The sequence below is a fragment of the Maniola hyperantus genome, chromosome 1, assembly GCF_902806685.2.
Source record: "Maniola hyperantus chromosome 1, iAphHyp1.2, whole genome shotgun sequence".
Lineage (NCBI taxonomy): Eukaryota > Metazoa > Arthropoda > Insecta > Lepidoptera > Nymphalidae > Maniola > Maniola hyperantus.
The window spans coordinates 11,243,386-11,387,564 of record NC_048536.1 but is presented as its reverse complement, the minus strand read 5'-3'; the positions used below and the strand labels follow the sequence as shown (position 1 = coordinate 11,387,564).

The following is a 144,179-nucleotide window of genomic DNA, read 5'->3' as shown; positions in this document are numbered from 1 at the left end:
ATGTTTATGAACAGTACAAGGATCACTAGTTGCTGTCTGGAGAACCAGTCCTGAAACAAGCAAACATTCATTTTGACATATTTTTAATATATAAAACACAAAAAATATTTCTACCTGTGTCGGTTGTAGTCTTTGAAACCATCTAACCGATGTGCCCCAGACCGGTTTCATTACATTGAAAAGACAATAATAAGAAGATGGTTTTAGACAAAAATAATTAGGAACATTCTTTTTTTAGCGTAGTATCACACGCCGGGTATTCGCTAGTGCTAAATAGTTTTGATGGACATATAGATAAATAAAAGCAGATGATAGTAAAAAACTTGGTACCTTTACTTGTGGACTAACTAGGTAGAGGAGGGGGTTGGCTCTCAGTTTTTCGGACTCATCGTGCATGCGGCGGACCTCCTCGCGTCGCGCGGAGCCCAGCGCAGAGACCTCCTCGCGCGACATGCCTCCGCCGTCCGGCAACCGTGGCATGCCCGCTACGTCAGGCAGCGATTTCTTGCGTTGCAGAGTTTGAGGGGTGCTGAGCATCTGAGTAAATATCAAAAATTCGCTTTACGCTAGCCATAATATACAAGATTTTTTTTATTTGGGTGGGTATCTATTGATATTCAATGGATGCATGTATATAATTTATTTGTTTCTAACAGTCGTGAATTTAAGGGGGATATTATCTGTGCAGATTGAAATAAAATTATAATTGGATGAAAAAATATAGTGCCTTTAGAAAAATTTATAAAGTTACTCGGCAGGAGGCAATAGATATCAACTTTAGAGATGTTATCAATTGACTACGAAGTACCTAATTTCACTATTACCCTTAGTTTCTACGTAATATTTGTATTGTCTACTTTTGGTTTAATCCCAAACTAAGTTCAGAGACCATATGTCAATTATTACTAAAACTGCTTAGAAGAAATAAATCTTGTCTTACGTCGCGTCGGGAAAATTCTAGGCCACAAAAGCAAAACTATTTATTTTATTTTACCTCAACGGGAGGTACATTTATCCAGCTTTCGGAAGCTCGCCGTGCAAGTATAGCCGGCGAACACATAAGGTCCTCGTCTTCATCCTCGTCTCCTCCTTGATACCACATTGTATGACAATGGCACACTGGTTCTTATATATTTTATCAATATACCTAACGTATATGCATATAACGTATTTGTTTTAAAGAAAAAGATCACGCATCACTTTTTCAGTTATAAATTGTATTTACACAACTTTAAATATTTCCACTGAGTCGTATTTTAAAAAAAGGCTTCGATTTTCCATTAACAGAGTCTAAGTATTTTCTATTTATATATTCAGCGAATAGGTGATGCGCGGTAAGCAGCAGCGAATGACTGTCTCGATTTAGAAATAGAACGGGCTGCCCGCCCCAGCTCTCCCGCCCACCGCCGAGCGTAAAACGCGCACATAACTATGGTTGTATATTACTAACATATCATTACGAATACACTAACAATGTTTGTTTCGTAAGCATAATGTGGAAAATAGTCGAAACGCGCCAATTTGTAGTAATTTAGTCGAAACGACATTTTATAAGGCACAATTGCACTTCATCTTCAAGCGTTAGGTATTTAATAAAACTTAGGTATCTAGCTAATTTGCTATACCTAGATACTAGGCAATAGGTACTTTAAGAAGAGGCTAACTAATACGTCATAATTCAAATTATATAAAATAACTTTAATTTGCCTTTAGAGTATTTTTTTATTACACAAAATGCACATTTTGATATTTAGATCTTGTTTAAACACGTGTTCTTTTTGAAAGTTGGAACTGAAACAAAACCATCTTTGCTAAAAATCCTTACTAATATTATAAATACGAAAGTGTGTCTGTCTGTCTGCTAGCTTCTCACGGCCCAACAGTTAACCAATTTTGATGAAATTTGGTACAGAGTTAGCTTACATCCCGGGGAAGGACATAGGCAACTTTTATCCCGGAAAATTAAAGAGATCCCTCGGGATTTTCAACAAAACCTAAATTTACGCGGATGAAGTCGCGGGCGTCAGCTAGTCTAGTAATATTTTAATAGTATACGAGCCTACGGATCATTCGGGGTTTTTTTATTCAGATACAAGTTAGCCCTTGACTGCAATCTCACCTGGTGGTAAGTGACGATGCAGTCTAAGACGGAAGTCGGCAAACCTGAAAGGGGTATACCGTATATGACAGTTTTTAATAAACCCATGCCCCTTTAGTTTCGACACGGCATCGTACCGGATCGCTAAATGGCTTGGCGGCACGGCTTTGCCGGTAGGGTGGTAAATAGCCATGGCCGAAGCCTCCCACTAGACAATTTTCTTAATTTGGTCTTACTTCTATGTAGATGAATATATGCTATGCTAATAGGTACATTCATGAAAGTTAGTGACCGTATGACGTCACAACTCATCTCTTCGCTGATTATCTTTTTTTTTGTAAATTAAGCACAGACCATTATGGTGGTGAAGCGTTGGATCGTAGAACTGAAAGCCGGTCATGAAATTATTTTCTTAGGTTAACATGGGTTACGAGTTAGTTATGACAGTCAATACAGGCGGAAATTGACCCAGGATACGCGCAGGGTTATTTACATCCATCGAAGAAATTCAAAATAATCAAAAAAGTGTTACCTTTCGTCCTCCTCCTCCCCCGCCCGCAGGCGCTGGCGGTGGCGGCGCGGGATTCTGTGCTACAAATAAGCTCTCTGTTCTTTTTGGTTGATAGGGTGAGGGTGAAATATCTTGTCCTAATGTTCTTTTGCGTAATAGTGAATCTTCGAAAGGCTGGTGATCTCTCGAAGAAGCGCGCGAAACGGATCCTCTACCGGATGCTAAGTGGCCGTTGCCCGCAGGAGTAGCGGCGCGAGACGGCGGTCGCGACGTGGACATGGGCTGCGGCGCGACGGATCCAGCCCGCGAGCCGCTGCCGGGAGGCGCAGCCTCCACTGAAGGTTGTCGCGATCGCCTGCCGTATCGATCCACACTGGAATCTCTACTTGGAGGCCTTTTATAGTGATCGAAGTAGTCAATTGAGGGCCGACTTCCCGGTGGTCGTTGTTCACGATCTCCATTAATAATGTCCTGTTCTGTTGCATTAGTACGATAGGATGGTTGGTCGACTGCTTGTTGGCGATAAATTTGTTTATCAGGAGTTTGTCTATAGCCTTGTTGGTCCATTGGAGGTTGCCGGTACATCTGCTGTTCCGGCACTTGTCTATAGCCCTGTTGGTCCAGTGGTTGTCGATAGCCCTGCGGGTCGATTGCCTGTCGGTAACCTTGAGAATCTGTATTTAAAGCACTTCTATCGAGAGGACCTTCAGAATGTACTGTACCGGTACGAAGTTCGTTTCTGGCATAGGCCGCCATACTAGGATCCGTATAGACATTACTTTGTGGATCGGTCGTAGGTAAAGCGAGAACACTTTGTCTCCGTGCTATACCCGCTGGAGAGGTCCAGTCTTGGGGTGGTTTTTGATTTGTTGGGGGTCTCATTGAAGTTGAAGGTCTCCGAGTTTGGAATTGTTGGTTCATTTGATCAATAGGTTGTTGTTGTTGTAGTCTGTATGGAGCAGGCTGTTGACCTTCGGGCGACGTGATGTTATACCCACTCGGTGGATCATTAGAAGTGTATATTTTTTGATTACATATCTGATTTTGTGTACTTCCAGGCGGAGACCACGTGTCTTGGTTAGGTTTGTAAAATTGATCATACTGCGGCCCTAGATTTCTTACATCGGTATTGTAGTTGGGACTATTGGAAAATCGTGGGTCAACTGTATGTCCTACGTTTGAAGGATATTGGGCTGATGGTCTTCTAGAAGACACCGAATTTGGCATTTTGTTCATTTGAGGAAGTTGTGAATGCATCGGAGGGATATGATTTGGAATGCTCTTGCCGTCCATGGTTTTATCGGATCCTTGAGTCACAGAAGTAACCTGTGATTCGTAAATTTTCTGTCTATATTTCTCTCTTAAACCTATACGATCAAAGCCAGGATGCTTAAAGTCTGGTGCGAACTGCTTGGCAGTTGTTTGTGCTATATCACAGTCTTCTTTAGCTTGGTCTGCCGATTCGTCGGCTTGTTCGGCTTTTCCTCTCGCTGTAGCTGTCCTGCATTAAACGGTTTAGTTAATAGTGAATTACAAAATTGCTGCTGATATTATCTTTAATTAATTAAAAAATATCATTGTTTTGTTTTATTATTTATTATTTGTCTTGTATCTAGATTCTAGGTATACAACTACTACCATATTTTATTATAAATGCGAAAGTGTGTGTTTGCTAGTTTTTTCTTCAATCACGCCGCATATAGTTAAATCTCACAACGACGTGATTAACATGGATATAGACGAAAACCTAGAGAATGGTGTAAGCGTCTTTTTATCCCAGAAAATGAAAGAGTTCCCATGAGATTTTTACAACCAGAATCCACGCGGCTGACGTCGCGATAATTTTTTCATCACAATTTAAGATAATAGTAAATAAATTCTTTTTATTTCTTTAACCGAAAAGACGTTAAATAGCTAAAATAATTTATCTCAATATTTTGTAATATTGACATAAGAGATTAGGGTACAAATAAGGTAATTTGTCACACCACAGATTTTTCGGTGATTCATCATCTCCGTAACATATTAAATTACGAACCTAGAGGTGGCGATGTCGGCTTTTTGTAATGCTATTTTCGATGCACGCTGCGCTGCATTCACTGCTGAGTCAACTCGTTCCCGAAACTTTGCCGATCGCATGAGGAAAATGTGTTTCCGTTTCTGGCTTGTGATGAGTACGTTGTTTTTGTATTTGCCCTCTTCCTTTGTACCATCTCTGAACGTCGTAACGCCATAGCCATACTTCCTGTTCGCGAACCACTCGCCTTCGTATCGTAGACCGTCGCTGCGCTCACTCACACCAAACCCTGTACGTTTGTCATTCTTCCATTCGCCCAAGTAAGTTTCTGTCACACTGGCATCCAAATGTTCATCCTGGAATGTAAAAGGTAAATAAAATTAAAATTTTGAGAATGTTTCGTTAATATAAATATTTATATAAAGGCATTGCAACTTAGTTTTAGAACAATTATTATCAATCTTAGAAATTACCTACCCGAATTAATTTTACTCAAGACCGGGAAAAGTGGACGACAAATTGTAGAAAAGTGGACTCCACCTCGGTAGTTGCTACGTAGGACAGCCCAATGTCGAGGAAGATCTATCCGAATTAAACATTTGGACCTATCATGAAAAATATAGTTGACCGAGATTCTACGGCATGAAACCGTCATATTATTTTATCTATAAGTATCTACTATTAAATTAAAAAGAGGTAATATTTGTTAGTTTAAGATTGTATGTAGGGGGTAATGTGAACTTATAAATAATAATAATGATGAAGCGTACGGAATTATGCGCAAAAGCTAGTTTAAATATACATGTCCAGACAACTAGGTCTCAGAAAAATCTGGTTCTTAGGTTTCTGTAGTAAAGCAAGGAACGTTTAAGTTTAGCCCAGTTCGTCTGTCCATCTGTCTGTGAATCAGTCATTTTAGAAAATTGAACTAGAAGAGATTTAAAGGTGAAATTTAACACAGTTATTGAATCCTAGTACCGCTACATAGGCATATTTAAAAAAACGATTAAAAGCACATCGGGCTATGCGCAGTGTAGTGTTTCAAGTTGCCCGTCACAAGAAAACTAGCTGTTAATAACACAAACAACTTCATCTACACAATTTTCAATTAAATCTATATGACTCCAAGTACCTACTTTTTATAAGTTGGTTAACTATTACTCGTTAACTTTTATGAGTGATTAATATGTTTACCTACCCATGCCAAATTTCAGCTTTCTAGGACTAAAAGTCTCGGCTGAACTAAGCCGCAGACAGACAGACGGACGGTCGACGGACGGACATGGCGAAACTATAAGGGTTCCTTGTTGACTACAGAAACCTAAAAAAGGAGGTTTCCTGAACATGAAAGTGAACTGAGTAGAGATATTTTTGGTTTACCCCTCAAAGTTTTCTCGGGATAAGAACTGCATTAATATCCCAAGAAAACTTTGAGTATTCCATGAACCTTCCGCATACGACTCGACTAAGAGTATGAGATTTCGTCTCTAAGGTACGGTTATTATCAGATGTTAGTGATAACGGGACTGACGACGGTTTAGGGATGATTTATGCCTACACGTGGCGGTCACGAGCCGTGTCACGTACAAGGCGCGCACGAGGCACGGATTCAAAACATCACGAACATTTTATATGACGCAGTTCCTGCTTCATCGTGTGGCGTCTGTGCACGGACACGACATGGTGAAGCATAAACTTTAAGGGATGATTTATACCAACACGTGGCGGGTATTGGTGTGTTGGTATAAATCATCCCTTACAGTGGTCTCCACCTAGCGCAGCAAGCCGCCGCGCTTGTCCAAATCGCCCGCGCTACGTTGTTTACATGATACTAACTGTATGTCATCGTCTGCATACCTCGACAATGAAGCTGGTGTTGGAGTTGGTGTGGAAGGAGCCGCGCGTGGCCGCAGAGTGCGTGCTCTCGACCGAGGACACCCAGGACGCGGCCGAGCCGGCCGAGCCGCCCGAGCGCACCGAGCCGCCGCCTCGCTTGTCCAACTCGCCCGCGCTACGTTGTTTACATGATCCTAACTGTATGTCATCGTCTGCATACCTCGACAATGAAGCTGGTGTTGGAGTTGGTGTGGAAGGAGCCGCGCGTGGCCGCAGAGTGCGTGCTCTCGACCGAGGACACCCAGGACGCGGCCGAGCCGGCCGAGCCGCCCGAGCGCACCGAGCCGCCGCCTCGCTTATCCAACTCGCCCGCGCTACGTTGTTTACATGATCCTAACTGGATGTCATCGACTGCATACCTCGACAATGAAGCTGGTGTTGGAGTTGGTGTGGAAGGAACCGCGCGTGGCCGCAGAGTGCGTGCTCTCGACCGAGGACACCCAGGACGCGGCCGAGCCGGCCGAGCCGCCCGAGCGCACCGAGCCGCCGCCTCGCTTGTCCAACTCGCCCGCGCTACGTTGTTTACATGATCCTAACTGTATGTCATCGTCTGCATACCTCGACAATGAAGCTGGTGTTGGAGTTGGTGTGGAAGGAGCCGCGCGTGGCCGCAGAGTGCGTGCTCTCGACCGAGGACACCCAGGACGCGGCCGAGCCGGCCGAGCCGCCCGAGCGCACCGAGCCGCCGCCTCGCTTGTCCAACTCGCCCGCGCTACGTTGTTTACGGAGTTTCTGCAAACACAAATTGCAAACACTATTATTTTATTGCCTGCTGTGTAGAATAAAATCCATACTTTCCACACTAATATTATCATTGCGAAAGTGTGTTTGCCTGTCTGTCTGTCTGCTAGCTTTTCACGGCCCAACAAATCAACCGATTTTGATGAATTTTTGTAGTGTTAGCCTATACCCCGGAGAAGGGCATAGGCTATCCCGAACAATCAAAAAGTTCCCACGGGATTCTCAAAGGCCAATCCGTTTAACCGATTTATATGAAGTTTGGTACGGGTAACTTGCATCCCGGAAATTGACATAGGCAACTTTTTACCCCGGAAAATCAAAGAGTTCTCGCTCCGCTCGCGGTTTCGCTAATATAGGTACGCAGCGATCTCTATGTAGGTACTACATGGCTGCTTCAACTCAATCCATATTGCTACGATTTTTACTATCCATATTAATATTATATACTAGCAGTTGCCCGCGACTTCATCCGCGTAAAATTTCTGGTTTCTCATAAGATCAGAAATTTTCCCGCTGCAAAAGGCCTCACTTACCTACTCACTCAATCTCACCTTAAGGCACGGAACCCAGAATATCTAAATGTCAATTTTCACGTCTCTAACTTCAAAACTTAGAGCTTCAATAGCTCAACCGGTATAGGAGTGGACTGAAAACCGAAAGGTCGACGGTTCAAACCCTGCCCGTTGCACTATTGTCGTACCTACTCCTAGCACAAACCTGACGCTTAATTGGAAAGGAAAGGGGAATATTAGTCATTTAACATGGCTAATATTCCTTTTAAAAACAAAAAAAAAACATAGGACTTTCATACAACCTTTGACCCCCCCTTTCACCCCCTTAGGGATGGAATTTAGTTAGATCCTTTCTTACCTGATACCTACCCTCTATAGAAAGAACCTACCATCATACAGGAAATTGCCTCGAGTTAGTTCGTTATTTCGTTGCGCATAACAATACAATGTAGAGACAAAATAGTGGTGTTTTAGGACATAAAAATATACTTTCGTGGAAGATTGACCTACTTAGATTCAACTCAATATTGTTGTTAAACGGGTTGAGTTGAGACCACTTGAGGCGAGCTAGTCTAGTTAGTAGTGTCATGAACAGACTTCACAATACGTTCTTATGTTTCTATTTTCTACTTTTGTACGAGCAAAACCATTTTTGTTACAAGAGTTTTTCACTGAATTACAGTTGCAAAGTGAAATTTAGTTTTCCAAATGTAATTTTGAGATATGAATCTAGTACCTTTTTAATACACCTAAAAGTATCCATACTAATCAATACTAATATTATGATGTTGGTACTGAAGTAGTGCAAAGTGTGTTTGGATGTCTGTATGTCTGTCTTTCTTGCCCATCCGTTTTTGATGAAACCGGTTTTGGTTACCGATTTTGAGGTTTGGTATACAGACTACAGAATATATTGCTTGCATCCTGGAGACGGATGTAAGTTACTTTTTGTCCTGGGAAATTAAAGATATCCGATGGGATTTATAAAAACTCATATTCACTTGGATGAAGTCGTGGGGATCATCTATTTGGTACAGAGACGTATTGCATCCCGAAGGATGCAAACTGTCTCTGTACTAAATATACATATAATATAGCTACATTATCTAATCTTTTTTGCGAAAATTAAAGAATTTTCTCGGGATTTTTTTTTTTTTTTTTTTTTTTTTTTTTTCAAAAAAATCTAAATCTACGCGGGCATCGTCATTATTATAAATAAGAACGTAACTCTTTATAGCTCTTTATCTGTCTGTTTGTTACGTTTTCATGGTTCACCGCTGAACCGATCTTGACGAAACTTGACATAGAAATAGCTTGCATCCTAAGGACGGACATAAAATACTTTAGTCTTGGAAAATCAATAAGTTTCCACGGGGTTTTAACGGACTTCTAAAAAGGAGGAAGAGGCTCAATTTAGTACCTACGTATCTATTTCTTTTTTCTGAGATATAATATATGCACCGATTTGCGTGATTTTTTTTCTACTTTAACAAGTTTTAAAGGACTCGATTTAGCCCCTTATTAAAAGAACAATAGTTTTACTTACGGCAAAAAGGCCCTTTTTAGTTTTTTCGACGAGTGAACCTCGTCTTCCCGTAGGCTCGTCAGAGCTGGCCTTAAGCACGAAACCGCCTCTGGCTTCGTCCATCCGAGTGGTTCTCCGGTCGGAGGGGTCGGGCGTGCCCGTCGCCTCCGCCAGCGATGACAGCGAACCGCGGTGGTCGCGGGAGCTCCCGCGGTAGTGCGACGCCAGGCCGAAGGGCGCAGAAGTGCGCACTCCGTAGCCATGCCTGAAACCACGCATCCATTGTCCTTGATACGTGCCTGAAACAAATTAAGGGCATAGATTAATTTTATTTGTCTCGCTCCGCTCTACACTAAGGGCTTGTTTCCCAGCCGCCAGATCTTTTTTTTTCTAACGGATAGATTTGATATTTTGACAGATTTCCAATACAAATGACTTGAAAGCATCTTGAAAGACATATGTTTTTTTTTGTAGTAGCATGAAATAAGTTGTCGACATGATTGTGTTGTGGGGCGTCGCACGGCAGGCGTGCTACGCTATATTTAACCGGCGAGGGCCGCGAACGCAGGGTGATGCAGGGCCGCCTCACTCATACCATTCACGAACTCAAATCTTAAATCACTAATTCTTATTTTTACATGTGTACCGACTCGGCATTGCTTGCATGAATAGTTTAATCCATACTTAATAATACAAATGTAAAAGTGTTTATGTATGTCTGTCTGTTAGATTTTCATGGCTCATACGTTTAACCGATTTTGACGTTTGGTACAAAGATAGCTTGCATCCCATCATGGACGGACCTAGGCTACTTTTGTCTCGGGATTTTAAAACCGAAATCAACGCGAATGAAGTAGTGTAATAACATCAAAAAGCAATACAGCCGGTTTTTATTATTATAATAAATGTAATAAAGAGCAAAAAAATAGCAGATAAAATCAAGTAATATGCCTTTTCAATATTATCAAAAGGCAAGAGCTACAGAGCCTGATACCGTCAACAAATTAGGTACTGAAACAACTAGGTACACAAAGATCAATGCACGAATGCATGGATAACAAACAGACACATAGATCCATACTCGATATTATATAAATGCTGAAGGGTGTCTATCTGTCTGTCTGCTAGCTTTTCACGGCCCAACCGTTCAACCGATTTTGATGAAATTTGGTACAGACTTAGCTTACATCCCGGGGACGGACATTACTTCGGACGGCTACTTTTTATCCCGGAAAATTAGAAATGCCATGGGATTTAAAAATAACCAAAATATATGTGGACGAAGTCGAGGGCATCATCTAGTTTTTGTATATATGAAACGTGGACATAAAACCCCCTCTTCACTCGCGAGCCATCCGTGGTGCGAAAAAAACATACACACTGCTGTTTCGTGTCGTTCGTGGAAAACTCGTTCAGAGCTTTCCCTCCGCGATTCACACGAGAGTGAAGAGCAGACATAAACTTTTGAAAAATACTTAGGTATATAAGTTCAAAGACAAAAACCATTTTTGAAATTGCGTAAAAACGTTCCCTTGACGCGTTTTGACCGGATGACGGATGTGACTAATATAAATTATAATAATGTTTTTAGGAAAACGATTCAGTGCTACATATTTGCGATTTTATGAATGACAAATCTTAATGCGGTGGTGAGTCAACGTACAGGCGAGGCGTCGAGAATTGTGTGACGTTGTTTCATGGTAATGCACGGACGCGGCACGGGTTGTATTACGTAGGTACAACCGATTTTTGGTGCTTCAAGGTTGCATTAATAACATAGAGCTCGTTACGTCTAACGTACCTACCTACTTATGCGTTGAAAAATTAGTAATTTCGATATTTGCTCGTACGTAAAGAATTAGGAATTATCCCAATAATTTATGTATAGCAGCCAAGGCCATTGCTAGTCTGGAATTGATTTCGTGGACGGGCCAGAAGAAGAAATGAGAAATAATATTTTTGTTGACTTAACGTGGTCCCTGGTCGGTAAAATTTTGCCTATTAATTTGACAGGACGAAAGAATTTTATAAAGTATGCATTCAATACCAAATACCAATTGAAAAATGCAAGAACGAGAGAGAAAAAATATTTCACATGAGTTTTCGGGGGGGAGGGGTGATTTAAACACCAAAAATCCTTCTTTGCCTAGAGCATGCTCTAGCAGCATAGAACAATGTAAATAATGGGTTCATCAATATCGGTGGAAATAAAGAATACAGTATGTAACGTACCTACTTACATACGGGAGACGTCACGATATTCAATTGTTTTTCGTTTGCATTATTCTCCATAAAGATTTTTCGCACAGTCTATCAAGCATATTTCATATTTTAATAAGAGTTTATTCGTAGCACACTCCAAATAAACGTAGTTTGGCGCTCACTTGAACACTAATCAATCAAACTGAATCAATTTTTGTAGATACGTTCTAGAAACAAATATAATATGTCTGTATGGTTTGCCCGATTTCCTTTAAAATATTTAGTTTCAAAGATGCGGGATCAAGGATACAAACCTTTAAAAGTGTGTAACTTTAAAACGACATTTTACGGAAAGCTGGTAACACTGACATAGATATTTGATTGGTTAATATTCAAATGAAAACCAAACTACGTTTTTATGGAGAATTCTGGAAATGCGGTAGGGAAACTTCTCTTAAATAGACTTCGTGTAGGTAGGTATTTCTGAGCTATTCTCTTAATAGGAAGCTTCATAATATTATGTATACTAACCATCGATGATACTAACGAATTAATGCACATAACAAATAACAATGTAGGCATAAACGAATAATAGAGCTTAAATTAATAAGGGGCTAGCCAAGACGCGAGACGTGGACAAGCTTTCATCGCTCATACATTGTAAGATTTTCTAGAAGAAAATTACTACCCCCTTCTGTCACAAGCTTCTTACTAAATAGACATACTTACGGCCCTGTATTTTGTTGAAAAATACGTAAAATTTGAATTTTTGAAATCTTTGAAAAAGTTTGCTTTAAAATCGTAGACTCGTAGACTTTTCGTAGATGCCTCTACGATGTTGTATTTTGACGATTTATCATAGAAGTCTGCCAATCCTCACTTGGCCAGCGTGGTGGACTGTGACCATATCCTTCTCATACTGAGAGGGGACCCGTGCTCTGTTGTGGGCCGGCTATGGGTTGATCACGATGATGATTGCCATTGATGCGGACAAACAAACGCATTTATAATATGGGTAGTGATATTATGGACATTTTCTACACGTTTCCCGAGCGCGTGCGTTGCGCAAAGCAGGGGAGTTTCTTTTTAGTTCACGCAATCATAATGTAGGTCATTAGGTGATATTCATGTGCAGCTATTATTAAGCCGATGCCGACGGAGGCAGCGGTGCAGACGGATTTAAAAGCTCTCTTTATGAAACATTTATGCTTCTAAAGAATAACAATCTTCAATGTTTGTTTTGTTATGGTTGAGACCTGTTAAAGATTTTTAAACTGTGACTTTCACTATCATTATCATCAACTTATCACCGGCCCACTACAGAGCACGGGTCTCCTCTACAAATGAAAGGGTTTTAGCCCGCTGAAATCGCAAATGAAAGGGTTTTAGGTTCTACCACGCTGGCCGAATGTGGATTGGCAAACTTCACACACGTTCAGAACATTATGGAGAACTCTCAGGCATGCAGATTTCCTTACGATGTTTTCCTTCATCCTTAAAGCAAGTGATATTAATTTAGACCCGAAATCGAACCCCCGACTCCCCGAATAGGAGGCCGACGTTTTAACTAAGTACTAGGCTTTCACTGCGTTGTGTGTGTGACTTTAAAAAGCTTTTACTTTTAATTTGTACTTGTACAATTTATATTTGTATACCTACTACTAATGTCCAAGAACCATATAAGTAGCAGGCGGTACGATTTTGCATCACTTTGCGAAGTAAAGTCAACAATGACAGAAGCTTCCAAATAAATAACCAGAAATCAAGACAAATATTCAAGTCCATCTGGTTATACCCCTATGATATATCATTTCGTAATAATATGTACCTACATACAAATCTGGGAAAATCTGGAAATCGATCTCGGCGTCGTGCATCGGGAGAAATAAATAAACGGCAAAAAGTGAAACGAAAAAACAACAGCTGGGCAGCAGTATTGTTGGCCGCATGAGTGAGCGAGATAGGGCACAACTTCGCTTCTTTCAGCAGCCCTAGCCCTACGGCAAACTATACACGTTGAAATTTTAGTGGTTGTCTTCCCGCGGCAGGATGATTGGCCCTCAGTAGTAGTATCGAAATTTTGAGTTAAACTTAAAAAATAAAAATGTTTTTGTTTTGAAATAATTAAAAAAAATCGACAACTCGAAAGTGTGGGAAACAATAGTAACTCCCTAGACGTAACGTGAATAGTTAGGTAGGTACATCCACTCGAAACGCGCTGCCAATAAAGTGAAAAAGTTAAGAGCAAAATAAGCTCTCGCGCGTAGTGATACGGCATAAACTAGCCTGCACGCACGCGGTATCACTATTGGTTCGAGGTCTCATTCGATTTTTGTTTTTCTCGATTGTAAATTTGACATTTTTGACTTTAATAATTTTTTATATTTATAATTCGATTGTAATACCACGACAAAATCATTTCGCTTCGGGAAAACAACCATTAAAATTTCAGGGTGTATAATTTCCCGCTCCGCGATAATACCAATTCCCATTCGCTGATACCTAGTAATATTACCGTCCCATGACTCGCAGGGCAGAAAATGATTCATGCCATATCTGCAGGTGTCCTTCGATATTTCACAGAAAATAAGTCTTCCCCTTTATATTTAGGTTTTAAAGTTTGAGATTTTGCTACTGCAATTTATAGTAGGTAGTGTAAATAAAAATTGTGCAATAATTAAAAAAATATTTAAAAGCATAAAAGTAAATAGTAGATAGTCAATTTTTATTATCAAACAAGCAACTAGTTGACAGTTTTCGCGTAATTAAGTATAACAGCATAGGTGCTCTATAAAATATAGCGTATCTACCCGAAAGCCGTGCCAATAATTTTTATTAAAGCTTTGGAGTTAATTGCTCTGATTGAAACAATCTAATATGCTCAGACTACTAAATACGAGATGAGAGCGTCATGGTCATGTAAACCGAAGTATTTTTGTCGGTATTTAAAAAATTTGGCAATGAAATTAATATAGAGCTGCCATTTGTCTACGATAGAGTTCAAAACCCCATCACATCTCATAAACGCTGAAATATAGTAAAATTATTTTTCTGTCTTTTGGTACCTAGTATTTTAAAATTGGGATAATCAAGTTGCTTCAAGAACACGTCGTCAATCGCATATCTAGCGTACTATGTTAATAGTATTATTGTATACTAGATGATGCCCGCGACTTCGTCCGCGTGGATTTAGGTGTTTTAAAAATCCCGTGGGGACTCTTTGATTTTCCGGGATAAAAAGTAGCCTATGTCCTTACTCGGGATGTAAGCTTGCTTTGTACCATTAGTATTAATATGGATCTATGGATCGGTGTCATACATTTTATATAAAGATGTGCACACAGTGACAGACTGGCTCGCTCCAACTGAACAATCTTCGCGCCAGATTGCGATGCGATCTAGTGGTTGTAACATACCAGTTACCACATTCGAAAACATAGTTATATTGTTGGAAGAACTAGTACATTCTAGATATCGATGGGTGGTAATTAGAGTTGAATGCTTACCGCCATCCGCATATGTCTCCGAGCCATATCCGTCTTGAAGCCCGTTAGCCCATGTACCCTCGTATTTGGCATTGCTCGTGCTGCTTTGCCGGACGCCGTAGCGGCCCTTGTAGCCCTGCGTCCACTCCCCGCGGTACAACCACCGGTCGCGCGACTCGACGCCGAGACCATGCCGTTTGCCGTTCTGCCATTGTCCCTCGTATGAACTGCCACTGTAAAAACACAATTCCATCATTATTTTCCTATTTTAGTAGAAACTATATAAATATGTACAAGAATTATATATCATATTTCGTGTATTCGGTATGGGGAAATCAAAAACCATACGAGATACAGGGAAACTGTGTTAGGGAGGCCTTTAGTTCTTTTTTTTGGGAAATCAATTTTGACACAGTCAATTTTTTTGGTCAAGCGTGAGTTGCCTATAAAAATTAATGCCCTGTGCTGTGTATCATTTCATTTACAATAATATCTTTAGAGATCTCACGAAATTAAAATAAAATGGCCACGGCAGCCGTGCATGCAGCGCGACTACATCGCAGAACGACGTTTTTCCCGACTGCGGGCTGTACAGGAGTGGAGAACGCGGGTAAAGACGCAAGGGGTGCAACGGACCGACGTGAGTTTTTCATGAATATACTTAGTAAAAGACCTGGACAGTGCCATAGGCTACTTTTATCTCGGAAAATCAAAGAGTGCCCACGGGATTTTTAAAAACCTAAATCTACGCGGACGAAGTCGCGGGCATCGGCTAGTTTCTAAATATTTATGTATTTTTTACTGTTCTAGTCCTAAAACTAAACCCATATCGTTTCATCTCTTCATATCTACTATTCCCGACAACATATTGTCGTAGTAAAATTTTATTTTACTTTGATTCTGTTTGCAAACCATTCACACAATATATATACGAAACTTAATATGATTGTATGAACAAGCTAAATATAGCGTAATACCAATAATGAGGTTGATGTGGGAATGTGTGTTGAAAGATGGTATAATACTTCTTGTTATGTTTTTCCTTATTTTGTGCTCGTTAAACTGCCAATACGCATTAAACGTTTAATGGTAACGTAGTATTGTGGTAGAGGCCACAGTCTAGAGTTCTTCTGAAATGTTATAGAGGAAGAGCCTGTGAGGGCCAGACTTTCGTTATTTTATAAAAGCTGAAAGTTTCTCTGCGTATTGTACCCAACACAGGGAGGAACGATCAGCGACTATGAAGTTTGGATCATGGTGGCTTTGGGGTATAACAAGTAATAATGGTGTAAAAAATCTTACGTGAAAGTATAAAGTCAACTTTTTTATATTTTTTTTTATTCGGAGTAGTATTAGATATCTCGTCATGCATTGCCAGATTTAGTGTCGTTGCCACCCCCTACCAGACACCCGCCAAGTCTGCCAGTAGGCAGAACTTTTAAATTTTAAAGGCGTCTGGCAGGGGGTTGCCACGACACTAAGCGTCTGGCAAAACAATTATAACTAGCTTATTCCCGCGACTTCGTCCGCGTAGACTACACAAATTTCAAACCGCATTGTACCCCTATAGGGGTTAAATTTTCAAAAATCCTTTTTAGTGGATGTCTACGTCATAATAGCTATCTGCATGCCAAATTTAAGCCCGATCCGTCCAGTAGTTTGAGCTGTGTGTTGATAGATCAGCCAATCAGCTTTTCTCTTTATAAATATAGTTAACTAGCTGATGCCGCTGAACTTCGTCCGCGTGGAATTAGGTTTTTTAAAAATCCCGTGGGAACTTTTTGATTTTTCGGGATAAAAAGTAGCCTATGTCACTCTCCAGGTCATCATCTATACTCATGCAAAAATTACGTCAATCCGTTGCACCGTTGCGACGTTATTGAAGGACAAACCAACAAACCAACAAACCAACAAACAAACACACTTTCGCATTTATAATAAGGGTACTGATTAACTTGATGATGCAAACGACTTCGCCCGCGTGGATTTAGGTTTTTTAAAATCCCGTGGGAAACTCTTTAATTTTATGTGAAAAGCTGGCAGACAGACAGACAGACACACTTGCGCATTTATAATATAAGATATACATATATATATTGGATATACCTAGTTTTTGTGAACAAAATAGATATATCAATCAATCAATCATCAATCAATCAATACTTATAATAAAACTGTAACAGGTCAAATTCTGTACATTGAAGATATTTTGAAAAATTTTTTTTGAGGGCACTCTATAATCGATACTGAACCCAAAACTGTAATTTTTTCATTTTTGTCTGTCTGTCTGTCTGTCTGTATCACGGCCGCGCATCACGCTGAAACTACTGAATGGATTCCAATGAAACTTGGTACGATTTGAGGTCATACTATGAGGAAGAATAAAGGATACTTTTTATCCCGAAATTCAGCATGGTTCCCGTAGGAGAGGGGATGAAAGTTAAAATGTATACTGAGTTGTAATTCATTAACGCGTAGTCCGATTTCATTCATTCTTTTTTTGTTAGAAAGGGGATATTTTAAAGATTGTTCCGTAAATATTTCAAGGTCATCGGTTTTTAACCGACTGTCAAAAAGGATTTTTTCTACATCGATTTTTTCGAGGTTTCTGGACCGATTTGCAATTTTTTTTTAAATCAACAAAAAAAAGTTTTTGTGGTGGTCACATAAAAAATTCTGGATTCAACTCCTCAATCCTGATGCTGCAAAGTACTAAAGTCCTAAATCGTGGGGATTTTAGAATTTCTGATAGTGAATTGATATTTTAGGTATCAAGCAACGGCTTCACGATGACACTCCCAGTCCGAAATACTCTAACCTGATGATGCAGGGTACAGCACTCCTAAACCATAAAGATTCAGGAACTGTTCCTGTACTGTCCTATTTGATAATAAAACACACTTACAATCTCACAAGTGAATGTAGGGTACACGAATCACTCGACACGTCCGCACCCGGCCTGAGCTTACGGCAGACTGGCGCTTGTTCGCGTACACTACATCCCTTCTTTATTTTTATTTATTTGAAATAATAGTAATAAACATGTTTCATTTAAGTAACCTTTTTACAAGCGCTTTTGAGTCGTCGGGTAGTTTTAATTTACCACTGGTTCGGAATGCCGTTCCTACCGAGAAGAACCAGCAAGAAACTCGGCGGTTGCTCTTTTTAATTTTTCAATTTACAATGTTATTATACCATACTATAATACAAGCCATTGCAGCCCCGTGCATTGCTGGAGCGAGTCAAATGATTCAAAATTACAATAGCTTTTAACGTTTCAACTTAAACACCTATAACATGGCAGATAACTAATTAAGTTTTAAATATAAGTATTTGTTATACATTTCTAGCAAAATTTAATACAACAACTTTGGTTTTAATTCTTTTTACCAACATTCGAAACCAATTTACTTTAGTATAAAATATAATCTATCAATCAACAAAGAATCTACGCTAGTTCACCATTTGCTCCTAAATCATTATTACTGCTATTTTGATTTCCAACAGTCCATGAATCATTTACTTTCTTTATATGAACTACGTTTTGGTGACATTGTGTCCCGGATTCATCATCTTGAATATCAACATCTCAACCACTCACGTCCGTTACTGTATGCGTAGTGGGATTGAAATAGTAAGTAATAGTACCATCAGAAAATGTTTAAAATTGACAACTGTTTTGTTAAATAAATATTTCTCATTTTTCCATTTTCATTTTCATTTTCAACTGCTGTCTGTCGCCTTCCTTTGAGATCTCTATACTCCTTCCCTTTTCCCCTTTATTTGTAGATCCCTGTCTCTTACTTCTTCGTCTATTGTTTTGTATCCCATGTCTGGTGCTGCTGGGATCTCGTCTCAAAACTGTCTTTTATAAAATGATTCCAAGGGAGATTTGCTTACAACAGAGTGAGGAGTACTATTATACATCATTAAGCAACTGAAAATGTCCTCTTTCTAATCCCTGTTTTCAGCCTGACAACTTTTTAGATGTTTTAAAACGTCTCGATTTTTTGCCTCACAAATTCATCCTTCATTTGAGGCTAATACGGGACCATATTATAGAATGATTCCACCTTCCTTACAATCGGTTTGATGTCTGCACAAATAGCGATTTTAAACAAGCGAAAATTTAGTAGCAGCATAATCGATAAACAAATCCGACCATTTAGGACCTTTATGTAATAGTGAGTTTAGCTTGAGTCATTTACAACGGACGATGCATCTAGAACGAGTCTGACTGCAAGTAGAGACTTTATCGTCGCGTTGAACACCCTGGTGTGGAATAACATGTTGTACGTCAGAGCAATCTTGCGTTACAGGACTTAAGTAATCTTTCACTAAATATTCCTCAATTATATTATTGTAATTATTATATTTTCTAATTTGCGTTCTGTCGTATTTTTATAAGTATCTTGCAACCTTGTTCTTCCTTGCCAAGGAAGTTACTCTTAGAGGGAGGTACCTCTTCCAATTCAAAATTGCGTAAATAATTATTTTATTTTATTTTATATGGAAAACCAACAGCTTAAATTAACATATTATAATCTTATAATTAAATAACTAGAAGCTAGTAATAGGTTCTCACAGGTAGATACAAAATTAAAATTCAAAGAACACAGTGAAAAGCAAACTATAACTAAATATAATTACATTATGCTAGCAAACAAATTCATTAATTGTCTAAGTGTTCATTTGTAATAACACCCAGCGTTTGCGTTTGTGAAGGAGAAGTGGATTGCGTTAGCGGAGCTTGACCAATAATAATGTACCCAAATGTAGTTTGCAATGCGTGAAGCATACCTACCAGGTGGAGCCGCTACGCGGTCTGATAGCAGGATTTGCCTAAACATTTGCGCGCCAAATCATATCAACCTTACTTGGAAGATGGTAGGTATTATCTGCGAATGGTACCCTCTCTAAGTAGTTAAGCATCCGATAATAATGTGGGTAAGTGAACTGTGATTTTGTCAACAATCAACGCCGTGAGCGAATATGATCTATCGATAAATCGACTTATACTCTTTATTCTACTGGAAGTACCTCTGAACCCGTTCACAATCGCGGGATTTGACTGCGTCTTGACTGTTACTTGACTGCGTCTAACACAATCTTTTGTTATGGTTATGTAGCGTTATCTATAAGGTATTTGAGGATATATTCTGCTAGAGTCTAAAGTGCGAATGGAAGCGGTTGCGAGCAAAACGGTCGTGCGCATATTATTATTAAGCTAGTAAAGCGAGATTGCGATTTGACTCTGTTACTTTGTGTCAGAAAGGTCTGCAAGTGTGCGATCACCTTTATGCCCAGAAATCTCGTTTTAGTTATCTCTATGGAGTAGCTTGTGGTGTTTTGCTCCGCAAGTATAAGATTTATCCGATTGGCGTAGCCGATTTTCTCGAAAAGAAAAGGATAAACAAGATGTGCATCCTTGATTAGACTTAGGACAGCAGTAGTGTTTGTGCGTAACGTTTTTACAAGGCAGGCATAACTGATTTTTATCACCAACCGAAATATCAAAAGATTTTGATGTAAGTATATGAAGAGGGTATATTTTTGGCGAAGGTAGTTTGCGTTGGCGCAGATTTTTATTTTCAATTGACGTGTGATGAGAATTCTCAGGAATTCTATCATTTACTTTAGCTGATTATTTTATAACTCATTAAAATTATCCCAAGTAGATACTTTTTAGAGCGCATATACTTTTTATACAAGTGAGTGAATAAATTAAGTCTTTATTTTCTATATTCAACTTTTCAACCGCTACGATTAATGTTCCCCAAACATCTAAGAACGAGTTTAAAATTAAAGTTAAAGTTAAGAACTTGATCTAGGTAGTTTTAACTTAAGGTGCGAACATCTTGGTATTTCTCTACCAATGTTGAGTAAATAAGCTCATAACCATCCCCAGAGGGCTCAATCCCTGCTATGGAGGTCACGGCAGCGTCTAGAAGCTGGCCTAATAATTTTTTTTTTTCTACTAAGTTCTTTATTTTTGTGAATTTTAGTACTGAAGCATTCATAAAAGATAGTTGTTTTATATCTCCACCAAATGTATGTAAATTTATAGATGGCAATTTTACCTTAGACTTACAAGACGTCGCAGCTTGACAAAATCTTGAGTCTTTAAAGCCAATGTTGATGGCAAACGCTTTTAATTTGAGTTGAACGGTCAACTCAAATTGAACCCACGAAAACCGATCTTCAATGCAATTAAAGATGGAAAATTCGCGAGATAATCTGGATTATTTTAGTATAGAGTAATATTCAACTTCTTAATAAGGTCTATGTATTCTGTGCATGATTTTATTTTTTATTAGCGGCTTTCAACAGGAAATTTCATCTTCACTTGTCATATTTTAAGACGCGTTATATTTGCAAAATAAGCTCCTACCTGAGTCTCCAATACTAACACTTCTGTACTGACCTTTGGGGTCGAACCTTCTCCTTTCGTCATTTTCGACTTCCGAAATCGGAAATCTCCTTTTCCACGAAAGAAAATAGGTATTCAATAAATAAAGTGAATTATAAAATTATACAGGTAGGTAGATAAGCGAATTGCGTAACTGGCTTGCGAGAAAACTAAGTATGTACTTACCTATTCAATTAATATAGTACGTATGCAGAATTTAAATTCTATAAGCAAGTAGGTAAGCGAGTTTAGTAGTCACGGACCTATAACAAGTAGGTATATATTCCGAATTAAGTAACTAGTCAATTAATTTAAAGTATTCAATTCATATACTATGACGCGGTAGGAATAAAAGTTTTTAACTGTAGGTAGGTAGACAATTTTGCCTACTGAATCTTTCGATACGAATAGGTACCTAACTTATGTGATTCACTGAATTCACTTATGCGATTCAATTTAGATACACTGCACTGTACCTAAATATTGCACTGTATGAAAATCTTTCCTGTGTTTTGGATACGATAAGTATGTCAATTATATAGTTACTTTTAATTAATATTAAAATAACTACTTGATTAAATGAGTGAATATCATGGATTTTATCATAAAGATCAGGTTCCATCCAAGTTCGAAGTGACCAGTGTGGATGATGCATGAGTCATTTTGACTCTTATTTTTGCGTGGCTTTTACTGAAAATCAGTAACAGTATTACAACTGCGTAGCCCTATCATACTGTTGCAAGTATTAATTGCGTGGCTTTTACTGAAAATCAGTAACAGTATTACAACTGCGTAGCCCTATCATACTGTTGCAAGTATTCATTGCGTGGCTTTTACTGAAAATCAGTAACAGTATTACAACTGCGTAGCCCTTCACACTGTAATTTAATCTGCGTGGCCGTTTTTTTTAAATCTGCGTGGCCGTTTCATTTAATATGCGTGGCCGTTTTATTTAATATGCGTGGCCGTTTAATTTAATCTGCGTGGCCGTTTTATTTAATATGCGTGGCCGTTTAATTTATTCTGCGTGGCCGTTTGATTGAATCTGCGTGGCCGTTTTATTTAATCTGCGTGGCCGTTTAATTTAATTAGCGTGGCCCTTTGTTATTTACTCATTGCGTGGCCGTGCAACTTTTTATATAACTGGATCATCTCACTATAAATTGTGCAAGTATACAAATAGATAAGTAGACAATGAGATAAGTGCCAAATTTTAAATATTGTGATGTAATTATTGTTACTAATATATAATGAGATAATCAAAGTAACCAATACACATATTTTCTACCTCGACTTAATCCAATTAAATTGTTATTTAAACTCTCATATTTCGAATTATTAGTTAAAACATTTAATAGTCAAACAATATTTAACAAATATTGCACCAATAAAATGTCTTCATCATTATGTCGATCATAATTTAAGTAAATATATCTATTTAACTATTTAACTGATCGTAGGTAGGCAGCGTTCAGTTCAATTCAATTCAATTTTATTTATAGTATACGTGCACAAAATATTTTTTGTGAATATCCATATTATAACCATAGTTTCGCATAATTACGTGGCCTTATTTCCGTTCTATTTGATACGATGCATGACCCTTAACAATGAAGGATATAGGTATGAATCCGTTTGCCACTAACAATTGTTTACGTATCTACCGTACGTACTCGTGTTCATAAGACGCGATTCTGATTCACTAATTTAATGTATGTATTCTATTAGGTTACCTATACCTAATATACATTAGACAACAATTTGTTATAGGCTATTCGAACCGACGTTAGGCAGGTACACGTAAACAACAGATGGGCAACAAATAATAATTACCTACTATACCTTCCTTTATTTCACTTTTTTTTTCCTTTTTAGGGTTACATTTTTTAAATCCTAGTCTCGTCGCCACTTGTACTGTCCTATTTGATAATAAAACACACTTACAATCTCACAAGTGAATGTAGGGTACACGAATCACTCGACACGTCCGCACCCGGCCTGAGCTTACGGCAGACTGGCGCTTGTTCGCGTACACTACAGTTCCTGGTGAAATAATATTGTAAATGCCAAGCTATGAGTATGTTATTGAATTCCAAGTCTCAACTCTTCAATCCTGATGCTGCTGGTGAATTGATATTTTAGGTACCAAGCAATAACTACTTACACTAACAAGCTTAAAATAAAATAAAAACGTTAAAAAACCGACTTCCAAAGACACTACAAAGTAAAAAATAACTTTTGTTTCTACACGTGTATGAATGTATGAAGTCGGGCGAGCATAATAAAAGAAACTAGAAATCAAAGCGTGAAGCTCGCCCGTCTTCGACGTATTATATACACGTGTAGAAATAAAAGTTATTTTTTACTTTGTAGTGTTTTTGGACGTCGGTTTTTTTAATATTTTTATTTTTGTAGTTTAGGAATTACAGACATTACAATCATCAATTAGGTACATTTAACTTGAAACCCGGAATGTACAGGAATCTTTAAACGTACAGCTCAGCTTAAGCTGGCGTGTGCGATTTATCGAACTTATCTAGGCATAGATGAATAGACATACGGTCTATGATCACGGCATCGTACCAGAACGCTAAATCGCATAGCGGTACGACTTCGCCAGTGGGGTGGTAATTAGCCACGGCCGAAGCCAGACCAGACCAGACCAGAGGAAATTTAGAATTTATAAAATTCGTAACTGACACTGCCGGGAATCGAACCTGGACCTTCCATTGATAAGACTACAACATTACCGTGCTACAGCGCTTACCACTGTGCCAGGGAGGTAGTCAAAATTAGAATTAATAGGTAGGTACACTACCAAGCAACGACTAGATATAGTACGCGACAGGTCGAGATGGCAATTGGGTTATGAGGCTTGGGGACGCGAACGCCACGCACACCCCCATAGCCGGCACCGCGCATAGCGCATACCCACCCCGATTGCCATCTCGACCTATCGCGTTCTATACATGATCAAACTTCAAGTGCCAACTTCTCAACCATCATCATCATGATGACGGGTAGCTACTGTAATTCTAGATTTGAATCAGCTATTTTAGAAATAAAAATAAAATAAAATAAAAATCTTTTTTATTCGAATAAACTTTTACAAGTACTTACGAATAGTCGGATGCTCTTTTCAAAGAATAGTCGATGTTGAATTGGTATAAAAGTTACGCTTAGTATAAACTATGGCTTACGTACCTACCAAGCAACGACTTCATGATTCAACTCCATATCCCAACTCTTCAACCCTGATGATGCAGGGTATTGCATTCCTAAGCCACTGTTGATTGTGAAATAATATTGTAGATGCCAAACATATATACCATTATTGAACTTCAAGTTCCAACTCTTCAATACTGATGCTGCAGGGTACTGCACTCCTAATCTATGGGTTTTTAGGAACTGTTGATGGTGAATTAATATTGTACCATTTACTATTGCACCAAACCACGACTACATGATTGAACTCCGTTCACAAAAATCCACGCACTCCATCGAAATCCTATTCTGTTCCAAACTTATTCGCCAGCGAGACAAGAGTGGAGAAGACGGATAGGGACGTGTGAGGGATGCAACGGATCAACGTGATTTTTTACGTCATCATCAGCCTGCGGACGTCCACTGTTGGACTGCCTTCCCTAAAGGGCGCCACCACACCCGGTCTTCAGCCTTCCTCATCCAGCCACTTCCCGCCAGCCTCTTTATATCGTCGGTCCATCGTGCTGGAGGGCGTCCCACACTATGCTTGCCTACCTACGCGGTCTCCACTCAAGGACTTTCCGGCTCCAACGGCCATCACCTCTACGACAGGCATGACCTGCCTTCTTTTATCCCGGAAAATAAAAGAGTTCCCATAGGCTTTTGAAAACCTACATCCACGCGGACGAAGTCGCGGGCATCAGCTAGTTTATTAATAAAGATGGCATACACAAAATCGACTTATTAAAAACCGCCATAAACCGCTATTTTAGTTATTATTCTAGGATTTACTGTGTGAATCCAAAATTAACGTTTATCACAAAACAGCTCGGGTTGTACCATTTGACTTGGTACCTTAATCTTAGGTTTTACTACAAAATCGGATAAAAGATTTAACTCGGGCCGTCAAATTAGCACATAGACACAAATGTGTGCACATAAGAACGACAGTACTACTTCATGGCGAATGTAGAAAACAACTTGTTATAACTATGTCACATAATTAAACTCCTATCTTTTGATCATTATACTTTAGACCATATTTATAATAAGTATCCTTAGCTATAAAAATCTAAAACTTGACGAATATTTTATTCGAAAATCATAAGTAAGCACAGATTACAGGTAAGTACATATTATATGCAACACACTGGCAAGAGTGCAAATAATTATTATTTTCGTTTATTTTCTCAGCCTTGAAAAATTAATAATTCGGATATTTCCTACTACCAAATACCTAACAAGTCCTTAATTTTTAATTTTCAGTCGTACAAATCAGTGTGGTCTTCTTTTACAAGACATTGGTACTTTACAAAAGGCTTTGTCTCTTCAAGAAAAAATAATGTGTCGCTGGAAAATGATAGCGGTTTTTTATATAACAACATTGCTGTGCATCTAAAATGCTCTTAGAACTGGAGTGTTTAATGTGGTTAAGCATTTTAACAACTCCAGTACCACAGAATAATAGTAAAACAGATTATATTCTGTTTACTAAGGCCGACAACTCTCAAAGTTTACTACTTCTTTTTTCATTTACTTATTTATTTAACTTATCTGTTACTAAAATAAGTTTGGATAGATATATCTTCATTTATCTTATCTTCATATTGTAATAAATAGCGCACGTGTAATCTTGTACAGAAAAAAAACAAAGCCTAAATGGTTAAAATCAATAGCTGAACATGTCGGTATATGCAACTCAAGATATTATAAGTAATAGGTACCTGTATATATCTACTCGTGTGTCTGTATCCCGTATCCGTTAACATCAACAGATGTACGGGCTGTGAGTAACACTGAAATTCCTTTCAGTTTTTATTAGTTGCGGTAAGATAATGGATCGGTCTGTTCTACGGGCGGATCCAATCGAGTCTAAACGCTATTTATAACGCACCGCAGTTACATATTCTGCAGTATCGTATTCGTAACTGAATATTGCAAGTTAAACCCGGTACTCGTAAGCTCCAAGTCCACAGCTCTACCTTCTTTATAGTGCTGTATAGATATTATAAAGTCCTTGAGCAGAGAATGGTCGGAGCCGCTAACCATTATAAGTTATTCAAACGAATTCACGACTGGGACCACCACCATTATTTTGTTTGCTTATTATTTTGCGCGGGTTTTTTGATCGTTAGGTAAATATCAAATTCCAATAGAATTAGGGCGTAAAAATTCTCACTGTTTAAGTTTATTTATATTATCTACAAGTTTAAGCGAACTGCGCTACCTTATACAAGCTATTTGGAAGTTTAAAAATTAATTAGGTACGTACCTACATAATACTTAGATTAGTATTTTGGAATTTTCAGTAATATTATCAGAATTATAGTATTCTACTTATACGTTTAGCTCTTATTTGTACTTCTATGTCGCGAGTATGATAAGGTTGCGTTGCCATTTTTGGTCATACCTACACATGCCTACACACAACAAACTTTTGATAGAGCGTGGTAGTTTTTGAAGTCGGCGCCAAACCAAAAAAACCAGTCAAGTGCGAGTCGGACTTATTTGCATGCCAAATTTTAACCCGATCCGTCCTAGTTTGGGCTGTGCGTTAATAGAGCAGTCAGTCAGCTTTTCCTTTTATATATTTCAGATTGAATACAATAGAATAGATTTAGATTTATTTATTTAGATTGGTTTGAAGCATTTATTGAAAATCTTTTAGTGCTTTTACTCTCAATCAATAAAAAAGTTTTATTTTTCAAAATCCCGCGGGAACTCTTTGATTTTCCTTGATAAAAAATAGTCTATGTGTTAATTCAGGGTATAATCTATCTTCATTCCAAATTTCATCCAAATCTGTTCAGCCGTTTTTGCGTGATTGAGTGACAAACATCCAAACTTCCAAACATCGACACTTTCACATTTATAATATTAGTAGAATTATGTGGAAAAATAAAATAAATAAAAATAAAATAAAAATCTTTTTTATTCGAATAAACTTTTACAAGTAAAGAGGTTTGAACTAATCGGTTGAATGATTGTACTTTCGTTTTGAAAACAAGTGTCTAATAACTGATAATTAATTTTTTTTTAAAGTTTGTATATGGTGGTGGTGGTGCATTACGACTAAGATAATAAATAACTAATCTAGAACAGTTTTTACCCCACACATTATTATATAGGACATAGGTTATACTTATCGTTGACTTCAACACGGCATCGCACCTACGAGATCTTAAATAATAAATAGCTCACCTTTAGATCAGTAATGAACTACGGTCCAGGCCAAGGGCCGGCATATCCATAAGAACAAATTATAGGCAACCACCTAGCCCTAGAACGCTGATTAAAGGATGATTTATGCCAACGCGTGGCGGGGGAAGCATGGCGAAGGTACAGAGCAGGCCTGTTAGCACGAGTTCGGGCGGGTAGCTCGCACGACTGTTCTGTGTCTAGCAATAAAAATAATAAAAAAATAGTTAATAAACACTATAATTGTACTTATCTGCCGCTTTGCGTGCCGGAGAACAGTTTGTGTAAAATTTAAAAAAAATACGCTCACTGCGCTTGCGAATTAGTCGCGAGGTTTGTTTTGCAAAACTTAGGTATAAGAGATCGCTCGCTCAAGCTTTTTATTATTCAGTATCTGGATCTGATTTTTTTGACGCTTTCGTTATGAATAAGCATATTATACTAAGTATTTTCTCAATCGTGAGTAAACATCGTTTTAGATTACTAAAATAATTGAAAAGATCCATACTAATATTATAAATGCAAAAGAGTGTCGGTCTGTCTGCTACGACTTAACCGATTTTGACGAGGTAGGTACTGAGGGTGAGGTAGGTATTCCAGGGACGCACTAAGCTACTTTTTGTTCCGGAGCATCAAAGATTTCCCACGGGATTGTGCAAGAAACCTAAATCCACATGGATAAATTTTCGGACATCATAAATTGGTACAAAGACAGCTTGCATCCTGATGAAGTTGCACATAGGCTACTTTTTATCCCGTAAAATTAATTTTGCGTGTGATTTTAAAATAAAACTATAGGTATCCACGTGGACGAAGACACTGGTATCCTGTAGTCTAGTACTTTATAAATTAAAACTTTACAGTAGTGAGTAGGCGCCTGCTTCACACCGTGTATTTAAGAGGTAGGTATATTTACAATAGCATGCAATTTAAAAGTTGTGAACCATCACCTAGCAATTTAAGTGGCCGTAATCACACAACGCAGAAGTACCGCCAATCACCATACTAACTTTCAGCTTTTATCATCTCATTTCCTACTGAGTCTCTGGCCGTGGAAACAAAGTCGCAAACACGATTACTTACTAAACACCATTACATGACCTACAACTTGGCTGTTAGCCGCGGCAACCACCCACATGGCTGACGCACCTTGCTTGTCACGCGAGTGACAATGGTTTAGGCTCGAGGACATCGTTTACCACTTGGAATTTAAAACATCTTTTTATTAATACAAATTTTTATAATGTCGTAGTCTAAATTTATAGTAGGTATTGCCGCTGATAATCAAATTTTCTTCTCTATCTATTTACTCTCTCTCATCTCTATAATTTCAAAGCGAAAATAACCTATATTTAGTCAATAAAATACCTATATAAATGATTCATAGTCTAAACACGTGTTTAGAATTTCGTCATTGTAAATTTCGTACATGGAGAATTTTCGTCTAAATGGCACGTTTTCTGTGATTTTATTGACATTCATTTTACTCAGTAAGGTCCTCTTACTTTTTGCTTCTACCTGCATTAAATGCCTATATCATAGTAAAATTGCCTAAAATCAGCAAACTCAGTTTTTGCTTTTCACCTGGAAGGAAAACTCAAACGAATTACGAAATAGGTACCTAGGTAGCTTAATTTTCTGTTTCCAGAAAAACTAATCCTGAACATTTCAGCTTTCTGGCGTCATCCAGACCGAAGCTTTGACTGCTCGAGAATACGACGAAACGCTTCGAGAAAAGGTACGTAGTGCCCCGTCCTTTAGTTCGGCTCGTCTTGGCAGGGCACTGCCGTGCCCCCTGATTCAGATAGGAACTTCCGAGTTTTTTAGAATAGAATAGAATGTTATTTTATTCATGTAAATTTTTACAAGTGCTTATGAATAGTCAGGTAGTTTTAATTTACCACTGGTTCGGAATGCCGTTCCTACCGAGAAGAACCAGCAAGAAACTCGGCGGTTGCTCTTTTTAATTTTTCAATTTACAATGTTATTATACCGTACTATACAAGCCATTGCAGTTCAAGGAAAAAGATCAAAAATTCAAATTAGTTCCCGAATGAAAAATAAACAGTTTTTGGTTCCTTCTCCTTTTAATACAGGGCAAGATATAAGGTGTTTTTTTGCTATGAACACTCCAGGCACCCATAACAAAGGCAGAAGAACAGCCTAAGTTTTACCGCTACGAGCGCTACGAGTAGATACGTCTGTCTGTGGCTCTGTGGCATCGTAGCGACTAAACCACAGAAGTGGAAATTTTGTTTTGTTGTTTATACTTTACACCATAATATAGTAGATAATCTATGCTTTACACTTTATACTTTTCTTACTAAGTACTTTTCGTAATACGGTTAGGTACTAACCAAGAATATTTTATCTGGGTTCGTAACGGAATATAAGCCTAATGTCTTTTTGTAACTGGTTACTACGAAACGATGTCAGCAATTTTAATCGTACTTATTCCGTTACGAACCCGGATAAAATAAGTATTTGTAATTAGTAACCAGTTACGAAAAGACGAAATCTAAATCTTATTTCGTAGCTGGTTACGAAACATTGGTTAGCAACGTGGACGGAACCGTTCAATGTTTAATTGATATGGTTCTGATGAAAATCTGTTCAGCGATTTGAAGATTAAGTATCAGCTGATTAAGGCATCTCATTCATACAATTGATATTATTACGTAGTACTATTTCTGTTACCCACCTAGTTTGCAATCGTTAGAATTGTTTGACCAGTAGACAAAAAAACTTATCAAAGGTCTGATGCTGGAGCAGGAAGTTGAAAGTCATGGCAGGTTTATCGAACACGTAGACCCGTGGTAATTTCACTTTTGTAGGATGTTTTAAATTTTTTAATTTGAATCATCCTACAAACAAAAAGTTCCGTATCCCAAAAGGAAAAAGGAACCCTTATTACTTTGTTGTCTATCTGTCCATCTGTCGTGACTGTCAAGAAAAATCAAAGTAAGATAACTGTACCAAGTGGGGTATCATATGAAAGGGTTTTACCTGTAGATTCTAAAACTGATTTTAATTTATTTTTGCGCATAATAGTTTTTGAGTAATCTGACTCGCACGTGGCCAGTTTTTTGTTTGTCTGGGCATGCTTCGAAACTGCTGCACCTAGTTTGACGGGAATTCTTAGATAAGGCAGATTATTGCAGATTGCAGGCAAAGGTTAATTTAAGAAGGACTTGATCGTATATGATACCTTCTTACTCTATAGAAATCCGTTCATGAACGAAATTATGTCAATCACCTCATTATTTTTAATCCTCGCATACTTTAGTAAGAGGCCAAGTCCTCGAGGTCAATCAGAGCGACATTACGATGGGATACTACACAGGTTCCAATACGAATAAGTTTTCCACGAGCTTTAGCTGAAACGCCTCTAGTCTATGGATTTGCGTTAATTAACATTTTATGTGCCAGTACCTAATGTATTTTAATGAAGTATTAGAGCGCGCCAAGAGAAAATAACCATATAGTTATTACCTAAACGCACATACCTATCTATGGTTAGCGGTTGCTGAAAATCTATACTTCTATAAGTAACTACAAATATTATAAAGAGTTTTGTTTGTTCGTAATCGATAAAATCTGAAAATGCTGAACTGATTTGAATAATGCTTTCACCATTAGATAGCTACTTTTTCCAGAAGTAACAGGCTGTAGTTATATTGAATATAGGTAGGTAGGTATATCACTACCCCTATTATAAATGCGAAAGTGTGTTTGTTTGTTGGTTTATTGGTTTATCCTTCAATCACGTCGCAACGGAGCAACGGATCGACGTGATTTTTGCATGGGTATAGTCAAAGACCAGGAGTGACATAGCCTACTCTTCTATCCCAGAAAATCAAAAGAGTGCCCAAGGTATTTTTAAAAACCTAAATCTACGCGGACGAATCCGCGGGCATCAGCTAGTGGGTTAAAATATCTTTCACCCGAACGAAGCTGGGCGGATCTGCTACCACATTATATTTGTATAAACAGTGAAGTAATAGATACACCCAGTGATACACCCATAGATAATACACTTGATACACCCTTGGGTACACCTGACATGGTGATAATTATGGTAAGGTAAGATGAACCAAGGACACAGTTCACGACAGTTGAGGAACTTCTAACAAAACGTCGAGGCTTAGACGTCACTGGAAGGCATCAAGAGTTAGTACATTTGACGCAGGTAGCCCTAAAGTAGCCCTAGTTTTTCTATGTTTTTCATCACCATAGCCCACATATCGTCGATTCAGGATCAAACCGAGAGTTCCCTCACTTTAGTTCACTCTGCCAAGGATGATAGCGGGCTATCGATGTAAGTTTTCATAGGTACTTTCTTGTTTTAGTTACTTATAGACTATGTTGTTAACTAGATGTAGGTAATCCTTGCGGCTTTTCTAATGGAAGATTGATGGGTTTAGAATTACCTACCTAGTGAAGGTCCTACGTGGTAAATAAATAAGTAACACGAAGAAACCAATATTGTGTTTTTTCTGTTTGTGTGAAAAAAAAAAAAAAAAAAAAAAAAAGTAATATCCAGACCCTTATATAACTTCTTCTCGGTAGGAAAGGCATTCCGAACCAGTGGTAGATGCATCCGACTATTCGAAAGTACTTGTAAAAGTTTTTTTTAAGTTTTTTTATATATTACTTAGGTACCTACTTAGTTGGGTACTTAATCTCTACTTTTCAGCTCTCGAAATATCTAGAAGATATTAAACAAAATTGCCATCTCCTTTTGTCTGTGCTGTCGCTTAAACATAACTTCATAAGCAATCATTGCAGTTTACACCGTAATTTGGAACATTTCACGAGGAAGGTTTAATATTTTAAGGTGCTTTTTGCACTGCATCCAATCCGGATTCAAAAAATTCATATCTAAAAAAGCCGGATCTAATTCGGATGTTGATTTTACACGGTGTCCGTTTCGATAGATGTAGCTTGCATTATTCTTTGACCAGCAACGGTTCAGATTATAGACCATTGGTACGTACGCAGTGCGCAAGCGTTCATACAAGTAATACTTAGGTATTGTGGTTAATTCAGTCTGTGAATAATGGTCGAAATTGGAGGTATTTTCGGTATCGGAAAACGAATTTTGGATCTCGTGCGCTTGCCCCTGATATAAATAGGGCATATTTACAGCTCCTTTTGGATCGAGAATTTTTTGGATTCGGATCTGATGCAGTGCGAAACGAGCCTTATACATATTCACAATTGCAGCACAATTGTAGTTACAGTTAGAACATAGTAATTAGTTACCTAAGTCCTAACCATGTTAAGGAATACTACCAGTCATGGTGACCTTCATTTCGTTAATTTACCTACTTGAAACTGGTGATTCACCGTTTCGAAACTCAGAAAATTTCTAAGAAGACTTAATAATTTTCTTTACAAAATAAAGTAATTACAAAGTATAAGGTAGGTATGTAGCAACTTTGCGAACCGAAAAGTTTTGACTAAAGAAAACTCAGCAAAGGTTTCGCAAAATAATATAAAGTTTGATTTTATATTACTTCTCTTTGAAGAGCAACAATGGAACTACAAATGGAACCTATAGTCCACGACAGGTCCGTGAGATGGCAATCGGGGTATGAGGCGGGGGAACGCACCACACAATCGCACGTTACCCACCCGGTAAGCGCGGGGGCTGTGCGGGTGTGCGGGGCGTTCCCTTCCCGATTTCCATCTCGACCTGTCTACTCTATGCCAACTTTGATCGTACCTACTTTAATTTCTAGCCTTTCTTATGAACTTTTTCGCTAGTTAGTATACCTAACTAGCAGTTGCCCGCGACTTCGTCATTCGTTCGTTTCTTATGAGATCTGAAATTTTCCCGCTGCAAAAGGCCTCACTTACCTACTCACTCAGTCTCACCTTAAGGCACGGAACCCAGAACACCTAAATGTCTATTTTCATATCTCTAACTTCAAAAACATAGGATTTTCATATAACTTTTCAACCCCCATTTCACCCCCTTAGGGGGAGAATTTAGTTGCATCCTTTCTTATCTGATACCCCTACCCCCTAGAAAGAATCTACGTTTCAAATTTCAAGTAGGTAAAAATAACAATAGTAAAACTTTTCTATAAAACTTTTCCTCCATATTTTATCACCCTTAGGGGGGATTTTCCAAAATTACATTTTCATGTATTTATTATTTAAAGCTAATAACCTAAATGTCGATTTACACGTCTCTAACTTCAAAAACATAGGACTTTCATACAATCTTCGACCCCTCTTACACCCTCTTAGAGGGGGATTTGAGTTAGATCCCTTCTAATCTGATACTTACCCCCTAGAAAGAACCTACGTTTCCAAGTAAAAATAACAATAGTTAAAACTTTTATATAAAAACTTTTCCCCCTATTTTACCACCCTTAAAGGGGGATTTTTTTATTTTTTTCATGTAGGACAGCATGTGCTAGTTATGATAATGTCAATCATCTTTCCACCTGCTCGGAAAGAAGATTCTACTACGAAGAGCCAGCAAGAAACTCAGTAGTTGCCCTTTTTTGAAACAACAAAATGTTGCAAAAAATAAGCAATACATAAGCAATGTAACTAATACATTACCTTGTGGGCTGCTGAATGTAAAACCGACTGTTTCCATGCAACGTATGGTAAGTACCTACGTAGTAAATAGATTGATGAAAAATGAAAATGTCAGTAACTGTAGGCAGCTAAGCAAAGGCTACTGATAAAGGATTTTTCAGTAAGAACTTGAATTTTGAAACGCGTGTTATTTTGTTTGTGAAAATAATGCGTTCAGGAAAATATGAATTAATAATGAAAACCAATTATAAAAACTGGTCAAGTGCGAGTCAGTTTCTGCGCCATCGAACACTTTTATGTGCAACATTGCCTGTTAATGACTGGTAGGTATTTCCGATTTGTACTGAGACTTGAGAGCACAGCAAGACTTGCTTAGCAAGTAGGTAGGTATCTACTGTATCCAGAAAGTAGGTGGCTACACACTGATTGATTGCAATTGATGTAGATTTTAGTTAAGTACTAGTCCATGTCAATAGATTGTATGTATGTAGGTACATTGTACAAACAATTCAATTCATTTATACATAATAGTAATTACATATATATATGGAATATTCGTTATTCAGAGCATTAAAGCCTGTACGCTATTTAGATTTACTTATAACCACAATGTCGGGAGCTCCCTATTTTGATGGAGCAACGACCCGATGAAAGTGGGTTAGATGGGAACAGGCGTTCGCCGAGATTTATAGGAAGGTCTGGCACAGTAACGCATTCTGCCAGAGCCACGTACTGCGGTGTCTGTACCTACTCGTCTCTTGTGTGGATAAATATCGATAGCTATTAAAAAGATAAAAATAATTACATTTAGTCATAACGAAAGCGTGTGCTTTGTGGCCCAGTAGCGATTAACCTCCAAACATAATTTTAATCTATCTAATTGATTGAAGTTTTAGTTTATAATATTATAAATTAAAGAAATTGATTCAATCTGAATAAATAAGTAGATATATCGATATCGGTATAATTTTTGGTATCATTCATTCCAAATAGGTGTAATGGAAAGGTGAAATTTTTGAATGAGACTTTTGTTTTAAGTAATATGTAAGAGTAAGTACCCCTATAGGTTCCCACTTAATTTGTTAGGCATCATAAAGTTTAGATTAATGATTCTACTTTAATTACGTAGGTACGTTAAGTTACTCATCTATTTTATTTTTTCTAATTTTTAACTTCTCTAGACGCAAAATCGATTTGAACCCAATAAATACTCCCCAACTTCACATTTTCGTTTCAAGTCACATGTCAATTCTCGTGATTAATCAGTGAACAGCTGCATGATACTGCTCTCAATTATTACGATTATTTTATGAAATTGCGTTTTGCTTCACCATTCTTTATTGGATCCTTAATGGATGTGTCTACAACAAATGACAACAGGTTAATTGACACCAAGGCTTCAGCATCACGATACCTACTCTTATCACTTATCGTTATCAATGGCTATAGATCGATACGAATATTTTCTTCGCGGTTGGAGCGAATAGGCACTTTCACCACCGTTACACGCGTTTTCTAGCGAAACACCGAACTCAATTATTAATAGCAGACTATTTTTGGAGCGGCTTCGGACGCGGATCTCGGGCATGTGCGAGGCCCGGGCGGAGACACGACCTCACCTGGGCCAGGTGTAGACGCCGGATACTTCGAAACCGAAGTGCCAGGAGCCGGCGTACGCGCCCTGTCCTTTCGGGCCGGTACACACTCCGTGGCCGTGGGCCTTGCCGTCCTCCCAACCGCCACAATACGTTCCACCATCGTCAAAGTCGAATCGGCCACCGTTGAGGCCACTCTGCGGGGGATTTCCGCTAGCGGCGTGCGCGGTGTCGGCTAGCTCGCTCGGCTGCATCACGCGAAACCGTGGTGCCGCGGAGGGGAGGGCCTCCCGCGCGCGCCCTCCGCCGAGCTCGCGGTATAAATAAACATCAGCTGGGCATGTCGCGCCGTGGCGCGCCGCCGAGTGAACACCACTCCGGTCCTGCGCGAGGAGCACTGCCGCCAGCGCCGCGGCCGCCCGCCCCGCGCCCCGCCCGCCCTGCGCACTGCGCTCCACGCCGCGTCCACAGCGCAGCACAGCTCGACCTACATGTTAGCTAAGCTGTCTGCTATGCATCAACTTACATATCCTACGAATACGCATTCAAAAACTTAATAAAATAGGAGGGCTCGTAGAAAACCTTAACTTTAAAAAACTCGTCGAAGAACAAAACCAGGCGAAAGCGTTGTAATATCTACCGACAAATGGAAGCTTTTAAGGGATGGATGGGATGGAGCAGGTAAGAGATTAGAGAAGATCCACTCCATCATTGCAGACCAAAGAAAGTGAGTGGCAAAAAGTTCAAAGTAGGGGCAAGAAGAGGAAAGCTAGACAAATAGAGAAATTGGAAAAAGTCGCCCGCCTCATCCGAGTTAAACATCAAAAGTTTAAGGGTGTCTGGCAGGGGCTCGCAATGTAACTTGCATCTATACTGTGTCTGGCAATGCATGACGTGTTTTCTAATACTATTCCGAAGAAAAAAACCGGCCAAGTACGAGTCAGGCTCGCGCAATGAGGGTTCCGTACTACTATCGTACAGGATTCAGTTCGACATTTTGCACGATAATTCAAAAACTATGATGCATAAAAATAAATAACAATCTGTTTTAGAATGTACAGGTGAAGATCTTTTATATGATACCCCTTGATATAGTTATCTCACTTCGAAAGTTGAAAATACTAATTATTAGTTCAAGAACACAATTTAATTTTTTTTGTGTGATATAACCATTCACGATTTTCAGATTTTTCCCCAAATGTCAGCTATATAAGATCTACCTACCTGCCAAATTTCATGTTTCTAGGTCAACGGGAAGTACCCTGTAGGTTTCTTGACAGACAGACGGACAGACATACAGACAGCCAAACAACAAAGATAAGGGTTCCATTTTTCCTATTGAGGTACGGAACCCTAAAAAATAGGCTTTATACTGTGACGTAAGATTTTTTACACATTTATTACCTGTTATCTTCCAAAGCCATCATGATCAAAACTTCACAGTGGCTGATCGTTCCTCCCTGTGTTGGGGACAATACGCAAAGAAATGTTTAGCTTTTATAAAATAACGTAGGTCTGGCACGCGCTGACTCTTAGTCCATGAGCTCTTACGCTGACCGCTATCGATTTTCTGTTACCTGTTGAGTAGTTCCATACTCCAGCGTGCTTCAGCTCCGAAACTATTCGTCAGATATACCTGATGAATAGATCGGATGGTCTGGGGTTCGATTATACCCCTACCCCATACCCTTTTTAAGTTAGCGTGCTTCCATTTCAGACTCCATCATCGCTTAGACATTATCACCAGGTGAGGTCGCAATCAAGGGTCAGCTTGTATCAATAAAAATACATATAAATATATTTAAGACTATCTAAACACATCTAGTTAGGTACATACATTTTAATAACTATTTACATAAGTAACATAAATAACTAGTGGATTTACACCAATAAGATGCGCAAACTCACTCAGTAGAACATTGGATGATAAGCTTTAATGCAAACTCAATTGTAATGGTTGGCAGTGATTTATTGCAACGTGTAAAACATTTTAGACTGTGTATCTACATTCTACTCGCAAACCTAGTTTTACTTTTACGGTAGAAATAACACGTCTATAACCAGATATTATACCTAGGTTATCTAATATATCTACCACAGTCCAACGTTTAGCTAGTATTTAATTATACAGGTACTTACCATCTATTCTCTACTCTATACAGGTATATAAAATGACTAGGTTATAGTTCGCGACAGGTCGACCCGGCAATCGGGGTATGATATAGTTAAATCATCATAGTTAGTCATATCGGTCTGTCGCGCACTATAAGATTTTATTTTCTAATGTATTCTTATTATGTCTATATTAGGTATCTTATTTATTTTCCGGGATAAAAAGAAGCCTATGTCCGTTCCCGGGATGCAAGTCTAGCCGCCGTGAAAATTTCGTCAAGATTTGTTACACGGATGGGCCGTGAAAAGCTAGCAGACAGGAAGGCAGACAGACACATTATATTAGTATGGAATAGGATTAGATGATTGAATCACTAAGTTGACTAGCTAGATGATGCCCGCGACTTCACCTGAGTGGATTTGGTTTTTTTAAATCCCGTGGCAACTATTTTTCGGCATAAAAAAATTTGCCTACGCTCGTCACCAGGATGCAAGCTATCTCTGTACCAAATATATGATGATGCCCGCAACTTCGTCCACCTGGATTAAGGTTTTTTAAGAATCCCGTGAGAGAACTCTTTGATTTTCTAGGACAAAAAGTAGCCTATGTTCTTCCAATCTGTATCAATTTCATTCCCGGGATGCAAGTCTAGCCGCCGTGAAAATTTCGTCAAGATTTGTTACACGGATGGGCTGTGAAAAGCTAGCAGACAGACACACTTTCGCATTTATAATATTAGTAGTATGTATAATTTACTTTACAGTTTCTTTCAGCGCTTAAATCCGCGATGAAAAACATAGGTAACAGAGAACGGGGGCGTCATTTAGTTATGCAGCCCCAGGGCTCCCGACAAGCTTATAGTTCGCCGCTGCTTGTAATTGGACTTGCGCTTCGCACAAATCACATCATTTTAGGGGCTTAGTAGGTAGGCACACATTGCAGGAGAGTCGCAGTTCAGTTTACTTTGTAACATTTCAGAAAAGACTTTCTAAACTAAACATTTTGATAAATATTTGAGCATCGCTTTTATTTAAAAGTAGAAATGCATTACTTAGTTGAAATAAAGTTCAAAGTTCTTCGTTTCGACTCTGCCACTATGTGTACTTATTATACTTATTATAAATACTTTTTTAATATAGTTATTTAGACATTTTAAAATTAGAAAACCGCCTAGAGAATCGGCACCAATTTTGTGCTTATATATGTAGAATAAATCGATAAAAAAATAGATTATTAAATTCACATATTTTATTAAAATAACAAATTACAAAATTATATAATACCATAATAATATAATAATAATATGTATTTTAATATGTACTTACATGTATCATGACATCTTTATAAGAACATCATTATTTTATGTTAAACTAAACTCAATTTTAATTAAGTAGGTACAGATTCTATCAATGATATTAAATTCATAGATATAAATATAATATTATATTAGGAATCTTCATATATTACATGGCGTATAACATTCGTTTTCGCTGATGAGTAAGATAAATACAAGATATAAGATGCTCGAGGTTAGAAGAGAAACTAATGTGACCCACCTGCTGTAGTTTAAGTCTTCACTAGACGCGTAGATACGTAACGTAGCTACTTCTTTCTTACCGGACTACCCAAAGCCAAAAGGAAGGGTCAAGGGTTTTATATAGGGATTTTAGCAGTCTATGTATGTATGTATGTAGGTTTGTATTTATGTGTGTCCCACCGTGGCGCCTAAACTACTGAACCGATTTTGATGAATGAAGTGTCAATCGATAGTCCGGGTGACATAGGCTACATTTTAAATGAACAAAATCAATATGGCGGATGTGGCACCCAAAAAAGTCTCTCTCATTTTTTTTTGCTATTGTATCGAGTGGGGTGTCAAATGAAAGAGGAGAAAATTTTGTGTTCCTAAATATAAATATGCTACAATATTCAAATGATTTAGTCAAAAAATAGGTAATAAATTACTCTTATTGATTGTCTGGTATAGTGTTAGATTTGTAAGATAATATAGTGGTGATAATTATAACGCAAACTTAAAACTAAAGCTACGAGGGTTCCAAACGCGCCCAGGTCTGAGAAGAGCCCACAACAAACTCAGCCGGGTATTCTTTTTATTATCACCACTTTACAAAATTATTGAAACTTATTAGAACTATCACAAAGTCGTTAAGCAACTCATTCCCAAGCTTGCTTATCATTTAAATAATCCTTTACATTGTAATAGGATTTTTCAATTAGTTTACGTTTTATGAAAACTTTGAACTTGTTAAGAGACATCTCCAATATGTCTTCTGGAAGCTTATTATAGAAACGTATGGAATTACGAGCAAATGAATTGCTAACTTTACTGAGCCTAGAGGCGGGAATTACAAGTTTATTTTTATTTCTAGTATTTATATTATGACAGTCACTTTTTTTTTTAAATTTATTTATGTTTTTATGTACGTACCTACAGTAAATTTTCAAAAATATATTGATTATGCACTGTCATAATTTTAACTTCCCTAAATTTAGTTCTCAGCGACTCTCGTGGCCCCATACTGTATATGGCTCGAACAGCCCTTTTCTGCAGCACAAAAATAGAATTAATATCAGCAGCATTACCCCATAATAATATACCATATGACATAATGCTGTGAAAGTAACTAAAATATACTAGTCTCGCAGTTTCTATGTCTGTCAACTGGCGAATCTTTTTTACCGCATATGCGGCAGAACTAAGTTTGTTCGATAAGTTATTTATATGAGAGCCCCATTGAAGTTTTGCATCTAACGTTATTCCAAGAAAAATAGCGGTATCCACTAAATCTAATTCCTCATTATTAAGTTGCACAGTGGTTTTCACCTGCTTAACATTTGGTAAAGTGAATTTAATACACTTTGTCTTTTTCCCGTTGAGAAGTATTAAAATATAAGTTTATTAAGACGATTGTAGTAGGGTTTTAGTTTTCAACTTTATCTTGCTGTAAGCATAGAATATTATAGGGATCTATTCAAAATATCACTCGCTTTGTAATTAAGTTTATAAAGCGTTGCAGTCTCAGAGCATTTGGCCTAAGATTGTATAGGTATTTAAAACTTAATTAATTAAATATTTTAATTTTTTAGACTCCAAGGCACCACTTACACTGGCGAGTTTTAACGATTTATATGTATGTTGTCCAATTTAAAGGTTGATGATAAAAAGTTACATAGGCATCTCTACTCTGTGACTTGTCCTTACTAAACAAGAAATTATAATAAAGTGTAGAGGCATTTAATTAGTGAAATATCATGGGAAAGCATCGTTAGATGACGCCTAACAAAATGGCTGCGCAAAAATTCTTATAAATAATTATGCATATCTTCAACCTCCCCTCAACAACTATTGCAAAAAATATACCCATTACGCATGGTCGGCTAGTCGCCCGGCAACTAAATCGCGGCGACCGTTAGTATCTGTAATTTATATGGAAGTCGCTTTTCCAATGCGCACGAGTAACCGCAACTCCATGCGCATACACGCGACGACTTTCATATAGATAAGTTAGAAATTCTAACGGTTGACCGAGTTGCCAAGTGACTAGTCGACAGTGCGTAATGGGTCTTAAAGTCAAAACTTAAGAAACATGTCCATCTTTTGTAAGCACATGGCAAATAAAAATTGTTTCAAAATTACTTGTGCTTATCTTCAAGGACCCACTCAATACCATTGCCTGGTAAAGGACTAGAAATAAATGGCAAAATCCAAGTTAAATACCATCTTTGTCCAAAGACCTCTATCAAATTTAGCTGCCAGCCCTGGTTGTAAGAGATGCCTATGTTGTCCAATTTTGTTTCAGGAGTCAGTCGACCTTTTAAAATATTATTAAAATGATATAAAAACAGAAAGCCAGTAAATATTCCCACAACAAAATTGATCACAACCAAAAACATATACCAGCTCTCAACACTAAAATCTATAACAAAGCTTGCAAGAGGAAATATGAACCTAACTAAAAGTAAGCCATGGTTCCAAGTGACAAATTGTGATAGAAATATAACATTGAAATAAAATGAATACATCATAGCTATAAATATATACAATGTAAAGTACATAAAATATCTGTGATTATAGTATCCTACACAACATGCAAAAAATGTACAATGATGGTCTCTTTTTAAAACACATATATCACAGATGGTGCAGTGCCAAGCACGGGGCGGCCTCAAACTCTCACACGCAGAGCACATAGTCCAGTCCTCCTTCTGTGCAGTTTCTAAAAATTTACCTTTTATAGTAGTATTAGTGAACATTCCGTATATCATGTTGCCAATAATATTTAGTAGAAGGAATGAGGCACAAAAGTAGTGTATAATATATTGGATTGACCATATTTCAACCACCGCAGGCAGGACAATACAAAGCTCAAAGTATAGAAATGTTGGCACTAATAATAAAACTATTGTTAGGTATGTAATATGACCCAAAAATCGCTTAATTTGTTTATTTTGGACTCTTTCAACCGTTATTAGCATTTTATATCTCTTCAAAGCACCAATATCTTCCTGCGACTTACTTATATATTTTTTTGAGTGTATTTAAAATTAATTCTCATTTTTACACCTGGAAAATAAACAAGACATTATAATAAATTATATTTTAATGACTTCGTTATATTACACAATTGCAATGTTCTATTAGACCTGCAAAGATAAGATTAGATTAACCTATATAAACTCTGAAGTTTATTTATAAAAATGTTTACCTATACAGTATTATGCGCACGTTATAATAATCAAGTATCAATGCTACTTGGAAATGTTAATTTGATAAATAATTTCAAAGATTAAGACAGGTTCCACTACACAAAACAATTATTTTGACACACAATAATTATTACATTAAGGAAAATGTTGATTAGAAAATATTGTAAACTTCGGACTTCCGTCAAACTTACTTGCTTATACACTTTTATCTTTACAAAATACAGAAACGTTTTGGATAGCAAGGCAGACGACTGTCGAAGCTTTATATTGTAGAGAAATATTTTTGTAATTTCAAATTTGTATGAAATGGTGGCAAGATCAAAACAAGTCAGTAACCAATAACCATAGAATTATAACTCACTTTTAACCGACTAAAATAAAAAGAGGTTCCGTAAAACGGGGTGAATAGGAATCGAGGTGTGAATAGGGACAAAACTGGGAATGAGATTTGAAGGTAAAAATAATACCCAAAACAGGTTAGAATTTTGGTAGCATTGTTTTTCCCTATAGTAGAATATTTGATCTTTTAGTTGGCAACACTGAACCAGAGACAAATTTACATTAAAATAACGAAAGCGTCATTGCAAAAACGTTGTTCAAAACACGCTAAGCCGTAGGTCTCAAAACTTTGTTTACTTTGACGAAGTACGAGAATAAAACAGTACAAAAACTATTAGAAATCATTAAACATTTATCTAAGAGGCGTCACAAAAGCAGATTTGTCTAAATGTTACATATTTTTCTGTAAAATAGAAAAAATTGGAAACCAAGTGGTTTTGGCTTTGCCATGGGGATTATAGGTACGGGAAAGGGGTGGATAGGAACGCTATACTTACTGAATTGGAACGAATCAAGGTTAAATAGGAACAGTAAGGTTTATATAGGGACAGGGCTGTCACTTTAAATATTTAATAAAATTGTTCAAAAACATTCTTCCTTTTTGTGTAGTCGACTAGTAAAATTTTGTTAAATGGCATTTTACTGTTTAATATTGATAAATAAATAAATAAATAAAAATATTTTTTTATTCAATTAAACTTTTACAAGTACAGGTACCTAACTACACTACTTGTGAAAGTTTAATTAAATAAAAATAATTTTATTTATTTATTTTTGAATCGTCAAACCACTGATTCGGAATGCCAGCAACCAGCAAGAAACTCGGCGGTTGCTTTTTTTTAAAGATTTGATACCTACTATGCCATGTTTAATAACATATAGCCTATGTTACTTCTGAATAAAATAGCTATAGAATATAGTGAAAGAATTCTTAAAATGAGTCCAGTAATTTCAGAGTTTATCGATTACAAACAAACAAGTCTTCACTTTCCTAATCTAAATATATAAAAGGAAAAGGTGACTGACTGACTGATCTATCAACGTACACCTCAAACTACTGGACAGATCGGGCTGAAATTTGGTATAAAGATAACTATTAAGACATAGGCATCCGCTAAGAAAGGATTTTTGAAAACTCAACCCCTACGGGGTTGAAATAGGGGTTTGAAATTTGTGTCGGACGAAGTCGCGAGCATAAGCTAGTTTTGTAATATTAGAGGATAGACTAACTTGTGTTTGACAACCCTAACCTTTTTTCCCTATTCACCCCTTTGCCATTCCGTTACACCCCGGATCAAGTATAAATAGGGACAGCATATATTTTGATTAAAATATACCAGTAATTTATCATTATTTTATATTTTTTGGATGTTTCCTTAGAATTCTTACAACCGGAGATGCTTACAAACAGTTAAAGCATCATAATTTGTACCAAAACATCCGTAAATTTCAGTGCGAAGTTAGATTTCGTACCTATTCACCCCGTTTTACGGTTCTCAATTCTTCGGAATCTTTATTTATCACCACAAAAGTTAGGTTATTCTTTTTGATTCGGTCATTAAAATTAGTCTGTGGTGGTCATGTGAAGAAAGTTGAAAAACTGATAAATCTCTAGAATTAGTTTACAAATTTTGTTAAATGAACGCAAAATAATTTGTTATTCCATAAAGGTGAAATTAGCAACATAAATTAATCAAATCAGGTGCCAGGAAAAGTATATTTGTAAGAAAACTTCCTAAAAGGGAAAATACGTAAGTAGTGCTCAATTTATTTTCTACAAGACACGAAAGATCCTCCATTTCTAAGCTTCTGAACCTCAAAACTGAAAAAGTTAACTTTTGCTTTCACTTTGTTGTTTATCTGTGTGTCACGACCTTCGTTTGGAACGCCTTGAGGTATCCTGGAGTTTATAATATTTTATTTTTATTTCATCAAAATCATCAAAGTTATGTATTAACTAGTTATTAATAATTCCAGTAGGTAGGTACTTGGTGAAACATGGTCATGAAAATTATACAGCTACCACCCAGACCCATCTAGGTTTTGTGGCACAATTGAAGAAATAAATCTATCACTGATAAGACCTTGTTTTTCATACAATATGTTAAACATAGTGTAATGGTTCAAAATCCCAGGGTGCAAGATGTATAACTTGAGTATCTTGTTTTGTATACCAACATACTTTTGTTGTATCTAAATAATCAGTCCATTAGTTGTGCAGTATAATAGTTAAATTAAATAAATTATACCATTTTAACTTTACAGTTGTAAACAACGGGTAAGAGTGATTAGGCTAGAAGACTGTATACATCCTGAGAGAAAAGTATCTGATATGGAGGAGTATCTTTAACGATATGGAGAATGTAAAAATATTTTTCCTGGACCCTGCTTAAAATGTGTGTGCCAGTTTGTGGTATTTGAATTGCTATTACCTACCAACTAGTTAAATTAATTAGTTTCAAATTAATTGACCTAGTAGCTATCTACATTAGTTCTAAATTAAATAGTGTTTATATTTAAATTTGTATTAATTATACCTTAGATGATAAGTACCTCTAATCTTTAGTTACTAATAATTGAAGTTCTATAATTATAAATAAAACAATTTTCTATGTTTCTGTTCTTTTATTTTATAGCTTCAAGCTTAAAGCTGTTATAAGTGGATATCGGATGGTAAACCTCCTAAGCCACAAAATCCATCAACAAGTAAAGCTAAAGATGCCAACTTTACACTTTCACTAATGCAGATTGAAACTAATGAAACAGTAAATGTAATTGAAAGAGATGATGAGAATTGGTATGTCGACAATGGTGCAACTAGCCATGTCTCTTGTTGCAATGACATATTTTCTACATTTCAATATTTTACTAATAACCAATCGGTTACAACTGCAAATGGCGCTAAAATACAAGCTATCGGTAAAGGTACAGTTGATATAATAGCAGACGTTCATGGACAGCAAGAATATATAAGGCTTTGTGACGTATGGTATGTACCTGAAATAAAAAGAAATTTATTTTCTGTTCTTGCCGCACAAGACAAACTTGAGGACAGTGTCTTTATATCTGAAAGAGAATCGTGTATGTTGAAAGTAAAAGGAAAAATTAATTTAATTGGAAAACGCGTTAAAAATGGAGGTCTGTATAAGTTAAATATACAAGCAATTAAAAGACAAACTCCTGAATTGAACACTGTATCTAATGATAATATCCTACAACTGTATCACGAACGATTTTGTCACCAGAATAAAAGACATGTAAAACTTTTGTTAGAAAAGGAACTTGGTATCAAAGTAAAACTCGATTCTCAATTATGCACAGGATGTGTCTATGGTAAAACACACAGATGTAAATTTGGAACAAGAGAAAGAGCTAAAGTACCAGGAGAGATTATACATACTGATGTGTGTGGTCCGTTCCCAAATTCTTTCAGTAAATTTCGCTATTTTGTACTTTTTAAAGATGATTACAGCAAGTATCGTCAAATTTATTTTATCAAAAACAAGTTTGAAGTTAAAGATAAGCTTGTACAGATGATTAATGAAACAAAGACTGCTGGTCATGTAATAAAAACAATTCTCAGCGATAATGGTGGAGAATTTCATAACGAGGCTGTAGAAAATATTTTAAAGTCTCATGGTATTCAGCAAAGATTGATAATGCCATATACACCAGAGCAAAATGGGTGTTGTGAAAGAGATAACAGAACTTTAGTTGAGGCTGCTCGTACTATGATGCATGCTCATGAAGAACTTCCACTTGCTTGTTGGTCAGAGCTTGTCAACACTGCTGCTTATGTTCTGAACAGAACTGGACCGACTTCTACAGAAGGTAAATCACCATTTGAGTTATGGTTTGGACAAAAACCATCCATTAAACATTTAAGGATAATTGGTAGTGAATGTTACGCTCACGTTCCAAAACAAAAGCGAACAAAACTCTCCAAGAAAGCCGATAAATGTATTCTCATTGGTTATGATGGTAATGATGGTTACAGATTATTGGGCTGTGATAATAACGGCAATGTTAAATTAATCAGATCGAGGGATGTAACATTTAATGAGTCGATTATTAGATCAATTGGATTAGATTCAGATGCAACTGAAGCAGATGAACAAAGTATAGAAATTCACTTCCCTAAGACTAATGAAAATCATCCAATGTTCAATGCAAGGGAGGATGTATTACAAGATGATGCTGTTTCTAGTATGCCTCAAACATTGAATGCTCCAGATTCAAGCTCACATGAAGTAATTCCCACTTCGTCGACTAATGGAAATGAAATCATCAGTCAAAATGAAGACGAGTCTAATGAATCATATGTTACTCCTAATTCCTCTGATTCTGAGGATGAAGAAATTCCTGAAACAAGAACTCTTCGAGATAGATCTATACTAAGACCACCAGTGCGATTCGATGACTATTTTATATCTACTGTTGTAAATGATTTAGGCGAACCTGAAACATATAAACAAGCTATAAATAGTTCTGAAAAAGCTGAATGGTTGAAAGCTATGGAAAGTGAGCTAAATTCTCTGAAAGAGAATAAAACTTGGATACTTGTGGATAAACCGAAAGACAGAAAGCTTATTTCTTGTAAATGGATCTATAAAAAGAAGACCAATGCTGATGGAAGCCTCGACAAATATAAAGCTAGACTTGTAGCAAGAGGTTATACTCAGGAGAAGGGAATTGATTATGAGGAAACATTTAGCCCTGTTGCTAGAATGTCAACTATTAGGTCAATTTTAAGCATCGCTGCAAACGAAGGACTATCTCTCTTACAGTTTGATGTAACAACTGCCTTTTTGAATGGTTTATTAGAAGAAGATATCTATATGAAACAACCAGAAGGCTATAGTGATGGCACAAATAAAGTCTGTAAATTGAAGAGAAGTCTATACGGACTTAAACAGGCTCCCAGATGTTGGAACAAATGTATTGTCGACTATCTGAAAAATATTGGCTTTAAACAATGTGACACAGATCCATGTTTGTTTATTAGAAATCGACGAGGCAATAAAATTATTCTAGCGCTCTATGTTGATGATGGACTTGTTGCATCAACAAATCAGAAAGATTCTGAGAAGTTTATAGCTGAATTGAGAAGTAGGTTCAAGATAACCACTAAACCAGCTAATTACTTTCTTGGTTTAGAACTTTCTAGTGATAAACATGGTGGAATTGTAGTTTCACAAAAGCATTATGCTCAAAAGCTACTAGAACGCTTTGGGATGAGTGACTGTAAAGCAGTCAATACTCCAATTATTAAAGAAGCTCATACAGATTCTGAAAAGGAGAATGATGTTAAGTTTCCTTATAGAGAAGCTGTTGGTGCATTAGCATACTTGATGACAGCAAGCAGACCAGATATATCGTACGCTGTATCACGAACGATTTTGTCACCAGAATAAAAGACATGTAAAACTTTTGTTAGAAAAGGAACTTGGTATCTGGAGATCCAAACACAGGACGCTCTACATCTGGAATTCTGTGTATGTATGCTGGAGGAGTAATTGCTTGGGCAAGTCGGAAGCAAACATCAGTAGCAATTTCGAGTACTGAAGCGGAGCTCGTAGCAGCTAGTGAAGCAGCTCGTGAAATTGTATGGCTTAAGAGACTGTTTAATGAAGTTACCAAATTAAAAGAAATTCCCAAGCTGCAAATTGATAATGATGCAGCTATAAAAATTTCTCAAAATCCAGAGCTTCATCGACGTACGAAACATATTGCTTTAAGACATTTTTATGTCAGAGAATTAGTTTCAGAAAATGATCTTGAAGTCAAATATGTTCCCACAGAATATCAATGTGCAGATATTCTAACTAAGCCTATCCATAAGCCTAGACTTATGTTTATTTGTAAGTTAATCGGCTTGGTGACATAAATTTCTCAAAACGGGAGGATGTTAAAGAAGGTTTTGTATTAATTTATGTGTCACACTGGCTGTCTATTTTATTCTAATTCTTTTTAAAATTTGAAATGTCACTCTGACATGTCCTATAATAAAAATATGTTTTCTCAAAGTATATTATTTATTTAATTGAATTTTATCGATCCTAAAACGGACTCTAATAATTACTCTATCTACGGGCGGCAGCCACAGACTAATGTAGTCATACCATAGACATATATCACTACAGATAAACTATATTTGGCCATAGACAGCTTATTAAAATATTAAAATGCTCTCATCCAGTCCCTTGCTTGCTTGCTGTGCTGAGTCCGTAGTCCTCAGACTCCGTGGTCCTTGCAATCTAGTCACAGAGTACTTTTTACATATGGAAATAGAGTACCTACTATCTCGCGAGCTAATAGTGGCAACAGCTTAGAAGCGCCATCTGTATCTGACGAACGGAACTAATATTTATAATATGTACATACCTACCTATATATATATATATATAGACTGCTTTATAGGTTCATACCTATACATATAATACATACATATAGGACTGCTATGGAAAGTAGGATTGTGTTCAGATTAATTATTTATTAATATTTGACTCGCTTTCAATTTAACGTATCATGTAAATTTAAAAAAAAATCTATAATAATTAATCTGAACACATATTTTTAAATAATAGAAATTTTTGGATTCTAATCTTTATTTTTACCAAAATTAATCCTAATCACTCTTCCTTATCCTAATAAAAACAGTTGATAAAGTTCCCTGAGGACTGGGATCTGGTGCCGAGTAGTTTAATTTCAAGATATCCCCACCAATATTATGAATCCAGGTCATAAAACGATCCAAATCTTTTGTACGATTTGGAAATTCATGCAGGACATTTTCTATACCTGAAAAGTAAAAATACGAGTATCTTAGTATGGTCACAAGTTCATAACATGTTCACTAAATCTGACTCAATTCACATTTCTGTAGAAGCCTTTTACAAAATTCATCATTAATCTGCTTTAACACACTTTAAAGTTTAAGATACAATATACCTTGTCAAGCTGTGATAGCCTAGTGGTTAGGACGTCCACCTTCTACCACCTTCCACCTCTAACTTTTCGGAGTTATGTGTGTTTTATTTAATTAAATATCACTTGTTTTAACGGTGAAGGAAAACATCGTGAGGAAACCTGCATGCCTGAGAGTTCTCCATAATGTTATCAAAGGGTGTGAAGTCTACCAATCCGCTCATGGCCAGTGTGGTAGACTATGGCTAAACCCCTTCTCACTCTGAGAGGTGACCCGTGCTCTGTAGTGAGCCAGCGATGGGTTGACCATGATAGGAATTTGGTCTAGAAAAACTAAAGAAATACCTACTTCTTTATTCAAATAAACTTTTAAATAGGTGCTTTCGAATCGTCAAGAGAATCTATCACTGGATCGGAACGCCCAATACTTAAAGAAAAACCTATGCGTGAACCATATTGTCATCAAGTTCAAGGAATTTAATAAAAATTGCATTCAAGGATTAAAGTAGATATGACGGTATTACAATGGCATTTACAAACCTGCAGTGAACCTGAACAGCCTGGAATACAGCCCCTCTTGTAAGACATGTTCACTAGTACTTAACTAGTACCTAACTACAACTATACTGGAGTCCTGTCTCGAAAATAAACACTGGAGTTCTGTCTCAAAACACTGGAGTCCTGTCTCAAAACACTGGAAGTCTCTATGAAGTCTCTGTTTCAAACATGGATATGGAAAACTTAAAATTTCTTTGGTCTCAAAACACTAGAACCTCTGACAGCTTACTTAGCGTGGGTTGGGTTCACTGGTTTGCTAAACGTAGCGTAAAATCACTAAAAACTTTAAATAGTTACAAAAGGTAGGTATTAAAAATAGCAAAATCAGAAAAACATTCCGACCGCCAGCACATACCAGGTTGTTTGCCCAATTTCTACCATATCAATAGCAAAAAATTGTCTGACAATTTTATTTTGAAGAATATTTATTAAATCAATGATACATACCAAAGGTAGAACCAAATAAAATATTGGTAAATAGAAATTAATGGTTAGAGAATATTTTTTTGCTTTAAAATACAAATATGTTACTGTAAACTAAACTACCAATTTGGTAGAAAAATTAAACATGGGAAATGCCTTGACCACAGAATAATATATCGAATTTGTCCAGTCACAGTAGCGCGGTCTGCTATTGCCTTTTGGTACTATATGAATTGAAGTACCATGCTATTTGTTCTAAGATTGATTGAATCTAGTTTTAAAAGTTATGCGTAAATGTTTGTGGAAATTAACTTTTAAATACCTATTCTTAGAGTTTCTAATATAGAATTCTAAGATGATCTAGTTTCCAAATAATTTACAATATTTCAGAATGTATAAATGAAGCTCTTTCATTTCACATACATTATTTTATAAAACGAAGTACCTACCTATATTCTGAATTATTTCAAGTGGAGGGTCTTTAAGTTACACCATAAAGGTCCATGGCATTTGCGCTGCACTGCGCGACGCGGCAGCGCTTTTCTCCATACAAATTCATATATATATATATATATATAAACTATACTTGCCGAACCGCGTCATGCAGCCAAAGATAATATATTAAACAAGATAATATTATCTTTGATGCAGCGCAGCTCAAGTGCGTTCGAACCATAAGGGTTCCTTCACTATTGCTATTTGGTACGGAACCCTAAAAAGGAAATAATAAAAAAAATAAGTTACTAAACCAATATTTATTCACAAATGGGAATAACAGAACGCATATTATATTACATGTTCACATTCTCACCAATAAATTGCGTAGTAAAATATACTATTTTCTTATATATCTAAATAAATATGTCCCTATAGAAATTGACAAATATCTTAAACTATCAAGCACTCTTTGAAATTGAACAGACTTTGATTATTTGTTTTAATCAATGACAATGAAGATATAGCATACTGAGTACAATATTATTCTAACAAAAAATAAGTAGGCAGTTTTTTACAAAATGGAAGAGCTGTAGTAGGAAAATCATTGGACAGTCAGTTCTTTATCTTATTTTTTTTAAATAATGACTTATCATTGTATCAGCTAATAATGAGCGTTAGTTCTTGTGAAATTTCTTGCTGCTATCTTTGGCCATGTCAACTAGTGTCTGAGCTGGTTTGAACGGAGCGCCGTACAATCCCTGGTACTCTTCCATCTTCTTCACAAGTTTGTCTGCGCCATATTGGTCAACCCACCTAAAATAATTAAAATTTTTGCATATAACGCGGAAAATTCAACTCCTCACGCGCCTTTTTTTTTGTGTCTGGGAAGCTAAACCAGAAATTGAAAATACCAATTATTTGTTTATGAGCACATTTTAATTTTTTTTGTGATGTAACCACAAATACACGGTTTTCAGATTTATTCCTTTTTTTGTGCTATTAGACTTACCTACCAAATTACCCTATTAGTACCCTATAAAGTACCCTATAAGTTTTCTTGACAGACACGACGGACAGACAGACAGACAACCAAGTTGTGTCCTCGACTTAAATATCTGGCCTCACCTCCGGTTCAGGTAGATAAACATCTCAGATAAAATGACTTGTTTTATGCCTTTTTTATATAAACTACTATTTATGAGGAAAAAATTACCGGAATGGTCCACCAGTGAATGGCGGGAATCCCAGTCCGAATACGGCCCCCACATCTCCTTCCAGCGGACTGTGCAAGATTTTCTCTTCTAGGGATAATACTGCTTCATTAACAAATCTGCAAAAAGAATAAAACATCGTTACAGCCAAAGGCAATGTGATGAAAATATCAAACGTTGCACAGGTTCTGATAATCTTAATTCTTGTATCACTATCACTAGTCACTATAGTAACTACCCATATTGTAAATGCGAAAGTGTATTTGTTTGTTGGTTCATGGTTGGTCCTACAATCGCGTTGTAAAGCAGTAATGGAATAGTCTGATTTCTTGCATGGGTATACTTAAAGACCTGGAGACTGGAGAGTGACATGAGCTACTTTTTATCCCGGAAAATCAAAGAACTCCCAAGAGATTTAAAAAAAGGAAATCCAAGCGGACGAAGTCATGGGCATCAGCTAGTAATATTATAAATGTGAATGTTTGTTACTCCTTCACACCACAATAACTAACCGATTTAGCTGTTTGGATTGGATATAGCATATACCCTGAATTACACATAGACTAGTTTTTTTTCCAGAAAATCCGAGGAATTTTTAAAAATCGGTCAAGTGCAAATCGAAATCGCACAGGAAGGGTTCCGTAATTTTGAAATTTTTAGTATTTGTTGTTATAGCAGCAATAGAAATACACATTCCAAATGCAAGTCGATCTTGCACAGGAAGGGCTCCCCTAATTTTGAAATTTTTACTATTTGTTGTTATAGCGGCAATAGAAATACACATTCCGTAAACATTTTAGGTCCCTACCACTATGTATTGTTCACGAGATACAGCCCGCTGACAGACGCAAGGACGGACAGTGGAGTCTTAGTAATAGGGTCCCGTTGACACCCTTCGGGTACAGATTCGTAAAAAGCTTCTTTTTCTTGTTTACTCTGGGCTGGTTTCTGCATTTAAACGTTTCCGTCTGTTGTGCGTGCATTGCCCCTCCCCCCTGAAGTATCCTAAAAACCTGTACCCACGCGGACGAAGCGGCGGGTCATCCTGTATCGATTAATAAATCAGCACATACCTGGAAACCATCCTCAGTTGTTGGTCTTCAACAGTGTTAGCACCTCGGGGTTGCAGGGAGTATTTATCCTTTAAGAGCTGCACCGCTTCTTGATTAACATCCCTGTTCTTGGTGCCCTTCTCGTAGATGTAGAAGCCCTTACCAGACTTCCTGCCCATGAAGCCAGCTTTAACTAAATCTTGCATGATGTTCAAGTCACCACCACTGATACGGTCGCCGAAGGCCTGAATAAAAAATTGAACTGCCATTATCTACAAAATTCTGATTAAATAACTTTCATTTAGTTTATTTTCAAATGTAAAACCCAAGGTCAGTTAAATAAATAAACAAAAATGTGTGAATTTACTTTAATGTATTAGGTTAATCTGAATTTTGTCTAAAAGACCTTTCATCATCATCATCATGATCAACCCATCGCCAGCACACTACTAAGCACGGGTCTCCTCTCAGAATGAGAAGGATAAGTGCTGGCCACGTGCTGATTGGCAGACTTTTGAAAAAAAAACATTTACCAAACCATTAAGGTCTGTTAAATGTTGAATACCATAATTTTATGACGACAAAAAGACGAAACCAAAATTTAATTATTATTAGCACGGCGTATTGTATACATTAGTTATAAAAGCGCCAGATGTGAGCAAACGATTTTAAACAATATTGGTAGGCCAGAAGTTAATATTAATTGCTTTTGTAAATCAAGGCTTCTCTATTCAACTTCTAGCAGCGAGCTAAGGTGATTTAATTGTCTGCCATCAGGTCTCAAGATAAAGATATATTATCATGGCATGCCATAAGTACCTTAGCCAAATCGACAGCTATATGTGATCCTACGTCGATACCGACTTCATCGGCCAGTGTGGCGGCGCCCACGGGGAAACCGAACTGCTTCGTCATATTGTCGAGATCCTTCGGGTCGACTCCTTCTTGAAGTAACCTATTATTAAATGCAAACAATAACGAATTTATACAGGACTTCGTTTTGGCACAAGTTTGTACATACGTCAGCCACAGCCCACATATACATACTTAACAGAGCACATAACAGAGTACAACATCCAAGCTCGTTTATATAAATTATTCTTCTGTATATTTTATAAAATACTAGCGACCCGCCCCGGCTTCGCATGGGTGCAATGTAGATACTAATGTGGTGTCATTGAGGTGTATTTGCCTCGAAAACTTTCAAATGAGAGGATTTTTTTCCGACCTAATTCACATTACATCGATGTCTCTAGGGATCTCTAATTTTTTGAGAATTAAACTATAGCTATAAACCTTCCTCTTGAATCACTCTATCTATTGGTGAAAACCACATTAAAATCCGTTGCGTAGTTTAAGAGATCTACGCGTTCATACATACATACATACATACAGACGCGGGAAACGACTTTATTTTATACTATGTAAAGATTGTTCTAGCCAAGCTGTTGCCATGGCCACATCAGCAAAACCTTCGCTTATGATGACGATTGGGCAAGAGAGTTTTTTGGACTCGAGACCAGACTGGGACTGCAAGTACGTCAGAAACAATGTAGCCAAAAATCGCAAAATTGCCAGTATAATATTATGTTGGAATTAAAGCTGGGGGAAGCTAGAATGTTTATATAGGCAGCTGTAGTGATACCTCACGGCTTCGCTGAGCATGGTGGAGAGGATGCGCGTGGTGTAGAAGCCGGGTCCGTCGCCCACAGTGATGACCACCTTGCCCTGCTTGAGCCCCACGGCCACGGCCGCCGCCGCCGTGTCGTCGCTGGTGCCGGGGTGCCGGATGATCTCCAGCAGCATCATCTTGTCCACCGGCGAGAAGTAGTGCATGCCTGTTTACTCATTTCATTATTAATAATATAATTTAATTGGGCTATATATCTGGTTGCACATTTAAAACAATACACTTTTTCTGAATTTGCTTTAAAAAATTATGGTAATTAAACAGCAGTGGTGTATAGCGTCAAAGAATTTAAAGCTAACCAATGACTTTGTCCGGCCTACTGCTGCCCGCTGCGATCTTGGTGATCGGGATGGCGCTGGTGTTAGTCGCAATGACGCAGTGCTTCGGCACCACGGCTTCGAGCTCCTTGATCACTTTGTGCTTGATGTTGATGTCTTCAAACACGGCCTCGATCACACAGTCCGTGTTCTTGAACTTGCTGTAGTCCAGTGTTGGCAGCAGGTTCGACAGGAACTTGTCCTTCTGTAAGCTGCAAGCAATATCAAATATTTTAACAAACTTCAAATTACAAAACGGATGGGGAATCCCTGTAAATGTCCACACCGCAAACAGGGATCTGAGAACGAACTTACGCAGATATCCTCTTGAGGCCATTCTGGATCTGTCCCACGCTGCGGTAGAGGCCGGCGTTGGTGGCATCCTTCAGAACCACGCTGTAGCCTTTGTCGATGGACACCTGCACGATATCCGCGTCCATAGCACCGATCTAACTTACGCAGAGATCCTCTTCCGTTTGACGGCGTTGACGAGGCCGTTCTGGATCTGTCCCACGCCGCGGTAGAGGCCGGCGTTGGTGGCGTCTTTCAAAACCACGCTGTAGCCTTTGTCGATGGACACCTGCACGATGCCTGCACCCATCAGACCCGCGCCCAGAACACCGATCTGAAATAAATCGAATATGAGGAGCTTTCGAACAGAACCTCTTCTTTTAACTCAAGCACTTAATGAAACGTAGTGTCTTGATTGAGTTACATCAATCCCTGATTTTATTTTCTACTAGATGATGCCCGCGACTTCGTCCGCGTGGATTTAGCTTTTTTAAAAATCCCATGGAAACTCTTTGATTTTCTGAGATATAAAATAGCATATGTCCTTCCCCGGGATATAAGCTACCTCCTGTACCAAATTTCATTAAGATCAGTTAAACCGTTTGGCCGTGAAAAGCTAGCAGACTGACAGACAGACAGACAGAAAAAATCTTAAGATCAATATAGTAATAGTACCCTTGCCTTAAGACCCTTGACTCTTTTTTCGAATAAAGAATGCTTTCTTGTCTATTTGCTGATTGAAGAGCGAAAGTAGACTGACAATAATCCTCATTCAATTCATTATTAATTCAAAATGGATTAATTATTGCCGTTATTATCTATTACAACATGTCAAACAATGGCGTTATACTATAATATCATAAACATACCGTTTTAACATCAACTTGAGACTTGCCGAACCGGTTCTTCTTACATTCAGTTTGGCCCCGGAAGAGGCCAATGAGCCCCTTGCTCTGCGGCGTCATGGCGAGCTCCGCGAAGGCCTGGATCTCTGCCTCGTAGCCCGCCGCCTGGCCCTTGTCTACACCTGTCCTAACTACTTCAAGAATCTACAACAATATGTCTCGATAGGTACGAGTAAATAAATTCTATCTACACTATTTTATCTACGCTCATATTTTAAAATCCTAATTATGAACTCAAAAATAGCTTAATGATATATTATTTTATTAACGTGTACCTATCTGTTATGAAAAAACCAGCCAAGTGCGAGTCAGACCCTTGGTGTCTCGAGACAGACACCGAGGGTTCTGTACTCAGGTATTTTTTTCGACATTTTGCACGATAAAACAAAAACTATTAAGCATAAAAATAAATAAAAATCTCTTTTAGAATATTAACCTATAATCTTTCATATGATACCAAACTTGGTATAGTTATCTTACTTTGAAAATTAAATTATCTGCTCATTTCAAGTTCAGTTGAAGACATTTTAATTTTTTTGTGTAATGTAACCACAAATCCACGGTTTTCGGATTTATTCCTTTACTTGTGCTTTAAGACCTACTTAACAGCCAAATTTCATGATGCTAGGTCAACGGGAAGTACTCTATAGGCTTTCTTGACAAATACAACAGACAGACAACGAAGTGATCCTATAAGGGTTCCTTTTTCCTTTAGAGGTACGGAACCCTAAAAAAGAATTATAAATTAGGTATAGTATAGTATTTTATTTGCTAGCCACATAATAAAAATTATGGTTAAAAAAAACAAATTCTGATTCAAGTGCATTTGGCCTGACCTCTCAGCTCTGGGTTCTAGCTTTGATTGAAGCACACCTTGAATTGTTTGTTTGCAACATATAACTAGCAAGTGAGGTGCGTCAATTATTACATACTGTTATTGGAAGAATCACATTACAAATCACAAATTTTATAACTTGCATGTGAGTCTTGTTAGCAATAGAAATACATTTATTATGGTAATTTTTTCTAGAATTCTACATTTGTCTAAATTGTTATAAAATAAATAAGACAACTAAAACCTATTTACTCGTAATGCTATACAATAGTCAACAATAACTTTTAAGGTTTGTTACTTCTAAACTAAACTGATTGAAATGTTCTGATTCAAGGTCCCTACTGCATATTGAATATTGATGCATCATGCTCACCTTTAGCGGGGCAGGATATAGACCGCGTGATGCTTTCATCACTTGTTCCTTAGCTTTCTTGAAAATAAAGTTTTTCACCACATCCCACTGCATGGCCATGGCAGTGACTTTGTCAACTAGTCCCTTCTTACTCCTATCAACCTTCATTTTCCCCGACGCAATGTCTTTAGCTATTTGAATAGACACATTTTCCAAGTATTGGATTGTGTTTTTTTCTGGTTGGCTGAGACCTTGAAAGATTTCATAAGGCAATATTAGGATCAATAATTAAAGTATCTAGTATAAAATATAAGAGGTAATTAAAAACTAATTTAACAAACTTTATGAAATAATAATCTAACATTTACCTGGCCCAAGTGGAGAAACTAAAAGGTCCACAATACCAAGTTTTTTGGCCTTATCAGCTTTTACTGTTTTGCCTGTGAGAGCTAAGTCTAAAGTTGTTGGAATGGATGTTAAAGCTGGCATCCTGGAAATTGAAAATAAGTTATGCATATGTTGGATTTAACTAAAAAAAATTCCCTGACTGGCTGATCTGATGTACATATAATACATATAGTTTCAATCAATCAATCAATCTGCCTGTTTTTTTTAGAGATAGCGAGCAAACGAGCAGGCGGGTCATTAACCGCCGCCCATTAACATTTGCAGCACCAGAGGAACCGCCGATGCGTTGCCGGCCTTTTAGGAATTTGTTGGTCCGCCCCTTGAATGACCCCATGTTGTAATCTAGTGGGAACACCGCCGATGGAAGTTGGTTCCACAGTTTGCATGTGCGTGGAAAGAAGGATCTGGCACAGCGTACGGTCGAAGTGTTTGCGTCCACCGCTGGACATAGGGCTTCCCAAGTTCCCACTACCTTCTTAAGGAGTCAGCAGTTTAATAATGCCAAAACTTAGCTTTATTTACTACATACAATTTAAATTTAATTGAATGAATTTAACACTGAGGAGAAAAAGTCCTCCAACTTGTTCCTCAAGTTTCAGCTATTATCTAAAATGCCTCTACTCAGCAGATAAGTCATCATCATCAACCGATAGACATCCACAGCTGGACATAGGACTCTTGTAGGGACTTCCACACGTCACAGTCTTGCGGGAGGCCTGAATCCAGCACCTTAGGACCTCAACGTCTATCGGTTTACCCCAGCAGATAAGTGGGGCAGTTCCCCAACTCTAAGGAACAGATAGAGACAAAGGAACAGAAAACTGCTAGTAATTATACCAAGATTAGAAACCAACAACTCACCTTTGAGTACCACCACCTCCAGGTAAAAGACCTAACATCACCTCAGGCAGACCAAATCCAGTCTTGGAGTCCTTCACAGCGATCCTGTATTTACAGGCCAGAGCTGTCTCCAGGCCGCCGCCCAGACAGCTGCCTTGAATAGCAGCCACGAAAGGCTTGCGCGAATTTTCAATTCTCTTGAAAATTTCATGACCTTTGACAGAGAAATATTGCAGATTTTATAGCGAATTCTAATTCACAAAAAACTTAAAATTAGAGAGGTTCTACCTGTATAACTTCTTTACAAATGGAAATCTACTAGTAGGATTCCGTACGATTAAAAGCTGTCTGCTCTCTAATATTATTGTTTGCAGCCAGCTAACATGCTTCCACTTCAAACTGCACGGTCGTTGGTTGTAGCATCAAAACTTTTTATTAGAATTACTAGTTAATGTCTGTCGGGTGTTACAATGGGAATCGTACACCACCTACTGCTTGTATGTTGATGGTACTGTGTCAAAAATCTTCCCACAAGTCCCAACAAGAACTGTGTAAAGTACAAGTGATTTATTTTAACTGAAAGCAGATACTTAATATTTTGCATGCCATACCTAAATGACAAAATGTGAAAGAGACCATCTATCAATGTACTATATTTTACTCACATTTAGCAAAATAAATAGCACATTTCAAAAGTTTCAAATCAGATGAATGATGCGCAGTGGGCAAAAAGACAATAGACAGCTGAAAGACCAACATTAATTTTTAGGGTTCCATACCTCAAAAGGAAAAACGGAACCCTTATAGGATCACTTTGTTGTCTGTCTGTCATTCTGTTACATCACACAAAAAAAAAAATTGTGGTCATGAACTAATAATTAGTATTTTCAATTTACAAAGTAAGATAACTATATCAAGTGGGGTATCATATGAAAGGGTTTTACCTGAGCCTGACTCGCACTTGGCCGGTTTTTTATATGATACATACCATTTCTAGAGAGTCTAGCAACTTCTTCTTTAGTTTTACAGTTCTCTATCATGCTAATATCAGCACCGGCTATAAAACATCCTGGCTTGCCCGATATGAAAACAGCTGCTTCAATTGCTGGGTTTGATTCAATTTCATTGACTATATTGGACACTTCATTCATAACAGCTTCATTTAGTGAGTTAACCTGTTAACCATGAATGGATTTTTAGTCAAAATTAAAATGGTCTTGGTAATAAAAATTTAAAGATGGCTTATACACATATATTTTAGTATGAGGCAGATAGTCATGTATAAGGACATAAGCCAACTCTGTAGCAAATTCCATCGAAATCAGTTGGGCCATAAAAAGCTAGCAGACAGACAGACACACTTTTGCATTTATAATATTAGTATGGATAAGTAAATAAGTAATAAGTACGGATTAATTTTTTTTGTAAAGTTTTGTTCAACTTTCCGCCAAATAATCCAGGGGATTCTGCCTAGACCTCCCTGGAGCTGGCCACAGATCCCCAATTCGCGATCGACGTAGCACAATTCAAAACCCGACATATCAGTTATAAATACGTTTTTTTACACTTACTTTAACATTTGGCGAATCCAGAGTAACAACATAAACTCCATTAACCAATTTACATCTTGTATGTACTTGTGAAGCTGCGGCGGCCGCAAAGTGCCTGTTATGTAGCCCTGAAAAGTTATACAGTATATTTTAAACAAGTGTAATTTAAAACACGAATGTAGCGGTACAAATAATAATACGATTTATTTAAGAAAACATACAGTAAACTATCTAAATCGTCTCAAAAATTGAAGTCGTACTTGGTTAGCTATGCCAATACTTACTATTTACAAAATTCACATTATTCCGGCGTTTTAGAATCTTAAGGGCATTAAACATTTTGCTGTTAGACATGTTGAATAACTTATTATGTAAACAGCAACTTTTATATAAATAAAGTTCGCTAATAACTAAAGAATTTAAGACCCAGACTTTGAACCTAAACTTTCTCGTCAGATGGTGATAGATAGAAGAGGGGGTTAAGGGAAGAAAATCAAGGGGGCCGGGGGCAGGGAAGACGAAGACATTGACAGATTAACATTGACACTGACAGTAAACATGAAATCATTGACAGCAATGTAGATAATAAAAATTTTTTTTTTTTTTTAATACAATAAAACTTAAAGCTAGCCTTATCTAATTACTATATAAATCATGACCGCGTGGAATGGTGCCAAGAATACTGGCTGCATTTCCGCGCTGGACAGCCAGGCTGATCCGCTGCGCAAAAAATGAGCCAGCCCTTCTGTCACCAGTTGAGGCTATTAATCGCGGTGAAATGTCTCGTAAAAAATTTTTAGCACTAAGACTCCATGGCCCCAGGGTCTCCACGGCAAACGGCACAAAAATGTAACTCTCTATAAGAGAGGCATACTTGCGCCGCTTGCCGTTTTCAGCTGTTTCTGCTGCGGCTCCCGGTCTTGATGCTAATAAAAATTAATGCGGGCATTTTACCTACAGTGCGACAAGGCTACCTTGGCTCGTGGCGAAAATCGGAACTAACATAACATTACCGTCAAGGTCAAGTGTTTCCTTTGTTCTTGTTTGAATATTTTAAGCCAGTATTTATGAGTTCTAAGCATTAAGCCCTTTTTTTTCTGGTCGGTGATTAAGTTCTAACTTCTAAGATCACTCTAAGATATAAGTTCCGCAAATTGCTAATGCGCGCGGTCGCTATTTTAGTGACGTCAGCACTAGACTTAAGTTTCGAGCTGATAGTACAATAGAGCTGGTAGTCCTAAAATAAATAAATGTGTGTGGTGCGCAACGGTCGTGCGCAAACTTCAGGGGCGCATAATACGTTTGAATCGCTCTGAACCATGGACCTAGAAATCAAACCGGAGCTTGTATTCTAGGTCCATGCCATGGCACTGTACCTATCTGATAATTTTTCATATAATTTTTACTTAAATATAGGTAATTGTCAAAATGACATCATTTCGTTTGATAGATCCAGCCGCGAAAACTCAAATAGTTAGTTTTTCGGAAATAATAGACTAAAGTAATCATACCTACTAAAAAAAAAAAACAAAAAAAAAAAATACCTACATCGATGGCTTATGGTAATGAGTTTTGCGGGCATAACATTTATGCATCTACATATACAATATACATTACATACTTACATGTTTTTCCATAAAACTTTGGTCAAAAATACTTTATAAGTAGGTACTACGCTATCAGTTATCACCTACTTTTATAATTTCACCGAATTTTACCTTTATTTATTATTATCAAAGAGGTTCTTTTGGATTTTGGATCATTTCTATTTCTCCATAAGTGCTTAAATTATAATAAAATCACGTTTAGGTACAGTTGCGTAAGTACATATTATTCGCAACTTCGTATCATTATTTTATAGATACCTACCTAATGGTTTCTAATATTAGGTACCTACCTACCTTTTGCAACTTGCTATAATTTTGAGCATATAGTAAGTAGGTCCGTGTAGAAATTTTATTCTGAGATGTCCGAAACCAGAATTATCGTAATTTCGAATTTAAAGAATGGTAGCTTTCACTTGATTAAAATTAGAATCATGGCCTGGTGAATAGTAATGATTTGGTAGATCATCATCATGATCAGCCCATCGCCGGCTGACAACAGAGCACGGGTCTCCTCTTAGAATGAGAAATGGATGATGTTATAATATGTATTCTGTTTGGTTATATCAAAAAGCTGTGATGTGTTATCAATTAGGACGACCGCCTCCTAATTGAAGGTCAGGGTTTCGATCCCGGGCACGCACCTGTAACTTTTCAGTGTTATGTGCGTTTTAGGTAACTTATTAAATATCACTTGCTGCTTTAACGGTGAAGGAAAACATCTTGAGGAAACCTGTATGCCTGAGAGTTCTCCATAAATGTTCTGAAAGGTGTGCGAAGTCTGCAAATCCGCACACGGCCAGCATTGTGGATTATGGCCAAAACCCTTCTTACTATGAGAGGAGACCCGTGCTCTGTAGCGAGCCGGCGCGGCGATGGGTTGATCATGATGACAGGCGCGGATCCAGCGCTCAAAAAAGTTTGTGGGAACAGCCACCTGAAAATCGGCCAAGTGCGAGTCGGAGTATAAATTCACTCATGATCGATATAGGTAGTGCATTTTTACATAATATTATCCAGGTTCACATCTTTGTGTATATTTAGGAGAGCTAGCCTGGGTAATCTTTTCTGTGTCATTGAGGCAAGCAACAAAGATTTTACTCTGCGAAGAGTAGAAAAAGTTCTCTCTGCCTTACGCTAACCGGGAGAGTGGTTTTTTATTTTATTTTATTAAGGCATTGGATATAATCAATATCATCAGCCCATCGACCTGAATAGACCGTGAAAGTGTGACGTCACAAGTCTATTAGGGTTGTGGGCATGCCCATCGTGCCCACAACGCTGGATCCGCGCTTGCATGATGATAATGTCAAAGAGTAGAAAATTGTAAAACATATTCGGTGCTCCACCTATCCCATATTCAATAAACAAGTAGGTCGTATAAATGTGTCACGAGCACAACCTTTCATGGATACGAGTCACTGCCTTTGAATCTCCACTAAAGCTGTACACTCTCAGTGTACACTCCATCAAAAGCTTTGGAAGTGTAATTACCCGGGGCGACTCGAGCTTACTAGGGTTGCCTGTACCTACCAAAGTATTTAGATTTTGCTTTACAGTTATCATTAGTATTTAATTTATAATTACTGACGATTTCATTTTTATCGTACTAGTTTTAGCCCGCGGCTTTACCCACATAAAATTCTGCCAATGCGCTGCGAGTCCAATATAATAATGCGTTCAGGATTTTGTTGCGGCAACCTCGGTTCTGTAGTGCATCAGGTATGTTTGCTGAGGCGCGGACACTATGACTTTGATGCCATCTGGCGCAAGAAAACAGCCTCACTATTGTCCAGAGTCCGAGGAAGCAGCAACAGAATCCTGCGTAATGCGTATGATAGCGGACAAAATGGATAGTCCTCTGATGGGGAAACTCATGCAGAGGACTAAATCTAAAGACTAAATAAATGATTAAGTATTTTGTTACTAACTCCTTAGTGTTTAAGTATTAACATAGTTATTAAGTATTTATTGTTACTAACACTTAATGGATCTTTTACTTGTCCGATTAAATAAAAAGATTTAAAAAAAATGTTCTATCTCGGTTTCTATTAGACAGGTTTCTAATCTATCTATAGATATAGATACATACAAAACATTACTAAATGACTGACTAACAACAGCCTGAACCGGTGGATCCAAAAATTTAAATTGAGACATAACTATTCGACCCCATAATGCAAAAATGCAAACATTTTGAGAACTCACTCGCCATTTCGTGATGACAATTGACACATAGAGCAAAAATGTGGTTAAAGAATTTTATTCTCAAAAGAAATCAGATATACAAATTTCACTTAATGAGAAATTATAGTAACAAAACTTAAACTAATTTTATCTTTCGGCACAGCGCGGTGGCAAGCAACAACACGATCGTAAAAATAGCGGGTAGTATAATGTATGGCAATGCTCATACACTTTGCCGGCAGGGCCGGACTCAGATATTTATAATAACAAAATTTTTCAGTTTCTTTTTGAAAATGTTTATCTTACTAATATTTTTAATTTCTGTAGGTATTTTATTAAACATTTGTGCTCCTTCAAAAGTTATATTCTTTTTACCGTAATTAGTGCGTGAACCTTTTAGAGAGATGTTATCAACGTTACGTAAAAGTCGGCCTCCCAGTTCCCTTTTAGTTTTAAATGATAATTTTGAATGTATTGTCTTTGATATAATTTTTTTAATTAATATGCATGTATTATAGTAATACATTTGTAGGATATTCATTAATTTAGTTTCCGCATAAATAATTTTTGTAGGGGTAAGGAAGTCATAATTATAAAGAATTTTTATTATTTTATTTTGGATTATTTGTAGACAATTTAAATTAGTTTTAGCCGCACTGCCCCAAATTTCTATCAAATAATCAAGATGAGGTTTTACGAGTGAGTTGTAAATGTTTATCCGAACCTTTTGTGGAAGACATCGAACTATACCATATAGCGATCCTAGAAGAGATGACAGTGTTGATTTTACTTTACTTATGTGCGGTTTCCAAGTTAACTGGCTGTCAATCGTTAAACCAAGGTATTTTTCTTCGGTAGATTGTTTAATTTTAAAATTATTTATTGTAAGTGGAATGTGTACCGGGACTTTTTTGTTTTTTGCTTTAAAAATAACATAGCTCGTTTTTGATGCTGAAAAATGGCGAGTGATTTCTCAAAATTTATACATTATGACTAGGTACCCAGTACCCATATCACTACCAATATTATAAATGTGAAAGTGTCTTTGTTTATTGGTTTGTTGGTTTGTCGTTCAATCACGTCGCAAAAGAGCAACGGATTGACGTAATTTTTTTGCATGGGCAATGGGCATAGTTAGAGACCAGGAGAGTGACATAGGCTACTTTTTATTCCGGAAAATCAAAGAGTTCCCAGGGGATTTCTAAAAACCTAATTCCAAGCATACGAATTCGCGGGCATTTAATAACTTTTTTGACACTCTATAATTTCTTTCATATTATAGTAGGTATCTCATTGGTATTAGATTCAGGCTCTCGTAAATCATTAGCTGAATTAATTCGATAGTCAGTGACAGCCCTGGCTCAATATGCTCTCTCTCAACTTCCTGACAGAGGGTGGTGGAGGTGGCTACCGGTCGCGCGGCCGTCGTCATGGTTACAGAGTACGAATTGCAACAAGTGGTGCTTTTAGTTCTAAAAAAGAAGTTTATTTTAAGTCTAAACATATAAAAGGAAAAGCTAACTGACTGACTGATCTATCAACGCACAGCTTAAACTACTGGACTGATCGGGCTGTTTGGCATGCAGATAGCTATTATGACGTAGACATCCGCTAAGAAAGGAATTTAAAAAATTCAACCCCTTAATGCCCCTAAGGGGGTAAAATAGGGGGTTACGTGTAGTCCACGCGGACGATGTCGCGGGAATAAGCTAGTTATGTTATAAAATATAAGAGTAAGTATTAAGTAATCTTATTTCGTAGCTGGTTCCAAAAAAAATAGTTACAAACGTGGATGGAACCGTTTTCTGAAGAGCTAAGTTGGCACCAAGGTGTTTGGTCTGAGCGTTACAAAAATAGCCGTGTAGAGAGAATATTAGAGACTACGATCTTCCATTGGTCACGCTTATAATTATGAATTCATTTATAAAATTAATGATACAAACTACGTACCTACATGCATTATTACCTAACACAATATGTATGACCTTGTATAAAGTGGTGTATGTACCTTACTAGGTACTAACAAACATAATACCAGACTCGCTTCACTTGGCTCGAGGGAACTAGAAGGGTTCTACCTCTTCAGGCAAGTTTTTAAATTCAGCGGTTTGAGCCGTACGATGACAAATGAGACAGTTTTTCTTTTTATACTTACCTAGCAGTGGCGTGCAGGTCATAGAGGCATAAATGCACTGCTTACCCCAGTTGTAATAGCTCAATGTAAATTTTACATTATGACCTGCCAGTAAATAGGTTCCCCTAACTAATGCCTACCCTGGCTTCAAACCCTGTGCACGCCACTGTTACCTAGGTATATAGATAGTGATAAGCAATTATGTATATGCAACATTTATTTGCACAATTCAATAACAATAGGTAATAATATAAAGAGAATCAATACTTGCCCATAGAGTTTTATTTTCAATAAAAATTCTTTTCAGATTTCCACGAGTTGTCGTCTGTACTCTGTACCTACCTACTATCGGGAATTGATTCAATTGTCCTTATCTCGACTCTTGAGGGTGTTGGTGATGGGCCTCCATTTTGCCCCATCCCACTCAATTTCTCTAAGCGGGTTCGTGTGCCTTCTACCCGCTCAACCACTGCGAGAGTCTCACTTGATTTTCAATTTTCAACTAAGTATAATCATGACTCACGAGGTAATATTGGTTCATAAAAGTTTTATGATCTAAACTGTGTTCATAAAGTTCGAAAAAATTAGCTCTAGGTAACAAGGTAGGTAGTAGGTACCTACTTAAACCATTTTCAATAAAAAAATGTTATCCACAGATTATATCGGTAGATATATCATTAGGTACGAGTAAGAGTCCCCGCTGACCACAATTTTTTTATCGGCCGATAGTTTGGTCGGTTTCTTAACCAGTATGAAGATGTAATCGTTATAATTTGCGCACATGCATACATCTTCATACTGATTAAGAAACCGACCAAACTAACGGCCGATAAAAAGTTTGTGGTCTGCGGGGACTCTAAGTATAGGTAGTTTGAAGTCAAAATGGAAACTTATTATAAAGTTTAAGGAAGTACTAGGTAAGGTACCTACTTAATTATACCTACTCATGTATGATTCGAGATATCGAGTTCCTTTCGAATACTTATTTAAATATACATCGATTATTTAAGTTCTTAGATAAAACATATTTCTCCAATATTGGATAAATTGGACTTGTTCATAAGTAACTTTTATTGTAGTTTAATTGTCTTGCCGATGAAACGCACAGATTGTTGATAGTACTTAACAAGAGAGAGAGCTCTACTAATAAGTACTGTACAGTCATCATCATGATCAACCCATCGCCGGCTCACTACAGAATACGGGTCTCCTCTCAGAGTGAGATGGGTTTTGGCCATAGTCTACCACGCTGGCCATGTGCGGATTGGTAGACTTCACACACCTTTGAGAACATTATGGAGAATTACCGCACAGTAGCTGGCAAGAAATATTGTATATTGACCTTTATAAGGAGACTAGCCGATGCCCGCGACTTCGTCCGCGTAAACTTTTAGTTTCTAATGAGATTAGAAATTTTCCTGCTGCAAAAGGCCTCACTTACCTACACACTCAGTCTCACCTTACAGCACGGAACCCAGGATACCTAAATGCCGATTTTCAGATTAGTTCTTAAGATCATTCAACTCTTGAAACTGCCACTTTGGGACTCAATCTCATTATGTCCTAAGCGAATTTTTCGAATAACTGTTACAGAAAACTCATAATGATTCATTATATTATGATAAATGTATCTTTCAACTAAAACTTTATTTACTTACTTTGGCATTAAGAGGGCAGCATATATTACAAAGTACTCTGTGGAGGGCAGTGTACCGCCGAGGGCGCCCTCGTCGCGTTAGTTTTAAATCTCCTTGTTTCGTTTTCAGCACTGTTTTCAATATACCAGTTTCAACTGGTTACAACCGTATGATGACCACGTCCAAGGTAAGATTAGTAAGTTGTTATCAAAAGACCCGGCTCTACTCCACTCCGTCTGTATGCACTATAGGTCTTATAGGCTCTAGATTTCTGCCTAATAGATTAGCAAATGTAATATTATCAATTTACTTACCTACCCCTATGGCATGGCCTGCCGTGGTAGTCATAATAATGTGGAAGGAACTAGGGAAAACCTATCTTCTTGTACAGCACCTATACAGCGAGCGTATTTCTGTTATCACGGATCATGCGCTGAAGTTAATCAGTTCAATTGAGTGTGATATACTGGTACATAGTGATCCTTCTAAGTTACATTATATAAAGTGCGCGGCGCGGCGGTGTGGCGGGCAGTGAGCGCGAGATAGTGGCCGGCGCCTGTTATTTACTGCCAAGTGAACGGGCCTATACATAATTCAGTGACGGTTTTATTACGTTAAGTGTTCCTTTCAAGAGAAAAATATATTATTTGGTAAGTACCTAGATACCTATCTAGTTTGTAGAGCCATAGTACTTTGGTATCATATTTTTACAGATCACCTGAAAATTTGGTCATTGATTAATTTAAGTATTGGTAAGATTAAGTACTTACTACAACGGTAAACAGATGTTTGGTAAATTAATTTTCATGTTTAAAACAAGCAATTGCTTATTATCTATACTTACCTACCTAGTATTGGTTAAGTTAAAATTTAGATGAACATTTTGGGCTAGGTATCTATCTACCTAGGTATGTACCTACCTAAGGCTACTTAACTTTTCAAAGCAAAATTTTAAAATTTAATGTCTTTGGTATATACATAATAATATAATAGCAGATAGGTAGAATCTACCTTTAAAAATAAATAAAGGCGTTTACTTAAGATTAACTTATTATTACTTAAAGTGGTAGGTAGCTAGTTATTACGTACCTACAAACCCGTTCTCAATATGCTACAATATATCACAATAACCTTGAAATTTATTATTTGCCGACCCAATATTATTCGTAATCTACCTACGAGTCGGTAGTATAGCTTTTGCCCGCGATTTTCTCTATCTGTATCAAAATAGATTTAAGTAGCCGTTTCGAAGATTACGACTACGGACAGACGGACTAGTCACGCACCCTAGGTTCCTATTTTACCATTTCAGTACGGAAGCTTAAAAATCGATTTTTGGGTTTCGGTAATGTGTCAGGGACCCTGACACATTACCTGTGACCTGACCCGTGGTTTCTACCCTGAGTCAGGGTAGGAACCACGCATCGAAACTCAGGCGAAAACTGTTTTATTTCGATAAGTAAGTAGGTAAATATTTCTAATGATGTTAATTATTAGAGCTTTAAACGGATAAAATCAATTGCACCTACCTATTTGATGTTGCGATATTATTAAATTATCTACTTATATTATAGTTATCAATATCGTCCACTACCTATGCCAATATTATAAAATCTTGACCGGCCATCTACCATAATATACCTATTGATAACATTTATTTTGTAGGGTAGGTATAAGTACCTACTGTACAGATATGGCTAAAATTCGGTTTCTAAGTGCTTAGATAAAAAAGATTTATGTCTAAGGCAGATGATAAGTATACCTACTTTACTTATCATTTAACGCTAAATAAACATTTTCCGATCCCTTTAATGATAGGCAGGTATGTACCTAGGTATATATAGGCATATATCCCTGGCTTATCCGTGAGTTCAAAATGTCTTTATTTATTTGTTTTTTTTAATATCTATTATATTTTCATTCATTAATAATTGGTATAACTGCGTAGGTACCTATAATTTCATAATATCTATGTACTTATTAAAAATGTAGAGTCAATAGCCTATATTGATCAATGATACGGAACAGACCATCGGAACATCCTAACTATTCCTATATTATAGGTACATTTTATACTTAGTATGCAAGTCTTTGGTAAATTTATATATATTTTATTGCTATATAATATTAGTATGTACATGATACAGCTACCTACATTATTCTAACCGGAATGCCTTGAACTGTAGTATAGGATATAAAATATAGGAAGCGGATCAGTGAAAGTAACACTAAGGACGTTTGTGCACTCATTCATATTTGGTTCGTTTTCGTGATTCGTGAAAATACGACTCAATGTGAAAAACCTAAATATATAAAAGGAAAAGCTGACTGATCTATCAACGCACAGCTCAAACTACTGGACGGATCGGGCTGAAATTTGACATGCAGATAGCTATTAGGTACATGACGGTGACATCCGCTAAGAAAGGATTTAAAAAATTCAACCCTTAAAGTGATAAAATCATCATCATCATGATCCCATACCATCGCCGTCTCACTCAGAGTACGGGTCTTTCTCATAGTGAGAAGGGTTTGGCCATAGTCTACCACGCTGGCCATATGCGGATTGGTAGACAAAGGGGTAAAGTAGGGCTTCTAAATTTATGTAGTCCACGCGAACTAGTTGATTTTCCGGGATAAAAAGTAGCCTATGTCACTCTCCTGGGTCTTTATCTATACTTACCCATGCAAAAAATCTCTTCAATCCGTTGCACCGTTGCGACGTGATTGAAGGACAAACCGACAAACAAACACACCTTCGCATTTATAATAAGGGTACTGATTTTAGTGATTATGTTAGTAAGTAGGTAGATATAAGTTGGTAACCGCTAAAGAGAATTCGAATGTCGCTCAAGGAAAACCGTAAAACTTGTTCCGAGTTGATTCACCGCACACGCATTATGCAGGGGTAATCCCGGCCGCCCGTATACGGGAAATAACGTCTTCATACGATACGTCGTTAGTGTTACTTTAATTTAATTTATACTTATTAAGAAATTTTGGAGCCATTAGTGACTAGAAATTTTAATGTTGAGACTCGAAACCTACTTACCTACTTAAAAGACTATCCGACAGTTATAGCTGTGTCAGCTTATAATATTACTTTACTCTATGTATGAGTTATTGCATCGAGACCAATAATAATTAATCTATGAGTTATTGTTTGTTTTTAAACTTTGAATTTAGTTAGGTAGGTACCTAAAGTACCTATCTTTTTTAAGATTTAAAATATTTAAATGTTTATAATAATATTTAGATTTCAGTGGAGTATTGTTTTATAGGTCCTTGATTTCAGCCTGTACTTACCTAGTTTGAATCTTAATACGTTCATACAAAAAACTGAAATTAAAACTAAACACATTTTTTTTTGCACAACGGATCAGCCTGGCTGTCCAGCGCAGAAATGGAGCCAGTATTCTTGGCACCATTCCACGCGGGCATGATTTGTATAGTAATTAGACAAGGCACGCTTTAAGTTGTATTGTAATATTTTCAATTTAAAAAAAACTAACTATTGTGATCCAGGTATACATATCTCACACCCGGCTTTACTCACGTGTTTAGTCGACGGTAGCCCGACTAGTTTCGAATTCATCCGGGGTAATTTTTCAAAGGGACTTCGCGCACGCGTCGCGGTTGTGAGATGTATAATGGAAATCACTCACGATAGTTAAATCGCTAAACTATTTTGACCTACTTATCTACTGCCATTTTTCTAGGTAACAATTTTAGAATAATTACGCTTTATATGTAGATAAAATATAGGTGCCTAATGATTTATATAATGAATAGCGCTAAAAAAATTATCTATCTAGTACCTACAGAGAATAATATTACCATAGTAACTGGGTTGGTGATAATTTGTTTTTAGCTTTTTACTTATTCTATGATCAATTGAGAGGAAATGACTAATTCATTAACACTGCGCTGGCGCATTTGAGTCTAATAACTCTACCTTGCGTGCGTTCTTCTTACTATCCTTGACCGTTATCCAATATCCAAGAAAGATAATAATTTTGTGCATTAGTTTACTCTCTAATGCTTCAAATAATTTCCATTGATGTTTTCTGTAAGCTATACATCGATGTATATACAGGATTATAAGTCCGTACGTAAGTATGTACCTACTTGTATGTACCTATGTAATCTTAGAAGTGCGTGCCAAGGGATCGTACCACGGACCCCACGAATAGGAAGCGGAAGTTTAACTAGAGCTATCACTGCTTTAACGGGGAAGGAAAATATCGTAAGGCAATCTGCAGGCCTGAGCTTATATCTTCATAAGTATTATTAAAGTTCTCAAAAGTGTACGAAATCTGCCACTTCGCACTTGGCCTGCAGCGTGGTGGACTATAACATAAATCATTCTCATTCAGAGAAAAGATCCATTTAAGTGGATTACCTACCTTTTCTATATTCAATTAAATATTCCATTTCGAAGAAGTGGAGGTAGGTATCATGGTGTCGTTATAAAAACTTCATCCACTTTGTTGATTCGAGGCCAATCTCCAATTTAACTTTTTATTGAACGTTATTCATAGAGTTATAACCACATCACTGACGTTATTAATTAAAAAGTTTTTATTGTTCTTATACTATTCATACCTATTATTAGTTACATTGTTTGTAGTAGAAGCACCTATAGTAGGCGACAAGTCGATATGGCAATCGGGGTATGAGGCGGGGGGACGCCCCGCACACCCGCAAGTCGCCCGCGCTGTCTAGCGCGAGAGCTGTGCGGGTTTTAGGGTTCCGTATCCGTACCTCAGGAAAAAGAAACCCTTAAAGGATCACTTCGTTGTCTATCTGTCGTGTCTGTCAAGAAACCTACAGGGTACTTCTCGTTGATCTAGAATCATGAAATTCGGCAGGTACACACTCTGTGCTCTACCAGATAAATTATCTCATTCTCTGGCTAGCTATTACGGTTCATTATTTCATGAGATACTGCACTGACAGACAAACGGACGGACAGACAGCGGAGGCTTAGTAAAAGGGGCCCATTGGCACCCCCGGGTACGAACCCTAAAAATGAGCTAAGCCTTCTGTGATTAACTCACGAGATGAGGCAAAGAAATCTTTTTTAACCAGTTGGTTATAAAAGATAGAAGAAGATCTAGTTCATTATGCAAAGTTTTCGAAGAACTTTACATTTGATTTTTGAATAAACATCATTTTGAAGGTTAATGAATTTTTTATTTGAGGGGCCTTGCATTATTGAAATAAACGGTGATTACAATTTAAAATAGATTCTTTAATATCGTATAGTTGGTGTGTACCGACTACAAAGTCAGTATTGCCAGTGCCCGAGGTCCGCGCAGTAACCTCGCACCACTTGCCCGCAATTGTGCAACTGCTGCCGCTCTCTCGGCATTGAGCATGGCTACTAAAATCTGCAGTAATTCCTACATTGTTTCCTTTAGTACTTACTAACTATGAATATTTAAAAGGCAACGATATTTTAATCGCTAAGGACTTTTTTTGGTATTTGATTGCGAAGACCAGAATAGAAAGTGATGATGCAAAGGGTATAATAAAAGTATTAAGATAGACGTGGACTAAAAGGGACGTGAAAATTAGTTTCTCTGTAGGTACCTACATTTTTTACGTACGTATCTTTATCTATATAAGAATATCTTAGTATTCAAAGTTACACACTTGTTAGATGGGTACAAGTTAGGTACTAAACCAATTAGCTAGCTTACTAACAATGATTTTGCATTTTCAGGTCTATCATGTCGGATCAAAACTTATACTTAAAATTTGGTTTGTTTCTCTTAAATACAATTTTTTGTGTTGTGTCTTCTTTACATTACCTACTTACTAGTTTACCGCAAGATATTTCGCTCCATCCAATCAGCTTACATGCGTCCAATAATGGACTATTGGACACGGCTGTTTGTTTTCGGAATTATGTGCGTTTTGAGAAATTGAATAAGATCACTCGCTTTAACGGTGAAGGAAAACATGATGAGGAAACCTGCACGCCTGAGAGTTCTCCATAATGTTCTCGAAGGTGTGTGAGGTCCACCAATCCGCACTTGGCCACTGTGGTGGACTATGGCCAAACCTTTCTCATACTGAGAGGAGACCCGTGCTTTGTAGTGAGCCGGCTATGGATGATGAATAATAATATTGTAGATCAGTAATATTAATATTGCTTTAATTAATTCTAGATGCAATGGAAGCTAAGGAGTTCAAGGATTTCTCGTCGGCAATGACGAATTATATCGCCGAATATTTAGAAAATATACGAGACAGGTACGTACTACGCCAGTTTTTTAACCAGCTTCAAAAAATAATATTTTGTGGTGATCAATGGTGCGGCTAAGCGCTGCGACACGGCTGCGGTTGCGATGCGATTTGGATTTGAATTTGGGAGCATTACGAGTTACGACCCACGGACCCAGTTCAGGCTGCGGTCGAAAAAACTCAGTCAAGTGTGAGTCGAACGGATAGATATATATAGAATTCGTTCTGTTGTTTTTAATTTAATTTTATTTTGTTGCGATTATTGCGATAGTCTTTTTGTCCGTGTATGTTTTACGTAATTATCTGAAATGTCTTATTTACCTATTTTTCAGGCAAGTGGTGCCATCAGTGAAGCCAGGTTACCTACGTCCATTAGTGCCGGAGCAAGCTCCGGAGAAGCCGGAGCCGTGGACAGCGGTGATGGACGACATCGAGCGCGTGATCATGTCCGGGGTCACCCACTGGCACTCGCCGCGCTTCCACGCCTACTTCCCTACCGCCAACTCGTATCCGGCCATCGTAGCTGACATGCTCAGTGGAGCCATTGCGTGCATTGGATTCACTTGGGTACGTAACTAATTAGTCGGTACTTTTGAAAAATCTATCTACTGTAGAGCCAAAACTTTATTTTGCTGTAAGATTTCTGAAGTCTACAGACTACGGTACACTAATAAAAGATAGAAAAAACCAATGAAGTGCGAAGGAAGCGTGTCCAACGCGTCTCCTAGAACGTAGGTACATGCACTGTGTTACATAGAACCTAGGACCTAGGTATTACACAACCTATTATGTAACATACTGAAGTTTGAAACGCGCTTTATTAGGTCCAGCTTTTAACAGTCGCACCGCTGCAGTTTGAAGTACTTCATAGATACTCTTTATACATAAGTAAACCTACTTCCTTGTGTGACAATCTTACACGCCTACGCGCGCGATGTTCTTACGTTTTCCTTCACCGTTCAGGCAAGTGATAGGTACAAATATCTATATATAGTTACCTACCTATGTAGCCAAGTAGGTAGGTACTATAAATAATAATTAAATAACATTATTCTTAAAGAGGTCGTTAATCAGTGTTTTGTACAATTACAGATTGCCAGCCCTGCTTGTACCGAGCTGGAAGTTGTGATGTTGGATTGGCTGGGCCAGATGCTCGGACTCCCGGAAGAGTTCCTTGCGCGCTCGGGCGGAGAGGCGGGTGGCGTGATCCAGGGCACGGCCAGTGAGGCTACCCTGGTCGCCCTTCTTGGAGCGAAGGCCCGTACAATGCAAAGAGTTAAAGAACAACACCCTGAATGGACTGAAGTTAACATTCTGTCGAAACTCGTGGGCTATTGTAATAGTGAGTACCTAGACCTACTTACGACCTACGATCTCTATCTTAGATAATATCTCTACCCAACTAATAACAACTGAATAAATCGGGCCAAGATCAGGTTAAATTCTCAGATTTTATTCCTATTTATAGATAGGCACTAAGTAGGTATAGTACGCGACAGGTCAAGGATGCAATCGGGGTGGGGACGGACGCCCTGTACAGCCCCCGCGCTAACCCGGTGCGGGATAGCAAGAGTGATTTGCGGGTGTGCGGGGCGTCCCTCCACCTCATACCCCGATTGCCATCTCGACCTGTAGCGTACTATAGGTAGTACATAATTTAAAAGATGGTAGGTATAAGACGAATCATCTGCAAGTATTTTTAGTCATAACCGTATATTTCCAAGGGAGTACTTACAGTACGCGACAGGTTTAGATGACAATCGGGGTATGAGGCGGCACGTTCTCTCCCCAATTGCCATCTCTATCTGTATGTTTTTATACGTAGTAGTTCTGTGGTAGTAGTAGGTACATACAATTTCTTTGGTTTTTAGTTGAAGTGGCGGCGACTGCCAATTCATTTGTTCACAAAATTCTCAAAACTAAAATAAGTTAGGTAGGTATAAAAGTAGTGTATGGTAGAGCTCTGTGATTGTATGAGGTTTATCGATACATAACTAATTTGTATTAATTTTCTAAACAGAGCAAGCCCATTCGTCAGTAGAACGCGCTGGGCTTCTGGGTGGTGTGAAACTTCGCAGTCTGAAGCCGGACAACAAACGACGTCTGCGTGGGGACACCCTGAAGGAGGCTATAGAAGAAGACATCCGCAATGGACTTATACCTTTTTATGTGAGTACCTACACAGTAACTACTTAGTGAAAATTATACCAGTTGATTGGTTTATCTATACCTACTAATATTATAAATGCGAAAGTGTGTTTGTTTGTTTGTCCTTCCTTCACGCCCTAACTAAGCAACCAATCGACTTGATTTTTGGCATAGAGATAGTTGAAAGGACGGATAGTAAAATACTGCTACTTTTTATCCCAAAATGAAAGAGTTCGCACGCGATTTTCAAAAACCTAAATCCACACGGATGGTCGCGGGCATCGGTTAGTAGTACATAAAGGAGTTTCCTTCATAGTTAAACAAGCTTCAAATGGGGTTTAGGTACAAAAATAAATAGCACGAGGCGGTAAAATACGCGAGCAAGAATTTTTGAGATCAAACGATAAATCAAATTAAATCAAAATAAATGTGAGTGTGAACATACTTGCATTTTAAAATGTAGGTATTATTATTTCGAATCGAATTAGAAATGATTTGTTTGTTTCAGGTGGTGGCGACTCTGGGAACTACTTCTTCATGCGCTTTCGACGCATTAGATGAAATCGGCGATGTGTGCAACGAAAAGGACATTTGGTTACACGTTGACGCCGCTTATGCTGGATCAGCATTCATTTGCCCAGAATACCGCTACCTGATGCAGGGTGTCGAAAAGGCAGACTCCTTCAATTTTAACCCCCACAAATGGATGCTCGTCAACTTTGACTGTTCCGCTATGTGGCTCAAACAACCCAGGTGGATAGTGGACGCCTTCAACGTTGACCCGCTGTACTTGAAACACGACCAACAAGGCTCCGCTCCCGATTACCGTCACTGGCAAATTCCTCTCGGCCGACGTTTCCGCTCCCTCAAACTGTGGTTTGTTCTACGGTTGTATGGCGTAGAGAATCTCCAGAAACATATTCGCAAACATGTCGCCCTAGCTCACCTTTTCGAAAAACTCTGCCTTGATGATGAGAGATTTGAATTGTTTGAAGAAGTCTCTATGGGTCTTGTGTGCTTCAGACTGAAAGGAAGCAATGACATTAACGAGGCTCTACTGAGACGTATAAATGGGCGCGGCAAGATTCATCTTGTGCCATCAAAGGTCGACGATGTTTATTTCCTGAGGCTAGCGATTTGTTCGCGTTACTCAGAAGAAAGCGACATTCAAGAGTCATGGAAGGAAGTAAAAGCTTCAGCCGACGAAATCCTTGCAGAAAACTAAATGTATAGTATAGGTACTTAAGTACTTGTTCCTACCCTAAACAAAAAACGTTTCTCGAGACCATAATAATATGAATTTTGAATGATAAAAAATATATAGGTACCTACTAAAATAAATTCCATTCGGTAGTATACTTATGTACCTTTAAAAGGGTCCTATTCCTATAATGTTATCATATCTATTAATTCCCATGTAATTTCTTATATAGTTAATCAGAATCCTATAAACTTTATAGACACCAAAAAATATTTTCTTCCAATGTTTCGAATAGAACGGAAATTCAAAATTTCGTTCGCGAGTACAGAATTTTATGTGGGTAGTTCATAGAATACCAGCGAAGTCTCGAAGTAAAATATTTACAATAAATTAATATTCATATGTAACGCATAAAATTTAACTCCTCACACGCCATTTTAACTTTTTGTGTCAAAAGTACGATTTTAGACCTTATTTTAAATATGATCCCATGAACCGTATTTTTGACATGACAGTTGGCCCATATAGTTAAAATGGCGCGTGAGGAGTCATTCTGTATGGACTATAAATACTTATAGCACATGAGTAAATGCTTACATTTTTTTTAATATTGTAAGATGTTGATCTGTGATGTGATTATTTATTATGTAAATATAATTTTTTTAATGTTTATCTTAAAATATTTAATAAATGGCGTAAAATAAAACTAAGCATTATTTTATTTGTAGGCATTAGGTAGTGATATCAGAGTGAGCTACCTACTAATAGGTATACTGGTAGAATACCTACCATGAAATTGATTATTATTATACAAAGAGAAAAAGCCTGTGAGGGCCAGACTTTCGTTATTTTATAAATGCTGAAAATTTATCTGCGCAGAAACTATGAAGTTTGGATCATCGTGGTTTTGGCCGATAACAGGTAGGCACCTATCTCAAAAAACGATGATAAATAAATCTTCTTGACATCTTCTTGATCTATGTATCCTATCTGTCTATTAGACAATTAAGAGACAATTACTATTTCCTTTCCTCCTTCAAAATTGAATAGTATTTTATAGAAACAAAATTAATTCAAAAATTTGATTCAATGGATGAAAATGAAATTATTACGTGTGATGTTTTTATGGCCTAAAAGATGGAGTATTGCGTCTACACATACTAACATTAGGAAACTCGCGTCGTTTATTGAACTATCAATAACACCAAAATGGTGTCGATATATAAGTCAAAGCCCTGTTTTGAGGGCATCAGCTGCAGGACTGGAGCATTGTATTTTGGATTCGTGCTGTATCAGCCCTACCTGCAAAGAGCCACGTGTCATAATAGTCGGCGCTGGCATGGCAGGTCTATCGGCTGCCCACCATCTTACACAGTGTGGCATTAGAAACTTTGTTGTATTGGAGGCTAAGGAACGGTAAATAAAATTTCGTTTATAAGCTACTAGATGATGCCCGCGACTTCGTCCGCGTTGATTTGGGTTTTTTTTAAATCCCATGGGAACTCTTCCATATTCCGGGAGACGGAATAGCGTATCCTACCTACTTCTCCGTATACGGGAATTATGAGATGAAGTTATCTCTGTACCAAATAGTTGATGCCCGCAACCTTCGTCTAACGCGGATTTAGGCTGTCTAAAGTTGTGTGGGAACTCTTTATTTATTCGGGACAAAAAGTATTCGTCTCTGGGAAGCAAGCTAATTCTGTACCAAATTTTGTCAAAGTCAGTTAAACGGATGAGCCGTGAAAAGCTAGCAGACTGACAGACCTAGTTACCTATTCGAGATATTTAATTTTAATTTTTATGGATATAGGTATACTTAGGTCCTTTCCATCTAATTGCAGTCCTGGTGGAAGAATTCATTCTTGTTGGCTTGGAGATGCTGTGATTGAAATGGGAGCAGAGTGGATTCATGGCGCTTGTTTGCCGAATTCCGTATACACCTTGGCTTCCCAAGATAGACTACTGCAAACACCGTTACCTCGCTTAGATTCATCACGAGGTCTATTCTGCACAAGCGAAGGTCGAGCCATAGACCTTCCAGTAACAATAACAGCTTATCATACATTCAGGCAAATAGAACAGCAGGCTGCTAATTTATTTCGATTAGGTTGTGAGAGACTACATGGTACGTTACTGAATTTCATAGGTTTACGTGTTCAGCAAGAACTGCACAACTTTCCCGAAGATCAAAGATACGATGCCGCTAGAGTAATGTTTGGATTAACTAATATATTGAGAAATAAATGCGGAGATGACTTATCGCTCGTGAGCGCAGATCAATACGGGAGTTATATTGAACTGCCAGGTGGAAGTGTTCGCGTGCCGCTAGGTTATGTAGGAGTGATAGCACCATTGCTAAGGGAGCTGCCAGATAACTGTGTACGTTATAACAAACCTGTGAATGTAATTCGTTGGGGTTCCGGACAGACTGGCAAGGGCAGAGTTTTAGTCAAATGTTGTGATGGAGAAGAATTAACGGCTGATTACGTTATTGTGACGATTTCACTTGGATGTTTGAAATGTCAAGCCGATAAACTTTTCGCTCCACCTCTCCCTATGTGCAAACTAGAGGCTATTAACAGTCTGGGATACGGTTTAAGCGACAAAGTATTTTTGGAATATGCAGAGCCCTACTGGGTGTGTCATGAAGGCAATTTAAAATTTGCTTGGTCAGCTGAGGAACTACAGTGCCGATGCGACTGGTTGCGGGGAGTTTGTTCAGTTGATGAAATGCCAGGAAGTAAGCACGTATTGTGTGCAACGATATCAGGCCAGGAAGCTGCAGTGATGGAATCCATGCCAGAAAATGATGTTGCCGAGGGACTTACATGTTTGTTGCGCAGATTTACAGGTAATCCTTGTCTTCCTTACCCGCAAATGTTGCTACGCTCCCGATGGGCATCAGATCCTCACTTCTGTGGATCTTATTCTTACATGGGATGCTGCTCCACTGTAAGCCATCAGTGTGAACTAGGGACCCCTGTACCGGGGCCTTGTGATCCTCAGCCTCCGATACTGTTGTTTGCTGGAGAGGCCACTGTCCCAGGACATTTTGGCACCGTCCATGCTGCAAGACTAAGTGGTGTTCGCGAATCAGAACGCATTATACAACTGACAAAAAAGTTCGACGGCCCTCCACGTTAGTCTATTGCTGTGCTAAGATCGATGACCCTTCATGTTAATTTATTATAGGTCACTTTTTATAAATGTTTAATTTTGAAAATATTTTGTTTTAATAATAAAAATGTTGCCCTAAAATTTATTTTGATTATACCTAAGCATCTATAGTCCGCGACAGGTTGAAATGTCAATCGGGACATGAGGCGGGGGTTAGCGCGGGGAATGTGCGGGGCGATCTCTCCCCGATTGCCATGCCATGCCACCTATGCACTGAATAGTTAAGTATCAAAAAATCGTATAGTATCGCCTGCAGTCTAAACGGGCAGTATATTAAATAGGTAATTCTGATTACTTGATTGAAATATTTGGGCCACTCCTACAACTTAATAAAATTCTAACGATATTTCATTTATAAAAATTGATCAGACTTATAGGCTGCGTCAAAAAATGTTTATTTTCGGTGGCTAGCCTCCGCTATAGTCACCGAACGTTGTGACGTCACCGATCTAGTGTTATTCCAACAGCCAAGACGAATGTACATTGTACGACACCGCATTTGTTAAATTTACTATCCGTGTAGGCTGCAGGCGATGCCATACAATTTTTTGATATTATAGGTACTATATCTACTTATACAGTGCATCATGATCAACCTATCGCCGGCTCACTACTAAGTATTTGGCCATAGTCTACCACGCTGGCCAAGTGCGTATTGGCAGATTTTACAGACCTTTAAGAACATTATAGAGCTCAGGCATGCAGGTTTCCTCACGTTGTTTCCTTCACCACTAAAGCAAGTGATATTTAATTTCTTAAAACGCACAATAACTCTGAAAAGTAAGAGGTGAGTGCCTGAGATTGAACCCACGACCTCCCGAAAAGAAGGCGGACGTCTTAACCTCTATCTAGTCTATAGTTCAGTTATTCAGTGCATACATAAAATTGTTATAATGAACAATAATAATACCTAAAATTAAAAACAAATTTTATTAAATAAACAAGAATACTGAAATTTTAGATTCACAAGTCAGAGATTTTTAGTTAAGTAAAACTTTTATACCTTATTTAAATTTTTATAAATAACTCGTTTTTAATACATTTCACAATGTGGGAAATATTTTAGTAAATGCATTTCACTCTTATGAGTTTAAAGTTTTAAATTACAAGACAGCAGGTGCTCCAATATTAACCTAATTATTTAACTATACCAATTAACTTATTTCTAACAATGGAAAGGAATATAAGTATTGAAATAAAGTAAGTACATGGATCAATCAACTTTTTTGTCCTGTCAACGAATAGATCAAAACAACTCAGCTTAAACTGGTGTGTTTAGTGGCTTAAAAGCTAGAATTTAGAATAGAAGTATGAATTACAAGTTCCATAAATTGAGGTAGGTTAACTGTGAATTTTTATCCTTAAAGCCTTAGGGGGTAGGTGAATGATTTTTATTCCAAAACCTCACACATATTGTACTAACACACAGCAAGCATTATTTTACCACACCTCACTTCTAGGGTTCCGTACCCAAAGAAAGCCAATGGAACCCTATTAATAAGCCTATGCTGTCCATACATTTGCCTGTATGTCTGTCAGCGGGCTGCATCTCATAAATAGCAATAGCTAGAATTTTTACAGAGTGTGTATTTCTATTGCCACTATAACAACAAATAATAAAAATTTCTAAATGGCCATCATGCAAAATGAAAATAATACAAACTTCGACGCTGGGTTTGAGCAATAATATGGGATTTGGCTCGGACAGAAAAAAGTTGACCCACATACTACATTCTTTCTTACAATAGATGAGATTTGGAAAGATGAAATAAAATTTTACATGCAATATTTTAATGCTCTTAGAAAGCTGCCACCATTTTTTGTCAAATCTTCAAATTCAAATTGAATTTTACCATTAGTGTAATAGCTATCTCTGCTTTCCACAGCGTATAAACAATAACAGCTATCATTTAACTGAGGCCACGTGATGCTTATATCATACCATAAATTTTTTCTAAATAGCAAAGGTTTCGAAAAATTAACATCAATATTAGAATCATAAGCTATGTCACTTTTAAAATTGAAAGTAGTAATTACTTTTTTACTGGATTCACATGTAACTGAAATAGTGAATTGTTCAAAGTAAAAATTAGTGTTGCAGGCATTAAAGACTGGTGCCATTCTCGACTGCACATTTAGTGAATTGATGAACGTTGATTTGTTGGCCTTCACTCTAGTATGTACAATGGAGTTGTACACTGGATCGATGACTATGGGTGATTCAGATCTAATTGGTGCACGGTGACAGAGGTACCAATGCAGCGTCAATGCATGGCGTGGCATTATCTTTGTGTCAAATGTACTTATCACTCTATTGGTAATATTCCCTGAACTTTTCACCACTTGTTTTAAGTCATCAACTTCATCATTCATTAGCAGATTGTGTTGACAAGATTTAATTTCTTCAATGTCCGCCATTGACAAAGTGAACAAGCGTAGTTTTTTTAACAAGGCACATTTGATCAATACATCTCTCCTATTTTGAAAATCACTTTTGATACTATTTTGGTCACAATAGTGTGTGGTCCATTCAAAAACTTCTTTAATCAGATTCTTTTCAGAGATATTCATTTCATTACAATTAAGAATTTTTTCCATGCAAGTAAGTGTAATATTTCTTTTGTTTTCTTTAAGTAGATAATCAGCATGTTGACAAAAAACTTTTAATGCAGATGAGACCAATTGATTATCTTGTATATAATCGGGATAGTTTAATACAGTTATAACATTGTCAATGTCCATGTTTGATTGAATATATGCAGTGCAGATTTCAGTTAAATTCTCTAGCATATATTTCCTTGAAGCATACATCATATTGAAAGCATCTTCAATAGAATTTATATTCAACTTATCAGTGTAAACATAATTAAGTAACAGTTGGAATATAGTTGGTTCTATGTCTGTTATTATAATATCTTCATTGGTATATAGTGGCCCGTAGAACATTGCTTCGAAGACAGGGCTGCTGACACCTAGTATCAATTTATGAGCTTTAATCTCTTTTCCGCACACTGAAAAACTACAATCACTCCATTCATTGGAAACTAGTAATTTATTTATCCGATCATATAAATTATTTTGTCTAAGCTGATTGACTTTGTGACCCATCTGAAAAAAAAGCGATTAAGTATAAACTTTTGAATACCTACTTTTAATTTATGGTATTTAAATTTAAGATTCAAATGATCTCATTAGATGGAGATTATAACGGTTGTAATTGTTTTACCAGTATTGAACCCGTAAGAACCCGTTTTAGTTTTGAGTTTAGATAACAACCTTGAACCTCAGAATACCTCACCTTGAGGCTCAGTATTCTGAGCCTTGAACTTGGGATGCGATCAGAGAAGCAAGTCCTAACTGAATTCTTGCAAAGTTCCTAACATAAGCACTTTGTAGATAGCACTACACTATCATTATGGCAATCGAATCGCTAAAAATGGTTCCTGTCACTTACATACCTTGAATCAACTTAATAATATCACTCACGAATACAGCTCACAAAGAAGAATTTTGCGTTTAATATTGTATTGATTTTGATGCACACAACCAAAATAAAACCCTAAATAAGTAGGTATAGAACAGTCAATAAGGAGGTCAATGCCCTCTCTAAAACGTAGTGCTCACCGACCAGAAATAAAATGCTTATATACTCTTTGACCCTCTCTGAAGCATTCAAAGAACTTGCATATACTACTACGTAGTACTTACACCTAGAAGGCCTACAAGGTCAGTAACGCGAGCCGAAAGAGAAAAACGGGTGTTCAGTTCCTGTGTTTTCTTAGTTAGAGTAACCATGTTAAACTACCAGGCTTCAAAATGCTAGAACCCGAAGCTGTAAAACCAGTTCAAAAAAGTTTATCATGGTCATAGATAAGCATAGATCCACAGTGTATAAAGGCCATAGATTATGAATATGATAGCGGCACGGCCTCCTTGGAGTAAATGTATTCTGTGGTGGGCACGGCACGGCACAGGATGGCGGCGCGCCGGTGTTAATATTTTGGCTGTAAAATTGTGATGATGTTCTTGTTAAAATGATCGCAATGCGATGGTGGTAGCTCGGTAGTAAATTATTGTGAAAAGTGTTATTCAAAATGAGTGCTTATGAAGACTCAGTGCTAGATTTTGACATCAATTTTCTTCATCCATCAGAAATTACCGTGGTAAGGTTTAGGTTATAGCACTTTATAATGTTTTACCTTTATTAATAATTGAAATGATTTGTATTTGAAACACTTTAAATTGTACACTATCCTCAAAACTCTATAACCTTAAACTACACTAGCTTGTATATGATACTAAATGTGCCGTGCTCAACGATTTTAGTTTTGTCATGACAACATCAAATAAACATTATATTGCTGTGTTATATTGTAATGATATTGTATTAATCTAATATCAACTTTTACTGACTATGCCTTCGTAATGTTCGTAGTATAAATGAGATTATGAAGTGATTAAGATTATAGATACAATTACCTACTTTGAAGATTTTGTACATCATTTGAATTTTTCTATTTAACTTGAATGTAATCTACTTAAATACTATGTAGTTGTAAATCTATATTCACAAGGAAATGTTTTTAATTTCAGAACAATAGCCAGAGTGACAAACGGCGTAAACAAGTACTGCTATGTAAAAAGAAAATTGTTGGCACAGAGTAAGAAAAATCACAATTTCATTTTGACTTTTTATTGTAAATTAATACACATTTTTTTGTTGTTTTAAACTATATAATATAGCAGTCTAGGAAGATATACATACTAATTTACACAATGACTAGCTTATACTCGCGACTGTGGATGTGTGGATGACCACACGGACTACACAAATTTCAAACCCCAATTTGACCCCTTTGAATTTTCAAAAATCCTTTCTTAGCAGATATCTACGTCATAACAGCTATCTGCATGCTAAATTTCAGCCCGATCAGTCAGTCAGTTTTTTCCTTTTATATATTTAGATTTGATAGTGGTGGTATGTTATGTTTATCGATACTAATATTATAAATACAAAAGTATATATTTTGTCTCTTACCTTTTCACAGCTCATCTGCTTAACTGATTTTGGCGAAATCATACAGGTACAGAGATAGCTTGTACCCCAGAATCAGACACCTTTTTATCTACTTTTATCCTGGAAAATCAATTTCCATAGGATCTTAAAAATGTAAATGCAAATGGACAAAATCGTAGGCTAATAAAGTTTTAATTTTCAGTGTGCTTCTTAAAAATCACTATATATGTCGAGAAAAGTTGGAAGCAAAAGAGGTTATGTTTCTAACTGCAAAAGAAGAATGTAAACAAGTGTGTATAAACTACCAAGATGCTTTAGAGAAATATACACAATTAGAAAAGGTATGTATGTTTGTATATTTGACTGAGCGAAGCAAGGTCTCCTAGTCTAATCATAATTGGATTGTCCGTATAACTTCTGAATTAATGGCACATTGGTACTGATTCTGAGCACAACAAAATTTTAGAGTATTCAGATCCTCTTCTTACTAATGTAATATGAAAAAGACAGACACAGTTTGCCAGTTTCAAATTTAATTTAGAGATGTCAAACCTTGTGACGTTAGATGCCAGTCGTCAGCCTATTGTTTTGTAGCGTGCACTAAAATTTAGAGTCTTCAATAATTGTAAAATTCATGTTCCATCCTTTTTTAGCATTATTAAAAAAGAAAAAGATGCAGATACTCTAAATTTAGTTCCCAAAATTATACAATAGTGTTGATAGATGGTGCTAAGAATGACTATTTTAAATTAATTTGTGAGCATCTTGGATTGTTCACAAGGTAAAAAACAGATGACCCAAACTAAGGATGCCAGTTCCTAATGTGTGGGGAACCACTAGTGGTAAATTGGTGAAGTCACATAGTTTAAGTTGTGGAGAAAAGTTAGTGTTCACACAACAGACCCTAGACTAATAATATGTAATTTATATTAACTATTTTGGCATGACTAAAACCATCTATTTTTTCAGGAACTGCACACACTTAAGAAACAATATGCAGAAATTGAGTCAAAATGTACATTGTATGAGAATCAGTATGAAGGGATGAAGTCTCATGCTAATCAGCTTCAGGTTAGTGGCAATATTCTACTCTAGACTTGCAAATGACATTTGTATGATGTTGCAAGTGCACAAAATTGCATCAAGTTATGTGCAGAAATCATAGTTGAGGTATAATTTTTTTTGCTGTGGTAGCCTAGTGGTTAGGACGTCCGCCTTCCAATCGGAGGTCGGGGTTTCGATCCTCTAACTCTTCGGAGTTATGTGCGTTTTTAAGTAATTAAAATATCACTTGCTTTAACGGTGAAGGAAAACATCGTAAGGAAACCTGCATGCCTGAGAGTTCTCCATAATGTTCTCAAAGGTATGTGAAGTCTGCCAATCCACACTTGGCCAGCGTGGTAGACTATAGCCAAAACCCTTCTAACTCTGAGAGGACACCCGTGCTCTGTAGTGAGCCGGCGATGGGTTGATCATGATGATGATGATGATAGTTTGAATCCCAAAGATGACTATATAGGCACCTTTTTATATTGCAAAATCAGAGTTCTATCTAGTTTTATAAATTATTTTAAAATGAGCACTGAGAGTTTAATTTACGAAGGCGTCGTTGCGCATGTAAAATCTGCTGTGATTGTTTTAAAATTCTCGTTTCTGATGCCATTTTATTCCGTTTCAAAAAGCGTGTGTGCCAAACAAAAGTTGTTTTTAGCATGTGTGCTAGTTCAAGAGATAGATAACTTTTAGTTATGTGATTTTGACCTGAAGTAAAGCTTTCAATAAATTTAAGTTTAGTAGTTTATCCTGCAAAATTATGATTAGTGCATAGTGCAATTTGCATGCGCAGGCGCCGAGGTGCGCCAAATGCCAATAATCTTCAGGGATTCGCCGATCCGTCAGACAGGATCAGTGAATCGAAGGAAGGGGCTGGAGGTTCGGTAGGTCGAAAGGTCTCTTTGATTGAAGTGGGACGTGTCGTTGGAGTCCGTGATTCATAAGGGCGAATTTATGTAGCACTTTTATTTTGAGTTTACCAATTTTAATTAAAACACTGCAAGTTATGACAAAATAAACCTATTGTTTACTGTGGCTAATTCGGTTGTATATAATCTGTAAACTAAATTGACTGGTCTAAATCTGGATAACCAATTTTTTAAACCTGTCATTTTAGTTTTATTTATAGATATATTGATGATTTTCTAAAAACAGTCAAAATCAAGTCAAAGTAACTTTAGTTTCAATTTATTTTGCTCAAAAAATACTCATTTTTACATACTTAATTTTTATTACTTCAAGATATTTTGTATTGCATTAACAATAATAATAGCTTTATTATGTACATGAATAGTTGAACACCTTTAAAAAGATTAATATCATGTAATATTTTTTCTAGATATTAGTAAAAGAACGCGAATCAAGTATTGAAGCTCTAAAAGTTGAGAAACACTTGGAGAAGAATGATTCTGTTGATTATGAAAAGAATCTCTCTGCCAAAGAAAAAGAAATTGAGGGCCTTCTGAAACATCTCAAAAGTCTTGATAAAGATAATGCACTTAAATTGGTTCCAAGTAAGCATATTTATATATTTGTAAATTTATAAAACACTCAAATACACTTTTTACTAGTACCTACCAATTATATTATTTTTCCATTTGGCATTGCCAAGCCGAAACCGCGGCAAAACCGAACTGTCAAGACAACAGACCATAGAGTAGATCTTGATTCTAGGAATGCGAGCCAAATTGAGTTGTGTTAAAGGTGGAGGACACAGTCTGCCCTCGAAATTCAAATTCAATTTGGTTTTTCACAATTTGTAAACTAATGCGACAAAGTAGACTTATGGTATTCAAAGTTCGCCCCTAGCAATATCATGTTCACAGGTTTATATAAAATTCTTTACTTGAAAGTGTCCAGTTTAAGAAATTAGTCAAAATAATTACTAATTTGTGAGTAGCTTACGTCAAACTCATTGGGTCTTAACACTACTGATGTGAAATTTTAATTTCAAGTACACTTTTTCTGTGTGCATATCTAAAATTACTTCACTCTTACAGAAAAAATACGTAAGCGGCATAAATTATTATTACGAAAGTATGATAATTTAAAGACTATTTATAGTGAAGAAGACTCATCAGACAGTGGCAATGACCAATCAGATTGCTTTGATCAACCACCACATTCACCCTTGTTCACTGCTCCGGAGGACTCTGCAGTGGATAAAATTAAACAGGTATTTATTTATATATATTGAATTATAAAATTTTAAGTATTAATTTACATAAAAATATTTAATAAAAAAATAGTTATATGTATTAATAACATTTTAATTTTACATTAACATAATACAATTAAATAAGTATATAAATTATTGTATTTTATTATCGTATCTGTTATAAACATAAGTACATATAACATATGTATATAAATTTAAAAAGCTGTGATAGCTTAGTGGTTAAGACATCCGCCTCCTGCATGCTTGAGAGTTCTCCATAATGTTCTCAAAGGCGTGTGAAGTCTGCCAATCCGCACGTGGCCAGTGTGGTAGACTACGGCCAAAACACTTCGTTTTGAATTTATAAAAAATTCTATAATAGCAGTGAAAACATTTTTGCTTTCAGGATGTCTTCAAGACAAATCAGCTGACAATCTGTGTCAAAAAAGGTAAGCCTTCTTATTTAGATAGTAACCGAAAATTTAATTAGGTACAATAGTATCAGACCCAACTTTACAGAAATTTTGTTGTTTAGGTAAAAAATGTGATTAAGAATTTGATTAATTCTCTTTACAGATTTGACGAGACTCAATGAAGATAACGACTCCGATTTTAGCAATGAAGTTGTAAGCGAAGACACTGGGCGTGGGTCTTCATTAGCATTTTCAGATGGTGAAAAGTGCTTCAGTAGTCCAGATTATTTCAGTAATGATAGTCCTATAACAAAAGAAGTAAATCAAGCCAATGAACCACCTGTTTTTATAGATACGGGAACCAGTCCAATTAGAAGTCATGAAGTCAGATCTCCCCGTATATTCGACGATGAAGCCGACGTGAATAGTCTGGAGTATTTTATCACTGACATTTCCTTAAGTAACGAAATTGTTACAATCAAAGAAAAAAGAAAATTGATTGATATTGGCACCAGTCCAATTAAGGACTTAGAAAAAGTTAACATAGCAACTAGTCCGCTATTGTTTGATGAATGTGTTGAACGGAATGTTAGTGAACCACTCTCTAAATCGGAAGCAACAGATTATCAAACAAGGGATGTTAATGATAAATGTCAAAGTGATATTGATACCCGGAAAACCCCGTGTATACAAATAATCGATGATACTGTATTTGGTGTAAAAGGAAAACATACTAAAATTGACAGTTTAGCAAGTCATCTTGAGCTTGAAATAAGTGGAAAACCAGTTGAAGAAAAAAAATGCTTGGAAAGAAATAACAGCATAAACTTTGGCGTTGAAAATAGTAATGATAATGAAATTGAAATGATATTAAATACTATGCGATTGGCACACAGGCCTATAACACCTATTCCTGCAACTCCCGTGGAAATACATAAAAATAAAAGTAGAAAATTACTAGAGATAGAACGAGATAATTCAATACTGAAAGATGAAAATAAAATTATACGATCACAACTAGTTAATCTCAGTAAAGAGATAATGGACATAAAGTACTTGTTAAAGATTGATAAATCTAAAGAAGAGGTGTCTCATGAAGACAATATTTGTGTAAATACTGAGATATTTGATGATACTAGTCAAGAAACAATATTTATTAGTGCTAATGGAGATGACAGTAATAATAGAAATAAAGAAAGTGAAATAAACAGTTTCAGCTTATCAAATTCTTTAAGAATTGAAGTATCCCAGGAATTAGAGTACGACATACTAAAACCAGCGGCTCCATCTTGTATTTCTAAACAAAACGATATATCCCAGATCCATGAGTCCCCAGCAACTGATAACTTGACTGAAAATATTGCTAATGTTACTAAGAATGATAGCCGGGAAGCTATAACCTTTGAAGAAGATTTGATTAGCGAAGATGAGAGTGATATTATAATAATAAATAATAACGTAGACTATGCTCCACAAGATGTGTCAATAGAATGTAGGAAATCAAGAAAGTCAAAGAATAAAAATGTTAGTAAATTAGAAAAATTCAAACAAAAAATACGACCCAAATCCAAAATTTCAGAAAATGCTCCTATTAGAAAGCTACGTTCTAAGTCAAAGCTTATTCCCATAGTAAAACTCCAAAAGATAACTCAATTGGATGCCACTGCAATATTAAATAATAAATCAGCTTACGAGCACGCGGCAAAAGTATTGGCAGAAATCAAATCAAAGGAAAAGGTTTCGGCAAATAAAAAACGTATTACTAGAAAAGCCAAAAAAATGGTAAGTGACAAAAATGATGATGACGATATTGACTGCTTAGAGCAGCAAAAATATATACCTGAAAATAAAAAAACCAATCCTGAAAAACATATAAGACGTAAATCGAATGAGCAGCAATATGATAAACATTTAGAATCAATTGAAGATGTTGATGTTTCACCTATAACCACTAGAAGTCGCAGTCGTAAGCTAAGCAGTAATTATTGCGTTTCACCCACCGAGATAGATACAAGGGAGACCAGTATATCGGAAGAAAAACGTAAAAGATTAAAACGTGGGGCTACCGATAGTCCAATTGTCAGTACCAAGAGAGTCCTGCGTAGTTCTAGTATTCGAGACACGTTCGTTGATTTAGATAGTGTAAAAAAAGCTGTATCATATGATATAGCTGAAACCGATTACAATTCAGCTAAAGGACAAAATCATGAATTTTCCATTAGATCAAATGAAAAACGAATCACAAGGAATAATGTTTCCAATTCACCTTATAAAATTCAAAATCGAAAATTATCCCAGAGTGAAAATGAAGGACAAAACAATAAAGTTAGAAACGTTTCCAATTCACCTTATAAAATTCAAAATCGAAAATTATCCCAGAGTGAAAATGAAGGACAAAACAATAAAGTTAGAAACGTTTCCAATTCACCTTATAAAACTCAAAATCGAAAATTATCCCAGAGTGAAAATGAAGACCAAAACACAAGTGATAATATTAAAAATGTTTCTAATGCACCTAATAAAATTCAAGGTGTTAAAATATCTGATGTGAATAATGCAAAAGAAGAATGTAACAAAAGTTTACAAGTAACTGATTTGGACCCTATATCTAGCCAAATTAGCCACCCAAGGCAAAGTATTCTTTGTAGGATGCTAGAAAAACATGGCCGACGGGACCCGAAGTCCTCTAATAAAAAAGTTCCTGGTAAGAAGCAGTGTTAAGAGCAGTGTTCTTTAAGTCATTCTCTTGATCTATCATGAAAATAGCAAATAATTCTAATTAATTGCCCCTGTTAAAAATATTTGAACTTTGAATTATTAAATTATATTTAAATTTTAATTAACATAAAATTAATTAAGGTTGCTTTATAAATTCGCTATATTTTTTTACTTTCAGATAATATTATAAATAGTATTAGTAAAAAGTTAGAAGATGGCATTGCTTTAATAAATGAACTACCCTCGGGTAAAGTTAAACCAGCCATGAATAAACTTGTTGAAGAAGTACAAAGCTGGAATGTGAAGCATTTCATGTTAGGGTTCATGAAATACCTAAAAGATCCAGATCGGAAGAGAGAACTGTATAACAAAGTGAATTCTCCTCCTGCACCGCCGATGACCAAATCCGAACAGGTCCTGTTGTACATAGTGAGGCAAATGGAAATACAGACACCAAACACAGTCAACGAAATCCTCACTCATATAGAATTTTCACTATTCCAATTGAATAGGACCCCTGAGTTCGATATTATCGAAAGTTTATCGCATTTTTATGCGTTACTGTGTCGATACTTTGGATTAAAGAGCCGTTTAAGGCTATTTTTACTTGATGCTATGTACTGTGTACAATTTAAAGTAGTTCCACTAATCAAGCAGTGCTTGGATGTATGGATGCATATATTGCCTCTAGCACACATGGGAATTGGTGAGTGAAAAAATATAATTATAGAAATATGATCTTTTTAATTTTATCCATAATATATTTGCTTGTTGAACTGGAAAGCGTAAAAACTAACACGTTTTATTTCTTTGTTCACAGCCAAGAGTCCATTAGTGACTTGTCTAGTATACCTTCTACATTTCTACAAGTGTGAAGATAGATTTAACAGGGTTCAAGAAATTAGGACTATATTGAGTCGAAAATATTTCTATGAAATTACTGACTGGAATGAAAAAACTATTTTGGAAATGTTCAAAAATGCCATCAAAGATGTTCGAGGTATAAAGCAACTACATATTTTACATTTACAATCCCTGGCGCTACTTTTTTTTTAATTACACTTACTCAAATGTTAATGGTGTGGGTGGGTACAATGAATATTTGTAGTTTATATCTACCACCCAGTGGCACCAAATCCATCATATAACGCACAATAGCTACAGCTATTGTAACAGCGCGAAGTTTAAGTGTAAACTTTTTAGAATGACTAGTATGAATGAAATAAGTGTAAAAAAAAACCAGCAAATAAGTGATTCGACCTTCGATATTATGGTGCCTCTCAGAGCAAAGCCGTATATAACACAGATTTTTTTAAAAAACCTCACGCGGACGAAATCGCAGGCATTGTATAGTTTTGAATTGACTCTAAGGGAAATTTTACTATTACAGATATTCCAATAGAAAAGAAAATGTTGAGAACAGCTCTGATTATCCTCGGAAAACGACACGGAGCTCAATGGTGCCACAAGAATATCATTAAAAATATTTTGATGCCTATGATCGAACGGGAGGATATCTCGATGAAGATAAAGCAGTTCTGTGTGCAGTTGCTAGGCGCGCTGCTCAAGCCTTTCCCTGCGGACATGAAGGTCCATTTCGAGATCGCCATCAACCACTTGCACGACATGCTTCAACAAGATCGTGAGTATTATTGCTTTACACAGTATGTGTTCCCACCCTTTCGTATTTGTGCGTTTTAATCAATTAAACATCAATGATTGCTATAGTGGTGAAGGAAAAGCATCGTAAGGAAACCTTTATACCTGAAAGTTCTACATAATATTCTCTAAAGGTGGGTACGGTTTTGCAGATACGGAATTACGGCGCGCGACTCTTGACTAGCATTCGCCGATTTTTTGAAGTCTATTTATATTAATTATCGTAGAAACTAAGGGCCGGTTGTTTCAACAAACTTTGACGGACACGTAACCTTTAAATATGGCGCTAACGAACGTAAGTAAAGAAAAAGCGTTGATTCAGCATCTATTAGCGCTAACGTTCGTTAAAAAGTTACGTTTACGTTAACCAGTGCTGGCGCCATTGGTGATCGTCAAATCAGTTCGTAACTTCATACTTCTTACAAACGGAATATTTTATTTACAAATTATAATGGAATCAATTTAATTCAAAACTTTTAATGATAGTTTTTTTGAAGATTTTGTAAGAAAGAAAAAGTGTTTAAAAAGCGAAGTAGCAATATTAATAACTATGTATATAATTTAATATACTTAAAATGAAATAAGAAAAGGATACGGAGAAGTAAGTTAATTTTTAGGGTTAGTTTCGCAGCCAAAATAACAATGACGAACAGTTTTTTGTACAATGAAGCAACGCACTTAAATTAACAGATGTTAAAGTTCGTCTACGTCCGTTAAATTTTAACGAACGGATCTTACGAAGACCAATGGTTTGAAACAACCGGCCCTAAGGCTTCATCTTTACTAATAATTATATTTTTTATTTTAGCACCAGATGCCATGAAAGAAGCGATATTTACAAGTTTAATATACATCAACCACCACAATCCGAATCGTGTAATTCGATCGCTACTCTCGTGGATGCCGAAACAAGTTTCTCCAGAATTCGAGCAACTTTTGCGTGACTATGTTAGAGGAAAACCATTGCACGCATGGAAGAAAATTTTGAGTAATATAAAAATGTAAAAATAGATTTTAAGTTTACATTTAAAACTTAAGAATTAGAAGTGTTTAGTCAGTACATTATGTAATAGGTATATATTATTAATTTCGGTTCTGTGATTCACGAAAAAAAATTTAATCGTGCATTCTGAATTTTTATTTCTCTACTAGTTAATGGTCGGCATGCGTTTTAATGCCTCTTTAAGTTTTCAACGCCGCCAGCCTGTTTGGGTACACTGCTGCATATACTTAGACCTTTTTAAGAGTGCGCCATCCACTAAACACGATTATCCTTCTTCATCCTCCAGTCACCTTCACGCCCAGCTAGCTGGAGGTCGTCCTACACTGCGCTTACCTCAACATATTGTCTGCGCCATCATCCGTCGCGTTAGTTCTGCTATCTGTGACAACTATAGGACCTGCCTACTGCCAGTTCAAGTTGCTAAGCCTTTAGCAACTTGAACTGGCAGCCATATGGACGCGTTCAAATTTGCCGCTACGTGTCGCGCGGAGGCAGTGCGGCTGCAAATGCGCGACCGCGCGTCAGTTCATTGATCGCAATTATATGGGTTTACAAAGCGCGACTGCAGCGGTGCCTCTGACTACCTAAGGGCCATAGAAGACACGATGCTTTTAGAATCAGCGATCCGGCGATTTAGCTGTGGTTGAACGCGGTTGATTATTTCAATACAATCGATCGTAGAAAGTCATTAACACGCGAAGCAGTCCCGAGATCGCCAATCGCTGATGCTAAAAGCATCGTGTCTGCTATGGCGGTAAATGAAAAGACAACAAAAAAATTAATAATTTGTTTTATATTTCTTGATTTCTACCATAATAACATGAATATTTACAAGTTGAGTGCGAGCATTGGGTGTTAATAATTTTACGAATTTGTGATAATATTGCACAAAATTTGTTAGTGCCATTTGCAATAACCCTGCGCCAGTAACCAAATTGGGAAAAGATACGAGAACTTCCCGATGAATCTCTTCCAGACTCTGTTTCCAGCTTGCAGTGAAAGAGGCGACGAGCGATATAGATTTCTTTTCCAAGTTCGCCAGTTCGCTTTTCCTATCACCTTCCAGTAACTGTTCACCTTCCTTTACAAACTGCATGAGTCCACCGAAATGGGGGCTAAGTATCTCCTCGACATATTCGGTGCTTCGAGCTTGTAGTTGCTCCCTGAAACTTTCCGCTTCTTTTGTATTATCCCTTGTCCGTTCCATTAATATGCTCAGAACCATATCATAATTGTTGATCAAAAATATTAGCTGCTGTATTCTCTGGGGGAATTCGGCGGCCATTTTCAGCAAGAAGCAGTGAACCTCATCTTGCAGAGCCAGTAGTAAATTGCTGAGCTCTTCCGAAGGGAACTGTTCACTCAAACTCAGCATTGCAGCAGAAAACTCTGCATATCTTCGGGTGATCTAAGGACACAATAAAAAAAGTTGAAAAATAGGACCCACCAGCCCCAATATGATATCATAGTATGTAGATGACATGTGCATGACCTACTGTGTACCTAATAATCATTGGCCATTCTAAGAAACCTGCGCTCTGTAGTGAGCTGACGATGGGTTGATCATGATGATGATGATTATATTATTTAAATAAATTCACTAACAATGTACTATGAAAATATAACAATATAATATACTTACATAATGTGGTCCCATTTCCTTATTAGACAATTTTGCTGGATCACAGTCTCGTACACTTTGTATATTCAATTTGAGAACATACTCCAATCTGGGCCAAAGAGAAGCGAGCAATGAATCCCAGTAACTGAAAGCAATATTTTTTATCAGAGGCATAGAGTCTATCACATAACAATAAGAAAAGTAGAATCTATGAGAATTTTACCGTTTCCTGTTCTAGATAGTTATTATTGTAATTAAAATGAAGTACATTATAAGTCCCACAAATTGCTATTGCGCTGGTACCATGTCCCATTAACATTGAAATGACGTCATTTTGATGTCAGCCGAAATAAAAATATACCATCAGCTGGAAACTTCAGTCTAGTGCTGACGTCACTAAAATGGCGGCCACGTGCATTAGCAATTTACGGGACTCAAACTTGCCGCTGAAGCAGTTATTACCTGTCTAATGCAGCTACAGCTCTTTTGTGGCACATCCAACGGTATCTGTTTATTAATTGGATACATAAAAACAGAGCTAGGCAATCGTAGCACTCTAGTACATAGTTTTCAACATTTTTCTGAAAAAAAAAACACTAGTTACCTATTAAATGTATTAGGCTTGACTCTTGAGAGACAGACCAATTGTTGTGATTGGCGAAATTTATGGTATTCTTGTTGCAACAGTGCATTGTAGCCAATAGTGAGCGAGCGTCAACAATCAGGGGCAGAATGAACCAGAGTGAGGGAACTCTGGGTTTGATCCTGAATCGACGATATTATGTCAAATATTAGTTTATGGGAGACGTGAAATCAAAGAAAAATAGGTGATTAAAGTCGAGATTTCGACGTTTTGTTACAAGTTCCTTAAGAACTGTGTCAGCGACGATTGCGCTCGTCACACTGTAGCTGTCAAACTACCTCGGTGGGGCCTCAGGTGCTTCATGAGCTGAGAGCTTGCCATGGTTCTTTTTCCTGTCTTCTGTCAAAGTCATGGGCATCATCTAGTTTCTTATAAGTCACATACCACAAGCAAAGACAATGTTTTCCCCAGGATTCTGTCAAATAACTCCTGTGCATGGCTGCCTTTCACGTGGAAAAATTCTGTTGTAAATAAATACTCCCTGCAGCTGTTGTCGACTAGAGCATATTGAAGACTTCGAAAAAGTGCTTCATATGAATACTGAAAGATGATAATAATATTTGGTTATTAACTAGCCATACTTAATATTATAAAATGCAAAAGTGTGTCTGTCTGTCTGCTATATTTTTATGGCCCATCCGTTTAAATCCGTTTTTGTGGAAATTTGGTAGAGATAGTTTACATCCTGGGGAAGGGCATAGGCTGCTTTGGTCCTGGAAAATTAAAGAGTTCCCACTGGATTTTTAACAACCGAAATCCACATGGACGTTTAGTTGTGGACATTATCTACTTGGTTCATAGATCAGTGTTCCCATGGAATTTTTTCCAAAATTGTGGGCGTCATTGCATCATCGTAACATAGATTTTGTCTATGAATAGGTGCCAAAGCAGAATCTGAATGTCAAATTTTTTTTGTTAACTTACTTGGATTCTGGGCTATTGGAGTGGTTTTAGTTGTGAGCGCCTAATAAAAAATTACTTTGTAACAAAAAAAATATTACTAGGTACCTTAGTTTTTTGTTGCACATGAGGCACAATAATTGGAGCTTCTAGTTCTTGTGCCAAAACGTCGCCACGATTGCCAATCGTGAATATAGTACTTTTATTTTTTAAATTAGATTTCTGAAAGAAACCACCTTTGGAGCCATCTTCGATCCCCATTAAATCATCTTTAGTCGGTACTTCTTCATATTTTAACTTATCCAGTCGAGAAGCATAAGACTTAAAATACGAATAATAAACTTTGCTTAAAGTGTCAATATACTCATTGCAGATTTCTTGAGCTACATTTCTTTCATTGGTTAAAATAAATTCAAAGAAAAATTTATATTTTAACATAGCATTCTGTGGAATTTGATAGTTGGCCATTGGTTTCCGGAACTTGTATATCTGTTCCAGTATGTAGGTTCTTATTTTTGTAACAGCTTTAATTTTCAACTTCTCCAAAACATCTTTGACGTCATGACAGGCCTTAGTCTCCTTGAAGTCTTGTTCTTTAACAAAATTCAATTTTTGGTTTAAAATAGCTAACTGAACCATAAACTCTTTATCAACAACAGGAACATTGTTTAAGCCACTGAAAAAATGATTATTATTTAAGTACCTACTTTCTCTATGGCTCTATCTATATTATAAATGCAAAAGTGTTCATTGGCTTGTCCTTCAAATACGACGCAACAGAGCAATGGATAGACACGACGTTTTGTCTGTCTCAATGACAGAGACCCAATTTTCCTTCTAAAGGTTGATGTACATTATTTTCTGCCATATAATGTACTTACAATTAGGTGATATACTTACAATATAAGAGTTTCTGAAACTGCCATATCTTCAATAAATGATGCAAGAGGACCTTTGAGTGCTTGTCTGTTACTTAATTGAATAGACATATTGACAGAACGTTTTTGTAAACTTATGATTTCATTACTTATACTGCCCAAGTCATTCTAAAAACGGGATAAGATGCTTTAAAATGTGTAGAGCGAGTAGAATATTGGTATGTTTTAAAATACTATATATTATGTCCAGCTTTATTTAAAAAAAAATATTATGCAGAAAATATACTTTCAAGGCAAAATGAGTGCAGAGTCCAGCTTTCATATGTTAGGACCTAGCAACTCTATAACTCATAGTAATATTATCTATCCAACCACAAAAGGAATAATACTTTTAAGGCTGGCCTCACACATTTCAAAATCTTAAAATTGAACACTTTTCTCACATGCTGCTTACAAATCTAGATTGCTGTGAAGTCTTTTTTTCTCTTGTCGGTATAACAAGATGCAGCTGCTTCCTCTGATGAGGTGGTCAGAGACGTTTTAAGTGGTTTGGTTTTGTATCAAATTGTCATATTATCATATTATTGTGCAATTTTATTTCAAAGGAACAGAACAGCGAATTTCACTCATGTTAATTTTTGTATTGTATAATACTAAACAACATTGCACACTTTTTCACTGTGTTCTGTTCCTTTTTATTGCTATGCCTGCTATTTTGGAGCAAAATATCCACAGTTCTATTCGGATTTGTTGATGAGCAAGTGCAATGTTGACTCACCAACACTGTCATCGCTGACACACCCAGGACCGTTTTTGCATTTAAACCTGTGTAGGTAACTGCTCAGTAGTCTTATAATTACTAAGTATAAATGTGTTGCTTGCAATTACAAATAAGACAAGAATTGAGCCAGTGCCTAGAAATGAATATTCATAACACATTCTAAGATTTCAGATCTAGAATTATACAGAAAGCTCATTAGGATCCTTCTGACAGATTGATCTGAAAAAATCAACATGTGTGTGAGGTAGACACTAGGCACTACTAAGTTGTGTGTAATTATGAGCAATCTGATTTTAGAGCTTGGTCTAAGTATCAACTAAAGAACTCTCGTTTAGAACTAAGCAGTACCAACCTGGAATACTAATAACATGCTTTCCATCCTAGCTAGAATTCCGTCACAGTCTTCAATCTGATTGTGCAGTGATGCTATATTTTCACTTTCTTTCAAGTAGTCAGCTACGGAGCCTTTCTCAGCTTCTTTGATACTTTTATCGATTTGTAAAGCGTATTCTCTTAAATCTGTACCATTTTTTAGCACTTCTTGGATTTCTAAATCTTCTAGGTTTTTATCCATTTCAGTCATGTCTTTATTATCAGACATTTTGACTCGTAAAAATATTATTTACAATAAACTTAATTTATATTTTATTTATTTTCCTATTCCATAAAAAATTAACAAAAAAATGTAGATCTATTTTATTTTTTTAATTTATTTTACGGCCCTGGAATACATTATACAGTTGACACCGTGGTTGACAATATCCTATATGTTATGTTATTCGTCTGTGGTGGACAAGTTGACTGGTTTTACGGCTCTGGATTCTAGTTCTTTTGAGCCTCGTTGTGTACAGATTTCTTAAAACTGGCTTTACAGCTCTGGATTCGTGTGTTGACTTATCCATAGGACACAGACTATAGAAATCATCAAAGAATTTCATGTCGATGGAAATCATATAGAAATAGTCTACAAAACTCAGACTAAGAATCAAGGAGACTTGTCAGACCAGACGCGTATACCCCAAAGGGACAAAACAACAAAAAAAAGAAATCATACTTACGTAAAGTATGAAAGGTTTCATAATTTGCGTTCGCTACAACTGTTACACACCAATGCACCATAAATGGCTTCTACACACCTTCAATACTAAATTGAATACAGAAAAATTTTTTTACAAAAAAAATAAAAACCGACTTCGATACACAAACACTAAAAATTGAAAAATAATTTAATTTATTACCGAATATATTATGTATACAAGAGTTAATATAGATCCATAATAATACTTTTTGGTGCCGGTGCCAATTAGCTTTAGCTGCGCGAATCGTCTAGACTTCATATTTTTATGAGACTCCACAATGGCACCTCATTGGCACCGACCCCAAAAAATATTATTATGGATCTATATTAACTCTTGTATACATAATATATTCGGTACCTAATAAATTAAATTATTTTTCAATTTTCAGTGTTTGTGTATCGAAGTCGGTTTTTATTTTTTTTGTAAAAAAATTTTATTTTTCAATTTTTAGTGGTCCCATGGAATTATGCTATGACTAGTTAAAAATCTACTGTTTACTAAGCTATTACACTGATCGCGAGCAATTCACTCTTATCCGTTGAGGAGTTCCAGTATCTATCTTCGAAGATGTTCATCAGATCTTCACCAAATTTAAATGGGACCAACTTTGAAGTATACCTACCCTTTCAAACAAAAAAAGAATTTTCAAAATCGGTCCAGGCGTCTTCGAGTAATCGGGGAACATACATAAAAAATAAAAAAAATATAAAAAAAAAAGATTCCGACGAGTTGAGAACCTCCTCCTTTTTTTGAAGTCGGTTGAAAACTAAGTAAAAACTCGTAATATTCGCAATAAATTACTATCACATAGGTTTGTTGGGCACAAACGGCAACGTGAACAACAAAAAAAGCTAAACTACAAAATCTGTGTCACAAACCACAAAATACGTATTAGAACGTGCGTAGAACATAGGGACATAGGTTATATACCTACGTAACGCGTAAAAGTTGGACTTTAGATAGCTATTATGACGTAGACATCCGTTAAGGAAGGATTTTTGAAAATTCAACCCCTAAGGGGGTTATAGGGGGGTTTAAATTTTGTGTAGTCCACGCGAAATCGTGGGAATACGCTAGTAACAAAAAGTCTAATAACTAGCCACGGCCCAAGTTTGGGATTCTTCGGCCTTTCATTTTGGTGTTAATTTTTAGAAAATATCTTGTTCTATTCAAAGCATGCAAAAACAAGCAGGTTTTTTGTGAAAACTAGGCAAATAGCCTAGTTTTCACAAAAATCTTCAAAAAACAAAAAAATGAACCTAATTTTTGTAATTTTTTTCGGTTTACAATTTTTTTTCTGTGTCTTAATGACAAAATTAGTCAATATTTGTAACACTAATTTGTTGGGTACCTACATTTTTAGATATCGAACAAAACTAGTTTTGTGTCTGAAGACTCATCATGAGAAATTGCTAAATAAATGTAAACTTACCCTTGCTTAGTCGAAATGAAAATTAAAATGGCTGCCATTTCCACAAAGTTGATTTTAAAAAAAAATTATTTGTCAATAAAATTGTTTGTATCGCTTACCCTTAACGGGTCCGTCATCGGTAACCAGACACACTGAAAATGCGAAAGTGTGTTTGTTTGTCCTTCAATCACGTCGCAATGGTGCAACGGATTGACGTGATTTTTTGCATGTGTATATAGATAAAGACGGAGAACTTTTTATCCCGGAAAATCAAAGAGTTCCCACGGGATTTTTAAAGAACCTAATTCCACGCGAACGAAGTCGCGGGCATCAGCTAATTTGATTATAGTTTCGAGTTTAAAGGGTGAATAAAAAGACAAAAGTTCAGTAACGCTGACGCGTCAGTATAATTGTGACGAAATATTTACAAAGAAAAAGTATAACATAGGTACCTATAACAAAAGCACATCAATCTATGTCAATATAAAAGAAATGCAATTGAAGTCGTAAGTTAATGAATCGCAAAAATATTACTTTAGAAATGTAAGTCTATAAGATCTACATCAAATATCGAAATAATTAACATTCTCCTTTAATTTCAGAGCTTACCTACTTTAATTGAGTACTTATCCATTGCGAAATTTGCAAAATTAAATGAAACTTTAAAATAACAAAATAAAATTTCGTGAATGAGCTTTGATATTGTAACCAGTAAGGATAATTTTTTAATTTGAGTAACCTAGAAGATATTTAGTTTATAAATAATACTTTCATCAGAACACTAATCTATTATTCTAAATCCTTATTTTTTAGGTAGGTAGGTATTGATATGAAAGCACAACCAAGTTTATTGTTGCAAAAGCTAGGAAAGGAAGTTATTTTACATCAATTTTAATAAATAAATTTATGTTTAATAGAACACTGATGTTTAAGAAGTAGGTAGGCATCTGATTCGTATCGATACAGTTTGATGAATTCATAGATCACGTCACAGTGAACCACAGAAGGGAACAATTTGTTAGGTACCTATTCATTCCTATAAATCTATAAAATTAACTAAGTAATACATATTAAGGAGCCCTGGTTTTACGAGCAAAAAGTTCAGCATAATTATGTTCAGCATTCAATACAAAATATATAAATAATGTAGTACATAGGTAGGTATATAAGATACCTACATACATAACATTTATGTTATATATATTACATTTTCACGCGTATTATCCTACTCAATTTTACAACTAGGTAGGTATAGGTACAATAATGATTCAGGTAGGTACATAGGTAATGAAGAGCTTTTGCTGGCGGTATATTTAAATACCAACATTATAAATGCGAAAGTGTAACTGTATGTCTGTCTGTTACCTTTGCACAGCTGGATGGGCAGCTGTGCAAAGGTAACAGACAGAAGTATTACAGATTTGGATGATATTTGGTACAGTGATAGCTTGCATTCCGGAGACAGACATAGTGCTTTTGTGCACTCATCCGTATCAGTAATTCTTCGAAGTGGCTGTCATACAAATACGTACCTACTCATTCGATTAGTATTTTTACGGAATCCGTGATTTCACGGATGAGTACACAAACGCCCGTAGACTACTTTTTATTTCGGAAAATGAAAGAGTTCTCACGGGCTATTTTAAAAGTAAAAACCTAAATCCACGCAGGGTCGGACGAAGTCACGGGCGTCATCTAGTTGATTTATGACATTTTTAGTTCCATTTTATTGTTAAAGTTAAAATTATTTAATTTTGTAGACATACTTAATAGTTAGTAGGTATCTAATATTAAAGTGTAACGTGAATTTCATTCACTGCCCATCCTTATAATTTTATTAATATTATAAATAGTGCTTTAAGCTATTTTCAACAAATCGTTTATATTTTATTTAGCATATATTGGTCCAATTGGATTTTTTATGCGATTTACTCATGGGCATTTAAATCCCATTTAATACTTAAGTAGCAGGAAATATAGCCACAATAGCATCTACGGTATACATATATAAGTACTTTGATATGTTTTACGTGACTACTACTACAGTAATATTTTAGTAATGTTTACGAAAGGAAATTTCTAAGCTACCTATCTAAGAAGGTACTCTTTAAGACACGTTGGAGTTGGGAGTCTATAATAGGGATGCTGAACTTTTTCTCTTACCTTACATGTATATTATTATTTTAACAATTCACATTAACATTCTATGAAATAGTTTTATAAAATAATTTAAACCTAAAAGGTAACTTCCATCTCTATGTTCCGGGTCGAGCTTCGAACCCGGCGCGCAGTCGACGCACGAAGCGCTCCTTCGCGGGGCTTGCAATCCACATTTCTTTAACTTACACTCATTTATATATCAACAAATATCTTAATTTATCATAAATTTTCTATAAAATTCGGTGTTTACGAGCCAAATTTTTAACATTTGTAAGTCTTGTGACTAGATTTTTCTTATTTAATAATACACAAGTAAATAACGTAGGAATATTTTGTACGACGAGATGCCATTGATTACGAGCGGTAACTTAAATGCAGACTACTAAATATTTAGATACCTTTATAAGATAAAACAGAATCACACAAATATATATACATTTACAATAAATTAAGCTTATTAACTAAGTCTCCAGCAAACTCGGCCAAAGTTCCTACACGGTTAGATTGTTTTCTTTCTTAAAATTAATTATAATGAATACCATAATTAATTAATAATTCATACAACAAGCATAAACCGATTCCGTGGAGATCGAGTCCTTTACTACTCTCTAGAAAAATATTTTAATCTAAGTATACTTTTATAAAAATAACGGAGTCGGCTTTAGACTGAAGAGAATGCGTTGTGAAGGCGGGTGTGGTCCTCGGGATGTCTTTAAAGGGAAAACCGAAATGCTTAGAAAGGCAGGCTGGCACGAAACATGTTTTCGATAAGGGGCGGCGCTGGCACTAAGTCTTCAAGCTTCAGGTAGAAGATTCGCTGGAGCCCTTGCACGGAGAGCGAGCGTAGCTCAGGCAGCGCGCCGAGCACGCGGCTGAAATGCGGAGCGCCTGCTACGTTGGTATTCCCACCGCAAGGCATGTGAGCTCGCAGACATCCGATAATCTTCATTTGTAAATGTTCGACTCGGTTTGGCTCTTTTAGGCCATGTCTCTCTGAGGACAAAAGAAAATATGAGGGTAATGTTATTATTATATAAATAATAATTTCTTTTCTATTTAATAATACAGGGTGGAAACGCTGCGATTTGCAATCGATTATTTTGATGAACGAGACATGATCAAAAAGGTTAGGTATATGGGTATGTATTGCAATTTCGTCGCCTAGTATATAAAATGTAAAGCTTACACTTAAAATAAAATTAACAGTCGCCCGTAATTATTTGAATTGCTTCCAAATAACCGAAACAATGGATTTCACAGGGGTCTTAATCAAGAATCGAAAAGAAAAATAATATTAGGTATGTATTAAAAGAAGATATTGAGCCCATTGAAACACTTGCTAAAAATAATTCGGGAAAACAAACATAGCCTTTTCTTTTCATTTCCTATTAAAGTAATGGGAGCAATAAATGTTAAAAATTCGAGCAGGCCGCATATTAGAGAAAAATATTAAATATAATATAATATATAATATTAAAAATATTTAAGGATGTACTAACCTGTTATAAGCGTCAAAGCACAGAGGCAGGCAAAAGTAGAGATGTCAATATCCATAGAGTGCAGGGTATTACTAAAATCAAGTACTGCGTGCAACCAGTCTCCAAAAGACCTCTGGCATTGTCGTTTATCTAGGACCAGTCCGTTGCAGAAGGTGAGTTTAGTGTCCTCGGGGCGAGTGCGATAGGCAAGCCGTAAAACGAATAATTCAAGGCGTGCTGATGCAAAAAGTTGTTCTCGGTCTTCAGGGCAAAGCTCCCCGAAACCAGGTACTTTTTCGGCGAAAATTTTAATCATATCGATAGACGTCGTCACTAACGAATAAAATTGTTGGATTACTTCTACATCCGAAATAGGTGGCTCCATCGGATTTGGTTCCCTATATTGTGAATAATCAAGATTGCCAAAATCAGGAGATGTATCAACATGAGCTCTGACTAATGCTGTTATTAAAGAAATCGGTGGACTTGGCGGTGATTCTTGAGGGCATTTTGGTTTGGAGGGTAATCTTCCTCGTCTACCTTTCAGCGAGTCAGTCCGCACGACCTCTTTCACCATTCCTACAGCAAGACACTTTTGAAACCGACAAAATTGACACCTGTTTCTTCTTCTCTTATCCACTGGACACGATTTTTCAGCTAAACATACGTATTTAGAACCTTTTTGGACAGTTCTTTTGAAAAATCCTTTGCATCCCTCACAAGTTCGTACTCCGTAATGTTGGCATGCTGCAGTATCTCCACAAACAGCACAAAGTTGACTCGGCGACTGTGGCGCTGCTCGAGACCCCGCGTTATCCTGCTGAGTCCCGCCAGGTGAGCTAGACGCGGAGCTCGGAGCTGATGCTTGCATACAGTGAACTCTACTACCATGCAATTTGGGACTTTCGTTAGAACTACTAGATTCTGATCTTTGAACCGGCAAGGATGATCTTCGTTGTCTCGCTCCTTGGTCCGAAGATATATGTAAATCCACTGTACTGGGAAATGGTGGTAATGAATAAGCCTCTTGAGTATTTGTGACGCCACCAGTATCGAATGTCGGGGAGCACGGCTGAGCGGGTGCGTAGTAAGGTGATGGGACATAAGGTAATGATGGTTGATGATATTGATATAATAATTGTGTTGATGTATGTCCTTGATGGGAGTATGCGCTAACGTTATAGCAGTCTTCGTCCATCTTGATGCCGAATTCTGCCATTTCTTGTTTTGCGTAGCGAACTGAGTATGTTTCTTCAAAACTGGGCAAAGCTGGCCCAAGAGTAGGCGACGGAGTTTCACTCACTGGAGTCGCACGCTGGGATTTTACTTCAGGAAGTATCGGTGCGTGAAATTCTACGTCTGGGAATGGATCTAAATTTTCTTCTAAGATTTCAGAAGAGTCTTCTTGATATTGAGGCGATAATAAATCAGTGAAGGACGAACCGTAGTTGCTCTGTAATGAAAAAAAAATCAATAGTTAAGGCGTTATACATACGGTAGGCGGAACGTTGACAGGGGCGGTAACGACGCACCAATAGCGCGCCTTTAGTATCAAGCGACAGCTTAGCAATGACTTTTATATTGAGACCGCCTGTTTATTGTGCAGGTGTTCTAATCATAGGTCATTTTCTTTATTCGATATACTTAATCAAAAAAATGAATTGAACGTTTAGTAACCAATTCTAACATATTAATAGGTACTTATAAAATGATAAATGATCGAATACTTACGTGTGTTTGCAGCAGTAGCATGCTGGACGAATTAGGCGTGAAAGCGCTTGGCGAGCGCGGTTCTATGGCGTTTGGCCCTATAACAAAAGATAATTACTTTTAATAAAACATGTAACATTTTTTTCGATACTTATTTGATAGGTAGGTACGTAATAAAACAAAATTACATGTTCCTCTTATATCAGGGTCTGTTAGCATTAAGTGTAACAGTTGGGCAGTGACTAAAGGGTTGTTTGTGACTGCACCGGAAGACGCCGGCGTGTTGACGGCACCAGACTTTGAACTATCACGCTATACAAGCCATGCATCATTTATATTTACCCTCGGCGAACATACTTTGATTCCTACTTAAACACAAGCACACGTAATTGACGAATCGATATCTTTCGCGGGGTTGAACTGATGACCGTACGCTACCCTCCTATGATAAGCAATGACGCCAAAAAAGAAAGGTCTTCTAATTTATACGGCAGTTTTGTCAGCCAAATATTGCCGGTTTGAATACATTGTGTCACGGTGCTTGATTCGCCACGCCCCGAAAATTGAATCCTATGTATACACCTTAACTAGATCTTTCTAAAACGGTGCAACTATAGAACCTTCGTAAAAATATTTTCAGCCTTATGCGATTTGTTTAAGATTTAAAATGAATTAGCAAATTCATTTGAAAATTTTTAGGGCGAAAAGGCGATGGCTCCCTTGGGAGGTTATGAAATCACTGGCATTTGCAGTTTCTATTATGCTAAGAACCATTAATTTCGTTCTTATTAAGTTATAGACAAAACGTAAATTATTATATTTGTTATTAATTTATTCATGGCTAAAGTAAATTTTACTTGACATCCTTTTGCGTAATACTTAACTAAGTATTTTATGTAAATACCTAAAAGACTCGTAGTAGGTGAGAAGTAGGGATTGCAATCCCGCAGCTCACTCAATCCCGCGGGATCCCGCATATTTGAAATTATTCACAGTAGTTCAACTTTTTGCCCCGTTTGTATGTAAGATAAAGTATTAATTTTTTGATCTTATAGGGCTATAAGATCGAAAAATTAAAATTATTCTATATATCTTATTAAAATTATGTTATAAAATCGAATTGAAACTACAGGTTTTTGTTTAAAAAATCAAGTAGGTATTATTAATTAAACATGTCTTACATTATGCAACAAAAATTGTTTGTTTTCTAACAAAATAACAATGAAATTATAATTAAGTACGAGTAATTGTGTGCGAAAAGGCAACGTCGTGCTCGAGCCACTCGCTTTCTTACGCAAAACTTCACGAATGTTTTAGCGGTAAATTTAAATTTGCGGGATCCGCGGATCCGCGTTTTGAAGGTGCAGGATCCAGCAGATTAATAAGTGGAGCGGGATCCCGCGGGAATGCCGGATCCCGGGATTGCAATCCCTAGTGAGTAGGTAGGTAAATATTTTACGTTGAAAAATCGTTATAAAAACAAGAAACTATAAAGTAATTAGATACTTATTCATACTTACTTAATACCTATTATAAAATATGCAAAACTGTGTCTGTCTGTCTGTTAACCTATTATCCATCCATGTGACCGATTTCGACAAAATTTGCCACAGAAAGCTTTGCTTCCCACAGACAAAGTCAAAGTTAAAAGATTTATTCAGAATATGTAATAAATTACTCTTTTCGATTGTCAGTTGTTGGATTTGTAAGATTTAGTGGTGATCATTTTTTTTTTTTTTTTAATTATGTGTTTAAGTTTAATATTAGTGGTGATAATTATTTCGCAAACTTAAAACTAAAGCTACGAGGGTTCCAAACGCGCCCAAGTCTGAGAAGAACCCACAACAAACTCAGCCGGGTATTCTTTTTATTATCACCACTTTATAAAATCATAAATTAAACTTATCAGAACTATCACAAAGCCGTTAAGCAACTCATTCCCAAGCTTGCTTATCATTTAAAAAATCGTTTACATTGTAATAGGATTTTTCAATGAGTTTACGTTTTATGAAAACTTTGAACTTGTTGAGAGACATCTCCAATATATTTTCTGGAAGCTTAATGTAAAAACGTATAGAATTAAGCAAATGCAATGCAAGCAAACGAGCAAATGAATTGCTAACTTTACTTACATTACAGGCAGTGGCGTGCACAGGGTTTGAAGCCAGGGTATGCATTAGTTAAGTAGGAACCTGTTTACTGGCAGGTCATAATGAAAAATATGCATTGAGCTATTACAACTGGGGTAAGCAGTGCATTTATGCCTCTATGACCTGCACGCCACTGATTACAGGTATTTACATTATGACGGTCATTTTTTTTGGAATTTATTTAAGTACGTACCGAAATAGACTTCACATCCTAGGAGATCAAAGCGTTCTCACGGGATTTTTAAGAAACCTAAATCCGCGCTCACGAAGGCGTAGGCATCATCTAGTCTAGTTATACTTACCTATAAATAATTTCTTTCCCTATGACTACTACGAGTATGAACTATGATCTTCTCTTGGTGGATGATGAGAGATAATTGGCGTTGCAACTTGCAATGAGACACACGCGTTAGGTATCTACTGCACTTTGGTAATGGTAGGAGGCAGTGGGCACCGGCCTGTGGGCCTTCTGCATACGAAGGTAGGTACGACTAAACTCAACTAAGAGTAGATATGATTTTGGGTTTGACCCGACTACGGCAAAGCCAAAAGAAAGGATTTTGATTTTGACAGTCTATGTACCTATCTATGTAGGTACCTATGTATGCATGTACGTTTGTATCTAAGTGTGTTCCATTGTAGCGGCTAAACTAATGGGCTGATTTTGATAAATGAGGTGTCTATTGATCCGTTGTTATGGTCCGGGTGACCTAGGCTACATTTTATACGAACAAAATCGATCTGACGGATGTTACATCCAAAAAAGTGGGGGTCAATAATTTTTTTTTGCTTTTCTATCGAGTGGGATGTCGAGTGAAAGAGGAAAAAATACTGAGTTCATAAATGTAATTATAAATATAGTGTACCTACTATTATAATATACCAAGCGACAGAAACTCAAATTCACTATAATATATCGGCGTTTGTTAAGACGATCGTAATTCGTAGTCGGGTTTTAGTTTCCAACTTTATTTTGTGACTCTTACTTAGGTTTAACAATTATACTGGAGTTAACCGAAGTTAGACCAGCTCAGATATTTACATACAAATCTTTGAGCCAGTGTAACTTTGAAACTACACAATGTTACAGAAATCTGACAAACTACAGACACAGATATTTGTTTCTAGAACAAATTTGTTTGCAAAGTTTCATTGAGTTTGTATGGAAAGTACTGCGGAGCGCGCTAGGGTTACTTTCCGTCAGGGGCGTCTCTAGCCCTTGTGGCGCCCGTGTGCAACCTACCCTGGCGCCCTCTAGTCTAGTAGGAGCAGAGTCAAAATGGAATACTAACAATTATATTTTCAAATGGAAATTCGGATGCAAATGGTGCAATTTTAAATGATGACGGCGTCGGCCATAACACGAGCGCAGGGTCTTTGAGAGCGCCGGCATCGACGCATCTTTGGAGGTGTCGCATTAGAGGGCGCTCGGCGCCCCCTTAGATCCGGCGCCCGTGTGCGCCGCACACCCTGCACCATAGGTAAAGACGCCTCTGCTTTCAGTGCTCGAAGCCATGGTAGCAGTGGCGTGCAGGTCATAGAGGCAGAAATGCACTGCTTACCCCAGTTGTAATATCTCAATGCATATTTTTCATTATGACCTGCCAGTAAACAAGTACCTAACTAATGCCTACCCTGGCTTCAAACCCTATGCACGCCACTGCACGGTAGGCATTTAGACTGTAACTAAATTACTGGAAGGTTATAATGATAAATCGGTCAAGTACGAGTAGGACTCGCGCAACGAGGGTTCCGTACTACAGACGAAGAAAAACGGTAAGAACCACTTTTGCTATACCGAACCGCAAAACTAACTTTGTTTGTAGAGGTTTATTGTTAATATCACAAAAACTATGATAGCTAAAACGTTAATTTTATTTTAACATTCTATGGACCATAGAATTCGATTTTCGATTGGTAAACTTTGGAGATAAAGGGGGGAACGGTATTTTTTTCAACATTTTGCAGGATAAATCAAAAACTATTATGGTTAAAAAGAATTTTTTTTTGAATGTACAGGTACAACCTTCCCTTTCATATGATACTCCACTTGGTATAGTTATCTTACTTTGAAAATTGAAAATACTAATTCTTTGTTCATGAACACGTTTTAATTTTTTTCTTGTAATAACCACAAATTCACGGTTTCGGATTTTTCCTTTACTTATGATATAAGACCTACCTACCTGCCTAATTTTATGTTTCTAGGTCAACGGGAAGCACCCTATATGTCATCTTGACAGACACGACAGACAGACAAGACAGGCAGACAACGAAGTGATCCTATAGGGTTCCTTTTTCCTTTTGAGGTATGGAACACTAAAAATAAGCATTGATTTATTACAACTAGGGTAAGCAGTGCTTTTATGTCTCTATAGCCTGTACGCTACTGGTTACTTTACTTCTCTTTAACTAGGTTATATTTTTCATTTTTATTTTCCAAGGAAATCCTACAGCTAATTAGTAAAAAGATAAGAACAGAATGTAATGATATTATCTTAGCAAAATACCTAATATATTTAACTACATATATGTACTTATAGTTCGTATACCCTACTTAGTTCTCTAATTTGGATATTCATACCACGTTGCTTCCTAGTCTAGTCCATTGTAATTCTTTATCCATTTCGTTATACGTATGTACGTATAATATATAGTTTGTGATGTTAGGGTTCCATACCAAAATGATAAAAATAAACCCTTAAACGACTTGCCCTTGTGCGACTTTCTCCGTCCGTTCGTCTGTCTGTCTGTCACAGTCGATTATTTCAGTAACTATTAACGCTATCGACGTGAAATTTGGAATCGTTGTATGATGGCACATCATTGAAAAAAAACAGGAGGAAAATCGGGGGTTTGAAATTTCAAAGTAAGATAACTATACCAAGCGGGGTATCATATGAAAGGGCATTCCATTGTGCAGGATGCAAGAAAAGATTTTTATTTATTTTTATGCATAATAGTTTTTGATTTATCGTGCAAAGTGTCGAAAAAAACCCTAGAATGGAACCCTCGGTGCGCGAGTCTGACTCGCACTTGGTCGTATTTTTTTAAAATAAACAGGTTACTGGGGTTAAGTGACTCATCTTTATATTATGTAGATCTACGAATGCAACTAGGTAATTAATTTTGATACAGGTTAGCCTCCAGAACAATCTTAACCAAGCTTTGTACCTATATCTTTAAAGTCGCATTGTAGCAAAGTTCTGTACCTTTATATAAAAGAAAATTGTTTACGTAGTTATATGGATAAGCTGTGGTAGCCCAGTGGTTATTAGGTCCGCCTGATCGGAGATCGGGGTTCGATCCCCGGCACGCATCTCTAATTTAATTTCTCTAACTTTTCGGAGTTTGGTTATGTGCGTTTAAAGTAGGTATAGGCACCTAATTAAATATTACTTGCTTTAACGGTGAAGGAAAACATCGTAAGGAAACCTGCATGCCTGAGAGTTCTCCATAATGTTTTCAAAGGCGTGTGGAGTCAGCCAATCCGCAATAGCAGACTGTCCAAATGTCCAAATACCCTTCTCTTTCTGAGAGGAGAACCGTGCTGTGTAGTGGCCGGTGGCGATGGGTTGATCATGATGATGATGATGATATCTATTATCTATACTAATAAATACAATTGAAGTGTCTGTCTGTAAACTAATGATTGTAAGCTTATTTCGTGGTTTAACGACATATCTCTCGCAGTACCGCTGTCCCGTCGTGACCACGACCCGTGCAATTGGGTTGAAATATCGACAAATAAAAACTTCAAATTAATGGTAGGTATGTACCCGTTATCTACATTAAAATATGTCTGTCTGTAATTTCGAAGTAACTACCTCATGTTAAGCTCATACTATAGTTATTTGAAATGCACCATAACTGAATCAGACATTTTTAAAATTTTTGTCTGTCTGTCTGTTTGAACGGGCTAATCTTCGGAATAGCTGAACCTATTTTGATAGGACTTTCACAAACAAGTAGAGAATTAACCAACGAGTAACATAGGCTACTTTTTTAAACGACTTTCAAAAAAGGAGGAGTTGTGTTATTCTACCTATGTACACCAAAATCTCCGAGATTTGCGTAATTTTTTTTATCGATAAAGAAACTTTGCGACGTTGTCCCATAAAAAGTTTGGATTCCAACTCCTCAATCCTGTTGCTGCGAGGGATCTGACCACCAAAACTGATGGGACTGTTCAGAAACTGTCGGTTATAGATTGATATACCTACCAAGCAAAGAATTTAGCGTTGAACTGGAGGACCCAACTCCTCAACGCTGGTGCTGTAAGGAATTGGATTCCTTAATAATTGTGGTGATTTAAAAACATGGCCAACTACATACTAAATCGGTTAGAAAAAAGAACGACTACCGACGGCGATGCGATACCGTGTGCTTCCATGTCCTACCTACTAACATTCCTATTTGTTTTGAAATCGAATTGTTACTTGCCAGTAGCGGTACGGGTGGAGAAGGCAAAGGTTCAGGAAATAATAGTATTCAAGAAATAGTCTAGTGGTAGTTGGTCCTACTCTAAATTAGGTAGGTACACCTACTAATCCATACTAATATTATAAATGCGAAAGTGTGTCTGTCTGTCTGTCTGTCTGTCTGCTAGCTTTTCACGGCTTAACCGTTCAACCGATTTTAACGAAATTGGGTACAGAGATAGCTTGCATCCCGGGGAAGGACATAGGCTACTTTTTATCCCGGAAAAACAAAGAGTTCCCACGGGATTTTTAAAAACTAAATCCACGCGGACGAAGTCGTGGGCATCAGCTAGTAGGTAAGTTTTATAAAATTCAAAACTTAAAACGGAAAGTTAACCCAATCTCGTACTCAAGTGTCTTGATTATACTTAGTATAAGTAGGTACTTACGTAATTAAAGAGGAAACTAGTAAAGTACTTAAATACATTATACCTAATTGTAATATTGTAGTGGGGTGATTAGTTTTCAGCTAGAACCATATTTTGCTAGAGTTCCAAGTGCGCCTTGGTCGTAACAAGGTCCATACTTATCAAATTGCCAGTTGTTCCAAAGCTATTAGAAGCAAAATTGGAAGGATGGTTGGAGTTTGTTAGATAGATACTAACGTTTTACTAGTAGGTACCTACCAGCGTTGCCAGTTTTTTAATTGCCAAGTCGGGATTTTGGATCTTTTTGAGTGAAAAAAGCGGGATTCTTTCGTCGAAAGCGGGACATGTTAAAAAACGCATATAATCAGAAGTATTTAAATATTTATCTTTTTATTTGAATTCAAATGACGTTTACGTGACAATATAGCAAAAATCGCGCACTTATCTTCATTAGGTACGCTCCGGGCGGGCGGCTAATCCACATTTCCCAACAAGAAAATAGTACTCCTAAAGATATCTTAAAGACAATAAGATATCTTACAGATTTTTTCTTGTCGGGCTTGTCTGTGCCACCCGCTCACGTTTCCTCAGCACGCTGCACGCACGGTCCAGTTATCCCCAAAAAGCGGGACTGAGTTTGTCCCGCGCGGGACATTTGATTTTGACTTGAAAAATCGGGACGTCTGGCAACGCTGGTACCTACCTACTTAGCACATAGGTACGTTTATTCCTAGTTATACACGGGGATATGCGATTTTGATTTCTTTTAATTTGCTGCGCTTTCTCACTATTAGTTCAAGATTCAAAATTCAAATAATTTATTCAAAATAGGTAATAAATAATTACTCTTTTTGATTGTCAGTTGTTGGATTTGTAAGATATGGTGGTGCATTATTATGCAAACTTAAAACTAAAGCTACGAAGTTTTAGTTCAGTTTTTACAAGACAGACTTTAAATAACATTTCTAGAATTAATTAATGTATAAGTAACCATATGTAAATCTTTGATTAAATTGGTAACGAATCGGACTGGTTGCTTTTTCCATTGAATAAGGTTCCAGCATCGAACTCTGCACTCGCTTTTATCAAAAATTCATTTATCTACTCTTAGTCACGAATGAATATTCTCAAATTCACAAGAGTTTTAACTAGTATCCAAGGCAGAATGTACTCTTGTGGCAGAGACGGGGTATTTTTCATTTAGCTTATTAATCTTTTTTTCTGTGTACAGATTCAATCCAATAAATTACATAGCTTATCTTACATATCGGTGTTTTACACAAGAACACCACGTGATTTATACTTCCTGCATGTTCTTATTTGGAAGTTTAAATGTACCTATACCTACATATTGGTTTTTTACACTTTTAAAATTATAAATCTTGTTTCTTTATCTTTTTTAGCACCTTGTTTTGCATTTGGATACTTTTTGAAGTAGGTAAGTAGATGGTATTGAAAAGTGTCTATTAGTATTTATCGATCAGGAGCACGACTGCAAACTCAAATTAGTGTTAATAAGAAAAGATCAATAAGGCTACGTTCACATGACGTCCGTGTGAATAATTTAATATATTTTCTGCTATGACTGCTCCAATCGATAAAATCTCGTGTACAGTATACGCGTATAGCGTCAGACTACGTCTACTATAATTATATAATACCTCCCGTAAATGTACCGGAAACTTTATGATTACTTAGCTTTTTTTTCTGGAAAATCGAACAGTTTTTAAAAACTTAAATACACGCGGACAAAGTTGCGGGAATCATCTAACTCTTAGATCAGTAATGTCATCTATGGACAATCCTCATAATCCTCACAAGAGGTAAATAACCTCTTGTTAGGGTTGTGGTGTAGGTAGGCATTTCGTGGAAAACCTTTCTGTTTCCGATGCAATAATTTTCCGATAGATGTCTCTGTATGCCTTAAGAAATAGAAAAGTGTAGTTAGCGCTGTTTTACAAATATTACATAATAAACTTGCACAAATGCTACTGTCGTTTTTAGCTTTATTATAAATGTACCTAAGTAATGTGTACCTATTCCCTAATATATTATGCTTTTAATGCACTCAAACATTTTTAAATAAATACAATGACATGCATAATTTGAAATAGTCTTTTATAACGATAAAAATAATATCGAATGTAATATCATATAAACGGTAGGATATAAATTATTTAAAACGATAGACTTATTACTTTTATGATAGGTGATTTATAATGAGTATTCATGAATAAACCCAATAAGTTTACACTTGAATATTGAATAAATGAATCTGTGTTAAAAATGTTATTTAATGGAGAACGTTTTCAAGGCTAACAAGTTAACATAAATATTAACTTATAATACAAAATGATCCAATTCAGAGAAACTTCTTATATTATGTGGTAGAGGCACACATGAAACTGGATTTTGTTTGCAATATCCAGTACTATGGTTTATGGAATACATAATATGTGTACACGTAGTACCTACCTAAATGTAATATAGTCCCATCACAGCCCTAAATAAATAGTTACCTTAGCATTAAATAACTAGTTTATGGTAGCATAAATTAGGTACCTACCTACTATTTAAATATTCTACTCAATTCAGTGATGTGGTTATTAACTCTATGACTCAATTTGTAAAATTGTTAGACTAAAGTTACAAATTGAACGATGTCAATTCATTTCTTTTACCACTCTACATATATTGTATAGTAGGTATTCAAAGAGGGAAAAGTGCCCAGTATTGCAATCATATAATAATACCACTGTTTCAGTTACTTGTAAAATGTCTATAATATAGCATAAGTCTCAATTACTGATTGGGACGAAGCACGTCATATTTTTAACTACTTTATAGTAATATCTTTACGTTTATCTACGGGGTGGCTGTTGGGCGGTCAGCTGTGTAGCGCAGCCGGGGCGGGCGGGCGGCGTGGCGCAATGACGTCAAGCTCCATGTGACGCGGATATGGGCGCCAGCGTTTATTCCAGCCAATGATACTTTGAAAGCGTTCGCATACGTCACTCTAGACATCTTTTACATTTTTACAGAGAGGTTTTCAGTAACGTGTATGGCTTTGTAGTGTAATTTCTACCAAGCCTTATTTGAGAACTTTCATTGCATAATAATAACCACCAAATCCATGAAACCAATACTTCACCAGCAATATTATAAATGCGAAAGTGTTTTGTTTTTACACACTCTGCAACGGAGCTAGGAATCGACGTGATTTTTTGCATCCGGGATAGTTAAAGACGAGTGACATAGGTTATTTTTTATCTCAGGAAATTTCCTCAGGATTTTTAAAATATCTAAGTAAGAATCTCATTTTTGCACTAGATTTCATACAAGAATATCACTTTAAAGATCGAAGTTTGTAATTGTATTAGAGCAGTCATTCATGTTAAATCTACTTTGCGTGGAGAATGAATAAGAACTTTAGTATTGTTTGTGTGTAGGTGGACAAGTAATCTATCATTGGGTACCCAAGATACACATTCAAATTCAATGCTTTATTTAAATAGCACAATTCTTTAAGGTTCATTCTTTTTTTGATATTATAAAATCGTCATTGTGGTCGGAAATAAATGTACCTATGTGTTTCCGAATTTTAAATAATTGCTTAGTGTACCTACTATATGCCAAAATTATTTATTTTTATGTAGCTAGCCTCTTGCGTGGCTTTTATTTTTTGGAGTTGGTTTAAATTTTGAACTTGAAGGGCCAAAATGCTTATAACTTATCTCCATTGCCGAGAAAACAATGCAGTACTTTTTTAATGAGTCAAAAACCGCCCGAATTAAGAATCTCCTTCTTGGAAGTCGGTTAAAATAGTTACTTAAAATAAAATATAGAATAACTGCATACCTAATACAGTCAGAAATATCAAGAAAATTGTTTAGAATTTAAAATATTCCTATATATATTCTACAATGTTGGTAATTGGAATAAACGGAGACCTCTTACTTAAATAAGCGCAAAGACACAGAGATACAAGTTATAAGGGCGTTACTGATTAGTTCGATAAACAATTTATTAAAATTATCGAACTATTTCCATAACATGCATAACTTTGCATAAAACCGGTCAAATGGGCACCGGGTATCGTTAAATAATTCTGTATAGGAGGCGCCACTAACACTTTATTAAATAAATGTTTTAAGCATGAACTATCGCAAACTTTTTGTAACTTTTTTTACCATCTTACTTTATAGCTCGTGTCTATTGAATACAAAGCGAAGCTAAGTCAACGAGCGTAGCGTGACCGTGCGCTGCGTTGGACACGTTGTCGCCATGAAAAGTTTTGAAAAGTTAAGGAATAGCAAAGGCTCATTTTTCTTCATTTCTTTCTTTTATTTTATTCCGCTCTTTTGGTTCAATGGTAAAAAAATGTTAGAAATAATTACATAAAATTATATATTTAAACGATCATTTCAAAAACTAGCAAATCAATTACAAAATAATGGATGTCATAAAAATAATGCTCAAATATTTAATAAAACGTTAAATGTAATTTATAAAGCTTTATTAATAGCGACCTTGATGTCCGACTTGCTGCCTCTAAAGATCTGTGTGGGCATTTTAAGAACATTATAAAGCCGGGTGCAGACCGTAAACTAAACTATGTCAAAGCTAAACTAAGTCAGCTTAGCTATACTAAGCTGAGCTTAACTAGAAGTATGTCCTGTGCACACCAAAATAAAGCGAAAGCTCAGGACAACACTGGCGAAGGAAGTGCGAAGGCTAACTTAGTTTCGCATAATTAGGTAAGTCAGCTCACATAGCTTAGTTTGCAGTCTGCACAGCGTCTGCGTTAGCTGTGCAAGCTAAGCTAAACTAACTTAGCTTAGCTCTTGATCTGCAACCCGCATAAAACTGTGGAAGAATAAATTTGAATTTATTCATGTTTCTAATCATCTAAGAACTTGATAAGCGGAAACTTGTTTCATTTTCTTGATTTTAGTTTTAAACGAAACGTGTCTATGAAATCCACCCGGTTACAATATGGGTTATAGTAATTGTTATGCAAGTGGCACTTTAATTTTATAGCGGCGATGTCTCAGTGCTTAAAAGACATCCACCTCCGGTACGGGAGGTCCGGGTTCACACTTCTAAAGATAAACGGGCACTGAAATATGGAAACCATACCCACAGCGGACACAAACGAAATTGACAGTATAGGTAGGTACCTATTCAAATACGACTCCGATCTACACAAACAGAAAGTGTTGTTTCTTGTACGATGATTCGAAACCCTTGTGCGAGCCAACTCGCACTCGATCGATTTTTTAGGGTTTCGTACCTCAAAAGGAAAAACGAAACCCTTATAGGATCACTTTGTTGTCTGTCTGTCGGTCTGTCGAGAAACCTACAGGGTACCTACTTTGCGTTGACCTAGAATCATGAAATTTGGCAGGTAGGTAGGTCTTATAGCAGACATAAGGGAAAAATCTGACAACCGTGAATTTGTGGTTACATCGCACAAAAAAAAACTAAATTGCGATCATGAACGAATAATTAGTATTTTCAATTTTCAAAGTAAGACAACTACCTATATCAAGTGGGGTATCATATGAAACCTGTGGACTTTACCTGTGTATTCTAAAACAGATTTTTATTTATTTTTATTCATCATAGTTTTTGATTTATCGTGCAAATTGTTGAAAAAATACGACTGTAGTACGGAACACTCGGCGCGCGAGCCTGACTTGCACTTGGCCGGTTTTTTTACATAATAATATCATCGATAGTATCGTTAGTTAATTCGATTATGATAAAGTTTCCGTACAAAACATCGAATGCTTCTGCTAGTATGCTATTATATTTTTGGAGCGAAAATATTATGCAAGAATAATAATTAAGAAAACTGGTTTTATATAAATAATGTCTCAGAACTTTGATGATCTGAATAGGCAATCAATATCACAGGCGAACTGCTCAGTATGTCTTATTGAACGAGTATCTACCTAATATTTTAAATCAATGCCATACCAATTTTATTTATTTTACACGTGTTTGAATGCTTGACTGTGGCTTGACCCTTATTTTTTTTCTAATCATTTTATTTTGCTTGTATTAGATAAATAGGTACAATTTTAAATCTGAGGCATAAATTTTCTTTTCTTAGTCGCACTTGGCCGGTTTTTCTTAGTTTAGAATTGGTGAATGGTGTTAAGTAGCTCATTTATTTTTGTAAGACAACACGTCTTATTCAAATAAAAACATAACATAACAAAACAACCAACAACATCACTGCCCATATTATAAATGCGAAAGTATCTTTGTTTGTTGGTTTGTCCTTCAATCACGTCGCAACGGAGCAACGGATTGACGTGATTTATTGCATGGATATAGGTAGGTAGTTAAAGTTCCTACGAGATTTTTAAAAATCTAAATCCACGCGGACGAAGTCGCGGGCATCAGCTAGTAATTAATAAGTAAAAAGAAGTAATTAAATGGAAAATCTCGAAAAATCGCCTGTGCGAGACTGGAGCGAAACGGTTAGATTTTAAAAATTCGCCATATAGGTACTTAATGTAAGAATGCGTTTAATATTACTAGCCAAGTTATTCATGAACCTAATGCACTATTCAGTCCAGATATTGCATTTGTACGCAGCAATACCTTGGCACTAATACGTTTTTAAAAGCTCGTCCTTTTATTTAGGACAGAGTGACATAATCAGAGATAAACGTATTTATTTATTACATTATTTATAATCTTCGCATTGAATCAGTAATGGTCTAAGAGCCAGCGCGCGCCAGAACTTCGTTATTTTATAAAAGCTGAAAGTTTCTCTGCGTACACAGAGAACCCCAACACTGGGAGGATTGTTTGGATGTTTGTTTCGATCATGGTGGCTTTGGGAGATAACAGGTAGGTAATTAAAGGTGTAAAAAATCTTATGTCAAAGTATAAAGTCTAATTTTTTATATTTTCTTCGGAATTGTATTAGAAATCACGTCATGCATTGCCAGACACTTAGTGTCGTGTCAACCCCCTGCCTGACACCCTTAAACTTTTAAAATATTAAGGGTTATCTCCCAAACCCACCATGATCCAAACAAACATTCCTCCCAGTGTTGGGCACAATACAGAGAGACTTTCAGCTTTTATAAAATAACGAAGGTCTGGCCTGCGCAGGCTCTCTCTCTATAGTAATTTGAAGCGTGTGAATTTTTACCATAACCGTATTAATAGCAAACTCTGTACCGCCCTGATTTATTACTTTTTAGGGTACCGTATCTCCAGAGAAAAAAAGGAACCCTTCTATGATCACATCGTTGTCTATCTGTCTTTTTATCACGGAATTTGGCAGATATAATGTATTTATTATACATTGTATTTATTATAGCTGAGTTAATAGCACAAGTGAGAAAAAAAATCGAAATCCGAGTTTGTGGTTAAATTACAAAATTATATAAAGAAATAATACAATTATTAAAATGTGTTATTTCTTGTATGATGGTACAGAACCCTTCGTATGTGAGCCCGACTCGCACTTAACCAGTTTAATTTAGCATAGATGGAAATACTTTATTGCGTCACAAGACAGATAATACAAGATTACCTACCTATGCATGCAAATCCGACCTTATTGCTTTTATGAGAGGAGTAGAAAAGAATGTTGGAACGTTGGAAGAAGAGAAAAGAAGAAAAGTTACAAAATATTTTATGTCAGAACTCTCCAGAATTTTGTTTCCTATACGACCCAATAAAAGAGCCGAGAAAAATAATAAGGTAAGTAGACTTGTAAACAACTAATTAATTTCATCAAAGAGCAGGCAGTTAATTGTAATACAATTTATTTATCAATAATTTTTTTTAAATTCTGTAGAGTCTTAATTAATTTTAATACAATTTGTAGATATCACTAAAACGTATTTAAACAAATGAACGTAAACCACCGCAACGAGGCAGGGTGCCCAGAACGCCTGGCAGCGTTACCTCGTTGAATGGCCAGACTAATATGCTGACCGAGGTATAAGTTTAATAATTTATTTAATGAACAAAATTTGCTTAACAAGTTGTTTTTGCTAACGTACAGAGACAGTTTATATATAAAGCAAAATTAACCCGGATCATGAAAAGACCTATCAAGTATGTAGTACTCAGCATAATGCTGAGCTGGGACCCTTTTTTCGGGTTGTGCCACACAATATGACAGTTTGTTCCGGCGCTTCTTTTGCTTGTTCTCAGGTGGAAGAATCGCCGGAATAACCAGCTCTTACTGCTGTGAAGTTGTGATGTGTGGCACAATTGTATAAATAAACGTCTTTTCTTTCTTTCTTTATAGTTTATTCGATAAACTAAACTGTTTTATAATACATACTACCTACCTTTTGCCCGTGATTTTATCCGCGTGATATAATTTATATTCTATACCTAGTAGATATAAGTCTCGCAAATCGCTAATACGCGTGGCCGCCATTTTAGTGGCGTCAGCACTAGACTAAAGTTGCGAGCTGATGGTAGGTATATTTTAACTTAAATATAATATGTTAATGAGACATGGTTCCAGTGCAATAGCAATTTGCGACACTTAGGTACCTACACTCGTGGATAATCACTACCCATATTATGTGTGTGTGTTTGCTGGTTTGTTGATTCCTTGGATTAGGTTTGTTGCTTTGTCCTTCAATTACGTCGCAATGGAGCAACGGATCGACGTGATTTTTTTTGCATGGGTATATAGTTTAATGCCTGGAGAGTGGTATATAGGCTACTTTTTATCCCGGAAAATCATAGAGTTCCCAAGGGTTCATTTAAAAAAACCTAAATCTACGCGGGCGAAGTCGCGGGCATCAGCTACTCTAGGTAATAATATTATGAAGATAGTGAAAGTATTTCCAGAATCGAATTGACATTATTATCCTCTACATACAAATAAAAACCTCTTTATAACATTAGCACTACCATCTATAATACCTATCCAATTTGAATAAATTATTTGATTTTGACTTTGACTATAGATAAAACCGGGAAAAGCTGTATGATAAAGCTTTTCAGAATTTATTATAGTAGTAGGTCCTAAAAATGTCGTGGTATAAGAGATTTTAAGTTTTTCCGTAATAAGACCACACAAAGATTTTATATAACAATAAACTCTTTCAGGCATAATATTGTAATATAGATTACCTATGTGGCTTACCGGGAGAACTCTTGGGTCAGTGCTTTCGATAGATGAGTTGCGTGGAAGGCTAGAGAATTTTCTTATTCTTGGTTTGATTGGCTGCCAGGTAATAATAAACAAAATTATTAGTTATATTTTTGGGTTTGCTAACTACTAGTTTTAAAAAGCCTACTTTCAGAATGATCAAGGTTTTTCATATGATAAAATATAACTTTATATCTACGAGTTACTTACCTACAGGTTTCAAGAAACATTTCAGCGTAATGTTTTTGTGGCTGTAACCTTAGAGTCCGAAGGCTCGACTGAGTGTAATATTATGAAGTAACAAGTTTAAGGAAGTCGGTAGCCGGTAAGCAAGGGCGTCCTTGAAGCGGGGCGGGTCGATGCGTGACGTAACGCGGCGCATGACGTCACGGGCGTCGCTCGATCGGAGGCCGAGGCCGCTCGCGCCTGCCACGACACCCCCTTTACTGCTGCTTTTCCACGCCACCCGGGTATTTTTAGACTCTGACGTAATTCCGCTACAGAAAACGCTAGAGCCGTATGAAAAGTAAAGCTAAAAATATGCAATAGGCTGCTGCGGATTTTCCAATGGAGGTAATTTTAACCAGCTTTAGCTGTTTCTATTAGAATCTTAAGTATTTTCGATAAAGTTTGCCGTGGAGACCCTAAGTGTTCTAGTGCAAAAAAAAAATATGAAAAATTCACCACAGTTAATTGCTTCATCTGGTGGCAGAAGAGCTGGTATTTCACAACATAACATTGATGGCATTTATCAGAATAGGTTCCGCTTCCGACGAGACAACTCTACGAAAGAGTGAAAAAAACAACAATGGAACTAACTATGCAACTATGGAATTTGCGAATTTGAAGAATGTGAATTTTGTGAAAGTAATTAAGTAGGTATATTGTGCTAATTCCTAATCAAACTTATGTTATAAATGTGAACGTTTATATGTTTACTAGAATTACTCTTTCAATAACTGAACTGATTTGGCTGAAACCCTCAAAGTATGATAAAATAGCACTATCAACAGTTCATATTTTGTCTTTAGTTCATGAATCTGTTCGCAGACAGAGTAATCTGTCTACGTGTTATATTTAAATAAAACTAGCTGATGCCCGCGACTTCGTACGTGTGGATTTAGGTTTTCAAAAATCCCGTGGGAACTCTTTGTTTTTTCAGGATAAAAAGTAACCTATGCTATGTCCTTCCCCGGGATGCAAGCTTTTCGTCAAAATCGGTTGAACGGATGGGCCGTGAAAGGCTAGCAGACAGACAGACAGACAGACGGACAGACAGACAGACACACTTTCGCATTTATAATATTAGTATGGATAACGGCTACACTACAAATCATAAGTAGATAGCTAGATACCTACCTATCTAATTTTATTTTCCCTTTCCGGTTCCGTATCTCAAAAGGAAAAACGGAACCCTTACAGGATCACTTTGTTGTCTATCTGTCTGTCAAGAAACCTACAGGGTACCTACTTCCCGTTGACCTAGAATCGTGCAATTTGGCAGGCAGGTAGGTCTTATAGGGGACATAATGGGAAAAATTTAAAACCGTGAATTTGTGAACAAAAAAAATTGTGGTCATGTACCTACTAATAATTTAGTGTTTTAAATTTTCAAAGTAAGATATATCAAACGGGGTATCATATTATGAAAGGGCTTCACTTGTGCATTCTAAAACAGATTTTTAAATTTTTATGCATAGGTATAGTTTTTAGTTTATCGTGCAAAATGTCGAAAAAATACGACTGTACTGTACGGAACCCTCGGTGCGCGAGCCTGACTCGCACTTGGCTGGTTTTTTAGAAAATTTTAAACTAAGTAAGTATAGAATAGTAATTTTAGTTCGATATCAATTCGAATTTCAGATCACTTGAAATTTGAAAGGCGCATGCATTTGCGTTCCCAATTTAAATTATTTCTTCAAAAAGTCATGACGCATTCCGAACGCTTGTTGAGGCAACCATGACACGCCGGATTTTAAATGGGCTACTCTAGAAGACTCACTCCCTCGTCCTTTCATTCAGCTTCATCTTCTTGACCTTCGTCAGAAATAAGGATAATTTTGACCATCTAAATAACGCAATAGTAAAATAATAAACATGAAAAAGGTCCTAGAATTTTAATGTCGATATTTCAACCCAAGTGCAATTGGGTTGAAATATCGACAAATAGAAACTTCAAATGAATCGTGCTATGTTCATTGTACCCGTTATCTACATTAAAATATGTCGTGAAACCACGAAATAAGCTTAAAATCCTTAGTTAAAATCATTAGTCCTAGAATTTACATTGAGGAACACCCGTAGTACATCGTGTGTACATCGGTACATATAGGTAGTATGTAGGTACATCGGTGTTCTCTATGGGAACACCGATTAGTACCTAAGGCGATCCTGATGACTTCACATCGTTTACATAATATACTATACAGAGAAAGTGTTTTAAGTAGTTGATATTAATAATAATAATAATAATAATGTTCTTTATTTCAGGCAAAATGTACCCATATTATTACAAAAGTCAATAAAATTATAAATAAAATAAAAATAATTAAAATCTACAGTAAAAGTAATAACAAAAATAAGTACAATAATGTATTATTGTATAGTATTTCTATCATTATTTTCGATTCGCACTGCGATGCTGCGTCAACCAATACCGGTAGATGGCGACATCCAAGTGCTCACACATCGCCCGGAGAATCTCATTATTAGAGTGGCGTAGTCGCTCCCAAAAGGAAGCTATTCTGGAGCGAATAATCGCGAAGAAGTCGGGCATTCTTGCTGATGCGAACATGATGGACGCACTACAAAATCGTGGTAGTTTCATCAGGATGCGGTAGGCATCATTGTACTGCACCCTGATGGCACCATACGAGCGTCTTGTGTAGTTAAACCATAGTTGGCAAGTGTACATTGTAATATTGGTTTTTTTTTTGCCTATTTGAATATCCCGTTACAATAAGACTATTCATTAGTTTATTTAGTATTTATTTAGTACTAGCTTATGCCCGCGACTTCGTCCGCGTGGACAACACAAATTTTAAACTCCTATTTAACACCATTAGGGTTACGCACCACCAGTCCAGTAGTCTGAGCTGTGCGTTGATATATCAGTCAGTCAGTCAGTCAGTCAGTCACCTTTCCCTTTTATATACATAATATAGATTTATTTTGTATATAAAGATTCACTAGTCTCAAACCAGAGTATTACGTAATAATGATAAAGTCGATTAAGTTATAGGAAAGTTTAAAAGAAATATGCAATGAATCATTTATTACATACACTTTGTCATCAAATTCAAGCAAACGTTTCATAATGACTTTAGACTACCTATCTATTTGACTTTTTCTTCGGAAAGCTTTGAGCGCGTTTTGAAATTATCAAAAGTTCGGAATGTCCTTTCCCTTGGGTCCTTCCTATCGGAATAACAGACACGAAAAGATCTTGAATATTATTGTATTTAAAACTCTATGCTTTTCTGATACATACAATTATCCATAAATAGTTTACCCTGGGGTGGCGTGTGACGTAAAACGGGAGTGCGATTTTATTCCATTCTGACGTCACTACAGCTGGCGATAGCGTGCCTTATCGTTGCTTAGGTACCTATCCCTCATTTAAATATAAAGCGTTCTAAAATGACTGATGCTCCCTTGCTTTCCCAAAAGCTTTCGAGAGATAATCGTAGTTATACATATACATAACAGATGTTTCATGCCAAGTTGCTTCTGCAAATGTTTTTAAAATCTACCTTTTTTATTTTTTGTGAAAGCCGACTTTATAACTAAAATAGTTTCAGATAAAAAATACATCGTAATTCATAGAATAGTTATTCTAAGCAGCTTAAGCCAAACAACTACAATCAAAGAACTAAAAAACGGTTTTTGTGGCTTAATTAACATTCATCTTCTCATTCTAAATCAAGGAAATATATAGATAGGCAATAAACATTAGACGGCCAAAAAGTGGTTGCAAGTTACGTGTACGAATATATTTTGTTTTTCTTATTAATTTTATAGAGTTGTTACGTTACTTACATTAAAAATCGCCAATATTTTTGTGTAATACATTTCGTTTCATGTCTGCCAGTTATCAGGTGATAACAAAAGTGAAAGCGATGTTTTGCTGTGCGGATTCTCTCGGAAACCGGTGTTTGTTTAGTGTTCATAATAATTGTTTATCACTTAGGAGGACGTGAAATAGTGAATGGTAAAAGTTTTATGGCTCTACACTAAGCGAGATTCTGTACGATTGAATCATTTATATACCTATCCTCGAATTTTCCTGCTGTTACTTCGTGTTATATGTATTTTGCACCTATGACAACTTTAGGTTGGGGAAATCACAACTTTTTGCGACTACCAGCTGGCCTCCGCATTTTTAAGGCTTGTTCTACACTGTAGTTGAATTGTTTTTAATCTGGGTTTTGTTATAATCAGTTAGTTGTTTTAATTGGAACAGTTTGACGTGACGCGCGTGACGATTTTATGAATTTTTCGACTTTCTGTCTTGAATAATTTTTTTGCCAATATTATACGTTTGGAACATTAAATTAATAAAACCGGGTTAATCGTTCCGAAAACGTTCGTATTGAGATTGTGATACGAAAATGGCATTATGCGATCATTGCCAATTTGCGGAGGCACATCTCATAGTGGCAGGTGCAACGTCTGCCGGTTGCGACAACCTATTGGGCAAGTGGAAGGCAACTCGGCTGAGGCCATCGGCTCCGGAGGCGATCGCGACATAAGCATCCCATATTACTATACTGGCGTTACCTAACTTGCAATTATGACAAAAACAATATTAATTTCGCTGTACTAGAAGTTAAAGTTTGATTAACTCGCTTCTTGCAAATATTGCTTGCAAATTACAAAATTTATTTAAAATGGCTTTAAGCCTTTTCGATAATCCAGTAATAAAGCAAGCAAGCAATAAAGCAGTAGGTAATTACCGTCTATTTATAATTCTAATTAAATATTTGACGCATGTTTACTTATAGAAAGAGAGCCGGCGCGTGCCAGACCTTCGTTATTTTATAAAAGCTGAATGTTTCTCTCGTATTGTCCCTAACACTGGGAGGAAAGTTTGTTTGGATCACGGTGGCTTTGGGAGATAACAGATAATAAAGGTGTAAAAAATCTTACGTCAAAGTATAAAGTCATTTTTTATTTAATTTTATTCAGAATAGTATTCAAAATCACGTCATGGATTGCTAGACACTTAAATGTCGTGGCAGCCTTAAACTTTAACGTACAAGTAGGTACAACTTACAGTTTGTCTTCGGATACACTTTCAGTATTCAATTTGATAAACATATTTGTGAAGCTTTATTTCAACTTGTTAACTTTATACAGAAAACAAAGCGGCATAGGTTTATGAGGTATATATATCTATATCTTCTTAGACCGACGGCGCGGTGTTGTTGAAATATATTTCGTCATACTTGAACATCTTAAGCCTACATAGACAGTAGATTTTTGCATAAACAAATATTGAGCCTTAAGGCTATTTTTGCTAATGATTGGTACGCATAAGGAGTCAACTAATGCCTGCGAAAACCCGGAAGTCTGCCGCTGATGAGTATTTTAATAAGAAGTTTCTATTCGTGATGTAGAGCTTGATTTTTGATTACCTTTTCGTTCTTATACGAAATAGGTACGTTACATACATTTTGTAATTATTAAATGACCTATTGATTTTTGTGTTATGAAATGATTTTCAATAAAGATAATATCTGTTTGATAAGGTTTGATGTTAAAATAATTCTCCATTTTAATCCCTATTAGGTAAGAATTTAAATTTTTCGAAGCATACCTCTCCAATAATTGGGGATTTTTCTATAGGCTGCATGCATCCGTTAAAAGGCATCTGTTATGCCTTTGGCACTAGTAAAACATACTGAAAGTGGTAGTAATGGTATTGTTTCTAACTGCTAAAAGGTTACTTGGTCTACCTACTCTATAAAGATTTGTTATATTAAGTTTCTGGAAAAGTAGACTAGTTCTTTAAATTAGAATTTAAACGAAGAAACTGAAACTTTTAGAAAGGAGAAGAAAAAGAAGGGGGAATTTTTGATCAAAAACAATGTAAGTTTTTAATTTGTATTGATTTAACTTAATTAAGTAGATAGGTATACTTATTAAAGTTTATATTTGGAGTGCTTGAAGAGAAAATCGATGAGTTCCATCAGATTTACCGGACTCTTGTTATTGTGGACAATAGGTTACATCTACCCACATTTTTATGGGTCACTAGGTAACTGTGAGCTCGTCCGTAAAACCTGATCTGATAATAATATTTATAAATCTCTATGATCGATCAAGTAATAATAATGCATTCTGCAAATTTCTTTAAAAGAAGAAAACCTTTTGTACCTACTTGACAAAAATGGAAATATCTACTTATAACAATATGTTTTTCCACATAAAGCTGGGACGAACAGTTAAAAAACCAAAATATATTTAAATTAACACTGTACAAGGCAAATTAAAATGTAGGCAAATAACAGTAAATAACATAAGTAAAAGAAAAAATAAGTAAACAAAACAAAATAAAAATGTTACGTACGTGTGCTAAGGAATTGTCTTAGGCCACAGTGTTGGCTGGAGGGCGTCAGCAACGCACCTCGCATTCTAGCCTATGGCCATTTTCACGACAGTTCCACACAAAGTCTACGCACCCAGAGGTTCTACACAACGAAAGCGAAAATAAACACAGAATTGGAAGGACGCGGATGGTGGAGCGGGCGCTGACCTGGCGCTGGCTTGTCGGGATCCAGAGAATCGGCGCGCGACTCCAGGGTCAGACCAAGGCAAGCGCCAGAGAGTCCCAGTTCGCTTAGCAGGATCCTCATGCGGCCGAGCACATTGCACTCACTGCACGCGCACTCACTCACAGTCAGTCGGTAAGAGGAGATCGCGAAGGGGCGCGCGAAAGTATACGCGCTGGCGGACGGTCGGTGCGATACTGAGGCCGCCGCCGCCGAGGCTGGTGGCTATATCGCCGCGCCTGACGTCACGACCGCGACGTCATAGCAGTGACGTCACTAACGGTACCTCCCACAGTCCGCCCGCCGCCGCCTCGTGCCTCGCCGCCCGCCCGAACCTGCGCTAACGGCATCGCTAGTACGGAGCTTTCGTACGCCCGCGCCGCAACCGCTGCCATAGCCACCGCCGCCGCCCGCCCGGAACGTTCCATGGGTGCCATCTATCACGTTTTCACGGTCAAACACGTGCCCCGTGTTCATTTCTATAGGGTTTGTTACGTTTACCAAAATAATCACAGTAGGTAAGGTAAGCTGTTCTTATTTGTTTTATTTAAAGGTTTGATCAGACCAGAATCAGTCCATAGATTCTACATCATTCTATGAAATAGCTCTTATTTTGTAAATATGCAGCTAAATAGGAAACATGTAATAATCAATACTAAGTAATATTATAAATGCGGAAGAGTGTCTGTCTGCTAGTATTTCACGGCCCAACAGTTTAACCGATTTTGATGAAATAGGTATGGTAAAGAAAGAGAGAGTTCTCACGAGATTTTTAAAAACCCTAATTTTCTTTCTCATAAAGATGTTTTTATTAAATTAAATCCACGCGGATGAAGTCGCTGGCATCATCTAGTCTAGTAAGTAATACTTAGGTAGGTAAGTACCTACCTATGTAAAGAAACAAAGTGGAATGGAAATATGTAGGTAGATACATGTTTGCAAAAGCTTTTTGTTATTCTACATTTCGATTTCTTTAAGTCCGTCCTACGTAGGTACGTAGCGAAATTTTATTAACCTTATCAGTTTTTTGAAGTGAAAACTTTTTAGGCGCGTTGGGCGATTTTGGGATGAGTAAAAACTTCAAGGTTGCATCACCGACATGTTAATGTTATTAGTGCTCGGAGTGCCGATAGTATAAAAACTAGTATTAGGTATAGTTCGGGTGACATAGGCTACATTTTAAAGGAACATAATCTGTAAGGCGGATGTTGCACCCAAAAAAGTGGGGGTTTCAAAAAAATTTTTTTTTTGCTATAGGTAACTATCGTATCGAGTGGTGTGTCAAATGAAAGAAAAGAAAATTTTGAGTTCATCAATATAAATATATACTACAGCATTAAAATAAGCGACACAAAAACAGGTTTACCTACTATATTATTTCAGCGTTTATTAGGTAAGCCGATCGGAGTCGGGTTATAGTTTTCAAATTTTTTCAATATTTAGAGCAACTAGGACGAGGGCAAGGAGACTATCAATCATACTTAGTTATTTTTTTAATATTCTGAAAAGAAAACAATGTTAAAAAAGTCAGCGGCAACAAACTCATGGATCACAATTCTGAGCCACATTACATGCACTAGTTTCAAACGGAGACAAATGCATCGGTGACGCGGACGCTGCCGAAACGGCGTCCGTCGCATCCCGCTCCCATTCGTGCAGACCGCTTCCGCATTGATGCGGCTCTCGCCACACCAGGATATCTATAGGGCTAGCGTACAGCCCAGATCGAATGCACTAGTATGCTATTTCAGACTCCACTCGCTAGCCGAACGCCCCAGTTCCACTTGATCAGATTGGCTTTGTTATTTCGGTTCACGTAAAAGGACCGTTGACATTATACCTGAAAATTACATTAGATGATATTTTCTCGATTTGATGAGATCCGAACAACGGACACAAGAAATGACAGTTACCCAGGTTAACTTGTACATTGTACTTCTCTGCGTTGCCTTGTCATCATAGATGAATATTGGAGATAGCATGTGGACCTTTACCTCTAATTGACGTTGTACCGCCTATCAAATCGCTGAACTAATGGTTGGTAGTACCTATAGCTCTTCAGGTATCTAATTGCTGTAGTTAGGTACACAGCCGTTGTGGAAGTCTAGCGCAGCAGCAAGTCGCTTGGATGGATCTTACTTTTGGAGGTCATATACCTACTCGTGTGATCAGAGTATTGCTGTTTACCTTCTCTTCGTGCATCGGAAATCACCGAATATCTGAAGTATCTCACTATAAATAATTTTTCATCTCACTCGCTCGGAAAGAATCCCTTTGCCCTTTGAAATCTGAGTGGAAAGTGGTAATTTTGCTCGCTAGCGTGCAAAATACGAGTTGAAATTCGAACGTGACGTACTGTGGTCTATGGTTGCGTACCTACTTATTTTTTCTTTCTATTAAAAATAACACGTGATAATGAAACGTTCAGAAACGCAGTCCTTACTGTCTACTATTTATTATTATTTACTAAGTATTAAATGACAAGTAGGAACATTTGTTTTTATTTAATTTAATTAAACATAATACCTATTACCTACCTACTCCGTTTCAGCTTTATTGAGTAAACAATATAATGAAGTTCGTTGAATTATGTAAATGTTTTTTTTATTCCAAAAATTTTAAATTTGAATTCTAAACACACCCGAAAGAAACTTTATTCGTATATAGAATCTTCTTGAATTAGAACCTCCTTATTGAAACCTCCATATAGAAAATTTTTATTGAAACCTCCACGGTACTGGCGCCTCTTGTATCAAGCATCTAGCGTTTTCCTCGCTGTAGTGAGATGAAAAGCTGTGTTTCGCACGCCTGCAAATATATTTGCGCTCGAGCCTTTGAATTTCTCGCTACGCTCAGGATTCTGAAACCACTCGCTTCGCTCGTGGTTCAACCTTAGAATCCTTCGCTGGCTCGGAATTCAATACAAACTCTCGCGACAAAATAACAATTTTACAGCCTTGCATAAGAAATAACTATTGATCAACTATGCAACCATAATAAATGATATTTCTATGAAAGCATTATTATTACACTAGCTGATGCACGCGACTTCGTTTGCGTGGACTTAGGTTTTTAAAATCCTGTCGGAACTCTTTCATTTACTGGGATAAAAGTAGCCTGTGTCACTTTCCAGGTCTTTAAGTAATTATACCCATGAAAAAAATCATGTCGATCCGTTGCTCCGTTGCAACGTGATTGAAGGACCATACCACCAAACCAATACGCACCAACAAACCAACAAACAAACACACTTTAGCGCTTATAACGCTACCTATTATTTACATTGGTGTAACTTAATGATTAAAATACTTAGTTATTAATTCAAGTGTGATATAGGAAAATACTTATGTTCTTTTTCATTCAGCGCTGCCCATCTTGACTAAAACCTGTACATACACTATACATACAATTGCGGCCTATAGGGGCTATAGGATTCTTCTCCGATTGCAGCGGTCAGAGGGCAATCGTTGGAACGTTGAATGCCGGAAATAACTAGCCCAAAATTATTATTAAGGCTATGAAATCTCAATAGTACTCATGTTTCTGTCAATAATGGTTTTTTGTGAGTCATGTAAATAGTTGGTAAATTACGTTTTGAGCTGTGTGGGTACGAGTAAATCAGGCATTCGAGTACCTACCTATAGGCACTTGAAAACCAGCCACTCAAGTATGTACACTTATACCACGGCTTATACATATAGTACCTGTTTCGTATCATTGTATTTCGTATGTAATGTACCTAATCAAATTTATTTTGCCAAGTTCAGGACCCAGCAGTAACTATAGAATTAGATCAGTTTACAATTTCCTGCCCGAGACAGGGTGCCAAAATATGCAATTTCATACTTCCATATTAATATTACCTACAAATACGAAAAATGTGTCTGTCTGTCTGTTTGCTAGCTTTTCACAGCCCATCCGTTTAACCAATTTTGACGAAATTAGTACAAAGAGAGCTTGCATCCGGGGATAAATATACTTAGGCTACTTTTTGTTTCGGAAAATCAAAAAGTTCCCACGAGCTTTTTAAAAACCTAATTCCACAATGAAGAAGTCACGGGCACATCTACCTACCTATTTGATATAGAGATAGCTTACATTCAGGAGACGAATGCAGGCTAGTTTTTATACCGGAAAATCAAAAAGTTTACACGCAACATAAAAAAAAAGTAAAACTTACGCGGATAAAGTCGCGGGCTTCATCTAGTATAAAATGTTCATGAGGGATATATGAAAGTCCTATGTTTTTGAAGTTACAGGTATGAAAATCGTCATTAAGCTTGAGTTATTTTGGAAAATCCCCTCTTAAGGGTGGTAAAATATGGGAATTAAAGTCTGTAAGGGAAATGACATTTGGAAGGTATGCTCTTTTTAAGGGGTAAGTAAATATCTGCTAAAAAAAAGATTTTGCGAAAATCCATTTCAAAAGGTAATACGAAAATCCTATGTTTTCGATGTTAAAGGTATGAAAATTGGCATTTAGGTATTCTGGCTTCCGTGCCTGGTGAGACTGAGTGAGTAGGTAAGTGAGGCCTTTTGCAGCGGGAAGAAATTTTACGTGACTGAAGTCGCGGGCAACTGCTAGTTGATATATATACAACATTGAACAACTTTGGGCGTAATAAAATAAGATTAGGAGTTTAAAAACAATAAAACCATTTAACATTTATTATTTGAAATATCTTTACTTTGTGAACATACATTTAGTATTTTTCTCAAAAACACTTTTCCTAAATCCTTTTCGCGCGCTTGGCTTCGGTGAAAATCAGCGTGCATCTCATCTTTCTTATACTTTGTCAGGTGAAAAGTAAACACATGCCCACATGCGCCGGCAATTTTGGTCGAGCGTACTGCGTCACTTTTAGGCTCCAAGGAACCATATTAATTTTAACATGGCGAAAAAAGGGGCTTGACAATGAAGCTTTTGATCGATGGACCCCTATAAACTTATAGTTTCGGGTTTCCTCCGATTAAAGGATTAAATCGTTTTCAAAATATATTACATGTGCAGTTTTCCTTCAGTTACAATTTTATTTTGAGCAGATATAGATAATTCAGTTACAGGAATAACTCATAAGCAGTACCTAAGTAGGTACTTAAGTAGGTTATCTAGGTCAAAAAGTTGCGAAGCTGGAGTGGCAATAGCTAGGTTACCGTAAGTTAACTGATACATGCTGAAGTCTTAAGATATTGGAATGGCGATCTTGCATCGGATGACCCATCGTTGGTAGTTCTCCTACTAGGCGAACGAGCTTAAGCGAGTCGCTGCGGGTTGCTGACTGCAGGCGCAAGACCCTGTTTTGATGGTATTCTTGCAAGAAACGTCGTAGACGTCTAACGGTTGAAACCAAGAGTACGTCGACGAAGAAGAACAAAAGGTAAATTAAAACTAAGCGTCTCTTGTATTATTTTAGACACAGAGGGTTGTTTTCTTCCGCCGCATGTCCGCATTCAGCACGTTGCATATATTTACGGCTGTTAAGATTGGTCGCATGCCCTAGTACTATTTGCTACTCGCTCGGCAAACGTCCAGTTATTCTAATTTTACTTATAATCGATGCCGTCGCAACGCCGCGCCGGCTCACGACAGAAGACTCATCACGGATAGGTGGGAATTGGCAATACTTACAGACTAATTCAGGTAGACTAGTGATTATAAATTATGTTTTCATGAGCGATTCCGTAAAACACAGCACCACAGTGGTGGTGTCTCTCGTGAAAATAAAGTTTGTATTCCTTTTTTTTGTAAAATTCGTGACATCGATAATGATAATAAGTCATAGATATAGTACGCGACAGGTCGAGATGGCAATCGGGGTAAGTATGAGGCTGGGGAACGCCTCGCACACCCGTACGTCACCCGTGCTAGCCCACAAGGGGTTAGCGCGGGTGCTGTGTGGGTCTGCGAAGCGTCCCCACCCCGATTGCCATCTCGACTTGCCGCGTACTACACCTAGTTAATATTGTTTTCTATTTATCTACAGTAGATCTGTATTTTCTTCGTCTTAGAATTTTCGGTTTTATAACTAGGGCCAGCTGCAATGATAGGCAACAATTACAGCTACTCAACACATTTGATTAACTACCCAACACTGCCTAATAAGTACGTACCTACGTACCAAATCTATCTACGCACAGCTGAAACCGCGGGGCTTTGAAACATGAAATTTTGAAAGTAGGTCCTTTTTATAACGTAGGCACCCACTAGGAAAGGATTTTTGGAAATTCATTTTTAAAGTTACATGGATTAAAATTGGTATAATAGGCTTTTGGTTGAGAATAAAAAATGGGTATTTAACGCGGTTTGAAAATTCTACTCCCAAGGGGGTTAGTTAGGGGATGAAAGTTTGTATAAAAGTCCGTTATTTTCAAGATATTTTGACGAAAATTGGTATTTGGGCTTTCAGTTACAAATGAAGAAATATGTGTTACAGGATTTTTAGGAATTCTACATTCACGCCAATTTTCTAATTTCCACCCGAGCGAAGCCGGGACGGGTGAGCTAGTAAGTACCTATTTTATAATTTGGGACCAAAGACTTATTTTAAGCGTTAATACAGTGGCTGAATTGCTTACCTAGATAATATATGAATATGACTTGACTGAGGTTTATGAATACTTAAATTATTAAAAATACATAATAAGGCTAACAACTTTACCACTTACTACTTTACAATGTAAAAAATTCCTCTAACGCTAGGTAGGTTAGTGTTACACATTATTATTATGTACCTACAACTAGGTGCTTAGTAATTTAATATTAATGCCAATAAATTATGAACATTACCTACCTATCCATTTATCTGAATTACTTACACTAGGTACGGTTTATCGAATAATTTTATCTAATACTAGCTTTAAGCTTATGCTCGCGGCTTCACCAGTGTGGACTACAAAAATTTCAAACCTCTTTTTTACCCCCTTAGAACGATCGCGCACTTATCCAATCCGAATCCGTGAAAATGCGGATGTAAAACATATCTACGGCATATGTCATACAAATAGTTCTATGACAACTTCGGAACGTACTTATTTTGACGGATCCGGATCGGATGAGTGCATAACCGCCGTCACAGAATATTGCCGCCGTTAGGGGTTGAATTTTCAAAAATCCTTTCTTAGCAGATGTCTAAGTCATAATAGCTATCAGCGTGCCAAATTTCAGCCCGATCCGTCCAGTGGTTTGTGCTGTGCGTTGATAGATCAGTCAGTCAGTAGTCAGTCAGTCAGCCCATGACTTCGTCTGCGCAGATTTAGGTTTGTAAAAACACCGTGGGAACTCCTTGATTTTCCGGGATAGAAGTAGCCTATGTCACTTTCCAAGTCTTCAACTATAGATACTTATCTATGAAAAAATCACATCGATTCATTGTTCCGTAGCTGCGTGATTAAAGTGATAAGTACACCAACTAACACATTTCCGCATTTATAATATTACTAGATGATGCCCGCGACTTCGTCCGCGTGAAATTAGGTTATATACCTCTATGATTTCTGGGATCAAAAATAATCTATGTCCTTCTCCGGTATGCAAGTTATCTCTGTACAAAATTTCATCAGTCTGTTAAACGGATGGGCCGGGAAAAGCTAGCAGACAGACAGACGGACAGACAGACACACTTTCGCATTTATAATAATAGTATGGATGGATGGGGAGTGATGCTTTCTGCAAAAGTTGGTTAGTTAGTTGTGATACGGGTAGGTACCTTAATGAAAAATTCATGGGGAATGCCGAATAATCGGTATCTGATTATTCGCCATGACACCTATTCTCGGCATCTTTAATGTCAACTACATTGACTTATATATTACTTCGTATGGACAGGGCTATTGAACAAACAAAATGCCACCGACTCAGTGGTGCTTTAGCACCAATGCAACCTCAGTGACGTCTCGATTTCAAACGGGTCGTTCATTAGTATCTAAGAGGTGGCGCTGATTTATTTGGTTCCAAAACCGTGATAATTTTGTTCGCTTGGGCATATCTTGTCATTTATATCGATGGTCAACTAGGTATTTGCCACCACTAATATGAACTTATGAAGTAAATATGTATATCTAAAATGTGTGGGCAAGTGGCGCCTAGACAAGTACGAGACAGACATATTATACCTACTGATTACTCGTAGTGTGATAACGACTCGTGAAATTGTAGTATAATATTATGTCAGCTACTTATAATAAAGTGTAAGTACGAGTATGTGCTTTATGTTATGTTTATATACTCATACAAGTAAAAATGTTCAAGTAGGTAGGTATTAAAACTGAACTGGCTGTGATGTGTAGCTAAAATAAGTACAACTATAAAAAAATTAAATTTACTTCCGGTCATAAAAACATACTTACAGGATGCTATTTGTGGATCCGCCAGTGAGGTTTAAACTAGGTAGGTACTCATTAGAGATGGAAGGATTTGGTGTAAAAACCATCGAGTGGCATCTATTAAAAAAACACAGATCAGAATTGTAACACGTAGGTATTTTTTCTGAAAAAAAATATGAAAAAAAAATTAGGTACGTACATAATAGCCGGTATAAAATAAATGAATGTTTTTTTATTAATAATTAAGTATGTTGTGGTATTAATACATAAAATGAAAGGGTTTAGTTAATAGATACACATACAACCTGCAATAGGATATTAGGTAGGTACTCTAAAGAGGCTGCTCAGCTGCATGCCAAAGAACCGTCCTGTAGTCTGAGCTGTGCCATATTATATTATTCTGTGGCTGTGCGTTGATAGATCAGTCAGTCAGTCAGTTAATCACCTTTTCCTTTTATATATTTAGATTATAGATAGGCACTTAAATAACTTCTTATGTGCGAAGCTTGGGATTTAACAATGTTCAGTTAAACTCTGAAAAAGCGCACTATTTATATTTTCGATGAAAAAAACTGCTTTGCGTTGTGTGATAAGGATAACTGATAAGGGATTATGAAATAGCGTAGGCAAATGAACCACGAGCTGCGTCATCTGTATTTGATATAATACGCATCTATCTACTATAAGCGCGGTCGTAGCTGTATGTGTACACCGTTACACGTACACTCGCTCTTGGGTGTGTGCGACTCACATTATTTGAGCGCGAACGCAGCGGCATCAGCGGGCTGCGAGAGAATTATTACGTGAACGCGACTAGCTTGTTTCGATGCCGTCAGCGCATAATGTCTGAACATTGAGTGTGATTGTAAATTGTACTAATTGGGCATGGGGTCTTTCCCAACAAAACAGTGCTTTCATCAATTACTACCCTAGTGGCAATGTTATACAACGATCGCGCATTTGTCTTCTACTAAAAGAATCTGTGTTGCAAATTATTACTGTCAAATCAAACGTGAGTCTATTGCTAGGACTGGAGCATTAGCACATTGTCGGTGTGTTGTGTATGTGTGTGAGAAGTGATCACAAATACAAAGGGGTTTGGAATTATTATTTCTGCAGTAAGTAAATATTATGAACTTTGTTGTTTATTAATTTTGAGGTTATGTTGTATAGGTGATGTAAAAATAGCTCTGTAAACGTTGCTGTTGTGTAATTAGTATTTGTTTTAAGTTTTATTACGTCAAGGCCAACATTGCCTTGTAGGTAAAATAGAGTAAATTAGATGATTTGCAAGTATTTTATAAAATAAGATGAAGGTTGGTTATGATTCAAAAACTACCATTAGGTTGTTGTTTTATATTGTAGGCTGTGATTGTAGAGATCTCTAATGTTGAGTCCTGTTAAACGGATAAATACCTACCTGGGTAGGAGGATCACGAAATTTAATTCTTCAAGGACTTCAAAATTAATAAGTACCTATGTATCTACGTACATGTGCGTCAAAAACGGTATTGGTTGTTCTGGCTTATACATAGGTAGATATAGCTACCTAGTAGGTACCTTCCCTATCCACAGAATAATATAATAGTACTCCCTATCTAAATTCTAAATAGGTAGTAAGTAAATAGGTAGGTACGTTTCGTAAAATTCTGAATTTTGCCTAGTTGCTGTACATATACTAAACAAATCATCTATATTGTAGGCTATTTCACTTAAAATGAACGAGATTTTCTTTAGGTACCTATGTATGTAGGTACATGCCTACCTACCTACATATTAAGTACAAAATAAAAGTTCTTTTTCTCAGATTTATTACCGATTCACCCTAAGTTTTTTTTAGGATTTAAGGACAAGAAAACCAGTTTATTTGTTAAATTCTCCTCTTGGAAGAGTGTTAGATATAATATACTTAGGTTTAACAATCTGTCTAGTCTTCTTCCTATCGTTTGTCCTGGTTTACGCCGGGGTCCACTTTTCTGCTAAGTCGCTTCCACTTTGCACAGTCTATAGCCTCCCTTTTTGGTTAGAAGATCGTTGGCACGTGCACGCATCGTCTTGTCTTGTGCAATGTCAATCCATCGTTTTTTCGGTCGGCCTCGGGACCGCTGGTCAGCGACGGGCATGTGGCCCACGTAGTTTTTAGAACGGTGCAGGTAGGTATGTGACTAAACTGAGCAAGCGTGCGCAGATGAGAACTCTTGGACTTTGCCTGCGAAATCTTTCACGCCACGGGCCACGGCTGTGGCGAATGTGCTCGCGAATTCCGTCCAGACTCCAGACGATTTCTGCACATTCACTTAAGCATCTTCATTTTAACAAATTTGTCTAGTATACATATAAGTCATTGAGTATGTGCAGATATTTGCCGTTTCATCGGTTCCCTCATAGGTTTCAAAATACTCAAGAAATACTGAAAATGGGGTGTTGTTGATATCGTATATCTTTCAGCGTGGCATATGCTGTAGTAGGTATGTCACCAACTGTTGTTTATTGCAAACTGTTATAATAATTTTATGTATTATATTCTTTTAGATAAGATAAGTACATAGTACTTAAATAAATTAAATGACAGAAAAGATACGGCAGGGCAGTTAGAAAATACAAAATTCAAGAGAAAGAATAGGTAGGTACTTTTAGGTATATTTGGAATTACTTTAATTAATTGCGCTTGCGTAAATAGATATTATGGCCAGCGTGATAGACTGTGGCGAAAAACCTTCTTACTCGCGATCGGTTGATCATGATGATGATGAAATAGGTATATTATACTTAATTTATATATATGCATGCCTACTTACCTATGAAAATATAAAAGTCCTTTTTTTGCCGGTATTTTTTAGATTACTTTTGTAGTTTTTGAACTTTGTCTTGTAATTAACATAGATACCTACTTATTCCTACTTAAGTATTTTTCAATGGCACAATAATGAGTTTTATCTTATCCACTTGGAAGATAAGTAAGCTACCTAAGATTCTTTTACCTATCACCGCAGTGTCAAAATTAAGTACTTAGTTTTTAAGCTTCTACTTTAATGACTGGTTATGGACACTAGTTTTGGAGTTCCAGACGATGTTATCTTGACAAGGATAACAGTTAAATCCGCGCCTCGAATAAAGAAACCGTCATAGATAATGCTACGTTGATTTAAGATAGTAAAGTGTATCATTATCATCATCAGAGAATAACAGTAGATTATTAACCAAGGGGATAAAGCAGTGTCTTCTGTCGCGAGTGACGATTTAAATCGCGAGCGTAACGAAGCACTCGAGGTTTACTCCCGAGCGTAGCGACGGTGCTAAAAACTTAAATCACGACTGAAGCGAGGGATGTAGATGATGATGTAAGTTCACCCAAGACTAAGGCAGAGATCTATAGACCGCACTTTGACTTTGCTCAGACTTAAGATTGAGTTAAAACGAGACAGATTTATGTGAGAACTATAGCTCTGTCTCGTTTTAACTCTGTCTTAAGTCTAAGCTAAGTCAGAGTGCGCTCTATAGATCTCACTCTGAGACAGCTTTATCACCGAGGAAAATACTCTACTTTTCGTACCATTTGCGAGATAAACATTTATTAAACGTATTTTTTGGACATTAACTTATTTATAAAAATAAATTAAAATAAACTTAACGTTTATGTATGACTGTTATTTATATAACAAAAACGCGGTAAATTCCTAGACTAATATTTTTTTGTCGGAAAAGCAAAGGCATCAAGCTCATACGGCCTCGTTGCATAATAAATGCGTATTCCTTTTTCAAAAAGATGTATAATGCTTTACAAACTCAATGGTGTAAACACAGATGTAGTATCAGTATAAATATCGGTAAGTATTCCAAATTTAAATCACATTCCCCCTAGAGGATGAATGAAATTCAGTACAATTTTCGTTCCCTGTTTTTAACAGATTAAAAATGACTATTGTTATGTTCGCTTTTTGTGGCATAGAATGTCACTTTTTTGAGCAAGTGGTAAGAAAGAAATATTTTTCACTTCTCATGCGTGAAGTTCTTCTTTATGCTGGCTGTAAGCGGACTAAAACTGCTTTTCATGCTCTTATGTATAAAATGTTTATATTATAAACCAGAATCTCTCTGTTGACACATGGATAAAAAAATATGTAATGTCTGTAGTGCCCAATGACGTCATTGGTCGTGCCAGTACCATTTTGCACTTCCTCATTACAAAATTGCTCGAATTTCACTTTAGAGATGTTTGCTTCATTTCCTCGCAATCCAAGTCAAAAGCAGAGCAGGTATACTCGATCATAAAACCCATTTTATCCTTGACTTGAATATCTGCCCTCGCCTCGCCTCGCCTTCGGCTCGGGTAGATAAACGCCTCGGCTTGTTGTACAATGGGGCCGATTCTCTAGTACACAATCTCTAAACTAAACTAAATTAATAGGTCTAAATCTAGTGCTCTCCTTTTCCGCAAGCAACATTATGAAAGGGATAGCAATAGATTTAGACGTGCCATTTTAGTTTAGTTTAGAGATTATGTACAACGGAATTAGCCACAATGTACTATTAACTAAAATGTAATAATCATTTAAGTAATTCAAATCAAAACGAATAAAGTCATTCTAATGTATGATCTGTAATAGGTATACTTACCCGGCCACACCGACTGACGGTGTTCTTTATTCACGCACAAAAGACGCTGGGTTAAAAAGCAAATTACTTCGGTTGTTAGTCTAAACTTTTTATTTTAAAAATGTAGAAAGCATTTTGGTTAAACTCAGTGAAATTAGGTGGGTACTTTGTGTATCTTGACTCCTGCTGTCTACTGATTTGTTAACTATAAGGGCATTAGACAGCACTATGAGTTATGCCCTAAGTAGCTGTTTATTCTGTTTAATGTAATTATTCTGGATTCCCGAATATTCTTTTTGCAAGGCCACATATCATTTTGCCGTAATAACCCATCTGGTAGTCAAATTGTTCCTCAATTTTGACATGAATGTGGGCTGGAACGTTTTCC

General features: G+C 36.8%; 10 protein-coding genes across 16 annotated transcripts in view; 4 read left to right on the top strand and 6 right to left on the bottom strand.

The window, feature by feature from the left end:
* The window catches only part of jp (junctophilin), a 37,755-nt gene extending 1,395 nt beyond the window's left edge, over window positions 1-36,360 (bottom strand). Inside the window, exons 1-9 of the mRNA XM_069498395.1 lie at window positions 35,976-36,360; window positions 15,009-15,220; window positions 9,322-9,599; window positions 7,081-7,254; window positions 4,648-4,982; window positions 2,623-4,110; window positions 995-1,103; window positions 331-537; window positions 1-50 (exon numbers count right to left, since the gene is read on the bottom strand). The exon at window positions 1-50 is cut by the window's left edge and continues 1,395 nt beyond it. Coding sequence (XP_069354496.1) covers window positions 1-50; window positions 331-537; window positions 995-1,103; window positions 2,623-4,110; window positions 4,648-4,982; window positions 7,081-7,254; window positions 9,322-9,599; window positions 15,009-15,220; window positions 35,976-36,205 — 3,083 coding nt within the window. The 5' untranslated portion in view covers window positions 36,206-36,360. The remainder of the gene's footprint in view (window positions 51-330; window positions 538-994; window positions 1,104-2,622; window positions 4,111-4,647; window positions 4,983-7,080; window positions 7,255-9,321; window positions 9,600-15,008; window positions 15,221-35,975) is intronic.
* Window positions 36,361-39,294: 2,934 nt separating this feature from the next.
* LOC138404780 (probable palmitoyltransferase ZDHHC24) lies at window positions 39,295-43,171 on the bottom strand. Of its 3 annotated transcripts, none has more exons than XM_069509819.1 (2): window positions 43,154-43,171; window positions 39,295-42,649 (listed from the first exon to the last, which is right to left on the bottom strand). In XM_069509819.1, the coding sequence occupies exon 2, from the start codon at window positions 42,559-42,561 to the stop codon at window positions 41,719-41,721; it is 843 nt and encodes a 280-aa protein (XP_069365920.1). In that variant the 5' UTR covers window positions 42,562-42,649; window positions 43,154-43,171; the 3' UTR covers window positions 39,295-41,718. The 3 variants fall into 3 exon arrangements, with proteins under 3 accessions (XP_069365920.1, XP_069365910.1, XP_069365914.1); XM_069509809.1 differs by lacking the exon at window positions 43,154-43,171 and adding an exon at window positions 42,984-43,140; XM_069509813.1 differs by lacking the exon at window positions 43,154-43,171 and adding an exon at window positions 42,792-42,962.
* Window positions 43,172-51,779: 8,608 nt separating this feature from the next.
* Mtpalpha (monolysocardiolipin acyltransferase Mtpalpha) lies at window positions 51,780-61,425 on the bottom strand. The gene is made up of 14 exons (XM_034970294.2): window positions 61,213-61,425; window positions 60,950-61,056; window positions 60,367-60,553; window positions 59,400-59,592; window positions 58,499-58,620; window positions 58,152-58,381; window positions 56,908-57,087; window positions 56,206-56,372; window positions 55,730-55,959; window positions 55,386-55,578; window positions 54,560-54,695; window positions 53,762-53,985; window positions 52,691-52,807; window positions 51,780-52,290 (listed from the first exon to the last, which is right to left on the bottom strand). The coding sequence occupies exons 1-14, from the start codon at window positions 61,280-61,282 to the stop codon at window positions 52,152-52,154; spliced, it is 2,295 nt and encodes a 764-aa protein (XP_034826185.1). The 5' UTR covers window positions 61,283-61,425; the 3' UTR covers window positions 51,780-52,151.
* Window positions 61,426-68,986: 7,561 nt separating this feature from the next.
* Window positions 68,987-78,795, top strand: LOC117983693 (aromatic-L-amino-acid decarboxylase). 2 transcript variants are annotated; one of them, XM_034970316.2, is made up of 7 exons: window positions 69,005-69,140; window positions 74,219-74,256; window positions 74,667-74,751; window positions 75,075-75,309; window positions 75,835-76,084; window positions 76,763-76,911; window positions 77,399-78,795. In XM_034970316.2, the coding sequence occupies exons 2-7, from the start codon at window positions 74,226-74,228 to the stop codon at window positions 78,113-78,115; spliced, it is 1,467 nt and encodes a 488-aa protein (XP_034826207.1). In that variant the 5' UTR covers window positions 69,005-69,140; window positions 74,219-74,225; the 3' UTR covers window positions 78,116-78,795. The 2 variants fall into 2 exon arrangements, with proteins under 2 accessions (XP_034826210.1, XP_034826207.1); XM_034970319.2 differs by lacking the exon at window positions 74,219-74,256 and having other exon boundaries at window positions 68,987-69,140.
* Window positions 78,796-79,128: 333 nt separating this feature from the next.
* LOC117983681 (spermine oxidase-like) lies at window positions 79,129-81,275 on the top strand. The gene is made up of 2 exons (XM_034970306.2): window positions 79,129-79,507; window positions 79,936-81,275. Exons 1-2 carry the CDS (start codon window positions 79,185-79,187, stop codon window positions 81,236-81,238), a joined length of 1,626 nt encoding a protein of 541 aa, XP_034826197.1. The 5' UTR covers window positions 79,129-79,184; the 3' UTR covers window positions 81,239-81,275.
* Window positions 81,276-82,186: 911 nt separating this feature from the next.
* LOC117983712 (BTB/POZ domain-containing protein 1-like) lies at window positions 82,187-84,890 on the bottom strand. Its single transcript, XM_034970327.2, has 2 exons — window positions 84,730-84,890; window positions 82,187-84,379 (listed from the first exon to the last, which is right to left on the bottom strand). The coding sequence occupies exon 2, from the start codon at window positions 84,377-84,379 to the stop codon at window positions 83,048-83,050; it is 1,332 nt and encodes a 443-aa protein (XP_034826218.1). The 5' UTR covers window positions 84,730-84,890; the 3' UTR covers window positions 82,187-83,047.
* A 343-nt stretch (window positions 84,891-85,233) lies between these two features.
* On the top strand, window positions 85,234-95,297 carry LOC117986720 (putative protein tag-278). The gene is made up of 12 exons (XM_034973620.2): window positions 85,234-85,434; window positions 85,865-85,932; window positions 86,491-86,629; window positions 87,258-87,359; window positions 88,681-88,855; window positions 89,342-89,517; window positions 89,906-89,948; window positions 90,076-92,616; window positions 92,809-93,336; window positions 93,451-93,630; window positions 94,021-94,272; window positions 95,098-95,297. The coding sequence occupies exons 1-12, from the start codon at window positions 85,366-85,368 to the stop codon at window positions 95,292-95,294; spliced, it is 4,470 nt and encodes a 1,489-aa protein (XP_034829511.1). The 5' UTR covers window positions 85,234-85,365; the 3' UTR covers window positions 95,295-95,297.
* Window positions 95,298-96,066: 769 nt separating this feature from the next.
* Vps52 (vacuolar protein sorting 52) lies at window positions 96,067-100,848 on the bottom strand. Its single transcript, XM_034973746.2, has 7 exons — window positions 100,468-100,848; window positions 99,357-99,502; window positions 98,565-99,132; window positions 97,941-98,096; window positions 97,376-97,494; window positions 96,935-97,058; window positions 96,067-96,700 (listed from the first exon to the last, which is right to left on the bottom strand). The coding sequence occupies exons 1-7, from the start codon at window positions 100,714-100,716 to the stop codon at window positions 96,071-96,073; spliced, it is 1,992 nt and encodes a 663-aa protein (XP_034829637.1). The 5' UTR covers window positions 100,717-100,848; the 3' UTR covers window positions 96,067-96,070.
* Window positions 100,849-102,987: 2,139 nt separating this feature from the next.
* Hr38 (Hormone receptor-like in 38) lies at window positions 102,988-131,051 on the bottom strand. Of its 3 annotated transcripts, none has more exons than XR_011237239.1 (5): window positions 130,672-131,051; window positions 107,975-108,051; window positions 106,265-107,696; window positions 104,023-105,758; window positions 102,988-103,970 (listed from the first exon to the last, which is right to left on the bottom strand). XR_011237239.1 is itself a non-coding variant. In XM_034973931.2 (4 exons), the coding sequence occupies exons 1-4, from the start codon at window positions 130,955-130,957 to the stop codon at window positions 105,499-105,501; spliced, it is 1,869 nt and encodes a 622-aa protein (XP_034829822.1). In that variant the 5' UTR covers window positions 130,958-131,051; the 3' UTR covers window positions 102,988-105,498. The 3 variants fall into 3 exon arrangements, 1 of the variants encoding a protein (XP_034829822.1); XR_011237238.1 differs by having other exon boundaries at window positions 130,858-131,051; XM_034973931.2 differs by having other exon boundaries at window positions 102,988-105,758; window positions 130,858-131,051.
* An 8,907-nt stretch (window positions 131,052-139,958) lies between these two features.
* LOC117996369 (5'-AMP-activated protein kinase subunit gamma-2-like) overlaps window positions 139,959-144,179 on the top strand; it is an 8,651-nt gene continuing 4,430 nt past the window's right edge. The window contains exons 1-2 of one of the 2 annotated variants that reach the window (XM_069509774.1): window positions 139,959-140,313; window positions 141,728-141,818. The gene's annotated coding sequence lies outside the window, so the exon portion shown is untranslated. The remainder of the gene's footprint in view (window positions 140,314-141,727; window positions 141,819-144,179) is intronic. The other variant, XM_034984428.2, reaches the window with a different exon arrangement.

Bases quoted from the DNA above. Each gene is read 5' to 3' on its own strand.
- LOC138404780 (XM_069509819.1), bottom strand. From the start codon at position 42,561: ATGCTAATAACGGTTGAAAGAGTCCAAAATAAACAAATTAAGCGATTT.
- Mtpalpha (XM_034970294.2), bottom strand. From the start codon at position 61,282: ATGTCTAACAGCAAAATGTTTAATGCCCTTAAGATTCTAAAACGCCGG. The intron at 53,986-54,559 runs GTACTTATGGCA...TTTTTTATTCAG, and splicing joins TAGCTGTCGATTTGGCTAAG to GCCTTCGGCGACCGTATCAG. The intron at 52,808-53,761 runs GTATGTGCTGAT...TTCTTTTTGCAG, and splicing joins CAACTGAGGATGGTTTCCAG to ATTTGTTAATGAAGCAGTAT.
- LOC117983693 (XM_034970316.2), top strand. From the start codon at position 74,226: ATGTCGGATCAAAACTTATACTTAAAATTTG. The intron at 74,257-74,666 runs GTTTGTTTCTCT...AATTAATTCTAG, and splicing joins AAACTTATACTTAAAATTTG to ATGCAATGGAAGCTAAGGAG. The intron at 76,085-76,762 runs GTGAGTACCTAG...TTTTCTAAACAG, and splicing joins ACTCGTGGGCTATTGTAATA to AGCAAGCCCATTCGTCAGTA.
- LOC117983681 (XM_034970306.2), top strand. From the start codon at position 79,185: ATGAAAATGAAATTATTACGTGTGATGTTTTTATGGCCTAAAAGATGG. The intron at 79,508-79,935 runs GTAAATAAAATT...ATCTAATTGCAG, and splicing joins GTATTGGAGGCTAAGGAACG to TCCTGGTGGAAGAATTCATT.
- LOC117983712 (XM_034970327.2), bottom strand. From the start codon at position 84,379: ATGGGTCACAAAGTCAATCAGCTTAGACAAAATAATTTATATGATCGG.
- LOC117986720 (XM_034973620.2), top strand. From the start codon at position 85,366: ATGAGTGCTTATGAAGACTCAGTGCTAGATTTTGACATCAATTTTCTT. The intron at 93,337-93,450 runs GTGAGTGAAAAA...CTTTGTTCACAG, and splicing joins TCTAGCACACATGGGAATTG to CCAAGAGTCCATTAGTGACT. The intron at 93,631-94,020 runs GTATAAAGCAAC...TTACTATTACAG, and splicing joins TGCCATCAAAGATGTTCGAG to ATATTCCAATAGAAAAGAAA.
- Vps52 (XM_034973746.2), bottom strand. From the start codon at position 100,716: ATGTCTGATAATAAAGACATGACTGAAATGGATAAAAACCTAGAAGAT. The intron at 99,503-100,467 runs GTTGGTACTGCT...TCCCGTTTTTAG, and splicing joins GCATGTTATTAGTATTCCAG to AATGACTTGGGCAGTATAAG. The intron at 99,133-99,356 runs GTAAGTATATCA...TCATTTTTTCAG, and splicing joins GTTTCAGAAACTCTTATATT to TGGCTTAAACAATGTTCCTG.
- Hr38 (XM_034973931.2), bottom strand. From the start codon at position 130,957: ATGAGGATCCTGCTAAGCGAACTGGGACTCTCTGGCGCTTGCCTTGGT. The intron at 108,052-130,857 runs GTCAGCGCCCGC...CTTTTGTTATAG, and splicing joins TCCCGACAAGCCAGCGCCAG to GGCCAAACGCCATAGAACCG. The intron at 105,759-106,264 runs GTTAGTACATCC...TTTTGTCCTCAG, and splicing joins TGCTTTGACGCTTATAACAG to AGAGACATGGCCTAAAAGAG.